The following is a 142638-nucleotide window of genomic DNA, read 5'->3' on the forward strand; positions in this document are numbered from 1 at the left end:
GAAGCGCAATGTAAGGGTCTGAGACCCCCCAGTCAGCAGCCATGAGAAGTCAAAGCTTCCCCTCACCCCAGACCCAGCCTGCAAGTGATGCCTCTGACCCAGTCCTTCCATCTGGTGACAGCAATCTTGACCAGCAGTGTGACAGAGACCCTGGCCACCCTGAACCAGAGCCACCAGAGTGCCCACGTGCCACATCCTGGCCTCAGCCTCTGTCGGTGGGAGCCCTGCGCCCCTTCACACTGCTGGGCTTCAGGGAGGTAGCTCAGGACAGTCAGTACACATGCCGCCTACCTCCCTGCAGGGCATGGACGATGTTCTCCGGGTTCCCACAGAAACAGGGGTGAGCCTGATGAATGCAGGAACCAGGATTCCAACCCAGAGCACATGAGACCACTGCTGAGAGCCTGTTGCTGGAAGCCCCTGCCACTCCTGCCTTCAGCCTGGGGGCGATGTGGTCCCCTGGGGGCAGCCATCCCTGCTGCTCCCTTTACCTGATCTCCATCTGGGATGGCCCCCTCATCCAGGCAGAGCAAACGGACCATGTTTAGCCTGTGTGTACTCAGAGCTTGCACCCTGGCTCTGGGACTCACCTGCGGCAGGGTGGGTGTGGGCAGAGCCAGTTATTTTAACACTGGGAGGCCTGTCTGTCTGTCCCTCTATGAAAAGGGAGGGCTGCCCATGGTGTGTGGTAAGGGCAGATGAAGTAATCCTTCTGGCTAGGGCCTTGCACCCTTCCTGCCAGGGCTGGGCTGGCTTCCGCAGGAGGGACCCCCAGGACTACTTCTGGCCAATCTTCCCCTTCCTGAGTGCCCCTGCCTGAAGGACAGACAGACAGACAGCTCTGTGTGCAGAATTGGGGGGTGACTTTGGCAGAGGGGAGAATAGATCATACTCTACCCTTCCCCTCCCAGGCCCTCAGTGAGTGCTTACATCCTGGAATGACCCCTTTCCTTCCCTGACCCAGCCTCTTTGGGGGGCAGGGCGCAGAGGGATGAGAGGGGGAGGGACAGCTCTGTGAACTGAAAAGATTTTTTTTTTTTGCTGAGAACATGCTTTCCCAGCAGGTGTTCAGTAAATACACATCAGAGGCTTGGCAGGCAGCCAGGCTGGGCCAGGCTGAGCAGAAAGCAGCTCCCTGCCTGACTCCTGCCATGCCCACCACCCCTGCCCCTCTGAGCTGCTGTCCCCAACCCCCTGGGCCTGGCCTGGCCACCCCAGAGACACCAGCACTCGGTTCACAGCCCAGCTTGGGAAGGAATGTTGGCTCCATGAAGCCCTGAGTATGCTAATTCTCTGGCAGATTTTTTTCTGTTTTTTTTTTCCACGGGAAACAGTTATTACCTCCCGCTCCACAGCTTTGAGCTCCATTAGCAGTCACAGCCACCAGCATCAGAGCACTGATTAGTTCCCCAAATGGCGGGGGGGGGGGGGGCATGGGCACACCGGGAGGCAACCCTGGCTCCTCCTGCAGTGGATGGAGGGCTTGGTGATGCCCAGAGAGCGGGGCACAGGGAGGCGAGGCTGCAGCCTGGGGTGGGGGGCATGGAGGTGCAGTGGAGGAGCAGTGGGGAGGGGGCCCTGTCTGGGGTGCTGCAGCTACCCCCTCATACCCACAGTACCCACCATGCCTCTCTCCATGGTGCTGAAACACCAGGACGCACATCTCAGACTTCTGGGGACCTGGCTGCCTGTGGCCCCCTCTGGCATATTTAATATCTCTCTCTCTCTCTCTCTCTCTCTCTCTCTCTCTCCCTCCCTCCCTCTTTCCTGTTTATCTCCTGATAAGCAGCCCTGCTATTTTTTTATAGCCATGAGCACTGGGGCCCGTGACTTATTAATAATTCGCAGCAGTCCCTTCATGTACCTTTGACAGTTCCGAAATGCTTCTGACAGGTGCACGCTTATTTCTGTCTCCCAAAGACGTGTGTGTGGGAGAGGGATCCACATGACCTTAGCTGACTCCCCTTAGGGGGGTGTGGCTGCTTCTAGGTGGTAGGTGCTCTTGGGAGAGGCCTGACAGAGGGACAGCATTGAGGGAGGGGGTTCTTGAGCAGAAGGGAGGGAATCTGGTCCAGGCCTTCTGGTCTCCACCTGCACAATGCTGGTTTGAGCCCAGCCCCTGCTTTATCTGCCACATTCGTCAAAGTCCTTCCCTGCCTTTTTTTTTTTTGCCTCCAGGGTTATCGCTGGGGCTAGATGCCTCCACTACAAATCCACTGCTCCTGGTGGCCATTTTTTCCATTTTATTGGACAGGCCAGAGAGAAATTGAGAGAGGAGGGGGGAGGTAGAGAGGGGGAGAGATGAAGAGACACCTGTAGACCTGCTTCACCTCTTGTGAAACTTTCCCCCTGCAGGTGGGGAGCAGGGGCTTTGAACCCAGCTCTTTGCTCAGGTCCTTGCATTTAGAACTATGTGCACTTACTGGGTGTGCCACTGCTTTCCCCCTTTTTAAATTATCTGTTTATTTTGTATGTGATAAGCAGTGTCTCCCCTGAGAGGGAAAGAGAATCCAGAACAACACAGGTGCAGAGCTGGGCAGGCAAGTCCTGTACTCTACCCCACTGAGCTATCTCCTCGACCTCACTGCTTGACTCTGACGACAGCTCAGCTGCCAGTGGTGCCAGGGACCGAACTTGAGCCCCATCACAAGCAAGTCCTATGTGCCACCACTGGGCTGTCTCCTAGGGCCTAGACACCTTGCTGGATGTGTTCAGGGGTGCCGGGTTAGCCTGAGGGTGCTTCTTCCTGGGCACGTGATCTCTAGGTTGTAGAGAACTCGGCCAGAGCCAACCTAGGGTGCAGTTTACTCAGCGATGTGGAAGAGGAACCAGGAACTCTCGTGGCTGAGCAGGAACGCAATGGAATGCCTTTATTGATCTGCCTTTATATCTTCCAAGGCAGAAGTGGCCAGAAAAAGGAACTGGGCAGGAGAGTGAGTGGAGAGAAGGAAAAAAGCGTGAATTCCATCTGAGCAGTGGGGATTAAACCAGTGCCCTGCAGGCAGGGCAGGTCTCCAGCTGTCGTGAAGGTTCTAACCAGTGGGGATTGAACCAATGCCCTGCAGGCAGAGTGGGTCTCAGGCAAAACAATGATTATGTAAATAGACCACAGCGTTAAGCAATGGAGCAGGGGGAGCTGGTGTAATGCCCAACATAGGGGCCCATGGAGTGGTCAGGATGTGGGGGACACAGGAGCCCTCTCATGACACAGACTGCAGGGCTGGCTTTGGAACTGTTCCCCAGCCCATACCACCTGACCACCCTGCTGCCCAGTCCCCTACACTGCCCATGCAGGTGGCAGGCCCTTCTGGAACATTCCAAATGAATCACAGAGCCCACCCTGTGCTCCAGTCCTGTACCAGCTCCTCTCCATACCTACACAACATGGGAAAAGGGGTCAAAGGTGTCCCAAGGGGAGCAGTGATATAACCGACAGCCAGGCTGGGGGGGGGGATCTGGGTGCAGAGGGGTAGAGGCAGGAGCCAAGGAACTGGGTTAGCACCCAGGGCAGCCTGACCCACTTTGGGGGCATCTTTCTTCTCCCCAGGCTTCTTCTCTGGGTGTCTAGCCCTGTCCACTGGGGCTGGGGCAGTAGGCTGGTCTCCATCCTCCTCCCCACAGGGGCTGGGGGGCCCTGGGAGCTGTCTGCTGGAACTGGTGCAGACCTGCCCCCCCAGCACGGCCCTCAGAACGGGAGCCCTGGTTTGGTGTTCTTTATCTGAGCACCCACAAAAGGATGTACCCCAAATTTACTGTGAAGACTGCTTCCTTGCTCTAAGAGTCTACTGTGAGCTGGGGGTGCCAGGTACTCCACAAGGCTCCCTGCAGACATGGTTCCTTTGCTCTGACTCAATCTCCCCACTGCAGATGGGGATGGGGAGCACAGAGAGGCTCAGCCACCAGCCTGGGGACACACAGCCATGCTGCCAGGAATGGAGCCAGGGGATGTCTGCTTCCAGAGCCCTCAGCCCCCCTCCATCCTATGCTGTTCTGGGGCTCACTGGGTCTCACCTCCCCCCAGCCTGGGGAAACTGGATAGAAACCCATTGGGGCTTCTGAGGAACCTGGATACTCAAATTCTCTGGAAGTTTCTGAGCAGGGAGGAGGCTCCCTTTCTAGGTGGGACCTATGCTGAGTGTGGAAGGGAAGTCCAGGACCAGGGGCCAGTGTCCCTCTGTCCCCCAGACACAGGGGCCAGGGAACACAGTGGCAGAACCCTCTGAACTGTGAGCCCCCCTGAGAGCACACAGGAATCTGTGTGGGCAACCTGGGGTGGGGGGCGGGAGGCAGGGATGGCTGTACATGCAGCTGTGGTCCCAGCAGCCCCCCAGCGCCCTCCTCTAGCCCCGTCAGTCTCCAGCTGTGAGAGGCACTCATGGGTTCCCCATGCCCGCAGAGGTGTCTGGGCCAGGTATGTAGCAGACTCCAATAACCACAGCACAACTCCAGGCTGAAGCTGGCCCAGTTCCACTGTCTCCCTTGCTCTGTCCTGTTCTCCCCCACCACCCCAGACCCCTTCCAGGTCCCCCCTTATTTATTTATGGATGAGCATCTGGTAACATCTGGGCACCTGTGCTCAGCCAGGGAGACTGGCTTCTAGAAGGTGCTCCTAGCAGGTACTCAGCAAAGCTGCATTCACCAGCAAGCTGACACTCCCTCCTGGGGGTCTTACAGCCTGGAAATACACAGCCACTCTTGGGGGTATCTTATAGCCAGGCTCCCCGCTGGTGTCTCCCAAGCTGTGTGGGAAATGGCAGCCCTGGAGAGGTCCTCAAGCCCAGCAGCACACAGAGAGAGGAGGGCCAGCAGGGCCAGCAGGGGTGGGTGGGGGCTGGGGCACCCCCCCAAGACCCTGAGTCCCTTCCTGCAGGTGGGCCATGCCACCAGGCCCAGAGCCCAGCAGAGCTGACCAGGAGGAACACCCATGCCTGACCATGCCTGACCCCTGCCACACTGTCCTCTCAGCCTTGGGGTGTCCATGGGCCCACTTCCTTGACCGTGCTCCTGCCCCCCCCCCCCAGGTCCTGGGCTCTCCTAACCCATGCAGACTTCTGTGCTCATTGGCCAAGGGACATTCTGAGATGAGAAGACCCAGAAACAGCAGGGGGCTTCAGGAGGAAGATAGAATCCCAGAGATCTCCCCAGAGATAGTCTTCCAGTGTTCACATGTGTGTGAGTATATGTGCAAGTGTGTGTGTGTGTGTGTGTGTGTGTGTGTGTGTGTGTGCATGTGTGCTGTGCAGAGGGTGGATTGGGGAGCTCCACCCCCACCTGTGGGTGCTCTGAACTATGGAGCCCTAGCTCCTGAGCCCTTATTTTACAGAAAGGAGCACTGAAGGCGGGGAGGTGGAGGTGACCTGCTAAGGTCACAGGATCAGCAGGCTACACCCAGGCTCCTGACTGTGTTCAGTACTTAGGCCACCAGAGCACCTGCTCCAGGAGTAACAACCCAGCAAGCAGGGAGTTGCAACCATCAGCCCATCCATCCATCCTCCCATCCATCCATCCTCCCATCTATCCATCCATCCATCCATCCATCCATCCATCCATCCTCCCATCCATCTATCCATCCATCTTCCCACACATCCATCCTCCCATCATCCATCCTCCAATCCATCCATCCTCCCATCCATCCATCCATCCATCCTCCCATCCATCTGCCCATCCATCCATCATCCATCCATCCATCCATCCATCCATCCTCCCATCCATCTGCCCATCCATCCATCATCCATCCATCCATCCATCCATCCATCCATCCATCCATCCATTCATCCTCCCATCCATTCATCTGCCCATCCATCCATCTGCCCATCCATCCATCCATCCATCCATCCATCCATCCATCCATCCATCCTCCCATCCATCCATCCACCCATCTATCCATCCATCCATCCATCCTCCCATCCATCCATCCATCCATCCATCCATCCATCCATCCATCCATCCATCCATCCATCCTCCCATCCATCCATCCATCCATCCATCCATCCATCCTCCCATCCATCCATCCATCCATCCATCCATCCACCCCTCCCTCCCCTATCATCATCATGATGTCCACTTCCTTGTGTGGGGGGTGGCGGGGGGGCTAGGCCATCCCTCAGCAGAGAAGGGGCCAGGTTCCTGGTGGAGGGAACACAGGTGGGACAGTTGAGGGAGAAGAGGCTGCAGACCCCAGGCCTGGGCTCAACCAGGGAAGCTCAGGTTTATCTCAGCAGTTGCTGGGCCACCCTGTCCCTCCCAGCTGGACACCTGTTCCCAGGCTCAGCCTTCTCCCTTGCCCACATCCAGGACCCTGTGACTTTGGGCCTCTACCTCTCATGTCCCCTCATGCTCAGACCTCTTTGCAGGACAAGCAGCTGCCCCCAGGGAAGGCTCTTGGGCCCCAGCCATGGAGGAAACAGACCAGCAGGGGCAGGAAGGGACCTGGACTCTGAGGGCCACCCCTGCCTGGCATCTTGCACCCCCCCCCCCTCACCAATTCTGCTTCCTGAGGCTCAGAGAGATAGAGGTGCGGGCCTTGTCATATGGCTGGACCTGCAGAACTCAGCCTGGAGGGGGCTCAGCTCAGCCTGGAGGGGGACTCAGCTCAGCCTGGAGGGGGACTCAGCTCAGCCTGGAGGGGACTCAGCTCAGCCTGGAGGGGACTCAGCTCAGCCTGGAGAGGACTCAGCTCAGCCTGGAGAGGACTCAACTCAGCCTGGAGGGGGACTCAGCTCAGCCTGGAGAGGACTCAGCTCAGCCTGGAGGGGGTTCAGCTCAGCCTGGAGGGGGTTCAGCTCAGCCTGGAGAGGACTCAGCTCAGCCTGGAGGGGGTTCAGCTCAGCCTGGAGAGGACTCAGCTCAGCCTGGAGAGGACTCAGCTCAGCCTGGAGGGGACTCAGCTCAGCCTGGAGGGGGCTCAGCTCAGCCTGGAGGGGGTTCAGCTCAGCCTGGAGAGGACTCAGCTCAGCCTGGAGAGGACTCAGCTCAGCCTGGAGGGGACTCAGCTCAGCCTGGAAAGGACTCAGCTCAGCCTGGAGAGGACTCAGCTCAGCCTGGAGGAGGCTGAGCTCAGCCTGGAGAGGACTCAGTTCAGCCTGGAGAGGATTCAGCTCAGCCTGGAGGGGGCTCAGCACCCAGTTTGGTTTCCCAGCTCAGATGCTCTAGTGTGAGACTGGGCTAACCCTCTCTCCTGACCTGGTCTGGGGCATGCCTGAGGCCAGAGTCTCTGAGCTGGCCTTGGGACCCTGCCACCAACTTCCCCTGAAGCACAGAGCCAGCTGCCACCCCTACAGGTCCCCTCCCTCCTCCAGGAGCCTGTTGCTTAGTAACGTGGAGTTGGTAAGGCCTGTAGAATCCAGGCTTCTCATCCAGCCATCCCAGAGGGGGCCAGCCCTGGTCCAAGGAGAGAGACTGCTTTGGGGCCTGCAGTCCTGTCAGACCCTGAGACACTGTGGACTCAGCTAGCAGCCTCCTCAGCTTGGTTTCTGCTTTTTCCCTTCAGATGAGGCGCCAGGGTCGAGCCCAGGGCCTCCAGCATGCAGTGCAGGGCCTCCAGGCCTAATACTTTCATTTTTCAAATAAAGACTTTAAATATCTTAGTTTATTGTTTATTTATTTATTTACTTTTTTTTTACACGCCTCCATGATTATCCCTGGGGCTTGGTGGCTGCACTAGGAAGCCATTGCTCCTGGAGGTCATTTTTCCATTTTGTTGTTGTTATTGTTATTGCTGTTGTTGTTGTTGGACAGGATAGAGAAATAGAGGGAGGACTGGAAGACAGAGAGGGGGAAAGATAGACACCAACAGACCTGCTTAACCGCCTGTGAAGCAAGTCCCCTGCAGGTGGGGAGCCAGGGACTCAAACCAGGATCCTTACTCCGGTCCTTGCGCTTTGTGCCATGTGTGCTCAACCTGCCGCGCTACCACCCAGCCCCCATTTATTTGTTTGTAATGAAAGACAGAGGAGGGAGAGAGAGAGGGAGAGGGCGAGGGAGAAGGAGAGACATCAGATCCCTACTGAGCCCTGGCTGATGGTGGTGCTGGGGATTGAACCTGGGACCTCAGAGTCTCAGGCAGGAGAGTCTTTTGCAGACCTCTGCACTGTCTCACCAGCCCCCTATTTATTCATTTATTTGTCACATGGGGGTCTTGCACATGCTCAGTCTGCTCAGGGACTCTTTAGATGGAGAGAGAAACTGGGGAGGCACCAAAACACCAGATCTTCCCCCAGTGCTATTGCGCCTCCACATGGTGTGCATGGGGGCTTGGACCTGAGGTGTATGCATCACCAGGCAGGCACCCTCCCAGCTGAACTATCTCACCAGTCCCTTAATTCTTATTTCACACACACACACACACACACACACACACACACACACACACACACTGCAAACGAAAGCCAGCAAACCTTCCCCATGACCCATGCTGTGGAGGGCTAGGAGGATGGGGGCGTGAGGGGGACTTTGATGGCCTTCATTCTACATCCCCTCCCTCTGCGGCTCCATGTAAAGTGTCAGGCTCTGGCTTTGGGATCACCCCAACCCAGAAGCTGAGCCCAAGTTGTTGTCCCTAAGTCCCCTGTGTGGGGTGCTGAGTGAGATCTGTCAGTAACTGGAGTCCCCATGGGGCTCCGGGGGAGGCAGGAAGCTGCCCCCCTTCAGGGGTGGAGATCGGGGTCAGGTGACACATCTGGGGTTCCACAGCCAGGGAGTAGCAGAGGCAGGATTTGAACCCAGGTTTACATGGCTGGAAACTCCAGCCAAGGCTTCCCTGGGTCACCCTCTGCTCTGAGTCCTCCTCTTACCCAGCCCAGCCACCCCCTCACCCCCAGGTCACTGGGTGCTGCACCAGGGCATGGTGACAATGGAGTCTATCCCCCAGCAGTCCCCCCAGAGGGGGGGACTTTGATGATAACGATGTCCCCAGGAGCCTGTTTCTGTCTCTGCAGAGACACTTGCCTGCTGGGACTGGCTCCCTGGGGTGGCATGTCTCTGGGCCCCACTGGCCAGCTGGGCAGTAGTGTGGAACACCTGTCACACTGTCCTCTCCCTGTGTCCTGGAGCAGGTGTGTGACCTGGTTCTGTCTGGACAGCCCCCCTGCGGCTTCCTCCTCCCCCAGGCTGGTCACCCAGATGGACTGCACACTCAGCGCACGGTCAAAGCCGGCACTCAGCAGAGCCCCGGGCAGCGGGCAGGTGCTCCTGGGGGGGGAGGCACGAGGCATCTTGGGCTCAGCCCCCCAGCAAGGGCAGCCTCAAGTACAGGGTGGGGGTGGGTGAGAGCCTGAGTGCCTGTGTGTGGGGGTGAGTGCATGTGTATATAGTGTGTATCTGTGGACATGTGAACGGGTGTGGACATGTGTACTTTGCAGTGCACGTGTGTTCATATGTGCGAGTCTGCGCTCACATGGCTGTGTGTGCATATGTACAAGGGTTCCTGGATGGGTGCCAGGATCTCGGTGTGCTCAGTGTAGCACACACGTGCGTGTGTATCTGCGTACACGTGCCACAACACACACCTTGTGTGCACATGCACACATGTGTGCAGGTGTGATAATATGTGTGTGAATATTTGGTCATGCCTCCCTCTGTGTGTGCATACATCTTGGTATGCATACATGCATGTAGGCACACTGCATGTGTGCATGCACACACGTGTGTGATGCCATGCATGCATGTGTGTGGATCCCTGTGTGTGCATGCCCCTCTGCTTGCACACATGCAGCTTCTATGCACCTGCCCAGGTGTGCACATGAATCTGTGTGCATGCATGGACATGCATTGTCCACATGTGTGCCTGCGTGTGCTTCTGCATGTGTGTGTGCATGTGTGTGCATGTGTGTGCGTGCATCCCCAACAGTGTGGCTCCAGCCATGTCTCAGGCTGGGCCATGTCCCTTGCTCAAGGTCCCAGAGGTCACACGGGAGGTGTGTTCCCATGTGTGCCCACGGACGTCTTTCTGTCTGCACGTATGTGCACTCTGTGGGCACCGGGGGCAGGAGCTGTTTTCAAGAGCCCCCCCCCAAATCCCAGGTCGACCCCCCACTCATCTGCTGGCAGAGCCTTTCCCCCCACCCTGTCTCTGGGCTGGTCCTGCTCTGAGGTCACTCCCATGCCAGGGTGCGTGACCTGTGCTTATCTGTGTCCCTGTGTGAATGGTGGCCCGTGTGTGTCCCAGTGGCAGTGGGCCTGTGTCGGGGTGCAGAGCCGTGCGCCCAAGCTGGGGGGACAGGGAGGGGGCCTGATCGCAGGCCTAATCAGGGCAATCAGGGCTCATCAGTGCTCTGGAAATAGTGTTGGTGGGTGGGAATGTACCGCCATCAGAGTGGGTGTCTGATGCCTGCCCGCTGCAGCTTTGTCCTCTGCTCTGTGCCCGCTGCGGGGAGGACACCCATGGGCTGCAGCTGCCCGCTGGGCAGAGGAGGCAGGTTTGGTCAGCTGGGCAGGTCTGGTCGCTGGCCACCCCCTCTCCCTGGTGCACAGGTGGGGTGGCTCCTGCAGAGGTGCTGGGGTCCCTGCCTGTGTCCCTGCACTGTGACTGCACTGGCTGGGGATCGTGACCCTGTTGTAATGGGAGGCCGACTGGTGAGGACGGGGTGCCCTCAGGCCCAAGGAGGCTCCTACAGGGAGCCAGCACCCGGGGGACTAAGAGGGATGGGGGTGTGCGAGCTCAAGGGGGACAAGGGACTTGCTTGGGGTCCGCTAGTGATAGTCCCAGGGGGAACATCAACTGTTCAGATCCCTTGGGAGGTACCAGAGGGCCCCACTGAAACTTCTTCAAAGGCTTGCTTCTACCACTTCCACCAGGAAGCCTTCCCTGCCCACCCTGAGCTGCCACCCCTTCTCTTTTGTGGGGTTTTTGTGAGTCGCATCACTCCTTCTCTGCAGGTCACCCCCATTTATATTTGTCACTGGGGAGAGTTGGGGGCAGGCCAGGTGGGGGACCACCATAGGGGGCCCAGTCCCGGGCAGTGCTAGTGGGGGTCAGGGCAAGTGGATTCAAGAGATTTTCAGGAGTGAGTACTAGTGGCTGGTTGTGAGCTGGGAGACTCACAGTCCACAGGGCCCCAAGTCCACAGGGCCCAGATTCTATGAGACCCACAGTCCACAGACCCAGAATCTGCAGACCCAGAGTCCACGGGACCCATAGTCCATAGGGCCCAGAGTCCACAGGACCCACAGTCCACAGACCCACAGTCCACAGGACCCATAGTCCACAGACCCAGAATCTGCATACCCAGAGTCCACGGGACCCACAGTCCACAGGGCCTAGAGTCCACAGGACCCACAGTCCACAGACCCAGAATCTGTAGACCCAGAGTCTATGGGACCCACAGTCCACAGGGCCCACAAATCACAGGCCCCAGAGTCTAAAGGCCCAGTGTCCACAGGGCCCACAGTCCATGGGACCCACAGTCCAAAGGACCCAGAGTCCACTAACCAAGAATCCACAGACTTAGAGTCCACGGGACTCAGAATCCACAGGACCCACAGTCCACAGACCAAGATTCCACAGACCCAGAATCCACAGGCCCAGAGTCCACAGACCCAGAATCCACAGGCCCAGAGTCCACAGACCCAGAATCCATAGGCCCAGAGTCCACATGGCTCAGAATCCATGGGCCTACAGTCCACAGACTCAGCGTCCACAGACCCAGAATCCACAGGACCCACAGTCCACAGACCCAGAGCCCACAGGCCCAGAGTCCACAGGGCCCAGAATCCATAGGGCCCAGAGTCCATGGGCCTCACAGTCCACAGGACCCACAAGTCACAGACCCCAGAGTCCACAGATCCACAGTCCACGGGGCCCCTCATCTATGAGCCCCTCACCCCCGGGCTCAACTCTTGGAACCAAAGGGGTTCAAGGTCCTGAAGACTCCCCACCCCAGACCTCCTCGCAGGTCCATCAGGAAGGGTCTGTGTGCTTGTGGCCTTGGTCACACTTGGTAGCAGCCGCAGGTCCCTGGACCCAGAGACACTGGACTGTCACTCCAGCTTGTCCCCTCCAGCTCTGGGGCTGGGGCAGCTGTGACTGGAGCTGCTCTCCAGTGAGAGTCAGAATGCCAGCCCATCCCTGGTGGTCTAGTGATTAAGATTCAGCACTCTCACTCAGAATGCCAGCCCGAGGGTGACCAGCTGAGGTGATGGGGGGGAGCTCAGGTAGCTTCCAGCATGGAGCAGACCATCACCATCCATGCTTCTCCCAATCCACGGGCCCTGCTGGGTTCATCTACTGTCATGAAGATGATGGTGCAGCTTCACAGGGCTGGAGAGGCCTAGGCAGGGTGGGCTCCTACTTCCTCACACAGCTAGCTCCCTTGCCTGTAACTCTGGAAGGCCACTAGCTGCCTCTGTTGCCATCCCTGCCTAGCTCCATACCCTCCTCCCCCAACCACCGCCACAAGGAGCTGGACGCGGGGGCGGGGGGGCACGGACTTTATTTGGGGTCAGCACAGCCTGGCCCGGCCCAGCGCGGAGAGGAAGCTGCCATCTCTTTTGAGTCTGTAAGGGTTGATGTGTATTCTGTGCAGACGGGGTCATGGACGCGGGACACGGGTGGGCGTCTCCACACCGCCAGGCCCAACAGGCAGCTCCCTGATTATTCTGACTTATTTTTAAAATTGCCTCCAGTATTATCGCTGGGGCTTGGTGCCAGGACTACTAGTCCACCGCTTCTGGCAGTCATCTTTCCCTTTTTAAATTTTTCTATTATACTTGACAGGACAGAAATTGACAGAAAAGGAGACAGAGAGGGAGAGAGAAAGAGAGACACCTGCAGCCCTGCTTCACCACTTGTGATGCATCCCTGCTGCAGGTGGGGAGCAGGGGCTTGAACCCAGGTCCTTGTGCTTGGTGATATGTGTGCTTAACCAGGTGTGCCCTGCCCAGCCTCCCTCTCCCCCCAAGGCCTCACACGTGTGATTCCACTGCTGTGCACAGACTTCTGTCCATTTACTTCCAGATAGAAGGAGACAGAGCGAAACAGAGAGGAGAGCCACGTTCCGCCATTCCCGGAGTCTCCTCTGTGCCTGCATGGTGCTCCCATGTGGTGCTGGGGTTCAGACTTGGGTCTTCCTGCTGGGTGGTGTGAGCACTGTCTCCCGGCACATACAAGAGCCAGTTCTTACTCCCACTGCCCTCCCCACCCTGAGGGCACACCCTGCCCAGTTTCTCATGTGTGTGGAGGGGCGGCAGGTTCGGGTGTTTGCTCACAGCACCTGGCCTGGGAGTTCTGAGGACAGGGCCAGGAACATGCCCACAAAGAGACCCCACTCAGAGGGGGCAGCAGATGAGGCCAGCACTGGCGGTCGGGAGGACTTAGCTCCGAAGGGTGCTGGGTGCCAGGTCTCACTGTTGCTTGACAGAGGGACTAGTGGTCCCATATCTGCAGCCCTCGGTGGAGTGAGCCGGCTCTTGGCTCTCAGGCGCATGGTCCCCTCCTGGCCACAGGGAAGATGCTGCCTCCGCGGGCTGAGCACCAGGCTGAGCCGAGCCGCAGAGCCACAGCCGGCCAGTAGGGGGTCCCGGTGCACCTAGGCTCTGGGTGCTGTGAGCCTGTGTGCTGAGTCTGCCCACAGGGATGCCTCCGGTGGGTGCGCGAGGCAGTCTTTGAAGGTGGGGGGTGGGAGGGCAAGGGTGATGAGGGCAGGAGGTCCTGGGGTTCCCTGGAGCGACTGGGGTGTCCCAGAGCAGGAGGCTTCGGTGCTGGGTGCCCCCCTTGAGCAGGGCCACAACTCAGAGGGTGAGAGTGGCTGGGACCCGGCAGAAGCCTGGTCGCCCTTGAGGCTGTGTACTCAGTGACTGGGCAGAGGGGCTCACAGGAAGACAGGAACAAAGCAAACAAGGAACTAACGAAGCAGGAGCCAGGGGCCGGGCACGGGCACACCCTGGTGAATGCATGTGCTGCCACACACAAAGACCTGGGTTCAAGCCCCCAGTCCCCACCTGCAGGTGGCAAGCTTCATGAGCAGTGAAGCAGGTCTTCAGGTGTCTCTCTGTCTATCTCTCTCCCTTCCCTCTCAATTTCTCTCTGTCCTATTAAATAAAATGAGAAGGAAAACAGAAGAAAGAAAGAGACAGAGAGAGAGAGACAGAGAGAGAGAGAGATGGAGAGAAAGAAAGAAAGGAAAGGAGGGATGGAGGGGGAAGAGAGGTAGAAAGAAAGAGCATCCGGGAGCAGCGGGTTTGCAGTGCCAGCACCAACCCCACGATAACCCTGGTGGCAATACAAATAAAAAAAGAAACTAACTTCTCTGGGGTGTGTGCGGGGGGTGTTCAGGTCCTGAAGCATGATGGCAGAGGAGGACCTAGTGGTGGTCAGAGTGTCCTGTGTCACTGGGAAATGTGACACATGTGTCAGCTACTGTATTTCACTGTCGACTAAACCATTCATCCCTAAGGGAAAAAATTTAAAGTAAAACAACAAAATAAAATAAAATAACCGGGGGCCAGGTGGTGGTACACAGGGTCAAGCGCACATAGTATGAAGCGCAAGCACTCGTGCAAGAATCCGGATTCATTCTATTTTATTATTGTTTTGCCTCCAGGGTTTTCACTGGGGCTCAGTGCCAGCACTACTAATCCACTGCTCCTGTGGCCATTTTTTCCACTTTATAGGATAGGATGGGGAGAAACTGAGAGAGGAGGGGGAGACAGAGAGGGAGAGAGAAAGACAGAGACACCTGCAGCCCTGCCTCCCCGCCTGTGAAGCGAGTCCTCATCCCTCTACACACACACACAGGTGGGGACTGGAGTCTTGAACCCCGGATCTTTGCATGGGCCCTTGAGTTTAGGGCTATGCGCACTTACCTGGTGTGCCGCCACTTGGCCTCCTTTCCCTCCCTCTCTTTCTCCCTTTCCTTTTCTCTTTCTCTCTTTCTTTCCAACAGGGTTATCACTGGGGCTTGGCACCGGCACTATGAATCCACTATTCCTGGTGGCCACTTTCCCCCTTTTTTCTATTTTTATTTGACAGGACAGGGAGAAGCTGAAAGAGGAGAGGAAGACAGAGAGGGAGAGAGACAGAGAGACACCTGCAGACCTGCTGTGCTGCTTGAGAAGTGTTCCCTCTGCAGGTGGAGAGCGGGGGCTCGGACCTAGGTCCTCAGTCATGGCAGTGTGTGCTCCCACCAGCCTGGCCTGTGGGCCTGTTTCTGGCCTAGGGGTCTGGAGTCCGGGGGGAACAGGCCAGTGGGGACACTGAGGGGACAGCACCACATCACCAGTCCACCCCCTGCCCCGCCCCCCCCCCGCCCCCCCGCAGAGACGCCAGAGGCAGACCGTATAACCTGCTCCTTTAATCAGGCTAGCCCAGAGAGTGCCCTCCCTGTCAGTATCAAAAGTCATGTGGCGGGCAGCCCCCACCCCACAGCCCCCGCCCTGCCCCAGAGTTGCCCCGGAACTAGTAGGAAATTACAAAAACCCAAAGGACATGGGCCTGGTGCCCTGCCCATGAGTAGTGTTAAGTGCTGAGTGTTAAGTGCTCCTGTACAGTGTGGCTGTCCCTGGCATGTGGCCTGGCTGTGAGGGCTGGGGGGCGGGGGTGAGGGGGGACCAGTAGCAGCAGTGGCCCCTCCTGGGACCTGTGGGGAGAAAAGCAGACGAGGATGGACAAGCTGGGCCCCCAGCCAACCGAGGCCAGAGAGACTGGGGACAGAGGAAGGCCGGGCCCCTGAAAAGGCCAAAGGCTGGGTGTGTACAAGGGGATCTACACACACACACATACACACAGCAAGCTCAGGCTTCAAACAGGGGCTGGCCAGGGCAGAGAAGCTGGGAGTTCAGAACTTTGAAGTGAACCACATCTATGGTATTTCCACCAAGTAAAATTGGGGAACATGAGAGAGAGAGAGAGAGAGAGAGAGAGAAAGAGAGAGAGAGAGAGAGATAAAGATAAAGATATGAAGAATGCACCTTTCCTATCCCCCACCCCCAACCAGAATCCAAGGCAGAGGCTTGGCAGCATATCCAATTACAAAACAAGTGAGATCCAGTCAAGAGGGCTGGAGCAGTGGCAGCCTCCCTGCACACCTGAAGCTGACACTGGAGGGAGGACTAGGAGTCCAGGTCCTCCTCCCTACTGTAGGGCTGGGGCTTAGCCCCCTGACAAGATGGGCTGGCATCTGCCCAGTGAAGGGTAAGGAAGCCTAGAAAGCTCTGCTGGTGCCAGGAAGATGGGGATGGGCATTGAGAGGTAGTGGGGTGATGGGAGAGACAGAAGGGTGGGAGACAGTGGGGCAAGGGCAGAAGTGATAGGGGAATGGGAGTGGGGACCCAGGCTCGGGCCCATGCGGGGATTACCCCCACAGGAGGCTGGCCAAGTTGCTCTGTGCAGCCTTGCTCCTGTGCCCAGCTGGGGGCAGAATGGGCAGCCATGAACATAGAGGCTGTTGGCTCACCACACAGCAGCCATCTCCCCTGAACAAATGGGCAGAGCAGGGGGGGGGGGACAGGAGGCTGCCAGCCCCCCAGGTGGGTGTGACCTTGGAGGACGTGAGACTAGAGCTCTGGGGATCCCACTAGGCCATCACCCGAGGGGGCAGGGATAACCACTGAGGTCTCCCCATCAGGGAGGGACACTGAGGTGGGGGGGCAAAGGGTCACCGGCCTCCCAGGAACCTTGCTCCTCTCTGACCCAGACCCCCTGTCTGCACACCCAGAAGCTGGAGAGGGGGGGCCACACGGGGGAACGGGGTGGCAGGAGGGGCACCTTCAGTGACCAAGACAGGCTCAGGCCAGAGCCTGGAAGGCTGGTTCATGGGCTGAGCGAGGAGGGCCTCCCCAGACCCCCTCCCCCGAGGGAGAGGTGTCACTAACCACTGGGAAGCGCTATCTCGTGGGCATGTGACATCGGGGATGGCAGTGGGAAGCCAGGGGACCGTGCAGTTAGCTGGTTAATGACCTGGGCACCGCGGTGGGGGGGCACTAGCTGAGGGGAGGCTCAGAAGTGTGTCTCCTTCTCTGTGATGGCCGCCACAGTGCCGTCGCCCTTCAGTTTGGCTTCACAGTCATTGACGGTCAGTGTCCGCGGGCTAGCCCCCAGCTTGCCCCGCATCTTGAGGTCTGGGCTGGGGATGGTCAGCTTCCGCAGCTTCTGCAGGTGGGGAGGGGTGGGGGGGAGGCCTCGAACCTGGTCCAGGGGCAACCTTGCCCTGGTTTCCCCTGCTGGGAAGTGGGGCCCAGGCAGGATCCTGTCCTGAGTGCTCAGTCTTGGGGCTGAGGGGAGGGAGCAGGAGGGCTGCACCTGGGTCACAGTGGGTGGGCGCTGTTCCTCCCCTCCCCCCCCACCCCCCCACCCCCCCGTATAGCATGCAGCCCCCCTGGGCCACCCACGGGGTGGGCAACAGGGCCCCTGCCCTGAGCACCAGCCTTCCCCTGGGGAGAGGAGGCAGCAGTGCTGGGAGGGTCTCTGGGCGCTGAAGAGATTGTGCACACTCAGACTCACACTCACAGACTCACACTCTTAAACACATTCACACTCAGTCTCACACTCATGCCCACACACACATTCACAATCACATGTACAGGAGGTATGGACATAAACCAAGAAAATATGCACTCAAACTCACAGTCATTCACACACACACACACACACACACACACACACACACACACACACATACTTGCTCACCCCCACACACACACTTGCTCATACACTCACACACAGACTCACACACACACACTCACACTCTCACACACATTCACATACATACACACACACACACTCACACACACATCCACATCCACACTCACACACACACACACACACTCACACACACATCCACACTCACACACACACACACACACACACACACACACACACTCGATCACACTCTCACACAGATACTCTTACACACACACTAACACATCCACACTCACACATCCACATTCACACACACTCACTCACTCTCACTCACACACACACACACATCCACACTCACACACATTCACTCACACTCACATACACTCTCACATACTCACACACACACATCCACACTCACACACATTCACTCACACTCACACACACACACACTCTCACTCACACACACACATCCACACTCACACACATTCACTCACACTCACACACACACACACTCTCACATACTCACACACACACATCCACACACATTTGCTCACACTCTCACACACACACTCTCACATCCACACTCACACACACACACATCCACACTCACACACATTTGCTCACACTCTCACACACACACTCTCACATCCACACTCACACACACATCCACACTCACACACATTCGCTCACACACTCTCTTTCTGCTGTGCACTCCCAGCTGTGCCATCAGGCCAGTGCCACAGGCTCTGAGCCTCAGACTCCCCTCCCGGTGAAGGCAGACACAGTCGCCCAGGGAGCCGAGAGGGACCACAGTGCCAGCACCTGGGTGGGACCCCTGACCCATAGCCCAGCCAAGCAGCACGGGCGTGGACCCTCACCTCGAGCAGCGGGCCGGGCATGCTCCAGAGCTGCAGGCAGGCCCAGAGAGGGATGCACAGCATGGAGGAGAGCGCCATGAGCCAGCCGATGCCATAGCCCCAGGCTGGGTAGGTGTACACGTTGTTGTACTTGAGCGGCTTGTACTTGACCAGGAAGAAGATGAAGATGCTCTGCGGACACACACGGGTCCAGCACTGCCTGGCAGGACCCCAGCCTCCCCCTGCTCAGGGCACCCCCACCCCAGTTTTTATTTAATTAATTTATCTATTTTGTATATTAACACCATTCCTGCCACCAAAGGTCTGTGTCGTTGTCCGCCCCACCCCCAGTGAAGCTGACCATCTATCTACCCTCTCCCCAGGGTTTTTACTTTGGTGCCCTACTCCAAACTCAGTCAGATCCTGCTTTGAGTTTCCCTTTCTGTTCTTCTTTCTCAACTTCTGTTTCTGAGTGGGATCATCCGGTACTCTCTGTCTTTGTCTTTCTGACTTAGCTCACTGAACATAATTCCTTCTAGCTCCATCCAAGATGGACCAGAGAAGGTGGGTTCATTGTTCTTAAAATATTTTATTTTTTAACTTAAAATTCTCAACAGATTTAAAGGTAAACACAGGTGAGTTTGAGCCTGTGTGGTCTCAGCTAGCTACAGACTGTATTGTAGGTAGAGGGGGGCTTACCGCACAGATCCCGGGGGTCACAACCTTCCAGCACCACTTGATGAGTGACAGAGGGCGGTAGCCAATCATGTCCTCAATGTTGTCATAGAAACGGTTGCTTCCTGTACGGGAAAGCAGAATGGGGCAAAGCCCCCAGGACTTTGGTGCCAGATTCATTGGCCAGGCCTTGGACATCTGCCCCCCAGAGGGATAAGGAATGCTGAGTGGCACTGGGGGACATGCCAGCTGTTTAAACATATCTGGGACATGGGGACAGACATCTGGAGAAGGTAGCTCATTTGAAGGGGGCCTGCAGAAGTGCTGAGTCCCAGCCAGGCCACAGCAAGGGGCATCCACAAGCACAGGGGTTGTGCCCCTCCCTGCTAGTGGCCTTGGGGACATGTGGCCCAGGAGGGCAGCTCTGTGTGGCAGTTCTGCTCCTGTGTCCTTCTTCCTGGAGATGGGGCATCGCCTCCTTCTACAGTTGGGAAAAAAGAATCAGGGCAGGGAGACCCAGCTGAGGGGTTCCCTCACCAGGAGGGTAGGGGTGTAGACTCCCTGCAGGGAAGGCTGAGGCTACCAGGTGAGAGGGCACAGAGCCTAGGACCCACATGCCAGGCACCTGTCACTCACCATACACCCAGCCGATGCAAACACACTCAAAGATGGCTACGAACAGCAGACACATTCCGCTGGCCGCATAGGAGTCAAAGAGCTGAAAGATGTACATGCCGCCCTGCGGGTACAGGGGAGAAGGGACAAAGGGATGAGGGCGGGTCAGCCAGGGACATGGGGCTCCCTGGGTGCTGTGCATGGTGCACAGAGAGGAGAGACCCCACAGCCCTGCCCACCCCCCATGGGGCTCCCTGGGTGCTGTGCATGGAGCTGAGAGAGGAGAGACCCCACAGCCCTGCCCACCCCCCATGGGGCTCCCTGGGTACTGTGCATGGTGCTCAGAGAGGAGAGACCACACAGCCCTGCCCACCCCCCATGGGGCTCCCTGGGTGCTGTGCATGGTGCTCAGAGAGGAGAGACCCCACAGCCCTGCCCAGCCTCCATGGGGCTCCCTGGGTGCTGTGCTTGGTGCTGAGAGAGGAGAGACCCCACCCCCCACAGGGCTCCCTGGGTGCTGTGCTGTGTCCCATACTCACCTCTTCAGAAGCACCAGGCACCCCCCCTCACCTCGGTCAGCATCACCAGGCCCAGGAAGTAGGACACCACCGACAGCGCCAGGATGAGAAGCTCGCGTCGATAGCCCCTCCGGAAGATCTTCGGGTACATGTCCACAACAGCCGTCACCAGGCTCTCCACACACACGAACTGGGGGTGAAGGAACAGGAAAAAGCTGCTCTCTCTTCGCCCAGAACACGGGGACCTGAGCTCTCAAGGCCTGTGCTCTGTTGCTGAGCTGGCTGCTCAGAACCTCCCCTGCATCCCGCTGCTCCAGGGGCAAGAGCAATGGGGACCCCACAACCAAGGGTCCCCCTCCAGCCACAGGAAAGATCACCCAGGCTCAGAGATGGCAAAGACACCCACACTCAAGACATTGGAGGAGAGGGCATGGCTGGGATGCAGGGGTGTCCACACACCAACCTCACACAGCTGCTCCTCCCCCCGCACCACTGCCCCTCTCCATCCCCTCCCAGCTCCTCTCTGCCCCTCCTCATCCCCTCCCTGCCCCATCCCTGGCTGGCAGCCTCTTTGTCCCCCAGGACTTCAGTCACACCTCTGCTCACCCAGCCCCAATAGCCCTGCACACCAGCACTCCTCCCAGCACTGAGCCTAGCCTCCCCAACCCTAGGCTGAGCCCTGAGACCTGTGGGGGACATCCCCTGTGCCCTGTCATGAACACTGTTACCCAGCAGACAGGGGTTGGGCTGTGGGACCCCACCTGCTGACCCTATGTGCCCACTGCTGACTCTGTGTCCACCCTTTGCACCCCATCCCAAACCAGCTCCAGGAAGCAGGGGGTCCCCATCTCACACAGGGACCAGTGGCTCTGGGGGCTAGGGGCTCCCCACCCCAGCACCTCCAGTCCAGTAAGGCTGGCTGCACGTCCTTCAGAGCTCCCCACAGGGACAAGGACCCCCCACTCCCACAGCTCCCCCAGAGAGGCAGGCTGGAGCCCATATGCATTCTCCATCTGTTTAGTGGGGCCACAACAGTGACACTGACAGGCACTGAGCCCAGCCCAGGACCATTGTGAAATGCAGGGGTGAGGAGGGGGCCTCAGCCACCTGCCCTCTGTCCCTGTCACTCAACCCTCCCCAGAGAGCTCCCCCCCCCCCCGCCCCAGCTCCTGGTGACAGTGCAGCAGAATCAGCCACAGAAACACCTGGTGTTCTGGCTCTGAGGAGAGATCACACTGTTGGGTCACCTGCCCACCCACCACAGGCTTGGGGATGAGTGATGGCAAAAGACCACAGGGTAGGGGGGAAGGGCAGCAGCCACTCTGAGCCCTGGGCAGAGGATAAAAGTCACTGCTTTGTCCGGAGACCCTGGGCTGTGTGTGTGTGTGTGTGTGTGTGTGTGTTGGGGGGGGGGGGTTGGTGCACAGGACAAGAGGTAGAAGAAAAGTCCCAGATTCTCATCAGAACCAAGGCAGGGGTACTGCAGGCAGGGTGCAGTGAGGGGGGCCTGTAGCCCTGCAGCCCAGGCAGGACACTGGGATGGGGACACACAGGTGGTGGCCCCGGGGTGCCAGGCCGACTGCCTGCTCTGAGTCCTTTGTGTGCTGCCCCCCTGTGCTCTGGCAGAGAGGAACATTCCAGAACACCCCCCCACAGTCAAGAATGTTGGGGGGAACCACCTGCCTGGAGGGCCAGGGGGAGCCCCTTACCTGACTGTCCAGGCCCAGAAAGATGAGCATCATGAAGAAGAGGGTGGCCCACAGCGGAGACAGCGGCATCATGGTGACGGCTTTGGGGTAGGCGATGAAGGCCAGGCCGGGGCCTACACAGGGGGAGGTGGGGCGGGGATCATGGCCCACCCAAGGAGGGGTGCTTTCTGTGTTTCTCCCCCCAGAGAAGGCAAGGGACATGCTTGCCTTCACCACCTCCCCCCACCCCCCCACCCTCAGCCACTTTTCAGACACCTAGACCACAGCACTGAGAGCTTCTTCCAGCACCACAGCACTTCCCATGTGGTACCAGGGCTCAAACCTGGGCCACAAGCTGACAAGCATGGGAGACAGTCATGGGGCTGCTAGCTAGGGCCCTGAGCTAGTGGCCGGGCTCTGCACCACCCAGTGCAAACAACACTGCCCGGAGGTTCCGGCCCCCACTCGCTGAGCTCTGAGCTCGCAGTGCACGTGGCTCACTTGCTAGTCTCTGGGTGCCACCCACCGGACGTGACTCCTTTGGGTGCTGTCTGAGACAGCACGGCTGTTCCAGGAGTCTGAGTCGCTGAAACACTCGCCTTATCCTTCAGCCCTGCAAGGTGGCCTTTCCCTCTACTTCCAGCTTCCCTTGCATAAACAAGCAAATGCATTTTCTTTTTCTTACCTTAATTGTTTTTTTAAGATTTTATTTATTTATGAGAAAGATAGGAGGAGAGAGAAAGAGCCAGACATCACTCTGGTACATGTGCTGCCAGGGATTGAACTCGTGACCTCATGATTGAAAGTCCAAAGCCTTATCACTGTGCCACCTCCTGGACCACAATTTTTTTATTATCTTTATTTATTTACTGGATAGAGACTTGCAGAAATTGAGAGGGAAGAGGGTGATAGAGGAGAGACAGAGAGACACATGCAGCCCTGCTTCACCACTCACAGTTTTGCCCCTGCAGGTGGGGACCAGGGGCTTGAACCTGGGTCCTTGTGGATTGCATGTGCACTCAACCAGCTGCACCACTGCCCGGCCCCTCCTTGTGGTTGTCTTTATGCTCATTTACTCGGTGCCCTTAGGCTCGTCTGTCCTTAACCCATATCACCTGGTCCTCCAGGTCTTCTTCCAGTGTTCTCTACTCTTTATGTTTAAATATTATTTATTTATTATTGGATAGAAAGAGAAATTGAGAGAGAAGGGAGAGGGAGAGAGGAAGAGAGAGACAGAGAGACGCCTGCAGCCCTGCTTCAGTACTCACAAAGCTTTCCCCCAGCAGGTGGGGCCCAGAGGCTTAAACCTGGGCCCTTGAGTACTGTCACACGTGCGCTCAACCAGGTGCGCCACTGCCTGGCCCTTAACATTTTATTTCTGTTCTATTTTTTTTTTTGCCTCCAGGGTTATTTCTGGGGCTCAGTACTTGCACCGTGAATCCACTGCTCCTGGAGGTTATTTTCCCCCTTTGTTGCCCTTGTTGTTGTTGTAGTTATTATTGTTGTTGTTATTGATGTCGTTGTTGGATAGGACAGAGAGAAATGGGGAGAGGAGGGGGAGAAAGAGCAGGGGAGAGAAAGATAGACACCTGCAGACCTGCTTCACCACTTGTGAAGCGACTCCCCTACAGGGGGGGAGCCGGGGGCTCGAACCAGGATCGTTACGCCGGTCCCTGTGCTTCACGCCATGTGCACTTAACCCACTGCGTTACCGCCCAACCCCCCATTTTAATTATGAGATTTTTTTTTCACAAGCACACTGCTGGGGCTTCAAGCCAATGGGATTCTACTGTTCCAGGTATCCTTCTTCGTTTTTCTTCCCCAGACAAAGGGAAAGAGAGAGAGAAGGAGCCCGAGCATCAGCCATCACTCATGAAGCTGCCCCATGTGGTGGCTGGGGACTTGAACCGGAGTCCCAGCACACGGCCAAGTGTTCACTCTACTGGGTGAGGTATCTCTACTCTGTTGCGCAGAGCCCTCTTTCCTTCTCCGGGAAGAGGAATAGCAGGCACAGCATGTCTTCTTTCTGCCCTGTTTCTGCTTCTCACCACACTGTCGTCCTTCACTCGGGACTTTCTTTGCCTGCCTTCCACTGGATTCCAGGACCCACGCGTGGACTGGGGACTGGAGGCCATGACGTTCTCTTTATTTCTGACACAGCTGTCCTTCCTTCCTTTACTCATTCTCTCCTGGGGTTTGACCCACTCTCTTTTCACTTCTTCCTACCTCACTGGTTTAGTTTGGGAGTCCTGTTCAAGGAGGTTTTTCTTATCTTCAAATGCTTGTCAAAGTCTTTTTTTTTGTATTGTATTAATTTATTTATTCACTGGAGAGAGACAGCCAAAATAGAGAGGAAAGGGAAAGATAGAGAGGGAGAGAGACAGAGATACACCTGCAGCCCCGCTTCAGCACTCACAAAGCCTTCCCCCTGCAAGTGGGGACCGGGGATTCGAACCCGTGTCCTTACACACTGTAACATGAGCACTCAACCAGGTGTACCACCGCCTGGCCCTTCTAAGTCTGTTTAATCCTGCGTGGAATGTCTCCACGTGGAATGCCTCTGGAGTGGAGGCCGGTTCTCCTCTGAGAGGTCCCCCTCATTTCTGTTGCCGGCTTCTGGTAGCTTTGCAGGGCTTCTCAGGGCGGTAGGAAAAGCTCCAGCCGATCCCCACTCTGCTGTCAGCAGTGCACTGTTCGGCGCGTTAGTTGGAAGTCACTAGAAATGCCTGCCTGCCCGCTTCAGGCCTCGGGGCCTCGGGGCGAGGGTTGTGTGCTCAGTTCACCTCCAGTCAGCGGCTACGTCTTTAGGGTGAAAGCGGGGCAAGACCCCTGCCCGCCTCCGACTTGACAGTTCTCTTGCTCTGAAGGATTTTCTGTTTTGTGCCTGCTCTTGGCTTCCCTTTAACATCCAATTCCCTTCTCATTCCTTTTGTCTCTCTTGCATCTCCTGCTTCTCTCTCCTCCTCCTCCTATTTCCCTCTCTCTCTCTCTCCCTCTCCGTCTCTCTCCTCTCCCCCATCTCTCCCTCTCTCCCTCTTTCCCTCCATCCCTCTCCCTCCCCCTTTTCCTCTCCCTGTCTCCCTTCCCTTCTCTCCTTCTTACTCTCCTTTTCCCCCTCCCCCTCTCTCCCTCTCTCTCCTCTCCCCTTCCTTCCCTCTCTTTCCTCTCCCCCTCTCTCCCTCTCTCTCCTCTCCCCTTCCTTCCCTCTCTTTCCTCTCCCTCTCCCCTCTCCTGAAAGCTTTGTGTTTTGAATGTCACCTCCTGTGAACAGTCTCTGCCCTTCCCTGAAGGACACCAACCCTTCTCTGCAGAGCTCTGGGTCCTCCTCACCCCACCCGTGTGTACAGACCTGGATTCATCCTGCCGATAGCCGCCCCCCCCCCCCTGGCCCCAAGGTGCCTGCCCGGCTCTGCCTTCTGTCTCCCCCACCTGTCCCTGCATTCTGCCTCATGTCCGGGAAGCTGGGCAGCTGGTGGGCATGGCGGGGTGTGTGCCGGGGGTCAGTTATCTTTGCTGTAGCCGTGGTCTCTGTAAGCAGAGCAGGTCCTGCCGTTGAGGTGTGAGGCAGGCGGTTCCATGCGGAATGTACTTTCCCTTTCTCCCTTGTGGTTGGGGCAGATCCTGGCTGCACAGACACACAGCAGTCCCGCCGCCTTTGGTTTTCCCCATTAGAAAAGTCGTGATAGGTGCCAGCTGGCACACCTGGTTAAGCACTCACATTACAGTGCGCAAGGACCCAGGTTCAAGCCCCTGGTTCCTACCTGCTGAGGGAGAGCTTCATGAGTGGGGACGCAAGTGTCTCTCTGTCCCTCTTCCTCTACCTCCCTCTCTCTTCTCAATTTCTGTCTGCCTCTATCCAATAATAAAGATATGAATAAAATTTAAAAACTTTAAGTCGTGATTATTCGTGGGTTACAAGATTGTACGATTCCAGGGCACAGTTCCACACACCAAACCACCACCAAAATCTGTGCTTGCACCTCCCAAAGAGGCGCCATACTTCTCATGGGGCCTCGGACACACTCTCAGTATTTATTATTATTTATCTCAAGTTCATGGGTCTCAGATCTCTAGGCTCCACATATGAGTGAAATCACCTGGTAGTGGTCTTTCCTCTCTTTACTCATTTCACTAAGCATCATCACTTCCAGTTGCATCCATTTTGTCCCCAAGGACACAATCTCATCTTTTTTGACGGCAGAGTAGTATTCCACGGAATCTATATCCCATGATTTTTAAAGCCAGTCATCTGCTGATGGGCATCTAGGCTGCGACCACTCTCCGGCTGTTGTGAACAATGCAGCTGTGAGCACGGGGCTGCATGTGTCCCTTCTAATTAGTGTCTGAGTGTCCGCTGGATAAAGCCTCCGAGTGGGCTTGTGGGTCCTGAGGTGACTCCATGTCTGTCTGTTGAAGGACTGTCCGCACAGTCTCCACAGGGGCGGCCGCAGTCTGCATCCCAGCAGCAGTGAGCAGAGCCCCTTTTCTCCACAGCCTTGCCAGCACCTGTCGTGTCCTGTTTATTGATGGAAGTCTTAGTGTAGTTCTCAACTACATATCTCAGATCATCACTGAAGTCTTCTTCACATCTCTGAGTGGCTCTTCCTTAGAAAGCTGTCTATTCAATTATTTTGTCCACTTTTTAAAGTCACTTTTTATTTTTTAATGTTATTTTATTTATTATTAGAGCCAGACAGAAATTGGGATGGGAGGGAAAAGTAGAGAGACACCTGCAGCTTGACTCACCACTTGTGAAACTTTCCCAAGACCAGGGGCTTGAACCCAGGTCTTTGCCCACTGTAGTGTGTGCGCTTAACCAGGTGCACCACCGCCTGGCCCCTCTTGTCCATTTTCTTTTGTTGAGCTGTGTTTCTTTATAGATGTTTGATATCAATCACTTGCTGGATGTGTGGTGTGCCAGCATCTCCTGTTTTATTGCAGAGCAGAGCAGAGCAGGGTTCCTGCCCCCCCCCCCCATTACTGGCTTAGACCAGCTTGCTCCAGCCTCTCATTTGGAGCTTCTGCTTGTTCTTCCTATGGAGGAGTGTTGCCTGCAGACACAGAGTAGAGGGGGTCTTTCTTTTTCATGCTCTTGGTCACGCTCAGCCTTCTGGGTGGTGAAGTTCAGCCATTTCCGTTTCAGGTGATTATTGCTACTGGTCGCCACTCTGGGACGGCTTTGTGTTCTCGCTTCTGTTTGCTTCTCTCTGTCACTGTGTGGATGGCGCTCTGTAGCGGTCTCCCCTACTGCAGTTATGTCTCCCATGGATGGCGCTCTGTAGCGGTCTCCCCTACTGCAGTTATGTCTCCCATGGATGGCGCTCTGTAGCGGTCTCCCCTACTGCAGTTATGTCTCCCATGGATGGCGCTCTGTAGCGGTCTCCCCTACTGCAGTTATGTCTCCCATGGATGGCGCTCTGTAGCGGTCTCCCCTACTGCAGTTATGTCTCCCATGGATGGCGCTCTGTAGCGGTCTCCCCTACTGCAGTTATGTCTCCCATGGATGGCGCTCTGTAGCGGTCTCCCCTACTGCAGTTATGTCTCCCATGGATGGTGCTCTGTAGCGGTCTCCCCTACTGCAGTTATGTCTCCCATGGATGGCGTTCTGTAGCGGTCTCCCCTACTGCAGTTATGTCTCCCATGGATCTCTGCACTATTTTTGTTTGTTTGTTTTCCACGATTGTTGTATCTAACTTATAGTACCTTGAACAGTCCATTTTAACTTGGCCTTTGATTCGCTGACATTTGACTATATCACTCTGTCCACTTTCCCTTCCCTTTTCCTATATCTTTCTTCTTTCTTATTGTTGTTTGTAGTCCTGGTTCTATTCCACCAATGATGATCTCACTGAGAATTTGAATTTCTTTGCTGCTTCTTTTCTGTGAGTTTCCTTTCAGTAACCCCTGCAAGGCAGGGCTGGTGGTGGCAAATTCCTACAGTGTCTGTCTGTTGGAGACTTTAAAAAAAAATTTCTTTATTGGGGAATTAATGTTTTACATTCAACAGTAAATACAATAGTTTGTACATGTATAACATTTCCCAGTTTTCCATATAACAATACAACTTGTATTGTTTGAGACTTTTATTTTCCTCTCATTGTTGAAGTATAATTTGTCAGGGTAGAGTATTCATGGCTTGAAATTCTGATCTCTGAATCCTTTCAGTATCTCATTCCACTCGCTCCTTGACTCTGGGGGATGTTACGTGAAATCAGATGAAAGCTGAACACCGCCCCCACCCCACCCCTGCCACCGCCTTTATGTCAGTTTCTTTTGTTCCTTAGCATCCTGCAATCTTTTTTTCCTTGACTTTGCCTTTTGATAGTTTTACTATGACGTGTCTTAGCATAAACTGTTTTGGACTCAGGAACTTGGATACTTGTTCAGCTTCCTGGATGTCTCTGTTGTGAACTTGGCCCAGGTGTGGAAATTTCTCTCCTGTGATGTCTTTAAACATGGCCTCTGTCACCTCCCTCCCAGGAATCCCAGTAACTCTCACATTCACCTTCCTCACGGCATCTTCTGTTTCAGAGAGACTTTCTCCTCTTTCCCTAAATGTTTCCATTCCAACATCTTTGAATTCACAGAGCATCTTACAACTCAGATATTCTCTCCTCTACATGAGTCTACCGCCGAGGCCAACTACGCAAACCCGAGTCACATTCAAAGTATCCTTCAAAGCATGTCGTGCTGCTTGGAGTTTCTCTTTCATGCTTTCTCACCTGTAGTGAACTCTGTTTGGAGTTCTGATTCATGACTTAAAACTTTTCCGCAAATTTTATCAGGAAAACTTTGTTGTTCTGTAACTCTTTGGAGAAGTAATCTTTCAGTTTTTGAGTATGTTTCGGTATGCTAGCTTTAGATGATTAAACTGCTCTCATACTGCAATTCTTTCTCTGGTATGTCCTCTAGTTCTCAATATCCCTGTTTACTCCGCCACAGCTGTAGTTTGATTATATCTCAGTATGTACATCTAGCGTGATTTCTGTTGCAGACGCAACAGGTGGTGACGTGGCTGCACTTCCCTGTTCATGTATCGTGGTGGGGAGGAGAGATTCCACTGGGCGTCACCCCTCAGTTTGTGCCAAGAAGACATGAGGACTCACTGCAATGTCTCAGCCTGTACTCAGGGCCCTGAGAATTACCTGGATGAGGATATTTTCCTCTGCACACTCGCAGGACCATGACTTGCTTTCTAGCCAGTCACTGGGGACATTTACCCTCCTACAATTCCTTCCTCGAGGCAAAGGCAGACCACATAGCTATAATTCTAGGCCGGCTTTTCCCTGACACACTTGCAAGCATTTCAATACCTTGGTGCTCTTGAGGCCATAGAAATTCCTCACCTTCCTGCAGCCAACAGTGTGCTCCATTGTGTAGCCCCCAGACCGCGCTAACTGCTGGCAAACATGGCCTTCTTCTCTATTGAGAATCAGCCCCCCTTTCCTGCCCACTGGCGCCTGCAGCTGCTGGTGGCTAAGTGTGTTTCTTCAGAAGTCTGGATGCAATATAATAGGGTTTCAGGTGGTTATCCTTGACTTTTCTGTTTGCTCAGGGGACTGCTGCTACTCTATTGCTCGACCACCTTTAATTCTGGAAAGTGTTTGTGCAAAATAAATTATATATATATATTTATATTTAATATTTGAGAGAATTCACTGGTGAAACCATCAGAGTCAGAGTCTCCTTGGTAGAATATTTTTTTTGTAATTAATTCAAATTCTTTAAAACACACAGAGCTATTTAGTTTCTCTATTTCTTCTTGAGTCAATTTAAATAATGCTTATTAAAATTTAATCTACATTACCAGATACATTAGCTGGATGCTGTTGACAAAACGTTCTTATTCTTGCTTTCAACATTTGGAGTCACTAGTCCTGAAATCATAAATTAAATTCAACAAAACTTTTTTTTTTTGCCTCCAGGGTTATCACTGGGACTCAGTACCAACACTAAGAATCCACTGTTCTTGGCAGACATTCCCCAACCTCCTATGCTTCCCTCCCCATTTTATTGGATAAGACAGAGAGAAATTGAGAGGGGAGCGGGAGATAGAGAGGGAGAGAGACAGAGAGACACCTGCAGACCTGCTTCACCACTTGTGAAGCTTTCCTCCTACATGTGGGGAGTAGGGGCTCAAACCCAGCTCCTTGCTCAGGTCTTTGCATCCAGTACTATGTGCACTTAACCGGGCACACCCCCACCTGCCATCCCCCGCCTCCATCCCCCTGTAATTCAACACTTCCTTATGCTGTCAGGCTCCACTGGGGCTTTGTGCTTGCAGGATTACACCAACCCTGTTGGACTCGTTCAGGAGAAAAGCACTGGTGAGTGCGGCTTCCAACAGCCCAAGTGGGAAACAGCCCAAGCGCCCTGGGTAGAGAGTGGGTGAGGAAGCTATGGCCTAGATTTGCTGGGGAAAGTGGCCCGGCTGTGAGGAAGGCTGAGGCAGGGTCTGCAGGGGGTGATGTTCAGTGAACTGAGTCAGAAGAAGACAGAAGAGACAGGTGTTCTCTCAGATGTGGGGTCCAGAGAAACAAAGCCAGGGAAGGAGGCCCAAAAAGCAAGACCTTGACCTCTGACCTCAGAATTGAGGGCACCTGAGGAGGTGGGGGATGGAGAGGAAGGGAAAGGGTCGGGGGCACGAGGAGAGATGGGACCACTTGGTGGTGGATGTAGTGAGGTGGCCAGGATTTGAAGAGAGGTCCCCTAGAACAGATGTAATCTTGCGACCTGGTGCTTGACTGCAATAAGAGCAGTCATTCTGCTGATTGGTGCCTGTGTACCAAGGGCCATGATGGAGGCAGAGTGGACACTGGGGGGTGTCCTGTGGTCACCAGGTGGGGGTGGGCTGGGCTGGGGAGTGGGTCTCTGGGGGAGACGCAGTATCCCAGGGTGGGCAAGGGTCTGGCGAGGCTCCCTCCCTGCAACCCAAGAGCCCTAGCAGGAGGGTGGGTGCTGGGCCCAGCTGTGCCCCTCAGACCCCAGCCAGGAGGAGCTGCCCCCACATACCAGACTCGGCCACCTCAGCGATGGGCACGCCCTGCTCGTACGCCATGAAGCCCAGCACGGAGAAGATGGCAAAGCCCGCCACGAAGCTTGTGCCGCTGTTGAGGCAGCATAGCATGATGCAGTCCCTGTGGGCAGACGGGCGGTCAGCAGGGGGAGCCCCGGGGCAGGGGGGGCTTCAGTGGGGGGAGTCTCCAGGGCAGAGAGGGGCTCTAGGGCTGGGGGGGTGCTCCAGGGGGCTGGGGAGAGTTCCAAGAGTTCCAGGGCAGGGGGAGCTCCAGGGCAGAGGGTGGTTAGAACGGGAGCCCTGGGGTAGGAGGAGGCCCAGGGCAGGGGGCTCCAGAGGGCTGGGGAAACAGTGAGACCAAGAGGGAGCCCTAGGATGCTGGCAGGGAGACCAGGGGTCTAGGGAGGGATGGAGGGGAGCATAGGAGCCTAGGGGAACAGGTGCAGAGCACCAGGGTTTGGGAGGAGACAGGGGGAGCACCTGGACCTGAGGGAGCAGAGTGTGGTTTCAGGGCCCTGGGGTGGGGGGTGCCTGCGGCCCTGTGAGTCCTGTAAGGAAGCCAAGTTCAGTGAGGCCAGGGACCTGGCCTGGGGTCTCACAGCTCCCCCGGCTTCTCCAGGTGAGGAGAGCACACATGGGGAGCGAGAGGGCAGGAGGGGCAGCCGGCAAAGGGAACAGGGCGAGGCAGGACTGTCCTTGACTGTTGGCTGATGGGGGTGGGGGGTGAGGGGTCCTGGAAAGTGTCCCGGCCCCCGACTTGTGATGGGCCGTCCCCCTGGCCTGGCCCCGACTACCTGTAGCAGTTGTTGTTGTAGTTGTTGTAGCTGCCGAGCGCCGTCAGGCAGCCCAGACAGATGGCATAGGAGAAGAAGATCTGTGTGCCTGCGTCCACCCAAACCTGTGGGGGACGAGAGGGAGGCTCAGTATAGGGGGGCTCCCCGAGAGCTTGCTGTCAGGCCCACTCGGCGGGGCAGAAACATCCTCGAGAAGGCCAGGCTCACCCCAAAGCTAGGGCGAGGAGGAGCGGCATCTTGAGGTCCCATCTCCTCTGTGACCCTCTCTGGGGCCCAGGCTCCTCCCTGCCTCTCAGGGTCGCTCAGTCACGTGGTCTCGAGCCCCAGGGACCAGCCCTGCTCACAGGCTGGCCATGTTCAAGCAGAAATGGGACAGCCCCTACCCCTGCTTATGATGGAAAACTAGGACTCTGGGAACTGGGTGGTGGTGCACCTGATTAAGCGCATACGTCACAGTGCACAAGGACCCAGGATCAAGCCCCTGGTCCCCATGTGCGGGGGGGGGGGAGGGAGGGAGGGGGAGAAGCTTCTAGAGCAGTGAAGCAGGGCTGCAGGTGTCTCTCTCTCTCCTTCTCCATCTCTCCTCCTCTCTTCCCCTCCATCTCTCTTCCTTTCTCAAGTTCTCTCTTTATCCAATAATAAATAAAAATATATTTTTTAAAAAACATGCATCCTAGGATTCTTCCCAGTTTAGTGGGAAAATTCCTAGGATTCTCCCCAGGAGGCAACATTTGCACAGCTCTCCCACCCCACCCCTGAGCCCAGAGGGGACAGGGAAGAGAAGGAGGTGTCTGGAAAACACCCCCCCCCCAATCTCTTGTCACCTTCCAAACAGATTACCGGCATGCATAACAACATGGCAAACTGCTTTTCCAGGCCCCAAGCTCCCTGACAAACACGCTGAAGAACAGATGCCAATTCAGGAAGCGACTTAGCCCGGCCTCCTCCGCCAGCCCCTCCCGGCTGCTGCTGGAGCTCCCCGTGGGCAGGCACCCGACCTGTTGAGCTAGCCCTCCCAGATAACAGTAGTAACACTTTACGCGAAGAGGGGACAGGCAGCCATGCACAGGGGGCTGGATATGCTTAGCCCACCTCAGCCCACCTCCTCGCTCTCCACTCAGTTCCCAGGGCACATCCCGGCAGACGGGGCCACTCAGTGCCCGCACACTCACGGCGGCCGGCCTATGGCTAGGGACATGCCCTCCCGGAAGTCTGGCCATGCTGTCACAGGGGAGCTGGGCACCACTTCCCCTCCCAAGGCACTTGGCTGAATCTCAGCCTTCCCTCCCTCTTTATTTACTAGATACAGAGAGACAGGCAGAGAGAGAGAGAGAGAGAGAGAGAGAGAGAGAGAGTGTGTGTGTGTGTGTGTGTGTGTGTGTGTGAAAGAGACCACAGCTACAAACCTCCTGCAATGTGGTGGGGACCGGGCTCGAACCTGGATTGCGCACATGGCAAAGTAGCATGTGACCCGAGAGAGCTATTTCTCTCTCTAGGCCAGTGTTCTTTTTCTCTATTATCTTTATTTACTTATTGGCTGAAGATAGAAATCAAGAGGGAAGGGGGAGATAGAGAGGAAGAGAGATAGAGACATCTGTAGCCCTGCTTCACCACTCACAAAGCTTTCTTTGTGAGAGTCCCACAGGTGGGGATTAGGGGGCTCGAACCCAGGTCCTTGTGCACTGTAATGTGTGCACTCAACCAGGGGCACCCCTGCCCCCCTCCAGGGCAGTGCTTTTCATTAGACTTTATCTTCTTTAAATTTGCCACCAGAGAGCCCACCCAGAGGTGTGACATGGTCACAGAGTACCAGCTCTTTCATCCCTTATTCATCCCTTATAGAGAGAGGGAGAAGGTCAGAGAGGAGAGCCACCCCAGCCCCACTCCACCACCGCCATGCACCATGGCACCAGGGCTCAAACCCAGGACCCTGCCTGGAAGTGTGGACTCACTAGGCAGAGCCGCCAGCTTTCCTGTGACTGTGTCACCCCTGGGCCACCTGGGACTATCTCCCCGGCCCCTTGTGGGCCTCCCGACATGGAAGTCCAGGCTTGCTTTTCCGTCCAGAGGGAGGGGCTACTGCCGCTCTTAGTGCTGTGTTTTTCTCTCCTTGTGTTTGGTTTCTTCTTGGGGGCTCTGATGGGAGAACGTTTTCGTCTTCTGTATCTACTGCTTCTCTTGCGTTCTGTACCTCTCCATCTCTCTATGGCTTTATTCATTCATTCTTCATTGTTACAAGGGCTTTGTTGCTCTGGGCTAACTTTTCCAGATAGAAAGAGACAGTGACAGAGACAGAGGGAGAGGTACCAAGGCCCCGAGGCTTCCAGGGCTCTTTTGCTCTCTATGGACCTTATGACACTGACCCATAGTATCGAGTTTCTTCCTTCTCTTTGACTTATTATTATTTCTTTCCTTTCCTTAGTCTGTTTTTCTAGCTGGTTCCCTTTTCAAATCTCCTTTCCACATGTTCCCATGCACAAGGACCCAAGTTTGAGCCTCCACTCCCCACATGTGTGTGGGGGGGAGGCTTCACTATCTGTGCTGCAGGTTCTCTCTTTCTCCCTTTCTTTTTTTTTAATTTTTATTTTTAAATTCTTTTCTATCTCCCTTTCTATCTCCTCCTCCCTTCTCAATTTCTCTCTGTTCTATCAAATAAAGTAGAAAAATAAAAGGGAAAAAATGGCTTCTGGGAGTGGTGGATCTGCCCTGCAGGCACCGAGCCCCAGCAATAACTTTAGTGACAACGAAAAGAAGAAATAAAATTGCTTCTTGACTTGTTTGATCTTGTTTGATCTGAAGTCTCCCAGCCTTGATGGTGTGTGGCTCTGTCTCTGAGAAATGCTCGCACTGTCTTCAGGGACACAACTATGCTCTGGGTGACATTTCTTGCACTGGGCCTCCGTCCTGCATGGATACCTGTCCCACGGATTCCTGCCCTCCGAGGAGGGGATCCCGGCATGGAGGGGTGTAGGGGGTGAGGTTATCTGGCTCCAATGTCCTGGGGATTCCTCTTGTCATCACCAAAAAGCCTTAAAAACAGTGTCACTACACAGAGTCCTTTTCTAAAATCATTTTCTGCATTCTCTCTCCACTGTGCTCGAGTTTATTTTTTATTTTTCCTTTTTTAAAAAAATTCACATTTTATTTATTTTTTATTACTGGATAGAGACAGAGAGAAATTGAGAGGGGATGGGGAGATAGAGAGGAAAAGATACAGAGAGACACCTGCAGCCACTTGTGAAGCTTCCCCCCTGCAAGTGGGGACCAGGGGCTTGAACCCAGGCCCTTGCACACTGTGATGTGCGCGCTTAAGCAGGTGCACCACCGCCTGGCCCCAGCATTCCTCTCCTCTAACCTCTGTCCTACCCTCTTGGTTCATGGCTTTCAGGGGTTCCTGGTGCCTGTGCCTCTGTCACCCTGTGCTGCCCCTGCTGCAGACGTCAGGCCTTCTGTCCCAGTCTTGCTCTCTACTCAGAGGTTGGAATGTAAAGGGACTTCTGCTGCTCTTATTTTCCTCCTTTCAAGAAATCTTCGGTGGGCCAGTGGAACCAGAATGATCTGCACTGGAGTGGGGAGGTTACTTAGAGCACAGCAGGAGGGTCCCGGGTGCTGCTGGACGATTAGGCTGAGGCCGTGGGCGCGGGATGGCTCTGGACAAGGACACCACACTCGAGGAAGCTGGTCGGAGCCCTCGGTGGAGCGGGGAAATGCCGCCCTCTGCTGGAGACGTTCTCGCGCTCTTCCCACTGGCAGACTCCAGGCCCAAGCCTTCCTGCCCACGTTTCTATTGATAGCAGCAGATTGCTGAGGTGTCGAGGCAGGGCCTTCCGGCTCAGCGGTGCTGAGATGCATGGCATGGCTTGCCTTCACTCGGGGCCTGACCACTGGACTGACGGTCTGAACTGAGGGACAGAATCGTTCAGTGTCCAAGCCCTGGGTGCAAAGTCGCCACAGGGCTCCAACAGTCAGCCCTGTCTGGCCAGCCCTGGGGCTAACTTGGGGGGAGGCTGAGAACGTGTTGGGGTGACCACAGAGACAGCTTATGCTGGGTTCAGAATTAATGCCGGAAGCCCAGACCATGCAGACTTCCTGTCCTCCCAGAGTCTAGCTCAGGGAGTGCAGGTCCGCTCACCTGCCTCAAACCCGGCAGCATGGGCCTTTCTGCCCGTTCATGACACTATCATAGCTGCACGGGATCTAACCCTGACCCCAGGAGGAAGGGGGAGGAGGAGAAGAAAGAGGAAGAGAAGGAGGAGGAAGAGGAGGGAGAAGAGAAGGATGGGAGGAAGAGGCAGGAGAGGAGGAGGAGGAGGAGTGGAGGAGGAAAGAGAGGAGGAGGAAGAGGCAAGGAGAACCAGGTCCATGGCTAAGGGTCAAGCCAGCTGGTGTTGATGGGGCATCTGCCCACACAGAGTAGAATCAAGCCTTCTGCCAGTCCCCCCGCAAGGAGCAAAGGAGGCTGGGAAATGTAGTCTCCCCCTTAGTTCTGACAGGGGCTCTGCTGAAGGTGTCATCCTAAGTCTATTTCTTACAAATATACATATATATGGGCTGGGTGGTGGTGCACTTGGTAGAGTACATATGCTACCATGCATAAGGATCAGGGTTCAAGCCCCTAGTCCCCAGCAATGGGGGTGGGGTGGGGGGAAAGCTTTACAGCTTCACAAGTCATAAAACAATGCTACAGATGTCTTTCTCCTCTCTCTAAAATATTTTTATTTATCTATTTTATTTTAATGAGAGACAGAGAGTAAGCCCAAAGCCCTGTTCAGCTCTGGCTAATGGTGGTGCTGGGGATTGAACCCAGGACCTTGGAGCCTCAGGCAGGAGAGTATTTTGCAGAACCACTGTGCTGTCTCCCCCACCCTCTCTTTCCCTTCCTATCTTCTCCTCCCCTCTCAATTTCTCTCTGTCCTGTCAAATTAAAAAGTAGTGTGTGGGGGAGGGTTCAGCTCCTGGAACATGATGGTAGAGGACCCAGTGGGATTGTATTGTTATGTGGAAAAGTGGGAAATGTTATGCATGTGCAAACTACTGTATTTACTGTCGACTGTAAAACATTAATCCCCTAATAAAGAAAAAAAAGTAGTGTGCGTGTGTGCGTGCGTGCGTGTGTGTGTGTGTGTGTGTGTGTTTGTGTTAATGTGGTCAGGAGGCAGTGCAGTGATAAAGTGCTGGGCTCGCAGGCACGAGGTCTGGAGTTCAACCCCCAGCAGCGCATGGACCAGAATGATGCTCACATCCTCTTTCTCTTACTCCCCTACTGTCTCATAAGTGAATAAATATCTAAAAATATGTATATATATATTTATTGTACTTCTTTCATCAAAGAGCAAGCAAGAGAGAAAGAAGGCAGAGCGACCCCACACTCCACCTCATGGGGGGAGGGTGCTGAATCACAAGCCTCAGGGGAGCAAGTCCTACACTCCATAAGCTGTGCTATCTCCCCACCCAGCAAGCCGACTTCATCTGGGGCTACTTTACTCTACCGACACCCAGAGGCCAAAACAGAGCACGGCCTGACGAGGCAACAGAGGAAAGAGAGGTGGGTAAAACAAGTTACAGAGACCCCTGGGCCTTTTCTGTGATCTGGGGATGCAGGGAAGCTGAGAGACCCAGCGGCAGGTGCTGGGGCCACCCCGGTCAGTCCCCAGACCTCTGGTGGCCCCAGCCACAGGGAGAAGCGGGGTGACCTGGGAAGGCCAGGGACGCATGTGCCTCTGGGGAAGGGGAACCCAGGTAAGGACACATTCAGACTGAGGAACAGGTCTGCATGGGAGTGGACTCGTGAATACGGGGCTCTGTCCCACGGCTCTGGCACCCTGGCCTCCTCAGGGTTACCTGGAGCCCTAGGATGTGGTGGTGGATGGGAAATGGTGCCCAGGGAGCCCCCTGGGCACAGAGCAGGGCCCCAGGAGGCACAAGGACCCAAGTTCAAGCCCCTGGTCCCCACCCGCAGGGGGAAAGCAAGGCTGTCTTTTTCCCTTTCTATCTCCTCTCCCACCCATTTCAATTTCTCTCTGTTCTATCAAATAAAATAGAAAGGAAAAAAAAATTAATTGTAAAAAAGAAAGCAGGTGTCTGCACAGCTCTGTCTCCCAGCAGTCTGTCTTCAGGACCCTGGAGGAGCTGGCTCAGTGGTGGAGCACAGGACTTGCACACCCGAGGCTGAGTCAGCTGTGAGGACACCCCGAGGCCTTTGACAAAGGTGACACTGACCTAGGTGCCAGGTGAGGGCCTGGGAGAGGTGTGACCCGCTGGCCACCCCACGAGGTCCCCCACCCCCGGAGGCTGAAGCAGCAGGCTGACCCATGAGGCCACTAGCTTGTTCCCCCCCCCACCTTTGGTACATGTGACAACACTGACCCCCAAAGGGACAAGGCCCTGGAGTTCTGGGGGGAGGGACAGATGGCCATCCGCCCTATCCTGGGTCCACTCAAATGGGGGAGGTGACTCAGCTGTCTTAACCTGTCCAGAATGGATGGCACCGACCGGGTTGGACAGCTCCCCATCATCCACCCTGAAAGTCACTTCACCCTCCCCGCCTCCACGTGTTCACAGACAGTGCACAACAAGGGGCACGAGGTCCACCCCCCACTGCCAATGTCTTTGGGGGGGTGGTGGCAGTTTCTTGAGATGTGCACGGGGTGGGCTTCTGAGACGTGCCCAAGGGTGCAGCGGCCACCCACCATGCAGAGTCGCCCCAGGTAGCCCTGCGAGCTGGGCAGGGCCACTGCCCCCATGTGCCCGGCCTCCCCCCACCACCCAGTCCCCCGGCCCCGCCAAGAGGATGCAGCCAGGAGCGGCCAGGACCAACAGCAACAGCACATGCAGGCTTGGCGTCCAGAGGGCTGGGGCCTAGCCACGGCCTCCTTTTGGAATCTTTCCCTTCTAAGGACAGGGACATTCATGTACACACGCGCTCGCGCACATACACATAGGGTCCAGGGCCTTCGGCAGGAGCCCAAATTTAACTTATTGGCCCAGCCCCCCCGGGGTTGACTGCAAAGGCTCTCTTTTTGCCATTTGCAGGGGAAGCTTCTGGAAGGATCCAAAGTAGGTTAGGGGAAGAATGGGCCAGCTGTGCTTCCAGTGTCTACCTGACAAGGGCCTTTGTGGGAGTGAATAATTACATGAAAACCACTTCCTTCCAGCTCTTTCTCAGCCTGTTGCTAGGCGCCGGGCAGCAGCTCCTGCTAATGCGGGGGGGGGGGGGGGGGGGGGTTATGAGGGCAGTGAGGCTGGAAGGGTGGGGGGGGCCCCCTCCCTGAGGGCCGAGGGTAGGCTCTCAAGATATTAAATGCCAATGTCCAGGGCCAGTGGTGGGAAGGGGCCTGAAAGTCCCACTGTAAATGTGTTCAGTTTGGGGTGCAGCCAGCCCCCCAGCCCAGCCCCTACAGCAAAGTGTCTGCAGCTGAAGGGCCTCTGAGGAAGGTGAGGGTCTGCCTGCCCCCCGCCCCGTGGAGGCTGACCCCACAGCCCCACTGTGGGGGTGCTGGGAGCAGTCACTCCCTAGAGGCCAGACACCACAGAACACAGAGGTAGACACATGGACAGACGGGGCCAGGGGCATTCTAGCCAGACCCCACCCTGCCCACTCTTCCCTTGATGTGGCCTCTGTGGGGGCCATGCAGAGCCTCATCCTCACTGGAGAGCAGGCCTAGGTCCCCAGGACCCACTGAGTCTTGGGCTGTTGTGCCCTCATGTGGGGTGATTGGCTCTGTCCTCAACGTACTGGGGAGCTGGCCCGGGGGCAGAGCTGGGGGCCCGTGGGGGGGGCGTCCTGGACACCCCAGCCGGGGAGGAGGTGGAAGAATGGACTCCAATCCACAGACCTCTCCCTCTCCCACCCCTGCGACCTCTTGGGGGGGGGCAGCTTCTTAAGGAGGCATCACCTGCGTCTTCTAAGACACACCCAAGGGTGCAGACAGCCAGCCACCTTGAGAGACATCCAGGTTCTGAGCCCTGAGACCATGCACAGGGCAGACACTGCTAATCAATCCCTCTCCCATTCCCACCTGGGGCAGACATAGCTAGTTGAGCCCAGAGCTCCCCATCCAAAGCTGGTCTGCAGGGGGAGTGAGTGCAGAAGAAGCCACTGAGCTTCCGTGGGCCCTGGGAGGTGTCTGGGGGTTGGGTCTGGGGGTGATCGAGCCAGACAGCCCAGGAAGGCAGCAGGGAAGGCCCTACAAAGGGGACGGGCTGTAGGTCAGAAGCAGGGGACAGAGCCCTGCAGGAAGGGACCCAGCCTCTGCCTCCTCCAGGGACCTCCTGGCAGGTGACAGCTCTGGGGGCAGGGGGCAGACTGCCACAGGGGGCAGGGGCACCTCTCTGCCATGGCCAAGGAGACCAGCATCCCTGCAAAGAACTGAGCCACTGGGGTGCTGGCACGCCACTCCCTGGACCTGGGAGAGGCACGGAGCTGTAGTGTACCCACACAGAGAGCAGGACACCCTCAGGCGCTGGGGGTGGGCAGAGGGGCAAGGTCTTGGCACAGTCCACTCCAGCAGAGGAAAGCATTCAGCTCCGCCTCCAGGAACCTTCCAGAAGGGATTCACAGCTGGGGTGGGGACAGTGGCAGTGAGCCCTGGTGTGGGGCCTGCCCTGAGCTGAGGAAATGCCAGAGGCCCCATCCCTGCACACTGAACAGCCACGTGCACCAGGCAGAGATGGGGGAGGGTGGTTCCACCTCCACCGACCTGTCTCAGCTGGAGACCCCAGGAGGGTCACCTCTCTGAGCCTCTTTTTTCTGAGTTTCTTTTTTTCCCTGCCACCAGGGGTGTCACTGGGGCTCGGCGCCAGTACTATGAATCTACTGCTCCTGACGGCCATTTTTTTCTTTCTATTTTACTTGATAAGACAGTGGGAAATTGAGAGGGAAGTGGGAGAGGGAGAAAGACAGAGAGACATCTGCAGACCTGCTTCACTGATCATGAAGCTTTCTCTCTGTGGGTGGGGAGCAGGGGTTTGAACCCGGGTAATATGTGCCTGACTCCAAGCTTCCTCAGTTTCTCTGTGGGAGCAACAGTCCCAAGTTGCAGGGTTTGACTCATGAGGATTTGTGCATGTGGGAGCATGGGGAGGCCAGGGTTAGGGTGAATAACTCTGGGCCTGGGATAGTAGCTATTTATTTATTTATTTAATTTTTATTAGTGATTTAATACTGATTCACACAATTATGAGATAACAGGGGTCTAATTCCACACCGTTCCCACCACCAGCATTCTGTGTCTCCATTCCCTCCACTGGAGACTGCAGTGGTTCTCCCAAGGTCACAGATATGGGCTGACTAGTATTTTTAGAACTATTTGTATTTTTATATAGTTGCCCATTTTTTCTATGGTCCTGCCTTCTCTTCCTTTCTAAGTCGCACCTACATTTATTGCTACTTCTGAATGACCTTCCTTTTTTCTTCTCTCTCAAGAATCTTGATGGAATTGGGGTTCAGAGCCCTCTGGTCATCTTCCCCTAACATATCTCTCCCTCTGGGAGTCTGGACCAGAATTCTTTATGGGGTGCAGAAGGTGGGAGTTCTGGCTTCTGTGATAATGAGAAAGTGGCTGTAAGGATGGTGGAGGGCAGGGTATAGGGGTGCCAGGCAAGACTAGGGAAGGGAGTTAGTAGTTCTAGGTCACCCCTCAGGGGCTGCTCCCAGGGCCCCAGCTCACCCCCTACCCCCTGCTCAGTTTGAGGGGACAGAGCTGGAACTAGAACTCTGGGCCACACTGCTGCCTCTCCATTCCTGCCCCTGGTGGGCTTGGGGCAGGATGGCGGCAAGTCTTCCTCTCCCCAGGGGTGGGAACCCCATGAGCTCCACCTGGGGGTGTAGAGACCCTCTCTCCCATGAGAGCAGACCAGTGGGTGCCCCATACTCTCTGTGGGGGGCCAGCTCCCCACTCCCCCTTGCACAGCTGCCGTGATCCGGCCTTCTGTTCCTGCTTGAAGCCCGAGGTTGCCAGCCATGGCTCTTGGTCAGCTAGCTGGCAAGTGGAGACTCTAACCCAAGTCTGTCTGTCCTCAAAGCCCTCCCTGTTATCTTTCCAGCAGATGCTACTCCTGTGACCAATAGGAGACCTCTCCACTCTGGGGCACCTGCCATCTCTGCTCCTCACAGCAAGCTGCTGGTGCCCAGCCTCTGGGTATCCTGGGACACCTCCCTGGGGACATAGCCCCGCCCCTGCTTCTGCCCATCCTAGTAGAGAGGTGACAGCTGTCAGTACCACTCTTAGGAGCCCAAGTGACAGAGCATAAGACCATGGGCACTGGGTGGGGACATGGACACAGGGTGAGGACACAGGGAGAGGAACATAGAGCAGGGGACACAATACAGAGGACACAGGGTGAGGACACAGGGAGGAGACAGAAGGAGGGGACACAAGGTGAGGATACAGGGAGGGGACACAGGGTGAAGACACAGGGAAGGGACACAGGGAGGGGACACAAGGTGAGGATACAGGGAGGGGACACAGGGTGAGGATACAGGGAGGGGACACAGAGAAGGGAGGGGACACAAGGAGAGGACACAGGGAGGGGACACAGGGAGTCAGCACTGACACAGCTGCCACTGCTCTGGGCATTGGTTAAGCCACTGCAGGAAGAGTCATCCATCTCCCGCGGTGGCCACGTGCATTACTGACCACAGGCCCCCAAAGCCTCAACCACACACGATCCCAGAATGACATTCACCTGGGGCAAGGGCGACGCTCAACACCTCTGGATGATTTATGAGTTTCAAGGAGCCATGTGCACATAAGTCACCCTCCCCACTCCCTGGGCCTTGCTTGCACAGAGGATAATGTTCCAGGGTTCTGCCAGCCCTGATAGTTCTCAGACTCCTACAGCAGCTCCTGTCGACATAAAAGAGCCCTGGCGAGGCTGCAGGAGGGAAGAGGGGAACTACTGACAGAGGGAATATGGGACAGCAAGGAGGTTTGTCCAGACTTTGTCCAACAGGGGAACCGCTGGTACAGGGACAGTAATGTTTCAAGGTCAGGGATGGAGCTGGGTCCCCAGATTCTGACATCAGTCTCCCACTGGGCTGCCCACCCTCCAGTGGCAAAGAGAGAGGGATGTTTGTCAAGGTCAAGCTGGTGATATGGCCCAGCTCTGGCCCTGGTGACATCCCCAAGATTGGGTGGGGTGACAGCTATGTTTGACCTCCTTGGAAGGAACCTTGCCCTGGGGGTTTCCCAGCCACCAGCTGGTGTCTGGGGTGGTGGTGGTGGGACAGGAATTTCACAGGTCAGTGAGTCTCTACAGAGAAGAACATCAAGAGGGAGAGAGGAAATGCCATCTCCCCGCTCGAAGGTGAGACCTGGCACTCCTTGCTTGGAGCGTGCTGGGCCATGCATGTCTGGGCTCATCCTAGGAGCACGATGTATCTGCAAAGCCCATGTCTCATCTCCACATGCAGATGGTGTCAGGAGCAGTCACGTTTGCTCAGTGACAAGCTCTGCGCCCCTTCCCAGAGCCCCTGGGTTCCTCAGAGTTCCTGTGTCCAGTCATGTGAGTCAGTGAGGACAGGGCTCAGAGACAGAAGGACAAAGGCCTCTGCCTCAGGCCATACTGCTGGAGAGACAGTCAGACCTCATTCCAGGTGTAGGCTACCCTCTGGATCTCATGGAGGGAAGTCAGGCTCTAAGGGCATGCCCCCTCCAGCTGGGACATTTTGGGGGTTCAGATTTCCACCAGCAGCAGCCAGGATGTGTGTCACAGCCTCTCTCTGGGACTCAGGTGCCTGTTGCCCAAGGAAGAAAGTGAACCTGGGTATCAGTGTTCAAAATCACTGAAAAAACAAGCAAATGGGCTTCGAGAGGCTGTCTGTCAAGTGCTCTGATAAATATGATTTTATTCCATGAAATAAGGAAGGACAGAGCAGAATCTAAGATGTAGAATTCAGAAGGGCTAATGGCTTGCTCTCCTCACACTAACTTGGTGCTTGAAAGTCAATTGTGTCATGTTCATTCAAGACTGGCTAATGAAGAGAAGCAAATATTGAGGGGTCAGCAGATTGTGTGTGTGTATGTGTGTATGTACATGTGTGTACGTGTGTATGTGTGTACATGTGTATATGCGTGTATGTGTGTACATGTATATATATGTGTGTGTGCATGTGTGTATGTGTGTGTGTGTGTGTGTGTGTGTGTGTGTGGCTAAACAGAAAACACAATGATGAAACACAGTAGCCTGAAATACACACCCCGGCTGTAAAGAAGACAGAAGATTCTCTCAGCTGCCAGGAGCGGGAGAAGTCAAAGCTAAAAGATGAGGAGGAGGGAAAAACACCAGGAAGATGGCGGACTGAGAAGCTGCTAGTAGCTGAGCTCTGACCACATCTCCTGGAAACGGTAGGATTTTCTGCCTTTAGTAGGCCAGCCAATAAGGGGTCCTAGCGGTGACACCAAGGAGGTGACTATAACTTAATCTGGGTTAAGAATTAGAGAAGGAAAAATGGGGAAAAATTTTTTTTCTTCCTTTTAATTTCTAAGCATAACTCCTTCCCCCCCCCCCATAAACAGTCCCTGGGGACCAGCTCCTAGCAGGATCCCCTGCTAGGAGCTCCTTTTCTTTACCAAATTCCTGGCCCACCAGGGAGTATCATTAATTCTAAGTCTATACCCTTCTGAAACCTCTGGCCTTTTTTCTTTCTAAGTAGCCAACCCCTCCCACCTCACCCTGCATAGCTAATTAAATAATTAAAAATAAATACATTTTTAAAAAAAACCTTTCCTTTCACTGCCCTTTTATGACTGTTCTTTTTCTTATCTTTTTCTCTTTTTTCTCTCTCTCTTTTTTTTTCTTTTTCTCATTCTTGTTGTCCTTTCTTCCTTAATCCTACAGCTTCCAAAGTCACAGCCCCGAGCCCCCACACCACCAAACAGTGTGCTTTTTTGAATTCACTGATACACATTTGGGAATTTCCTTTCAATGCTCTTAAATTACAGCACTTTTTCTTATCTTTTCCCTTTTCTCTCTCTTGCCTCTTTTTTTTTTTTAAATCTTGTCATACACTTCTTCCTTCTTCTTTGCCTTTCTGAATTTGTGAATTATTTTGGGGAAGAAATCTGACTCAGAGTGGACTCTCTATGTGTGTATCTCTGCTCTAGTTCCCTTTCCCCTCTTGTTACCCCTAGAATATACAGTGGATAGTAGATTTGCATAACTGTCTATTCTTGCTATCCTTTCCTTCTTTTCTCTTTCTTCTTCACTGGGATTCGGTTACTATTTATTCACGGACTGGAGAAATTGTTTGGCTAACTGGTAACGATTAAACTGCTTCAATACTTCAGTTGCTACTGTGATTCCTGAGGTTGGTGAGTGCAATTGTCATAAAGGTGTTTAGTACAGTGTTACTTGTACTCAAGACACAACAACTGAGGAACAACAGAGCATAAAAAAAAGAAACACATAAATCAAAAAAATGGGTAGATCAAAAACAAATAAAACTGCTACTCCAATGAATGAAGACAAGAGCCCAGAAGAAACTACAAATCAGCCAGAAGTAACCATAGATAAGAAAAGTATGCAAGCAATAATAAACTTATTAATCACAGAAATGAAAACAACATTGGAGGAAAGGAATGGCAGTATTAGGGAAACAACAGTTGAGACCCCCAAGGAAAATACTGATTACCTTGAGGCAATTAGAGAACTGAAAGCTGAAATAGCTGTAATGAAGAAAGAAGCTGAGGCAAGGGAAAGCAGACTAACAGAAGCAGAAAACAGAATTAGTCAGACAGAGGATGAAGAAAGAGGTGAAAGAGCTTAAAAAGAGATTGAGAGACACTGAAAACAACAACAGAGACATATGGGATAACCTCAAAAGAAGTAACATTCGTATAATTGGCCTGCCAGAGGAAGAAAGAGAGGAAGGGGAAGCAAAGATTCTAGAGGAAATAATAGAAGAAAACTTCCCAGACCTGAATAACAGAAAGGACATCAAGATTCAAGAGGCCCAGAGAGTACCAAACAGAATCAACCCAGACCTGAAGACACCAAGACACATCATAGTCACAGTGAGAAGAAGTAAGGATAAAGAAAGGATCCTAAAGGCTGCAAGAGAGAAACAAAAAGTCACATACAAGGGAAAACCCATAAGATTATCTGCAGACTTCTCCACTCAAACTCTAAAAGCCAGAAGGGAATGGCAAGATATCTATGGAGCCCTGAATGAAAAAGGGTTTCAACTAAGGATAATATATCCTGCTAGACTTTCATTCAAACTAGATGGAGGGATCAAAACCTTCTTAGACAAACAACAGTTAAAGGAGGCAACCATCACCAAGCCGGCCCTGAAAGAGGTTCTAAAAGACCTCTTATAAACAAGAACATCACTATAATACTTGGAATATATCAGAGCAAACAAAAATTTTTTTGAACAATGGCACTACAATACATTAAATCCATAATATCAATAAACGTCAATGGCTTAAACTCACCCATCAAAAGGCACAGGGTCGGGGGATGGATCAGAAAACATAACCCACCCATATGCTGCTTGCAAGAATCCCATCTGTCACAACAAGATAAACACAGACTTAAAGTGAAATGATGGAAAACTATCATACAGGCTAACGGACCACAAAAAAGGGCAGGAACAGCCATTCTCATCTCAGACACGATAGATTTTAAATTAAATAAAGTAATAAAAGATAAGCAAGGACATTACATAATTAGATTAAAGGATCAATCAGCCAAGAAGACTTAACAATTATTAACATTTATGCACCCAATGAGGGACCATCTAAATACATCAAGCACCTACTAAAAGAATTTCAAAAATACATCAATAGTAATACAATAATAGTGGGCGACTTCAATACCCCACTCTCACACTTAGACAGATCAACAAAGCAGAGAACCAATAAAGATACAAGAGAATTGAATGAAGAGATCGACAAACTAGACCTCTTGGACATTTTCAGACTCCTTCACCCAAAAAAACTGGAATACACCTTCTTTTCAAATCCACATAACACATACTCAAGGACAGACCACATGTTAGGCCACAAAGACAGCATCAATAAATTCAAGAGCATTGAAATCATCCCAAGTATCTTCTCAGACCACAGTGGAGTAAAACTAACATTTAACAATAAACAGAAAATTATTAAAAGTCACAGAATTTGGAAACTAAACAACATACTCCTTAAGAACCACTGGGTCAGAGAGTCACTCAAGCAGGAAATTCAAATGTTCCTTGGAAACAAATGAAAATGAAGACACAACCTATCAAAATATTTGGGACACAGCTAAAGCAGTACTGAGAGGGAAACTTATAGCCATACAATCACATATTAAACACCAAGAAGAAGCTCAAATGAACAACCTTACTGCACACTTCAAGGACTTAGAGGAAGAGGAACAAAGGAACCCTAAAGCAACCAAAAGGACAGAAATCACTAAAGTTAGAGCAGAAATAAACAACATCGAAAATAAAAGAACCATACAAAAGATCAATGAAGCCAAATGTTGGTTCTTTGAAAGATTAAACAAAATTGACAAACACCTAGCCAGACTCACCAAACAAAAAAGAGAGAAGACTCAAATTATTAGAATTGTAAACAATGGAGGAGATATCACAACTGACACCACAGAAATCCAGAGAATCCTGCGAAACTTCTATGAAGAACTATAGGCCACCAAGCTAGAGAATCTGGAAGAAATGGAACAATTCCTAGAAACATATGCCCTTGCAAAACTGAACCAAGAAGAACTACAAAATCTAAATGCGCCAATCACAGACAAATAAATTGAAACTGTTATTAAGAATCTCCCCAACAACAAAAGTCCTGGACCAGATGGCTTCACAAACGAATTCTACAAAACTTTCAGGAAACAGTACCCATACTTCTTAAGCTTTTCCATAAGATTTAAGAAACAGGAATACTCCCTTCCACCTTCTATGAAGCCAACATCACCCTGATACCAAAAGCTGATAGGGACAGAACAAAAAAGGAAAACTACAGACCAATATCTCTGATGAACATAGATGCCAAAATATTAAACAAGATCTTGGCCAACCGGATACAGCAACATATCAAAAAGATTGTTCATCATGACCAAGTGGGATTCATCCTAGGAATGCAAGGTTGGTTCAACACCCGTAAGTCAATCAATGTCATTCACCACATCAATAAAAGCAAAGCCAAAAACCACATGATTATCTCAATAGATGCAGAGAAAGCCTTTGACAAAATCCAACACCCATTCAAGCTCAAAACTCTACAAAAAATGGGAATACATGGGAAATTCCTCAAGATAGTGGAGTCTACATATAGCAAACCTACAGCCAACATCATACTCAATGGACAGAAGCTGAAAGCATTCCCTCTCAGATCGGGGACTAGACAGGGCTGTCCACTGTCACCGTTACTCTTCAACATAGTATTGGAAGTTCTTGCCATAGCAATCAGGCAAGAGAAAGAAATCAAAGGAATACAGATTGGAAGGGAAAAAGTCAAGCTCTCACTATTTGCAGATGATATGATAGTATACATAGAAAGACCTAAAGAATCCGGCAGAAAATTACTGGAAGTTATTAGGCAATATAGCAAGGTATCAGGCTACAAAATCAATGTACAAAAATCAGTGGCATTTCTTTATGCAAACACTAAATCTGAAGAAGAAGACATCCAGAAATCACTCCCATTTACTGTTGCAGCAAAATCAATCAAATACCTAGGAATAAAGTTGACCAAAGAAGTGAAAGACTTGTATGCTGAAAACTATGAGTCGCTACTCAAGGAAATAGAAACGGATACCAAGAAATGGAAAGATATCCCATGCTCATGGATTGGAAGAATAAATATCATCAAAATGAATATTCTCCCCAGAGCCATATACAAATTTAATGCAATACCCATCAAAGTTCCACCAAGCTTCTTTAAGAGAATAGAACAAACACTACAATCATTTATCTGGAACATGAAAACACCTAGAATTGCCAAAACCATCTTGAGGAAAAGAAACAGAAATGGAGGCATCACACTCCCAGACCTTAAACTATATTATAAAGCCATCATCATCAAAACAGCATGGTACTGGAACAAAAATAGGTGCACAGACCAGTGGAACAGAATTGAAAGCCCAGAAATAAATCCCCACACCTATGGACATTTAATCTTTGATAAGGGGGCCCAAGGGATTAAATGGAAAAAGGAGGCTCTCTTCAATAAACGGTGCTGGGAAAACTGGGTTGTAACATGCAGAAGAATTGAACCATTTTATCTCACCAGAAACAAAAATCAACTCCAAATGGATCAAAGACCTAGATGTCAGACCAGAAACAATCAAATACTTAGAGGAAAACATTGGTAAAACACTTTCCCACCTACACCTCAAGGACATCTTTGATGAATCAAACCCAATTGCAAGGAAGACAAAAGCAGAAACAAACCAATGGGACTACATCAAATTGAAAAATTTCTGCACATCCAAAGAAACTATTAAACAAACAGAGAGACCCCTCACAGAATGGGAGAAGATCTTCACATGCCAGACATCAGACAAGAAACTAATCACCAAAATATATAAAGAGCTCAGCAAACTTAGCACCAAAAAAGCAAATGACCCCATCCAAAAATGGGCAGAGGATATGAACAAAACATTCACTACAGAGGAGATCCAAAAGGCTAACAAACATATGAAAAACTGCTCTAGGTCACTGATTGTCAGAGAAATGCAAATTAAGACAACACTAAGATACCACCTCACTTCTGTAAGAATGGCATACATCAAAAAGGACAGCAGCAACAAATGCTAGAGAGGATGTGGGGACAGAGGAACCCTTTTACATTGCTGGTGGGAATGTAAATTGGTACAGCCTCTGTGGAGAGTAGTCTGGAAAACTCTCAGAAGGCTAGACATGGACCTTCCATATGATCCAGTAATTCCTCTCCTGGGGTTATACCCCAAGGACTCCATAACACCCAACCAAAAAGAGGTGTGTACTCCTATGTTCATAGCAGCACAATTCATAATAGCTAAAACCTGGAAGCAACCCAGGTGCCCAACAACAGATGAGTGGCTAAGAAAGCTGTGGTATATATACACAATGGAATACTATGCAGCTATCAAGAACAATGAACCCACCTTCTCTGACCCATCTTGGACAGAGATAGAAGGAATTATGTTAAGTGAGCTAAGTCAGAAAGATAAAGATGAGTATGGGATGATCCCACTCATCAACAGAAGTTGACTAAGAAGATCTGAAAGGACCTGACCAAACTGTAAGTAGGGCACCAAAGTAAAAGCCCTGTGGTGAGGGGTAGACATGCAGCTTCCTGGGCCAGTGGGGGGTGGGAGTGGGTGGGAGGGATGGGTCACAGTCTTTTGGTGGTGGGAATGGTGTTTATGTACACTCCTAGCAAAATGTAGACATATAAATCAGTAGTTAATTAATATGAGAGGGGGAAAATCAATTGTATGTCTCAAAGTTTTTCAAAACACAAACTGAATTTTTTTAACATATAGGATGTGTATTTGATATGCGGACTCTCTCAAAAGCCTAGACCAAGTAGATTAGAAGCATCCAATAGCACAGCTATATACAAGATACTGGGTACTGTACAGCAAACCATAACAAAAGGACTTTTCAAAGTTAACCCAATTACCAAATAATGTGATGATAACATTAACTATCGATTGTCTTTTTGAACCCTAAGACAGCAGGAACCTCACATCTCCACTATAGAGCCCCTACTTCCCCCAGTCCTGGAACCCTTGGATAGGGCCCACTTTCCCGTATGCCTCTCCCAATCCATACCAAATAATATTGCATCCGCCAATCACAACCTAACCAACTCAACGATTGCCACCTCAACATGCTTCACCTCAGACTGTGTCCAGAGACTTCACGTGTGGAATGACAACCCTTCAGCTTCATTACTCAGGTGAGACCTTTCCTTTTATAGTACACTCTAATTTCATCTCAGGTGGTTCACTTTCTAACAAAGTCCCAAAACCTAAATATACACCAGTTTCTGTGAGAGAGAGCTTATGTTCACACGTATCCATAAACTACTGCAAAATATATACCTGAAAGCAGAAGTACACTAGAGTTTGCAGCGAGTACCTCCCTAACACTTCCTCTCCACTATTCCAAGCTTTGGGTCCATGATTGCTCAACAATTTGTTTGGCTTTGTATGTTAACTCTCTTTTCAATCACCAGGTTCCAGATGCCATCAGGATGCTAGCCAGGCTTCCCTGGATTGAAGACCCCACCAATGTGTCCTGGAGCTCAGCTTCCCCAGAGACACACCCTACTAGGGAAAGAGAGAGGCAGACTGGGAGTATGGACTGACCAGTCAACGCCCATGTTCAGCGGGGAAGCAATTACAGAAGCCAGACCTTCTACCTTCTGCAACCCTCAATGACCCTGGGTCCATGCTCCCAGAGGAATAGAGAATGGGAAAGCTATCAGGGGAGGGGGTGGGATATGGAGATTGGGTGGTGGGAATTGTGTGGAGTTGTACCCCTCCTACCCTATGGTTTTGTTAATTAATCCTTTCTTAAATAAAAAAAATTAAAAAAAAAAAAAAGAAAATCCAATGAAAAAAAAAAAAAAAGATGAGGAGGAGGAATAGGCCCAACAGTCCATGGGGATATTCAAGCTGACAGAAGCCTGGAGGCTGGGGACCAAATTCCTGCCTATGGGTGGAGTTCACATCAGACTTTAGATGTGACAAGATGCCTAGTAAGCTACCGATAAAAGAGCCAGGGGCCAGTAAGAGACATCCTATAGTGAATGGAATGGTAGAAAATTCTGCCCTGCAGACCAGGATTCAACAAGGCAGAGTCAGGTCTGCTGTGATCACACACAGAGCCTACAGCATAGACATCAAATTTAAGAGGCACCTTAAGGGCCAGTAGGACAGCTCACCTTTGAAGCACATGATTTGCATGCCAGAGGCCTCAGGGGACCACAGTTCAATCCCTGGTACCTCATATGCCAGGCTGAGCAGGGCTATGACCTTTCATCTTTAAGAAGGGCTAGACTTAAAATGAAATTCAAAGGGACCATCCTAGAATTTCACCCTGAGCTCAATGACCATCCATCCAAAAGTGATTGTGAGGAAAATCTCTCCTCAGATATAAGCACTGAGAGAGTTTCATCCCCACAGGCCCCAACTGAAAAAAAACTATTAAAGCCTGCTCTTCCACAGGAAGGAAATCTGACCCAACAGAAAGGAGTTGAGGAAAAAAATGAGAGTTGAGAAAAAAAGATCAGTAAGCATGCGGAAAAATCCAAGTAACTATTGAGTTTAAATGCAGCAGGTCGGGGAGATGGCTCAGTGGGTAGAGCTCGTGCCTTGCGTGGGTACAGCTCCAGGGTTGATCCTTGCCACTCAGATGATGGGGCAAAGCTCTGGTCTCTCTTTCACTCTCATAACAAAGCATACAGTAAAAATAACACTAAAAATAGTATGTTATATATGTATATATATACACAGGCCCCAAATGGGGTTGTTCACGGGGGTAGGAGACTGGGCAGGGCATTAGTTTCTAATATAATCACAGTTTCAACCTCCCCCAAAATGTTATCTCCGTAATCAGAATAAAGTGTCCTGGTCAGTGGTGATGGTAAACCCCCATTTTGCACAAAGGGAAGGTGGCTGTAGCCCAAGTGATTCTGTCTTTTGCAAATAACAGTGTCCTGTCCTATTTCTGCCTCTTCTTGCATCTTCCTATTACTCCCGTGGACCCTTCTGTTTTGAGGTGGATGCTGGCCCATGCATGAGCCATTTTATAAAACTATTAGGTTGAGAACTTTGTGTATTGAAAAAGATTTACTAGTTTATTTATTAACAGGGTCAAGAGAGAACCAGAACACAACTGACACATACCAGAGATCAAACGGGGCACCTCATGCCTTAAAGCCCAATGCTCTAACCACTGTGCCACCTCCCGGACTGCTAAGACACCATTTTTTAAGCAAGAGAACTGCATATCTATGGTGCCTGGGATTGAATCTGGGACTTCAGAGCAACAGAAAGGATAGTCTTTCATAAAATGCTCTACTATCTCCCTAACACAGTCTTTTTCTTTTAAAAGGAAATATTAAAAAGGGGGTAGGGTGGTCTGGGAAGTGGCACAGTGGATAAAGCATTGGACTCTCAAGCAGGAGGTCCTGAGTTCACTCTCCAGCAGCCCATTTACAAGAGTGATGTCTGGTGCTTTCTATCTCTCCTCCAGTCTTTCTCATTACTAAATAAATGACATCGTTAAAATAACAAAATAAAAAGTGGTGGTGACAAGGATGATGAGGGGGTGTGGGGTTGGGAGGAGCTTCCCCTGTGCAGAGAGGGGACAGAGCCAGTCAGATGGCACTGTGTGGGGACCTGCAGCCCTGTCCTGTCCTGGGGTGGGGGGCTCATCCCAGCTGGTGGTAGTGTGTGGACAGTGAGCACCCCTTGTCACCCATCCCGGGTGGTCCTCCCAGCTTAGTTCTTCTTGCCCAGCCAACTGTGGGCACAGCTCTGGTCCCAACTTCCCTTTTTTATTGCCTTTCTTCTTCTTCTTTTTTTTTTTCTCCCCAGCACTGACTTTTCAATGGGCATTCTGGGAACTCTTGAATCGCTTTTGGAACTTGCCGGGCTTCCAGGGGGAGAGGAAGCCCCCCACAAAGCTGGCAGCATGCCTCTGGAGTGTCAGGGTCACGGCTCCACTTCCAAGTTCCTGGCGGAATCTGAGTTTCGCTTTCCAAACTCTCCTGCTTCTTGGGCGCCTTCCCGCTAGGCTAGAGCACCCTGTGTGCAGCAGACACCCCGGCAGTGAACAGGGCCCCACCTGCTCCATCCCAGACACAGCCCTCCAGCTTCCCAGAACCAAGAACCCAGGGTTTCACTGCAAATCCCAACCATGAGCTCCCACTTCTGTAATGAGACTTCAAGAATGAACCAAGGGCCTTGTGTGTACATGGCTCTGCTGAGCATCATCCCTAAGCATCTTTTTTTTTTAACTTCTTTTTTTATATATTTATTTTTTTTTATTTATTCCCTTTTGTTGCCCTTGTTGTTTTTTTATTGTTGTAGTTATTATTGTTGTTGTCGTTGTTGGATAGGACAGAGAGAAATGGAGAGAGGAGGGGAAGACAGAGAGGAGGAGAGAAAGATAGACACCTGCAGACCTGCTTCACCGCCTGTGAAGCAACTCCCCTGCAGGTGGGGAGCCGGGGTTCGAACCGGGATCCTAATGCCGGTCCTTGTGCTTTGCGCCACCTGCGCTTAACCCGCTGCGCTACAGCCTGACTCCCCCTAAGCATCTTTTTAAAGGTGTGTGTGTGTGTGTGTGTGTGTGTGTGTGTGTGTGTGTGTGTGTGTGTGTGTGTGTGTGTGAGAGAGAGAGAGAGAGGGGGGGGGGAGAATGAGTACAAGAGAATCACTCTTGCACACATGTGATGCTGGGGATCAAACTCAGCACCTCATGCACAGACACTTAATGTAGCGACAGCACCCAGGGAGCCCCATGGAAGGTGGGCAGGGCTGTGGGTCTCTCCTCTCTCAGCACCATGCACAGCACCCAGGGAGCCCCATGGAGGGTGGGCAGGGCTATGGGGTCTGTCCCCTCTCAGCACCACGCACAGCACCCAGGGAGCCCCATGGAGGGTGGGCAGGGCTGTGGGGTCTCTCCTCTCTCAGCACCATGCACAGCACCCAGGGAGCCCCATGGAGGGTGGGCAGGGCTATGGGGTCTGTCCCCTCTCAGCACCACGCACAGCACCCAGGGAGCCCCATGGAGGGTGGGCAGGGCTGTGGGGTCTCTCCTTTCTCCACCCAAGGAGCCCTATGGGTGTGGGGGCAGGGCTGTGGGGGGTCTCGCCTCTCTGTCTCTTTCTAAATAAAACAAGTACAAAGTCTTGGTCCCAGGAGGGCGCTAGGCGGTTCACACATGTGCAAGGCCCTGAGTCCACTGCTGTGTCTACAGAGAATGAAAAGAAAAGGAACAAGGTGCTTCATGGGAACCCTCGATGAGCCTCCCGTGACCTCATTCACACACAGAAGCGCCCAAGATGCCACACCAGCTGGGGAGAGACTGGGGCATATTCAGACAGCAGGACAGCATCGGAGACTACAGAGAGGCATAGAGTCACCAGAAGACATGCAAGGACCTTTACTCCACACCACCAAGGGGAAGACATGTCTCTGGAAAGGCTCCGCACAGACACTGTGCCAACGGCAAAGTCCTGGACGTCGTCAGAGTTCTGAGGTTTGGAGGACACGGGGTGACCAGGGTGCAGGGGACTTCTGGGCAGGGGCCAAGGTGTGGGATGCCATGATGGCAGGTAGCTGAAGTCGTGCACGTGTGGACGCCCACGGGACACATAGCTAAAGGGGCCTGGCATCCACAGCAGACGCCGCTACCGCCCCCATCTGTTAGAGTTGGTAATGGCAGGTCAGTGCAACCCACCCCCGGTGGCTAGTGAACCTGAGTGCAGCCAGGGCACACACACGCTGGCAGTGCACGCACAGATGAACATACCGCTGTATACACTTCTCTACTTTAATATTTGACTTGTGCACATTTTGGGTAGAGATGGAAATTGAGAGAGTAGGGGGAGACAGAGAGAGGGCAAGAGAAAGAGAGACACCTACAGCTCTTTGTGAGGATCAGGGTTCGAGCCTCCGATCCCCACATGCAGGGGGGAAGAAGGTTCATGAACAGTGGAGGAGCAGGGCTGCAGGTAGCTAGCTCTCTGTCTCTCTCCCTCTCCATCTCCCCCCCCCCTTAATTTCTATCTGTCCTGTCTAATAAAATTTCTGAGCCTCCAGGAGCAGCACAGGGACTGAGCCCCAGCGATGGCCCTGGTGGCAACAGAACAAAAGGAAGGGTTCCGGCATCATGCTGGCCAAGCAAAGCTCAGAGACAGTGGCTGCACTCGGGGAGGCCATCCAGCCACCATCCCAAGAGAACGGCTCTGGAGGCCAGTGCAGGCTCACACATGCCCTCTCCAAAGGCTTGGCTCCGGGATGACAGAGGGTGTCTGGACGCTTGGACAGATGGGCACCAGGTCGTGGTTCAGACAGAGGCTGCAAGAGCACAGAATCGTTTGTTTCCCCAAGAAGACTTTGGGGACCAGGCAGACTGACAGGTGAGGAGGCTGGCAGTGGGCACATCCAGGTAGGGGCAGGCAGTGGCTGTGGGTGACAGGAACCACAGGGCATAGCCCGATAGGGTGGTCTGAGACTCTTCACCCTGGGTGTCCAACCAGAGGGCAAAGATGTTCCCCAGGGCCATGGGGTGGGGGTACTGGGCTGTTTGAGGCTAAGTCATCTAACAATGTAGTGAGTTCAGAGGGCAACTCAGACCAGAGGGAGGCCCGGGTCAAGCTCAGAGCAGAGCTCTGGGGGTAAGTGAACATTCTCTGGAGGCAGGTCCTGTCTCACCTACTGGGTGAGCTAGGGCAGGGGATTCACCCTCTCTGGGCCTCAGTTTCCCGCTTTGAAAACTGCATTATGGCACCTATCTCTTGCTGGAGCCTGCCCCACACAGATGTGAGGAAGCAGTGCTGCCAGCCTTCCACACCCCAACTGTCCCTTGCAGCACAGGACAGCTACCTGCATCCTGGTGCCCACGCACTAAGTCCACACCCCGACCACAATGGGCAGTTCCGTCTCCAGACCTGCAAACTCCCTTCACCAACCAGCGCGTCCTTGGTTGGCAGCCATCGCTGCCAAGTGAGAATGACAACCAGACTCATCCTAATAACCTCGGGCATCGAGCTCTGACAAGACCCACAAAGAAACAGCTCTGAGCCCTGCAAGTCCTACTGAGCCATGTTAGTGACAACCTGGGGGACCTTGGGAAACTACTTGGAATTGCCACGGGTCCAGACTAAGAAAACAGAATTTGAGTCTACATGAGTCTAAGGGAAGGGGCTAGGACTTGAGGCTCCTATCACAATACAGCTCAGGATCTTCAAGAAGGATGACAGAGTCCATTGTCTGCAACACAGCAGCCACATGAGGGTTGGGGGCCAGCTGGTGGTACACCCAGTTAAGCGCACAGAGTGTAAAGTGCAAAGATCTGTGCAAGGATCCTGGTTAGAGCCCCCGGTTCCACATCTATGGTGGGGTAGTTGTTTCACAAGTGGTGAAGCAGGTCTGCAAGTGTCTATCTCTCTCTCTCCCTCTCTATCTCCCCCTTCCCCTCTCAATTTCTCTCTGTCCTACCCAATTAAAAAAAATGGAAGAAATGGCCTCCAGGAGCAGTGGATTCGTAGTGCAGGCACCAAGCCCCAGCAATAACCCTGGGGGTAACAAAAAAGAAAAAATAAAATAAAAAAGGAAAAATTAATTTAAAAAAGGATTAATGAGGGTATCCAAGCCACAAATTAGCAAATATATACATATACATATACATATATATATATATATATATATATATATATATATATATATATATGATTCATACTCTAGATCTAAAAAAGATGCTAGCTTTGGTAAAGAGGTTTTTTCTTTAAATTTATTTATTTATTTTTCTATTACCACTAGGGTTATTGCTGGGGCTCAGTGCCAGCACTACAAATCCACTGCTCCCACCATTTCGCCCCCCCTTTTTTTCCTTTCTAAATTATTTGATAGAGACAGAGAAAAATTGAGAGGGATGGGAGAAACAGAGAGAGAGACACCTAGGTACATCCCTGCTCAGTCCCACTGGCAAATGCTTTACCTCTTACAAGTATTTTCAAATGACATAAGGACAATACTTCAAAGGATGACACGGGGAGTCGGGCTGTAGCGCAGCGGGTTAAGCGCAGGTGGCGCAAAGCACAAGGACCGGCATAATGATCCCAGTTCGAACCCCGGCTCCCCACCTGCAGGGGAGTCGCTTCACAGGCGGTGAAGCAGGTCTGCAGGTGTCTGTCTTTCTCTCCTCCTCTCTGTCTTCCCCTCCTCTCTCCATTTCTCTCTGTCCTATCCAACAACAACAACAATAATAACTACAACAATAAAACAACAAGGGCAACGAAAGGGAATAAATAAATAAAATAAATATTAAAAAAAAGTTAAAAAAAAAAAGGATGACACGAAGTTTTGCAGAGAATAGCTACCAGGTGGGGGATTTTCCTGTGTCTGACAAGGAGGAGGTGGTAGGTGTGTTTGTATGTGTGTGTTTGCGTGGCTGGGAGCCCAGGGAGGCTGGCTTTTGTCTGAGTTCTTTAAGTTGCGTGTGAGTTAGTGAGAGTTCAAGCCTGGTGGTCACTGCCAGCCTGGGGCACTGACAGGTCAGTGCAGATACACCGAGAAAGAACAAGCAAATGCAAGAATGCAAGAATGAATGAATGAATGAATGAATGAATGTCTCAGCTTTGGACATCAAGTGAGTAGAGAGTTGTCCCCAAGAGGAGGTGAGGGGTTTCTTTGCCACAGGAGGGCTAATTGCTAATCTGGCACTGGCCAATTTACTGGGGAGAGGGGGTATCACCAACGTCCCAGGCTGAGACTGAGGATTCCTGCAGAACAGTCCTGTTGACCTTAAGATGCCCACAGGCTCCAGAAGCAGGACTGCTGGCTTAGGGCTGGGCTGAGGGAGCTCAGAGAAAGCAGGCATAACTGAGCGTGTCAGTCCCTGGGCTCAAGCACTAGGTGAACCAGCACGAGGCAGGGGCCCTAACTCCGTGGAAACTGTCCTCTCTGAGAAACCTCGAGAACATGGGTTTCAAACCTTCCAGAACCCATGAGGCAGCACTTGACGTGGGGTCCCTGTCGGGGGGGGGGGATGTGTGTATGCGTGCACAGCCCTTAGCCCTGGCTTCACCCAGAGCTCCCCAGGAACTGGCGTTTGCTGACTGACTGTGACATGTTACACGGCAAGTCTGCAAAGCTAGGGACCTGGAGTTGTCTGTCCAGAGAGACTCAGTGTGGCCGCCCTGTGGGTCCCTGCGGCCCACCAGCCGCACTGAGCCCACCTGGACATGAACCTCAGAAACCTGAAGCTGTGGCTGAAGGGGCTTGGAGGGAGGGCCCAGAGATGCTGGGACTCTGGGTGGTGTACTTGGGAATGCTGAAACTCCCCTCCCCTGGTCAGCTCTAGGGGACTCTCAGGGACTTGGCCATGCCAGGACAGGCCAGTACGCCCACCTCCTCTCTCCCAGGAGATGTCAGTGTCTCCCACTCTGGGGAAAGGAAAGACACCTATGTGTCAGTTGTCTTCTCCTGCTCGCTGCTCAGTGGACAGCTGGGGGGTGCACGCGGGCAGAGCAGTGACTCTAACCCTGGACCAAAGGAAGTTGAAGGGAGCTGAGCCCCAGAGTGGCCTCCTTCTCACTGAGGTCTGCAGGACCTTGCAGAGCAGGGCTGTCATAATAATAATAATGCTTAATAATATGCAAATGGTATGCAAATCTTGGTGTGAATGTCCCTACCACCTGCAGTCTGAGCACCACCACCAGGTGGCAGCAGTCCATGGGCTCACATCCAGGCCACTTGCAGTCTGCACCCAGAGTCCGCTTGTTCCCTGACTTGTCCTGGGGAGGTGGGGGTGGGGGCTGGCATTGGGTGGCACACTCCCAGCTGGGGCACCCTCCTGTCCACCCCACCAGGCCCAAACTGGACCCCTGGCCTCGGAGCTCCAGCCCCCCACCCCCACCCCGGGGGGCGGAACTTGAGCAGCCTGGGCTGGACGGCCCTGGGAACCGGCCTGGGTTTGGATCCCTGACAGGCCCTTCTGTTCTCCCCTGAAAACACACACTCGAAACACAATGTGGAGGGAGGCAGCGGGGCAGGAATCTGGGGCAGGGAGAACGGGGTTTCCTGCGAGCTGCTGAAAAGACGGAAAAATAAAAATCTGCCCGGAGGGGGAGGAGGAGGGGAGGGGGAGGGGAGCGGAGGGGGAGGGTAGAAGCACTTTGCACTTCAGAGCAGACACGGGGCTGACTAGGAGGACAAATAGCAGCTTGGGAAGTCCCAGCTGAGCACGGAATGCAAATGGCCACACAAAGGAGCCGGCTGCTGTGTCCCTCAAGCTCTTGACAGAAACTTAATTTGCTGGTTGCACAATGGGGAGACCGGCCTGGTTCAGGGAACCCCCACCCCAGTCAGGGGCTCTGACTTCCCTGCCCAGAGCCAGTGGCCTGCAGGCAGAGAGAGGGGGAGCCCCTGCCTCCTCTACAGGCCTACTGTGTGTGCCTGGGCAGGCAATGGAGATGAGAACTGGAAGGGCCTGGGGTTCCCTGTGGGGAGCTTGGGGGGCACTGAGCCTCGAAGAGGTCTCTTTCGGCCAGGCGAGACCCCGGGTTCCTTCTCCCACCTCCAACCCAACCCCAATTTCACTGCAGCCTGCTGCCTGCTGGGTGTACAGGGTGTCACCATCTGAGTCTCATTCACCCAGGGGCCCAAGAGCATCATTCACTCACTCCTGCATTCATTCATCTGTCCACTCATTCATCCACCAGTTTATTCACTCATTCATTCATTTGTTCATTTACTGACTCCTCCATTCATTCACTGATTCCCTCACTCCTTCACCACTTATTCATCCATCCACTTATTCATCCATTTGCTGGCTCATCTCATTCAGTCCTTCACTCATTCATTCTTTCACCTCATTCACTCATTACCTCACTCACTTACTGGTTCACTCACTTGTTCATTAATTCATTTACTTGCTCACTCCTGATTCATGCATTCACCCACTCACCTGCTGATTCACTCAGTCATCCCCTCACTGACTCACTCATTTACTCATTCATTCATTCATTCATTCATTCATTCATTCATCACTTTCCCTTTTACTCCCTCACTCATTCAGCTCAGCTTTCTCTCATCCTCATTTCTCTGGCCACCATGGGAGAGATTGCAGTGGAAAGCCCGAACACTGCAATTTCTAGAACCTTCTAACAAACAAGGGTGAGCACACCCCCAGACCAGCCAAGCCTGTCACTCCTTCAGGGGTCTTTAAGTGGGGGTGTGGCCTGGGGAGAGCTGAAGGGAAGACCAGTCAGGGGGGACAGAGGCGGGTGGGGGTCTCGCTGACTGGCCCCTCGCCTCTTCCAGCCCCGAGAGCTAGGTCCTGGTGCCCTGCCAGACATGGCCCCGAAGTCCTCTCCCCACCCTAGGTGAGGACCCACATCTCCTGCCAGCAGCCTGTCCACTGCATGAATGATGCTGTGTCCATAGTGACTCTTTCTGTGACATGCATGACATCTGTGTGTGGACATGTATATTCGTATGCCCATCCATGTTTAGCAATAAAAATGGTGAAGTCAAGTGCTTATGCAGTGGGGGCACTCCAGGCATTTTCTGATGCACAAGAAAATAAAACATCACTTTAGGGGCGTCAGGGAATAGCTCACTTGCCGGAGCCTGCTCCTTACCCAGTACAAAGGCCTAGGTGCGAACTCCAGCACCTCACAGAAGCACCATGCACAGCACTCAGGGAGCCTCATAGAGGGTGGGCAGGGCTGTGGGGGTCTCTCCTCTCTTTCTCTCTCTCTTTCTCTGGAACATAATGCTACATCTGTCATAAAGCGGAGCTATCTTTTACATATGAGGCCCCAGTACCACACACAGTCTAAAATGAAATAAGAAGAGCCAACAGTTCTGAGAAGAACAGTCTTCCTCCAACAACTATGTCACCAGACTCCACACTCTGTGCTCTGATGGGGCAGCCACTGCAGGACAGACCTGGGCCCCAGATGGGAGAAGACTACTCAGAGACCAGGCTGGCTGAAGGGAGGGCGGGGACCCAGCCCAGTGGCCCTGGCCCTGCTCCATCACAGAAGCTCTTGGAACCGAGTGGTGTGGACCCACTGTCTCTCCTCCACTCCACTTGCGCCATCCCCCATGTGCACCATTGAGAATCTCTCCTGCCCAGAGCCCAGGAACCCTGGATCGAAGCCCTAAGTGGGTGCTGAGCTGCTGTGCGGCTCCAGGCAGGTAGCTCAGCCTCTCTGATCCAGCTCCCTCTACCAGCTGAGTACTGCGCTTGCACTGCAGCCCCCTGAATGACCACCCCCTGATTGGGTGCGCCACCGCCAAAGTTTGAGAAGCCACCAAGAGCGCTGTGTGAACTTCGTGTGGTCGTCCGTCCAGCCACCCCCCTTCTAGTCCCTGAAGCAAACTGAAAGAAAGGTCTTGACTGAGGCCAGGTGGTGACACACCCGGTAGAGCACAGTGGTGCAGGGCACAAGGTCCCAGGTTCAATCCCCCACTCCCCACTCCACAAGTGGTGAAGCAGGGCTACAGGTGTCCATCTCTCTCTCCCTTTCTGTCTCCCTTGTCCATCCCAATGTCGCTCTGTCTCTATGCAATACTAAAGAAGTAAAAATCTTTTTAGAAAAAGTTCTGGGGTGCTCTCACAGAAGGTCCTGCCCAGAGTGGCCCTTCCTGCCACACACTGAGGCTCCCAGAAATGTCAGCTGTAAAGAGCTGTCCTGTCCCTTTGGGGTGACTTCTTTGAATCTTCACCCAGAAAATCAGCTGTCCCAGCTTGCTCTGGGATACTCACTCTCACACACCTGGCCAGCAAGGACACACTGCATCTCACAGACTCACAGCCGAGGGACTCAGCTCTCACCTTCCCAAAGCTTTCTGCAGAAGCCAAGATAGTTCTGGCTCTTGTATATTCACTCAGCAAACAACGTACTGAGCAACTACTATGTGCACAGTAGGGAGGGATGCCTCCTCTCCCTGTCCTTTCACAGTGATCCCCCCAGTTACTGGGGGAGTGACTTCAGTGTCACCCCTGCTCTCTCTTTACTTCCATGTTTCTCCATGGCTCGTGCCACCGTCTTCCAAGCTCCGAGCCTGCACTTTGTCCCCAGCTCTCTCCTCGAACCCGGACTGTGATTTCACAGGGCAGGGACACTTACATTCATGCTCGCTTTCCTGACACCCTCAGTGCTGCCTTGAGGTCATGCATGGGGTGCTCGGGAAGCAGCTGCACTAAGAAAGTGTGTCACACGCAGGCCTGACTCTTTCACTGATAACGGAAGGCTTCACAAATGAGGTACAGAGGCTGGGCATCTGTGGTGGGCATTTAGCCTGGCAAAATGAGTCACAGAGGCTGAGCTGACTGACGTCTCCTGCCTGCAGAAAGTTGCTGTGACAGTTTGGCTTCCCAGCAGGCCTCCAAGGGGTCCAGGAATTCTTAGAGGTGCTCTGAGCTAATGACCTGGAGGAGGAGGCCAGGGAGGTGGGCGCTGAGGGGACAGGGTGGGAGTCTGCAGGCCCCAGGCAGACGGTGGGGACCCCACACTGGGCAGAACTTGCAAACTCTCCATCCTCTGAGCCTCTTCGGAGCCTGGGGCTGAGGGGACCAGGAGCTAATGTCCTTCTCCTTGGGGGCCTCTGCCTGAGATTCCTGAGCTGATCCGAGAGGCATGAGCCTGTACCCCAAAGCACTTCTACCAGCCCCAGGCAGAGGGTGGGGGCAGGAGCTGCATCTACAGTACACGGCTTGTGTGACGCCTCCCCCACCCAGGTGAAGAGCTCTGGTTCCAGCCATTCACACCCCGGGGGCCTGGGGACCTTGACAAGACACTGACACGTGGGGGACACCCCCCAGAGAGTTGATTCTGGGTGACTGGTCTGGGAATTAGGAGCTTCTAACAAGAAGCAGAGGCAGATCAGTTCCCGGGCCTAGAGGGGTCTAGTCAGCAAACACATCCCCCCACACCCGCATGCCGCCAGCCCTGACCACTTAGAGAATCAGGCACAGTGGCCACACTCACCCCACAGCTAGCACCTTACTGGAGACAACTGACCTCACCTCTCCCAGTCTGTTCCTTCTGTGAGTGACCCCCACAGAGAAAGCCAGCCCCCAGCAGGACTCGGTTTCTCTCTGGCCACGAGGTACAACTGCAGACCTGCCTTCTCAGGTGGGGAAGCTGCCAGGCAGGTTCTAGAAGGTTGAGGACTGGCCTTTTTGTGCTCATATGGATAAGACAAGAATGAGAGAAAGAGAGAAAGAAAGAAAGAAAGAATGAAAGGAAGGAAGGAAGATGGGGATGTGGTGGGCGGTGGCACACCTGGTTAAGCGCACGTAGTACTAAGCACAAGGACCTGCACAGGATCTGGGTTCAAGACCCCACTCCCCACCTGCAGCCAGACACTTCACTTGCGGTGAAGCAGGTCTGCAGGTGTCTATCTTTCTCTCTCTATATCTCCCCCTCCACTCTCAATTTCTCTCTTTTCTGTCCAATAAAAGGGAAAAAATGGCCACCAGGAGCAGTGGATTTGCAGTGCCAGCACCAAGCCCCAGTGATAACCCTGGAGGCAAAATAAAATAAGATGAAGATGGAAAGAAGGGACTAGGTGAAGTCAAATAAAATCTGGTTATTTGAGGACCTTTTTTTAAAATTTATTTATAAAATGGAAACACTGACAAGACCATAGGATAAGAGGGTTACAGTTCCCCCCACCGGAGCTCTGTATCCCACCCCTCCCCTGATAGCTCTCCTATTCTTTAATCCCATGGGAGCGTGGACCCAGGGTCATTGTGGGGTGCAAAAGGTGGAAGGTCTGGCCTCTGTAATGGCTTCCCCGCTGAACATGGACATCGACAGGACCTCGTTTCTTTACCTCCTTTTTCACTTAAAGTCGATCCCCAAGAGCCTGAGGAGGATGTGTGAGGCTTTCTTTGCATTTAAATTTTTAAAATTATATTTACGTATGTGTTGGCTAGAGACAGGCAGAGATTGAAAGGGAGGGGGAGACAGAGTGAGAGAGACAGAGAGACACCTGCAGCCCTGCTTTATCACTTGCAAAGCTTTCCCCCTGTAGGTGGGGACCAGGGGCTCGAACTGGGTCCTGGAGCGCACCTTGTTTGTCTTTTTTTTTTTTTTTTGCTCCCATGAGGCAATTGCTGAACTCGACCGCATCCTTCCATCTGTAGGTCATCCACAGTCACCTCCCTGGCTAAAACTCTGCCTGGTATCACCAGTCAGGACAAACTAAGGTCCCCAAATAGCTCACATGGACAGTGTGTTGCTTTGCCATGTGTGTAACCAAAGTTCCGGCCTGATCCCTGACCCCCAACACACAGAAAGAACCTTTGGTGCTGTGGTCTGTCTGCCTATCTGGAAAGAGCAGGGTGACTGTCACTTTTCTATATGCCACAAGCGTGCTCCATCCCCAGTCACGGGACATGAAGTGAGACGCACGGTGAGTGTGAAGAATAAGTTACGCCTACCGACCCCAGACATACCACCTGCTATAAAGAACGTGTTAAAAATCACAGTCCAGAATCGTAAATGAAATAGTCACACACGAGATCTGGTTTCGTTTGAACACACACGAGCAGAGACGGTCTGAACGGCAATTCTGGCATGCAGGAGCGCTTTTCCAGTTAACTATGGACGGCACTGGAAAGTTGGCAGATCTAGCCCTAGCCCCAGCCCCAGCCCACCCAACCCTGCCAGCCTTCGCCACAGACCTCACACAGGTGCCTCGCTGCTGAGAAACCACAGGAATGGGGGCCTCCTGCCCTGAGAAAGAAGCATACATGTCACCAGGCCATGCATGCTCTGGCCACTGTGATTGTCCGTGTGTCCCTGAGCCTGCTTGTTCTGAGGAGGGGCAGGAGAGTCGGCTGGAGGTTCGGCTGGCTGGTGGTAGGTGGGCAGGCGCCTCTTACCTGGGGGTCGGAGAGCCGGGAGAGGTCAGGGTACAGGTAGAACTTGATGCCCTCGGAGGCCCCAGGCAGCGTGACGCCTCGGACCAGCAGGATCAGCAGCATGACGTAAGGGAAGGTGGCTGTGACGTAGACAACCTGAGGGGAGGGATGGGGGCAGGTCAGCGCAGGTGAAGTGACAGTGACCCCGGGCAGCCTGCTGGGCCTCTGACCGCCCCCCCCCCCGTGAAGGCAGTGGCATCAGTGTGCCCCCAGTGCAGACATCCCCCCACCCCATCTGCAGTGGATGACACCACCTTTCCCTGCCCCCAGGGTGGGTCACTCAGGGCTGTCTGCCCAGAGCTACAGCATCAGGCGACACCCTGTCACAGGGCAAGTCACACATCCAAAGCTGGGCATGGTCCTCGAACCCCGATTCACCAACGGGCCAAGACCCAGGGCTCAGAAAGCACAGGTCCTAATGGAGACCAGCTGCCACAATTCGAGCGCTTGGCTTCAGGGCTCTGCTCACTGGGATACGTCGTTTATGCTTTTATCACGATGTTTGCTTACAGGCACAAGAAACACACCCAGGAACTCAGCCAGCAACTACGATAGTTCTGAATGGCCCTCCATGGCCTAAGTTTCCTTGTGTCTTTTCAGAGAAAGAAGAGGGAGGCAAAGTAAGGAGAGACCCCATAGCCCTTTCCACCTTCCATGGGGCCACCTGGGTGCTGTGCATGGTGCTGAGAGAGGAGAGACCCCACAGCTCTGACAACCCTCCGTGGGGCTCCCTGGGTGCTGCCCTTGGTGCTGAGAGAGAAGAGACCCCATAGCCCTGCCCACCCTCCATGGGGCACCCTGGGTGCTGTGCATGGTGCTGAGAGAGAAGAGACCCCATAGCCCTGCCCACCCTCCATGGGGCACCCTGGGTGCTGTGCATGGTGCTGAGAGAGGAGAGACCCCACAGCCCTGCCCACCCTCCATGGGGCTCCCTGGGTACTGTGCATGGTGCTGAGAGAGGAGAGACCCCACAGCCCTGCCCACCCTCCATGGGGCACCCTGGGTGCTGTGCATGGTTCTGAGAGAGGAGAGACCCCATAGCCCTGCCCACCCTCCATGGGGCTCCCTGGGTACTGTGCATGGTGCTGAGAGAGGAGAGACCCCACAGCCCTGCCCACCCTCCATGGGGCTCCCTGGGTGCTGTGCATGGTGCTGAGAGAGGAGAGACCCCATAGCCCTGCCCACTCTCTATGGGGTTCCCTGGGTGCTGTGCATGGTGCTGAGAGAGGAGAGACCCCATAGCCCTGCCCACTCTCTATGGGGTTCACTGGGTGCTGTGCATGGTGCTCCCCAGAGGTACTGGAGCTCTAGTTGGGGCCTCAGGGATGGGAAGGTATATGGTTGCTGGTGAGCTACACTGGACCTTGGTTTTAGTTTATGGAGGAGAGAGCTCAGGCAGGCAGCCCTAGGCTGGCTTCTAGTGCTGTTCAAACACTTCAGGAGCTTCCACGAACACACAAGCTGTGCCCACTGAGCCCAGAGCCACATGTGGACCAACTGGCAGCGCACCTGCAGGCCCTCTGCAGCCTGGTCCCGGATCACCAGCCAGTTCAGAGCACAGTTTTCAAGGTGCCGCTCTTCCTGGGAATCACACCTGCACAGCAGAGACCAGGACAAGAGGGAAGCAGACCACTGACAGGGTGGGTGGGGGCTGCGGGCAGGGGTGCCCAGGTCTGCCTGGTCTCAGCCCACTGTGGTCAGCTGGGAGGCACGTGGCTGGACTCTTTCCTGCCCTGGGGTCTGTTGGGGCTCCAGGGCACCAGAGGAACCAAACCTGCTCTGAGCTTTTGCCCACATGAGGATTTTGTTGTTTGCTTGCTTGCTTTTTGCTTTGCCACCAGGGTAATCACTGGGGTTCAGTGTAGACACAAAGAATCCACCACTCCTGGTGGCCATTCCCCCCTTTTTTCTTCCTATTGTATTTGATAGGACAGAAAGTAATTGAGAGGAGAGGTGGAGACAAAGAGAGAGACACCTGCAGCCCTGCTTTACCACTCGTGAAGCTTTCTCCCTGCAGGTGGGGTACTGGGGCTTGAACTGGGGTCCTGGAGCATGGTAATGTGTACACCACCTCCCAGCTTCCTACTTAAGTGGAGACAGTGAGGCTTCACAGAGCATGAGGGCTCCCATCCTGGGGTTCCCCTGGGCCTGTGGAACTGTGCCCCCCAGTTCTGGTTTGCTTTTCTCCATCGCCCTCTCCCCTCCAAGCCCTCGGTGCTGTCCATGTGGGCTGCCCGTATCAGCCATGAGGGCTACATCTGTCATGCTGTCCTGTGCAGACAGCCTGTGCCAGCTAATGAGGGCTGCACCTGTCACACTCAGGAGCAGGGACACAGCTGAGATACTGATGAAATCTCGGAGCCCCACCAGCTCCCCTCCCAGTCTGAGTGGCCTGGAGATTCAGACTCCCCAGTTAGGAGCCATGGCCCCCCCCCGGCCTGGACATGAACCCCACTAACTCTGGATGGCTCTCACCCTCCACAGGCAGGGCCTCTGACTGGGTGTGGCCTCCCACTGCCTGGCCCTCCACAGGAAGCTTCTGCTCTCTCTTTTCTGCAGGACAGATGTTCAGAAAAGGCAGACCAAAAGTGCACTCCACAGCTGAGGCGTGTGCCTGGTGAGGTGGGCGGGGGTGGGACATTGAGACAGGGCAGTCAGGGAGGGCTTCTCCAAGGAGGTGACATTACAGCTGGGGTTGGTGAGGACGAGCAGGAGCTCAGGCTGTGGAACATGTGGATGGAGGAGGATGGAGGCGAGTCCCAATCGCGCTCGGAGCACCTTATGGGCCAGCAGCCAGCGAGGCCCCCCGCCCCTGCAGCTGTAGCGGTTTCTGTCTCCATACTTCTTTGTGCTTCCCTTTAATGAAGATCCTACACAAGCTGGACTGAGCCTGGTGACTGGTGCTAAGTGCCCTGTGACTGGAGGAGGAGGGGACGCCACAGCCAATGACAGAGCAGCTGTTCTTTAAGCTCAAGCCTTGCCCGCAGAGCTGAGGCTGCTATCTCTAGGCATGCCTGTGCTGTTGCCGCGACACGTGAAAAAGCGGGAATTCAAATCCAACCCCCAAAGATGGGGACCAAGAGGGGTCTGGAGCTGACTCAGCAGGGGGGCTGTGTGCCTCGCTGTGCACGAGGCCCTGGGTTCGAGCCCTGGGGCCAAATGGGAGCACCATGGACAGCACCAGGGGGAGCTCCAGGGCTGGCTGCTGCCTCTCCTCTCTGTTTCTCAGGGATGCAGGAAGTACGGTCCAGCTGGGCGTGTGATCAGGGGTTCTGCAGACACAGCCTGAGTCCTGGGATATCTCATCCAGACCCAGCCCGCACCCCACAGTGAGCATCTGTCTTGGGGGACAGACTCGCAGCCCCACCCAGCAGTCTGCAGCCTCCAGCTCACCAGAGCATATGCCAAAGGGAGAGAAGAGAACACAGATCCAATAGAAGACTAAAAAAAAAGGGGGGGGTTGTAGTTCAAGTGCTGACAATAAAATCACAGGTCAGGGGGGCCACGCAGTGACGCGCAGGATTAAGCATATATAATACTACACTCAGGGATCCAGGTTCTAGTCCCCACCTACAGGGAGAAGCTTGATGAGCCGTGAAGCAGGTCTGAAGGTGTCTCTCTGTCTCTCTTCCTCTTTTTCTCTCTCTCCTCTCTCAATTTCTCTGTGTCCTATTCAATAAAATAGAAAACCAAAAGGAAAAAAGATGGCCACTGGGAGCAGTGGGTTTGTAGTGCCTGCACCAAGCCCCTGTGACAAGTCAACAGAGCTGGGGTTCTTGTCCAGGAGCCGACAGTGGGGGCGAATCTCTGCTTCTCTGGAGGCCATGTGGGCGTATGAAGGACTGGCCAGGCTACGAGAAGCCCCCAGTCATCCCATCCCTGGCTCACCCTCCACTGCTGTCTCCGGCGGGCAGAAGAGTGACTTCCCAGAGGGCCCAGCACCCGACTCCAGCTGTTCCTAGAGCTGAGCTCAGCCCTGCTATGCACACACCTTTAGACAACAAACAGCTGAAACATCATGACAGCCCAAAGCCCGACTAAGACTCAGCCCTCCACCCCTGGGGCACCGTGAGGAGACTTGGCTCATGGGGTCAACTCCACTGGGAGTGGACGGATCACTGCGGCGGCGCCCAGGGTCACTTTCGCTGGAAGCAGGCTCAGCCCACCAGCCAGTTTGCTCTGTGGCCTCAGTCTTATGGCACATTTTTAAAAATATTTATTTAGCAGGGGAGATAGCATAAAGACTATGCAAAGAGACTCATGCCTAAGTCTCTGAGGTCCCAGGTTCAATCCCCAGCACCACCATCAGCCAGAGCCGAGCAGGGCTCTGGCTAAAACAACGATGATGATGATGATGATGATGATGATGATGATGATGATGATGATGACAACAACGAGACTGGGGAGACAGCATAATGGTTCTGCAAAAAACTCTCCTGCCTGAGGCTCTGAGGTCCCAGGTTTAGTTTTTCTTTTCTAATTTTTTTATTATTATCTTTATGTATTGGGTAGAGGTGGCCAGAAATTGAGAGGGTAGGGGAAGATAGAGAGGGAGAGAGGCAGAGAGACACCTGCATCCCTATTTCACCAGTTGCAAAGCTTTCCTCTTGCAGGTGGGGAGCAGGGGCTCGAACCCGGGTCCTGGCTTATTGTAACATGCATGCTCAAGCAGGTGTGCCACCATGCAGCCCCGATATCCCAGGTTCAATCCCCAGCACCACCATCAGCCAGAGATGAGCAGGGCTCTGGTGTCTCTTCCCACCCCAAACTCCTTCACATCTCTCCCATTAAAATATTTTTCAAAATTAAACAAAAAATAAAAAGCAAACAAAAAAAACATAGTGTATGGGAACACCTGGCTTGAGGGTCCAGAGACCACAGAGCAGAGGAGCCAGGCTCCACAGGGAGCCCTGGGAGGGTGGGCACTGGCTGATGACCTGCCCTTGTCAACTGAGGGTGGGGAGTTGGGCTGGGGCATTGAAGGCCATTGGGGAAGTATGGTGGCAGGGAGCATTTGTTACAGCTTTCAGCTTTCTAGAAAGCCCCATCCCATCCACTTCTCTGGGCCAGACAGCCAGCATTACCATCCACTGCCCCTGGGCAAGGCATTAGGCAGACCTTGTCATCAGAAGATGGCACCTAACGGCTGCACAGGTGTGTGCTCACATATGGCATTGTTGTCAGATTCCCAGACAGTGCCCCCCCGGGGCTGGGATGCAGGAAGCTGTGTCTGTGCTACCGCAAACCCAGCTGGACTCATGACCACAGGAGACGCGGGGCCCCAGGCACCACGGCGCTGCCCTTTATACAGTGACCACCTTCCCACAGTCACTCACAGCAACCAGCTGCACAGGGGACTGTCTCTTCTGTTTTGTGCAGAGAGGACACCTTGTCTGGGTGGTCAGCAGACTCTGGGGTAGAAAGAGCAAATTCTCAGATCAACAATGGTAGAGAATGTTCCATCCTCTGAAGGGATACACCTGAGGAAAATGGGTCTATACTGGGGCAACATGGAATGTTCCTCTTCATGACCACAGAATGTGAGCTCAGCTCTAGAGGGATGTAGAGGTCACATAGGCTCCTAAGCTAATTATGGGCCCCAGATCACATCAAATTGATGGGGTTTACAGTAATATTTATATCCCTTTTCCCATATTAGGGAGCTACTCTCTTCCCTGATCCAGCCTTCTGGTCCTTTTCCCAGCCATGACATCATCTCCCCAGACAATAATTAGGATTCACCTACATATCAGATTTCAGACTCAGGCAAAAAAAAAAAAAAAAAAAAACCACTAGTACAGCTACAGGCCCTTTGAAATATAACTAAAATATGCCTACTAGCTATCTACAAAATGGAGGACCCCCCAACGCTTCACCTGCACTATTCCAGCCTTTAGGTCTATAATTGTCCAACAGTTTGTTTGGATTTGTATATTAACTCTCTTTTCAGCCACCAGGTTCCAGATGCTAGCAGGATGTGACCAGACTTCCCTGGACAGACAACCCCACCAATGTGTCCTGGAGCCGCACTTTCCCAAAGCCCTTCCCCACTAGGGAAAGAGAGAGACAGGATGGGAATATGGATTGACCTGTCAATGCCCATGTTCAGCAGGGAAGCAATTATAGAGGAAGCAATTATAGAAGCCAGACCTTCCACCTTCTGCATCTCACAATGACCTTGGGTCCATACTCCCAGAGGGTTAAAGAATAGGAAAGCTGGGAGTCGGGCTGTAGCGCAGTGGGTTAAGCGCAGGTGGCGCAAAGCACAAGGACCGGCATAAGGATCCCGGTTCGAACCCCGGCTCCCCACCTGCAGGGGAGTCGCTTCACAGGCGGTGAAGCAGGTCTGCAGGTGTCTATCTTTCTCTCCTCCTCTCTGTCTTCCCCTCCTCTCTCCATTTCTCTCTGTCCTATCCAACAACGACGACAACAATAATAACTACAACAATAAAACAACAAGGGCAACAAAAGGGAATAAATAAAAAAAAAAAAAAGACTAGGAAAGCTATCAGGGGAGGGGTTGGTATATGGAGGTCTGGTGGTAGGAACTGTGGAAAGCTATACCCCTCTTATCCTATGGTTTTGTCAATGTTTCCTTTTTATAAATAAAAAATAAAAAAGAGCAAATTCTCAGGCCACTGACAAGGCCACTTGGGTAACAGGAGGAGGAAGCCCTCCTCTGCGTGTGCTGGGAGGAGGGGGAGGTGGCCACCAACTGCATTTTTCTTTCACTAAGAAATGAACCCAAACTTCTGTACAGCAATAAAATAAATAAATACCACCACCCAAACAGAGAGACCCCTCACAGAATGGAGATCTTTACATGCCATATATCAGACAAGGGGCTAATAAACAAAATATAGAAAGAGCTCACCAAACTCAGCAACAAGAAAACAAATGACCCCATTTAAAAGTGGGAAAAATATGTGAACAGAGTATTCACCAAAGAAGAGATTCTAAAGGCCAACAGACATATGAAAAAATATTCCAAGTCATTTATTGTCAAAGAAATGAAAATAGACAACAGTGAGATACCACTTCACTCCTGTGAGAATGTCATACATCAGAAAAGGTAGCAGCAACAAATGTTGGAAAGGTTGTGGGGACAAAGGAACCCTCCTGAACTGCTGGTGGGAATATCAGTCAGTCCAACGTCTGTGGAGAACAGTCTGGAGAACTCTCAGAAGGCTAGAAATGCACCTACCCTACGACCCTGCAGTTCCTCTCCTGGAGATCAATCCTAAGGAACACACCTATCCAAAAAGATCTGTGTACACCTGTATTCACAGCAGCACAATTTGTAATGGCCAAAACCTGGAAGCAACCCAGGTGTCCAACAACAGATAAGTGGCTGAGAAAGTTGTGGTCTAGATGAACAATGGAATACTACTCAGCTATGAAGAATGATGACTTCACCTTCTTTGCCTCATCTTGGATGGAGCTTGAAGGAATCATTTGAAGTGAGATCAGCCAGAAAGAGATGGATGAATATGGGATGATCTCACTCCTGGACAGAAGTTGAGAAATAAGAACAGAAAGGGAAACACAAAGCAGAACTTGGCATTGGTTTGGTGCATTGCATCAAAGTAAAGGACTCTGGGGTGGCAGGGGGGCTTCTAGGTCCTGGAACATGATGGTGGAGGAAGACCTAGGTGGGGCATTAAGAGTGTTATGTGGAAAACTGAGAAACATTACACATGTACCAACTGCTACATTTTGCTGTCCACCGTAAACCATTAATCCCCCCCCCCCCCAATAAAGGACAAGGGGGAAGTGAGCCCTTGCGTTTCTGTCTGGGAGTTAACCCTTGATTGCCTCAACTTCACAGGTGGTGTCACACGCTGTCACACACAGCTTCCAACTGATCCCAGGAGCCAGTCCTGAGCACACAGGCTCTGGTGTGCCCCCCTCTGCCCACCCCTACCAGGCCAGGTTCCTGCTGCTCCATCACTGGCTGAGGACAGCACAGGTGTCCCGAGCGTGTCTCTGGCCTCCACACATGGTGGCTCAGCGCCCCCAGCACCGCAGCCTCAGACCCATTGGGCAACTTGCTCCCAACACCTGCACCCCTCTGCTGACCTCCATCATCATCAGGGCGTGTGTGTGTGTGTGTGTGTGTGTGTGTGTGTGTGTGTGTGTGTGTGCTGTTCCTGAGTGCCCACACCTGAGTGAAAGCACCCAGTGACCACCTTGCACTTCCTAGCTTAATGTCACTGATCATGGCCACTGCCAGTTCCATCCTTTATTTTTATTACTATTTATTTAATTTTTTTTTTCAAGAGAGGTAGGGAAAGAAAGAGACCATAGCAGCAAAGCTTCCTTCAGTGCAGTGGGGACCAGGCTCAGCCCAGATCATGTGCATAACAGAGCAGTGCACTGTCGACTATGCTGGGCCCAACTACATCTTTGTAACAGCCTGTAACCCGCTGCTCCTCCTCCTCCTCCTCCTTCCTTTTTGTGATTGAATATTGATTTACAAAGCCATACATTAACAGGAGTCTAATTCTGCACCGTCCCCACCACCAGAGTTCTGTGTCCCCATTCCCTCCTTTGGAAGCTACAGCAGTTCTACCAAGGTCACAGATAAGGGTTGACTGTTATTTCTAGAACTATTTATATTTGTATTTATATATGTGTTTGCCCGTTTTTCCCCTATGGCCCTGCCTTCTCTTCCTTTCTAAATCGCACCTATACATGTGCTACTCCCGAGTGTCCTTCCTTTTCCCTCTTCTCTCTCTGGGTCCTGCTGAAATTGGGGTTCAGAGCCCTCTGCTCATCTTTCCCAAATAGACCCTCACCTTCTTTACCCCATCCCTTGTGGATGGGCATCCAGGGGGCCCCATGCCAGGGCTGCTGGGATTGGAGCAGCTATAAACCCGACCGACTTCTGAACTGGATCCATGTCCTGTGGGGTCCATGTATCTGTGGGGTCCTGTGGGTTCTCAGACCCTGTTAAGAGCCAGGCCTGTGGCCCAGGGAAGAACTGCTGACAGTGTCTCCTGTGAGTGAGAAGCAGGAGGGAGAGGATGGGCCTGGGGTGTGTGTGGGGGGGGCCTCTGTAGGGGACAGTCTGGCCCGTAGGGGACAGAGGAGAAGCAGCGTTGGGCAGGGAAGGTGTAGAGGTGGCACAGAAACTTGTCACACCCCCTCTGACTGTCCTCAGTGTCCCAGTACCCCATCAGTATCTCTGTCCACTTGATCCCAAGTCTACTGTGAGCCTATACCTCTCTCCACCTGCAGCCTTGGGGCCATACACCCCTACTCTCTGGACCCTGTGATATGTGACATGTGACAGCCCCAGGCAGAGCATATGTGACCCGTGTTCTAGAAACAGACCCTCCAGCCCAGTACAGCTCACACTGGGGAAGCGAGGGAAAAGGCCTGGAGTAGAGTCTGGGAGCCTGGGACCAGAGGCTGGCCCTGGCTCTACCCCTGTGTTTTGTAGCTGGCCAGCCCCCACCCCCACCTCTCTCCTCCGCGGTGCCAGGTTCCTGGGTGCTGGCAGGCCGCCGGCCACTGGGGGCCGGCCTTTTCATACCTCTTTGTCTCGAGCCTGCATCCCAGGCTGCTGGCCACCCACAGTGCATGAGGTGGGTGTGTCCCTCCCCCATGCTGAGGGTCCTCCAGTCAGGGTGCTATGTCCCAGGGGCCATCTTGCCCCCTGGGGCGCTCTATAGTGTATGGGGGAGACTGTGTCAGCCAGAGGCTGAGCACCCACCTCCTCCCTATTACCAACTCACACTTATCTGTGCCACCCAGCTGGCTCCTAGCACCCAGCACGCAGCACCCAGCATCCAGGCTACTCTCTAGCTGCTGTGAGCTTCATTTCTACAGGCAGAGTTGGGGGGTGGGGAGAGAGAGCAAGCGAGTGAGCAAGAGTGCTTTCTGTCCTCTGCCTGGCTTGCTGTGCCCACAGTGTCCAGAGCAGCCTGTAGCCCCCAGGTGGGCTCCACAGCTGTCTGTGGGATGGAACTACCCCTCTGTCAGCAGCGTGAGGCACCCAGGCTAGGCACTCAGGGCAAGCTCTGTGCCACGGGAGTGAGGGTTCCCATAGGGAAGCACAAACGGAGAGTTCTAGAAGAAAAGCATCAGAGCTCTGACTTTTTAATTTTTATTTATTACTGGATAGAGACAGAGAAACTGAGAGAGGAGGGGGAGACAGAGCGGGAGAGAGGCACCTGCAGCCCTGCTTTACCACTTGTGAAGCTTTCCCCCTGCAGCTGGGGACCAGGGGCTCGAACCCAGGTCCTTGCTCACTGTAGTGTGTGTGCTTAACCAGGTGCACCACCACCCAGCCCCCAGTTTAACTTTTTTGTTTGTTTAGCCTGGGTTATCTCTGGGGCTTGGTTTCTGCACTCTGAATCCACTGTTCCTAAAAGCTCTTTCTTTCTTTTTCTTTCTAATTGACTGGGCAGAGAGAAATTGAGAAGGGAGAGGGAGATAGAGGGGGAGAGACACTTGCAGACCTGCTTCACCACTCAAGTGTCCTCCCTGCAGGTGGGAGAGAGGTTTGACTTGCAAGGACACACCCATCCATACTGGACTCTGGGTGAAGGAGGTCAGGGGCACAGAGCTCCCTGGCAAGCCCAGTGCCCTCTCAGGATGGCTAAGGTCCTGGGCTCAGCAGGAAGGTCATGCAGGGCTCCGGCATCCTGCCGGACTGGACTGTGTCCCGTTCAGTGACAGACACAATAAGGTCACTGACAGAGTGACAAGGCGATGACAGGTCCAGGCTCAGACCCAGAGAGGTGGGATGGGGCACAAGGCCTGTCAAGAACCCCCCCCCCCCGAACACACACACACACACACACACACACACACACACACACACATACACACACCCCAGAAACCAGGCTGCTGGCACACCCTTGGCTAAGGACTTTCTCTTTCCTTCTCTCTTTTTCTTTCATTCTTTCTCTCTCTTTTTCTCTTTCTTCCTTTTCTTTATATTGTTGGATTTCCCCAGAGGTCAAGTCCCTCTGAATACAAAGGTTAACACAGTTGGTGGCAATTACAGTGTCTCCTGCTCTAATTGACACTAATTAGCCATTTGTATGCCAATGCTGAAACTTAAATGGTGGGGGGGTTCCCCCCACTTCCATTTCTTTCCAGGGTGGGGGAGGGTGACTGGCTAATGACTGGGGGTGCCATGCTGTGGGAAGCCTGCCCAGCCTGCCCTGTGTCTCTGGGGACAAGGGGGCTGGGCTGGGCAGGTGGGGGAAGAAGGTGGTGTGGGGACCAGACCTCAAGTCCCGGGACAGAAACTACACATTGGGCTGCTTGGGCAGGTCACACTTTCTGGGCCGGCATTCACTGGCTGAAAAGAGCCAGGAATCACATACCTCACTCACTCACTCATTCACTCGCTCACTCATTCACTCACTCAGGTACCATATACCACTCACTCACTCAGGAACCATATACTCCATTTCTTTTTTTGTCATAGGACCTGTCTGTCCCATAGCCTTTTTTTAAAAAAATAAATCTTTAAAAAATATTTTATTTATTTATTACTAGATAGACACAGAGAGAAATTAAGAGGAAGGGAGAGATAGGGAAAGAGACAGAGAGACACCTGCAGCCCTGCTTCACCTGGTTCCTCACGTACTGTAATGTGTGCACTCAGCCAGGTGTGCCACTGCCTGGCCCTTCTTATGGCCTTTCTGTGATTTACTGAAAACCTCCAGGCAGCCAATGAGCTTTCTCCCACCACACAAATGAAGACACAGTGAAGGGCCCTCCACAGGAAGCTCCCTCTCACCATAGCACAATACAAACCAAGGCCACTGGGTTCTCCTCCAGGCTGGCTCAGAGGCCAACTGCAGGGGGCAGGGGGAGGGGGTATTAGGCAGGAAAGCAAGTGTCTTAGGCACTGGGGAATAAGGCTCCTCTTCCCACCTGCTGGGGCAGGAGCCAGGAGGTCTGACCACACCCACCGTCAGCTCCTGTCCAAGGTCCTCTTAGGCAGGAACTGAGCACAGTGCTCTCTGTTCCCATGTCATCCACTTCCACGCTAGAGTCCACTCCCCCCCCCCCATCTCACAAGCAGACACAGAGGCCGCACAAGGTGCACATCTGGTCTGTGGCTTGCACCATCAGGAAAAGGCCAGTTCACGCTTGGATTCATCTGTCCCCAGCCTGAACTCAACTGCCACCCAGCCCCCCCCCCAGAAGGCAGGCTGCCCACCACCCAGCCCCCCCCCCAGAAGGCAGGCTCCCCACCACCCAGCCCCCCCCAGAAGGCAGGCTCCCCACCACCCAGCCCCCCCCAGAAGGCAGGCTCCCCACCACCCAGCCCCCCCCCGAAGGCAGGCTCCCCACCACCCAGCTCCCCCAGAAGGCAGGCTCCCCAACACCCAGCCCCCCCAGAAGGCAGGCTCCCCACCACCCAGCCCCCCCAGAAGGCAGGCTCCCCACCACCCAGCCCCCCCAGAAGGCAGGCTCCCCACCACCCAGCCCCCCCAGAAGGCAGGCCCCCCACCACATCCTCCCGTGTCTCTGGACAGATGGTGCCCAGCCGCCTCCAGTCTGTGTCTTTTCTCCTTCTTTCCTCCCTGACACCTGGCAAGGAGAGGTTCAGCTGCCCCGACTGACTTTTGGGACTTAGCACGAAGGGCCTCTGGCAGGATGAAATTCTCTGTCCCCCACAGCACAGTGACTAGATGATTCATTTTCATAGTGGTTAGCCTTGACTCCAGACCCAGGTTCAAGTCCAGCCCTGGGCACTTTATACAGACTAGTGGCCTCTGGAAATCCAATGTCTTAGTCGGTCTGAGTGTTGTGTACGATGAGATAAGGATGCAACCTGAGGGCTCTAGCACTGTTCTTGACTCTGACCGCATCTTCCTAGATGATATTTTTAGTTCACCTCCACGAGGTGAAGTAAAAACAAAAATCATTCAAGTCACGGACCCTAAGAACACACCTAAAATAGACTTACTAGCTACTTTCTGGTTCCTATTTATTAAACATTTTTTCCTGCATCATAACTTACGGACTTTCAGCCACCAAGTTGCAGATGCTACCATGACAACAACCTGACTTCCCTGACCAGATGACCTCACCAATGGGTCCTGGAACCCCAGCTTTCCAGAGCCCCGCCCCACTAGGGAAAGGTAGAAACAGGCTGGGGGTGTGGATCCACCTGCCAACACCCATGTCCAGCAGAGAAGCAATTACAGAAGCCAGAACTCCCACCTTCTACACCACAAAAAGAATTTTGGTCCATACTCTCAGAGGGGGAGAAATATTAGGGGAAGATGACCTCAGGGCTTTGAACTCTTTCCAATGGAGAGAGAAAGGAAACAAGGAAAGGATACTCAGAAGTACTAACAGGTGGAGGTGTGACTTGAGAAGGTAGGTCTGTAGGAAAAAACGGGCAAATCTAGAGAGATAGATAGGTAGTTAGATAGATAGACAGACAGACAGATATGGAAATAGTCAGCCCATATCTGTGACCTTGGGAGAACCACTGCAGTTTCTAATGGAAGGAACAGGGACACAGAACTCTGGTGGTGGGAACAGTGGGATTGTACCCCTGTTATTTTGTGATTTTGTAAATCACTAATAAAGATAAACTAAGTATACAAATATACTATATAGTGGTAAAATGTCTCTGTAAACATCAAAAGAAAATTTTTAAAAATGCAGCCTGAGGGCTCAGTCCCTTTGAGTAGTGGGTTCTGATTCAGGGATTGATTTGAGTCCCCACTTCACACAGTGGGAACGACACTGTCTGTCTACACAGCAGAGACTTGGCTGAGGGGCAGCCCCCTTGCCTCCCTCGTCTCAGATACCTGCCGCAACTCTGGGCTGGGCTTCCCCAGTGGTAAAGGGCCTCTTGTGAAGACCGAGAGAGACCATACTGACCCATGTATGCGCACAGTCAGGCCTCCATAGCCCAGCGAAAAGCAGCAGGACAGAGAGGCCCTGGCCCACACCTGGCCCAGGGTCTTTGGAGCCATGGGTCCCAAGTTCCCAGCAGGCCCCCTCCTCTGCAGATGCAGGGCTGGCTCTCCCATTGAGGCCCCAGCCACTGACTGGGGCTCCTGTGTGTGGGCTTTGAGCTGGCTCCCAGAAGGGTGCTGATGAATGAGCTGGGACGTCACAGACAGGTGCAACAGTGGAGCCTTGAGCATAATGATGGAGCCCCAGATACATGACAGAGTCTCAGATACATGACGATGGAGCCCCAGTTACAGACACAGTGACAGAGCCGCAGACACAGATACAATGACAAAATGCTAAGTGCAGACCAGCACAAGGTTGGCATCTCAGACACCATGATGATGGAGCCCAGACACAGATACAGTGATACAGCCCAGGCACCATAATGATGGGGCCCCAGATACAGATAAACAATGATGATGGAGCTCACGACACAGAGATGGAGCCCAGACGCCATGATGATGGGTCCCCAGACACAAGAATGAGAGAGTCCCAGACACAGACAATGCAATGGCAGTGGAGCCCCAAAACAATGATGGAGTCTCAGACACAATGAGATGCAATGATGATGGGGCTCCAGATACAGAAAGATGCAATAGTCACAGAGCTCTAGATACAGATAAAAAATGACAATGGGCCCCAGACACAGACAGACATAATGATGATGGAGCCCTGGATACAGACAATGATGATGGAGCCCCAGATACAGAAAGATGCATTCACTGATCATGGAGCCCCAGACACTGTTGGGATATTGTACAGATGTGGTTGAACATTGGCAAGGCCCACAAACCACTATATTTCCATGCAAGTATTATTTACATATCCCCCACCACATTATCCCCTCAGGGTATTGCTAATTCCCCCAGCTAAAACTACAGGATCCACAACTAAGGAAGTTCCCAGAATGCCTTTTTCTTTTCTCCACCCTCTTCCCTAGCCAATTCCATTCCGACTTGCCACTTCTGTTTTTACCCTATAAAACCCACTGCTGTTCCTGGTTTCGCCCCCTTTTTTTCTCTTCTGCGTCCTGACCTGGAGAAGAGCTGGAGAAGGGCTGGCGTGCATAGAGGGAGGCGGCCATCTTGTTAGCTCCTCGTGGCATAAACCCGCTGTGCTCACACTGACTCTGGGGCATCCGCATGAATAAAGATTTGCGTTCCCGCTCCGCCACGAGTTCCTGGTCTCTCTCTCTCCCGAGACGCAACCCCGACAAAACACAGATAGTAATGATGGTGAAGCCCAAGACACAGTGATGGATCCACAGACAGATAACAAGATAGAGCCCCTGGCACCATGATGGAATCCCAGACACAGACAGTGATAAAGCCCCAGACACAATAATGATGGACCCCATGCAGTCAGGTGCAAGGTTATGGGGTCCATGATAGACAGGGACAATGATGATGGAGCCCCAGCCACCATATGGAGCCCTAGACAGACACCGTGATGGAGCCCCAGACAGACACCATGATGGGAGCCCCAGCCACCATGACGGAGCCCTAGACAGACACTGTGATAGAGCCCCAGACAGACACCATGATGGAGCCCCAGCCACCATATGGAGCCCTAGACAGATACCGTGATGGAGCCCCAGACAGATACCATGATGGAGCCCCAGCCACCATGACGGAGCCCCAGGCACAGCAGAACTGCTCAGTGGCTGGCTGCAGAGAGAGCTCGAGGTCACACAGAGCCACGATGATCAAGCTAGAGAAGGCATGATGGAGCGGGGGCTCTAGTCCTGACCCCCCAGCAAGAAACAGGCTCAGGGGCACATGGCAGATCCCAGTCCTGCAGGGTGGCAGGGAGCCAGTGGAGGTGAACGGCTCAGTACACCAGCCACGATCATTAAGACGGCAGAGCACACTGCTCCCTGGATGCCCCAGAAGTCAGTGTCTGGGGGTGTCTGGCATTTGAGACTATTTCATGGTGGGTTAAGATTAGGTCCGGAGTCGGGGCTGTTGATTTTTACAGGGCTACACCAGTGAGACCACAGGAATGAAAGTCCATCCCCAAACAGGCTCAGAGACATAAATATCCGCAGGGCCCAGCCAGACTCGCAGGGTGTCAGGAGCGATTCTCTGCTATGGAACACACACTCACTGGCTTGGCCAACCGTGATTTAAACCCCATCCATCTCTTGGACTCAGGGCTGGTGTTCCCATGGTAACCAAGGGCACTGCTAAAGCACAATGTTATACCCATGGGTGGGGGTGGGGGGCTGTGGTAAGAAGCCCTATCCCCTGCCCCCTCCCTCAACACTCCAATGCAGAGGGGAGGGGAAAGGAGGGAAGTGAGCAGCTTGGGCAGGTCCACAGCCAGGCAGGGCAGCACACTGCCAGGGCCCAGCAGTATTACTGCTCAGCTTAAGATGGGGAACCTGCCCCCCAGGGCCTCCCCTCCGAAGGCCTGGGTAACAGGAGTTCTTCCTAGCCAACTGTTTCCTGCTTTAAAAAAAAAAAACAAAAGGTTTGGGGCTGGGTGGTAGTGCAGCGGGTTAAGTGCACATGGCACAAAGTGCAAGGACCGGCACAAAGATCCCAATTCGAGCCCCCAGTTCCCCACCTGCAGTGGGGAAGCTTCACAAGCAGTGAGGCAGGTCTGCAGGTGTTTCTCTCTCCCTCTCTCCATCTTCCCCTCCTCTCTCCATTTCTCTCTGTCCTAGCCACAACAACTACAGCTATAACAACAATGACAATAACAACAACAACAATGAGGGCAACAAAATGGGAAAACATGGCCTCTAGGAGCAGTGGATTTGTACATAGTGCAGGCACCGAGCCCCAGCGATAACCCTGGAGGCAAAAACCAAAAAAGTGTAGGGGCTGGGCCATGGTGCACCTGGTGGAGTGCACACCTTACCATGCGCTGGGACCCAGGTTCAAGCCCCAGCTCCCCACCTGCTGTGGTGGGGGTAAAGCAGGGCTGCAGGTCTCTCCTCCTCCTCCTCCTCCTCCTCCTCCTCCTCCTCCTCCTCTCTCAATTTCTCACTGTCCTATCAAAATACAATGAAGAACCAAAAGGCATCTGTCAACAGGAGAGAGGCAAAGCACTGCGCTATGGCGATCAGTGCCGGAACTGAGCACAGAGCCTGGTGCTGGCAGCCCTGCTTCACAGCTGTGCCGCCTTCTGCTTCTTGCCCCCTTCCTCCAGAGCAGCGGCTGGGTTTGCCTGTGGGTCTTGCCTCAGTCAGGGTGACCTGTCTCCCACCTGCCTCCTCTCCACTCAGCAGGGACCCCAGGAGGCCATAGGCTCCATCAAGTCACACAGTCATAGCCTCTCAGTGTTTGTCCTCTCCCCACTGGCAGCTTTGAAACTCTCCCTCATTTGGTAACTCTGGGTTTTCTGCTTCCTTTTCCAGTGACCTTTCAAAGTCTCTTTCACAGGCCTCCCCCCACCCCCCACCCACTCAGCGTCAAGAGCCTTGCTCACTCTGGGTGACGGTGGTGCTGGGATTGAACTTGGAGTCTTCGGTGCCTCAGGCATGAGAGTCTTTTTGAAGAACCACTACGTTGTTTCCTTGGCCCAACAGGCTTATTTCTTTACTCATCCTACTATTTTATCATTTTCCTCCTGGTCCTTATTACTGTCATCATTGTTTTACCAGAACAATGCTCACTCTTGGCTGATGGTGGTGCTGGGGACTGAAGCTGGCTCCTGGAGTCTCAGGCATGAGTGCCTTTTTGCAGAGCTATTATGCTGTCTCCCCAGTCCCTTCTCCTTTTTTTTCTTTTTGTGACTAGTGTGGAGTTGGGCAAGGAGTCATTTAGCTTTACACGTGAGCAACAGTACTGAGTGACTTCCCTGACCCAATCATTTTCCTTATTTAAAGAGATACAGAGAGAGAAGAGAGGGAGAGACAGAGAGAAGAGAGACCCCCACACACACACATCCCTGCCCACCCTCCATGGGGCTCCCTGGGTGCTGTTCATGGTGCTGAGAGCTTTCTTCCTGGAAGTGTTTTAACCCACTTGCTAGCTGATGTGTAGAATACACCATGAAGGATGTCACTACACGTCTGCAGAAGGGACAGCAGCAGAGAAGGCTGAGGGTTGAGACTGCAAAGCAAATGGAAACCAGTGGGGAAGTGACCTCAACTCCAGGCTTCCTTATGAAGAAACAGCCAAGTCCACTAAAGATGCAAAGGGAAGAGACCCAGGGGTGGGAGAGGGTGGGTAAGGTGGTTCTCACAGGCCCTGCACACCTTTCGGCACCGCATCTCAGACACCATCCCTGTAGGCAGGAGACTGCCAGAGCCTTTGGAGAAGCCAGGGAACTTGGGAAAATCCTCCCTGTGTCAGCCCACAGCCTCAACAGGCCTCAGGAGCCTGACCAGGAGCCCGGGCAGACAGCATAGGGGTTCTGCAGACAGACTCTCCTGCTTGAGGCTCTGGGGCCCCAGGTTCAATCCTCAGCACCACCATCAGCCAGAGCTCATCAGGGCTCTGGGGAAAATAATAACAACAACGATGATGATGATTATGACGATGATGCTGAGGATACAGTATAACTGTTCTGCAAACAGACTCTCCAGGTTCAATCCCCAGCACCATCATCAACCAAAGTGAAGGAGAGCTCTAGGGAAAAAATAAGAATCAGAATCAGAATCAGAATCAGAATGAGAAGAATTAGACAGCATAATGATACTTCAAGATCTTCATGTCTGAGGTCCCAAATTCCCAGGATTCATTCCCAGCACCACCATCAGCCAGAGCTGAGCTGTCATTCCACCCTGAAGGAGCACAGAGAAGCTGCTAAGGAGAAACTCCTCACACCAGAGATACAGAATCATTGTCCGCCTTGTTCAGACAGATAAATGAATACAATCAAATGTATGAGCAGGATAAGGTGAGCCATCCCTGAGCCGCAGGGGAGTGAGAGTCCCCGTGCACCATCTCAGCCAGCACCCGGTAGCCCAGCCAACAGCCTGGACACAACGCAGCTGAAAGAGTGCAGGACTTGCATGCCTGAGGTCCCAGGGCCACACTCACTGAAGTGCTGCTCTCTCTAAGATGAAATTTTCTCACGTGACTGAAATGTAATGAAAGGTGGCAGGGTGCAGGATGTGCAGCCCCAGCAGCTGGTTCTCTCATCAGGAAGGCATGGGGACCCGCCCCAAGGTCAAAGTCAGAGGCCATGCCCTTCCTGCTCAGCCTGCCACGTGGCCACCTGATGGTGTCATTGCTGTGATGACACTTGCAGGAGTGACCAACTCCATCCCTGGGTCAGGGAGGTGGGCTGGGTGGGCCTGGTGTAGTCACTGGCAGATCTTAGCTGCAGAAAGACCTTCTGAAGGCAAAGCCAGTATGTGCCCTGCTGTCACGGCCCCTGAGGACACCCACTGAGGACACCCACTCACAGACTGCCAGCCCCAAGGTCACCTATGTGTGACCTTGCACCTATGTGTCCCCTCCCCACCAATGCCGGGGACAGCAGGGAGGGGACCCAGCTGCCCTTGGGAGCAAGACAGGGGATGCCCTGACCCTACAGCAGCAGGTAGGTCCTTTTGTCACATGCTAGTCCTGCATGAGCCACCCAGCCACATTGTGGGTAGCCTCTCCTGCTCCCCCGTGTCCCCTCTCCTGCTCCCCCGGTGTCCCCGGGAGGCCTGGATTCTCACCACGACCTCTGACTCAGCGACTCCTCCCTGCCAGCCTGGCTCCAGACTTGTTCCCTCCCTCACCAGTACTGCCATCATACTGTCACAAAATCCTCAGCAGGACGGGAAACTGAGGCCCGGAGACAGGAGGGAATGTGGACAGCAGGGAGGAGACAGGAAGCCCTGCTGCAGTCTTCCCGCACTCCGCTCCTCCCTGTGTCTCTGCCTGCCTGGTTTAGCCCTCTGCCCAGTGCTCCAGAGCAGGTGACAGCTCTAACCACTGTCCTCACCCACCTGCAGAGCTGCACTGGCCTGGTACACACCACCACCTTGCTGGCCTCTGCCTCAGGCTCTTTGCTGAGCCACCCGAGTCTCCAGCCCTAGGGGAGAGGGCTCCATGGCCATAGGAATGACTGGGCCTGGGGTTTCCATGCTGAGCTTAATGCCCACTCCCCTGGACAAACTCTGCCCCCCCACCCCTGCTCTTCCTCTGGGGACCCCTACTCTGCTTCCTTGGGACTCCCACTCTCCCTCCCCCTCCAGGACCCTCACTCTCCCCTTCTAGGACCCCAACTCTACGTCCCTCAGAAACTCTGCTCTGCTGCCCCCCCCAGGACAGCTGCTCTGCTCCCCAGTACCCCTATTCTGCCTCCCAGGACCCCCACTCTACCCCACCCAGGACCTCTACTCTACCACCTCAGGACCCCTACTCTGCCCCACCCAGGACCTACACTCTGCACCCCCCAGGTCTCCCACTCTGCCCCCCAGGTCCCCCACTCTGTGCCCCCAGGACCCCCACTCTGTGCCCCCAGGTCCCCCACTCTGTGCCCCCCAGGACCCCCACTCTGTGCCCCCAGGACCCCCACTCTGCCCCCCAGGTCCCCCACTCTGTGCCCTCAGGTCTCCCACTCTGTGCCCCCAGGTCCCCCACTCTGCCCCCCAGGACCCCCACTCTGCCCCCCAGGTCCCCCACTCTGTGCCCCCAGGACCCCCACTCTGTGCCCCCAGGACCCCCACTCTGTGCCCCCAGGACCCCCACTCTGTGCCCCCAGGACCCCCACTCTGTGCCCCCAGGACCCCCACTCTGCGCCCCCCAGGACACCCACTCTGCAGCCCCCAGGACCCCCACTCTGCAGCCCCCAGGACCCCCACTCTGTGCCCCCAGGACCCCCACTCTGTGCCCCCAGGACCCCCACTCTGCCCCCAGGACCCCCACTCTGTGCCCCCAGGACCCCCACTCTGTGCCCCCAGGACCCTCACTCTGTGCCCCCAGGACCCCCACTCTGTGCCCCCAGGACCCCCACTCTGTGCCCCCAGGACCCCCACTCTGTGCCCCCAGGACCCCCACTCTGTGCCCCCAGGACCCCCACTCTGTGCCCCCAGGTCCCCCACTCTGTGCCCCCAGGACCCCCACTCTGTGCCCCCAGGACCCCCACTCTGTGCCCCCAGGACCCCCACTCTGTGCCCCCAGGACCCCCACTCTGTGCCCCCAGGACCCCCACTCTGCCCCCCAGGACCCCCACTCTGTGCCCCCAGGACCCCCACTCTGCCCCCCAGGACCCCCACTCTGTGCCCCCAGGACCCCCACTCTGTGCCCCCAGGACCCCCACTCTGTGCCCTCAGGTCCCCCACTCTGTGCCCCCAGGACCCCCACTCTGTGCCCCCAGGACCCCCACTCTGTGCCCCCAGGACCCCCACTCTGCCCCCCAGGACCCCCACTCTGTGCCCCCAGGACCCCCACTCTGTGCCCCCAGGACCCCCACTCTGTGCCCCCAGGACCCCCACTCTGCCCCCCAGGACCCCCACTCTGTGCCCCCAGGACCCCCACTCTGTGCCCCCAGGACCCCCACTCTGTGCCCCCAGGACCCTCACTCTGTGCCTCCAGGACCCCCACTCTGTGCCCCCAGGACCCCCACTCTGTGCCCCCAGGACCCCCACTCTGTGCCCCCAGGACCCCCACTCTGTGCCCCCAGGACCCCCACTCTGTGCCCCCAGGTCCCCCACTCTGTGCCCCCAGGACCCCCACTCTGTGCCCCCAGGACCCCCACTCTGTGCCCCCAGGACCCCCACTCTGTGCCCCCAGGACCCCCACTCTGTGCCCCCAGGACCCCCACTCTGCCCACCAGGACCCCCACTCTGTGCCCCCAGGACCCCCACTCTGCCCCCCAGGACCCCCACTCTGTGCCCCCAGGACCCCCACTCTGTGCCCCCAGGACCCCCACTCTGTGCCCCCAGGACCCCCACTCTGTGCCCCCAGGACCCCCACTCTGTGCCCCCAGGTCCCCCACTCTGTGCCCCCAGGACCCCCACTCTGTGCCCCCAGGACCCCCACTCTGTGCCCCCAGGACCCCCACTCTGTGCCCCCAGGACCCCCACTCTGTGCCCCCAGGACCCCCACTCTGCCCCCCAGGACCCCCACTCTGTGCCCCCAGGACCCCCACTCTGCCCCCCAGGACCCCCACTCTGTGCCCCCAGGACCCCCACTCTGTGCCCCCAGGACCCCCACTCTGTGCCCCCAGGACCCCCACTCTGTGCCCCCAGGACCCCCACTCTGTGCCCTCAGGTCCCCCACTCTGTGCCCCCAGGACCCCCACTCTGTGCCCCCAGGACCCCCACTCTGTGCCCCCAGGACCCCCACTCTGTGCCCCCAGGACCCCCACTCTGCCCCCCAGGACCCCCACTCTGTGCCCCCAGGACCCCCACTCTGTGCCCCTAGGACCCCCACTCTGTGCCCCCAGGACCCCCACTCTGTGCCCCCAGGACCCCCACTCTGTGCCCCCAGGACCCCCACTCTGTGCCCCCAGGACCCCCACTCTGTGCCCCCAGGACCCCCACTCTGCCCCCCAGGACCCCCACTCTGTGCCCCCAGGACCCCCACTCTGTGCCCCCAGGACCCCCACTCTGTGCCCTCAGGTCCCCCACTCTGTGCCCCCAGGACCCCCACTCTGTGCCCCCAGGACCCCCACTCTGTGCCCCCAGGACCCCCACTCTGTGCCCCCAGGACCCCCACTCTGCCCCCCAGGACCCACACTCTGTGCCCCCAGGACCCCCACTCTGTGCCCCCAGGACCCCCACTCTGTGCCCCCAGGACCCCCACTCTGCCCCCCAGGACCCCCACTCTGTGCCCCCAGGACCCCCACTCTGCCCCCCAGGACCCCCACTCTGTGCCCCCAGGACCCCCACTCTGTGCCCCCAGGACCCCCACTCTGCCCCCCAGGACCCCCACTCTGTGCCCCCAGGACCCCCACTCTGTGCCCCCAGGACCCCCACTCTGCCCCCCAGGACCCCCACTCTGTGCCCCCAGGGCCCCCACTCTGTGCCCCCAGGACCCCCACTCTGTGCCCCCAGGACCCCCACTCTGTGCCCCCAGGACCCCCACTCTGTGCCCCCCAGGACCCCCACTCTGTGCCCCCAGGACCCCCACTCTGTGCCCCCCAGGACCCCCACTCTGTGCCCCCAGGACCCCCACTCTGTGCCCCCAGGACCCCCACTCTGCCCCCCAGGACCCCCACTCTGCCCCCCAGGACCCCCACTCTGTGCCCCCAGGACCCCCACTCTGTGCCCCCAGGACCCCCACTCTGTGCCCCCAGGACCCCCACTCTGTGCCCCCAGGACCCCCACTCTGCCCCCCAGGACCCCCACTCTGTGCCCCCAGGACCCCCACTCTGTGCCCCCAGGACCCCCACTCTGTGCCCCCAGGACCCCCACTCTGTGCCCCCAGGACCCCCACTCTGTGCCCCCAGGACCCCCACTCTGTGCCCCCAGGACCCCCACTCTGTGCCCCCCAGGACCCCCACTCTGTGCCCCCAGGACCCCCACTCTGTGCCCCCAGGACCCCCACTCTGTGCCCCCCAGGACCCCCACTCTGTGCCCCCAGGACCCCCACTCTGTGCCCCCAGGACCCCCACTCTGTGCCCCCCAGGACCCCCACTCTGTGCCCCCAGGACCCCCACTCTGTGCCCCCAGGACCCCCACTCTGTGCCCCCCAGGACCCCCACTCTGTGCCCCCAGGACCCCCACTCTGTGCCCAGGGTTTCTCAGGAGCAGCCCGCCCAGCAGAGCCCCTCCCTCCGGCCCTGGACCACCATGAACTTGGGGGCCTTTGTGCTATAATAAAGACACAACTGCTGAGGCCAAGGCTCCCCTCCCGCCAGGTTGGGCTGCCAAGGGTCTCGGGAAGGGGACGGGCTGTCACTCAAAACAGAGGAAGGTCTGAGTCAGAAGGAGGTTGTGTGGGCTGAGTGACCATCCAGGGCTGCATGGGCAGAGTGGGGCAGGGGATAGGCCTGCCCTCAACACAAGGCCGGTGGCCAGGAGGGTGCCGGGGCACAGGCTGTCTGCACTGCCTCAGGGGCACTGAATGGTTGCTCTCAGCTCTTGCTGGGGGGTGGGGGCTGCAGGCTACCTTTGCCCCTTATTCCCCTCCCCCACCCTGCCTTCTGCCCCACCGAGTCCCTCCGCTATAATCAAAGGTGCCCACTGGAGTGCCTGTTTGCCCTAGTGAGAAGAGCCCCTGGGTGCAGGTGGGAAGGGCTCCTGGGTGCAGGCGGTAGCCCCAGGCCAGGCCTAGGGAGCCGCCCCCCCCCCCCCGGAGCTGACCATCCTCCCCCCCCCCCCCCCCCCCCCGCCAGCTCTGTCATCTGTCTGCCATCACCATGCAGACAGTGTCCTGTCTCAGAGTCTCTGAGCCGCCTCCAACCCCCTGCCCTGCTTGTGGTGAATGGAGGGAAGAAAAGGCGGATTCGAGGCTGTCTGCAGCTGTTCTGCTGTGAGCAAGCCCGTCAGTGTGTGCGCATGTGCGCCTGGGTGTCCCGGGGCTCTGAAAGGAATAAAAACACAGCCCCCAAAGCACTGAAAAGGCAGGATTCTTCTCAAAAAATCCCAGCTAATCCTGCAGCTTCCTTGAAAGGGGCAGGAGGAGGAGGTGGTGGCAGCAGGGAAGGGGCCGGAATTGTTTCTGCAGGGCCCTCCCCGCCACTGCTCCTGGAGACCAAGAGACCAGGGAAAAATCCATAAATCATCCCCGGAGCAGGCCGGGGACAGGGGGGGCGGGCAGGGCTGGCTGCGGGGACGTGGGGTCACTCCCAGTGGGTAGACACAGGCCGTGCTGGGCAGTGTCCAGGAGCGTGCTGGCTGGGCACCTCTGTGCAGACTCCAGGGACAGTTGGGGCCTGGACTCAGCCCTGGGACAAGGAGGTCACAGGCTGAGGGTCCGGGTCTGTCCCTGGCCCCCCAGGGTCACCTGCAGGCCAGGCTCCAGCAGCTCTGCACCTCCCATGCCCCAGCCAGGCTATGAGGAACTGTGGGTCCAGTGGTCAGGCTGCAGCCCCGAGCCGCCGCCTGCCGTACGGTGCTCTTGCTGGCCACTGCCTTGGGGACAAAGCCCAGCCTCTACCTGGGCAACCTCACACCCCCCTCACCCCACAGCACTGCCTGCTGACCCGGCCAGCCCGCCTGCCCCAGCCTCTGCAGGGATCCTCACCTTCCTGGGCCTCCACCTCTCTCTACTCACACAGGAGGCCCCCGGGTTCAGTCCCCAGCACCACACATGCTGCCAGAGCTGAGTGGTGCTCTGTCTCTCTCTCAAAACAACATTTTGGAATGTATGGAGACAGAAATTGAGAGGAGAAGGGCGGGTAGAGAGGAAGAGAGACAGAGACACCTGCAGCTTCACCATTCGTGAAGCCCCCCGCCCCACAGGTGGGCATCTAGGGCTTCTTGAACCCAGGTCATTGAACACCGTAATGTGGGTGCTTAACCAAGTGCACCACTGCCTGGCTTCTTCTTGAATACCATGACGTGTGCGTTCAACCAGGTGCACCACCACCCGGCCCCAAGTAACACTTTTTCCTTTGGAGCCAGGACCCTATAAAGGTGCGATTTCATGGAGCCCACCCCAGCCCCAGACAGATGTTTTCATCCTGTTATGAATAGAAAAAGGCCAAGACAGAGACAATGTCAGAGCTTCCTCTGGTGCTGTGGCACTTCCATGTGGAGCTGGGTGTTGATCTATCCAGTAAGCTCCTTTCCAGTCCCCCCAAATAAGATTTTTCTTAATTAAAAAAAATAATAAAACGTGGGGGGTGGGAGTAGAGTGTGAGATTTTAATACTTCAGCAAAGCCCAGAAAAGCTTTACATAGATTTCAAAGCTTTAAGAGGTTTAAAATCATTAAAAAAAAAAAAATTCTAAAGTCTCAGCAAAGCACGCCATCACTGGAGCTTTTCAGAGGATGAGATGGTCACAACGTGACTGGCAACGTCAAGAGCTTTTTCTTTTTTAAAAAAATCCTTTTATATTTATTATTGGTTAGAGACAGAGGGAAATTGAGATGTGAAGGGTAGATAAACAGAGAGAGAGAGAGACACCTGCAGCCCTGCTTCACTACGCGTGAAGCTTTCCCCTGAGGGGGGGGGGCAGGGGCTTGAACCCAGGTCCTTGCGCATTGTAATGTGTGTGCTCAACCAGGTGCACCACCACTCAGCCACTCATCAAGGACTTTTTATTATGTGGCAAACAATTTACATGAATAAATTAGTTTCATAGCTTAAACTAGAGGCTCACAAGCTTTTGTGCAAAGGGCCAAACCCTGAATATTTCAGACCCCGAGGGTCTCAGAGTCCCTGTCACATCTGGTCAGTTTGACACTGGCGGAAGACAAAGACCGCTGTGGACAAGACGGAGGGGCTGCATGTGGTCATGTTCCAATAAAACTTTATTACAAAAGCGGCCCCAGACAATGTTAGGGAACGGCTGAGGCTGCATTTCAATAAAACTTTCTCTACGGAGACAGACCTTGGGCTGCATTTGGTCCAGATGACAGGGGGACCTAGCACAGGCCCAAGGGCAGGACGCAGGAACATGCAGCGCGGGTGCTGGGATAAAACCTCACAGTTCTGACTGCTTCCTACAACTCTGCTGTGATCTGACAACATGGCGCAGACACAGGGGCCCCTGGAATGAGCTGAATTCCTGCCTGACGGAGCACAGCCATCTGGTGCATGAGCTCCCTGCATGCACAATGGGGGTTCTGCGTGCAGATGGGATCAATGGAGAGCCTGAGCCTGCCCTAGAGGGAGGGGTGTGGAGGGCAGGTGGGTAGGTGCAAGGATGGGGGGGTGGGGCAGGGTGAGTACGGGTTCACACTTGGTCCATAACAGCTTCTCGACAGTCAGGTGACCTCATCAGAAATGGCCAGTAGCAAACAGGCCTCGCAAACATGATTAACTCAGAGGAAGCCCCAGATCCACAAGAGACGTTGCAGGGGACAGCGGGTCCCAGGGAGCACACGGTCACCATGGGAGCCACGGGAGACACAGAGAGAGAACAGCCCCATGCTCCTGATGTGCAAGGCTCTGCTGTAGACAGCAGGGCCCAAGATGGGGGGATCGGGTTTGCACAAGACACTTCAGATGCAGAGCTGTGACCCCAATACAAAGAGATTTCAGAACGCTAAGAGATTTTAGCAGCCTTTAAAAAAAAAAAAAGGTTTGCAGGTGTTGAGTAGTGGAACACCTGGTTGAGCACACACGTTACCATGTGCGCTGACCCAGGTCCAAGCCCACCCCACCAGTCCCCAGCTACCGGGGACTGGGGGAGAAGCTTCAGGAGCAGTGGAGCAGGGCTGCAGGTGTCTCTCTTTCCCTTTCCCTCACTTTGTCTCTTTCAGAAAAGAAACAGAAAGAGAAAATAAATCACAAGGCCATGAGTGAGCAGTGGAGTTGTGTGCAGGTGCTGAGCCCTAACACTAACCCCAATAGCAAGAGACAAACAAATAAACCAAGTGTTTACAAACTTATGAGCAGTGATCTGACCACCAGTGGGTCAGTGGCTCTGGCAAACCCCTGGCCCCAAGCAGAGAACGCGGCAGTAGGCAGATGAGAGCAAGGGAAGACATCCCCACAGGCTGTCCTCAGGGTCCCCAACTACAACAGGTGTTATGGAGTTCCCAGGCAGAGAGCCAGGACCACAAGGGCTGGGTTGCAGGAAGCTGTGTCTATAGTGTCCAGCCGGACTCATGTCCACAGGAGACGGGGCCCCGGGCACCATGGCGCTGCCCTTTATACAGTGACCACCTTCCCACAGTCCCTCACAGCCACCAGCTGCACAGGGGACGGTCTCTTCCATGTGTGCAGAGAGGACACCTTGTCTGGGTGGTCAGCAGACTCTGGGGCAGAAGGAGCAGATTCTCAGGCCACCGACCAGGCCACTTGGGTAATGGGGAGGGGAGGAAGCCCTGTGTGTGCTGGGAGGAGGGGGAGGTGGCTGCCAACTGCGTTTTTCTTTGGAAAGTGAACCCTGCTTTGCTCTAGAAGTGAACCCTTGCTGGCCTCACAGGAGCAAGACTCTGGTGACACCACAGACAACGCAGAGGGTGGGGAACAGCAGTATCTAGTCACTGCTGGTCACACACAGGGACAAGGCTCCTCTGGGGGACACTAGGCAGACTTGAGCTGCCCCTCCCCAGTCTCCTTCCATCTGACCAAGCAATCCTGCCCCAGGGGTCTCCCTAGGGGAGCTGGACACTGAGGTCCACCCACAAAGGCCTGTGGCTGTCCCCTGGTCTTTATTCCTCACCACCACACCTGGGTGCGCCTGAGATGTGGGTCAGCTGTGGCTGGACAGACAGACGGGGCCGGCGCTGAGAGACACAGGGAGCTGACCTGGATAGGCTGTGCCCCTGTGAAGGGGACTGGAGATGGGGACAGGTCCCCTGAGTCCCTCACTCTGTTCCGCTGTGTATCACTCCTCTGGGGACAGTCACCACAGGGCAGGCTCAACCCTGCTGTGAACCTGGGTGACGAGACAGACCCACAAAAGGCCAGAGCAGAGGAGCAGCACAGTGGGGCTCACCTGTGCGGGCATCTAGCAGACTAGAAGTGAGGGGTTAGGCAGCAGCACACCTGGTTAACACACACAGTACTAAGAGCAAAGATCTGGGCTCATGCCCTGTCTCCCCACCTGCAGCAGGGGCTTTCCGTGAGCAGTGAAGCAGGTTTGCAGCAGGTCTCTCTCCCTCTCCCTCTCCCTCTCCCTCTCCCTCTCCCTCTCCCTCTCCCTCTCCCTCTCCCTCTCCCTCTCCCTCTCCCTCTCCTTCTCCCCCCTCCCTCTCCCCCTCCCCCTCCCTCTCCCTTTCCTCTCTCTCTTGCTCTCTCTCTGGGGCTCAGTGCCAGCACTATGAATCCACTGCTCCTGGCAGCCAATTTCTCCTTTTTCTTTTTTTCTTTTCTCCCTATTTTATTGGATAGGACAAAGAGAAATTGAGAGAGGAGGGGAAGACACAATCCTGCTGGGGTTGTTTGTTTGTTCCTGACAGTGCTTCAAGTCTGTGCAATTCCCCTGGTCCCCAAGGGCATCCTCTTTTCTATGAGAGAGAGAGAGAGAGAGAGAGAGAGAGAGAGAGAGAGAGAGACACCATACAACCCTGCTCCACCACTCTTGAAGCCTCCCCCTTGTCTGATCCTCCCATCTGGGGGCTCAAACCCGGATCCTGGCACCTGGTAGAGTGTGCTCTCCTAGATGAGCTATCTTCTGGCTTCCCGGAATGCCTCCTGAGTGACCTCAGGACTCCTGGCTGAGGGAGGAAGGTTTTGCCCTTGCCCCACACTACTGCCATCTCTGGTGGTGGCAAAGCAAGAGTGACAGGCATAGTCATGGCAGGAGGGAGGGGGCAAAGGTCTCACTGGATGCCTGGGGAGTCTACTCAGAGCCACGTTCAGCGCCCATAGGAGGGTCAGCCTGAAGCCCCGGCTGGGGAAGGTTGGGCTGCTGCTGCCCTCCCCAGCAGCTTGGCCTTAGGAGAAGCCTGCAGCCTGCTGCTCTCCAGCTCAACAGACAGGTCTCCCCATGGACAGGGAGCATTCAGAAGAGTGTGAGGCGTGAGGCCCTGGGTCTGATCCCCAGCACCACATGGGAGCCCCACAGACAGCACCAGGGGAAGTTCCATGGATGGTGGAATGGTGCTGTGCTATCTCTCTCCCCTTCTCTCTCTTCCTCTCTTTTCCCCCAGAGACCTGTTCAACTCTGGCTGATGGTGGTGTGGGAGATTGAACCTGGGGCTTCAGAGCCTCAGGCAGGAGAGTCTCTTTGCAGAACCGTAATGTTGCCTCCCCTGCCCTCTCTCTCTAAGTGTACAGACTAGAAACTGGAGTGGTGGCAGCTCGGCACTGACATGCGTGTGTGAGGTCACAGGCTCTCCCCCTAACATCAACAAACCTAAGGAGCCTTGGGCCAGGCTAAGCGCTCCTCTGTGGCTCTCGAGTGCATCCAGCACAGCTGCTGCTCTGCCGGTACAGCCAGTCCATGCCCTGTGTGCCCTGTCTATGACAACTTCTGGGGAGCCCCGGGATGGGGGGCATGTGTCATTCATCCCTCAGGAGCTCAGGAAGCAGCAGGCACAGGGCATGGGGCATAGGGCACAGGGGACTCACTGGCCTGCAGCCTGGCTGGGGCTGCCTGCGGGCCTGTTGGCTTCTGGGACATCCTGGCTGCAAAGGAGGAGGGTCCTGGGCCAGGGGGATGCTGGAGCCAGCACAACCTTGGGCCTGTTCTCCTCCTGGTCCAGAGGGCTCCACCCCACCTTCTCCTGTGTCATGTCACCTTTCTCATGTCCTGATCCCAACACCCAAACCCCCAGAGCTGGCTGGGGTGGCCCAGCCAGGATGGCACACAGGCTTCCTCTCCAAGGAAGTGTCTGGGGAGGTCCCTGGGGTGAGGGCAGGGGTGACCTCTGCCCTCTCAAGAGCTGGGGGGTGACTGGATCTATTTTTAACTGTGTTTTGTACAAGCCTGGGAAACCTTTGGACGCTGGGCCCATGTCCAGGGAAGGTGAGAGACCAACAGCAGCTAAAGCAGTGGCTCCCTGAGAGCTCAGGGCTGACCCTCACTGCTGGGCTCCCTGGAAGACAGCCTGGCCCCTTGCACCCCTCATCTGTCACCTCTGAGGAGGAAGCTGCTCCCCTGACACTCCCATGAGATGCTGAACAGGCCCCTGTGCTCTCAGCCTCTACTGCTCTGTCCTCCTAAGCTGAGGGTGTGGGCAGGGCTCTCAGGGCTTCACTGTCTGCAGAGGTCTGCACTGCATGCATGTGCCTGTGAATGCCATAGACTGCAGGGCCGGGGACTGGGGAGACGGTTCAGCAGGCAGAGCACAGGGTCTGCAAGCATGAGGCCCAGGATGCAACTGGTGAGCAGGGGGCCAGACAGCAGTGCTCTGGTCTCTCTCTTATAAATACAAATGCATCTTAAAAAGGTGGAGGGGGGCTGGGGAGACAGCACAGTGGTTCTGCAATAAACTCTCCTGCCTGAGGTTGTGAGGTCCCAGGCTCAGTCCCCAGCACCACCATCAGCCAGAGCTGAGCAGGGCTCTGGTCTCTCTGTAGCTTTCTGTTTGCATCTTTCTCATTAAAATATATAAATAAAACATTTATTTAAATGAGGGGGCTGGGGAGACAGCATAAATATTCTGCAAAAGACTCTCCTACCTGAGGCTCTAAGGCCCCAGGTTCAACCCCCAGCACTACTATCAGCAAGAGCTCAGCAGGGCTTTTTGATTGGTCAGTCAGGGTCTCTCTCTCTCTCTCTCCTGTATCTTTCTTTCATTAAAATAAATACTATATATATATATATATATATATATATTTAAAAAGGAATTGTTCCCACATTAAATAAACTCACTGCTGTCAATCAAAATGAAAAGGCCTCTGGGAGGAGCGGCCGCTCCTGTGACATCTTGGGCAACCCCGCTGGTGTCAGGGATGGACTCTAGCCTGAAGCCCCACTACCAGCATCCACCTGGCTGCCACACAGCACCTGGGCTTCCTCACCACAAAACCAAGCTGGAATCCCCTTGCCCCCTCCCCATCTCAGCGGGTGACACAGCCATGCAGTCACAGCCACAAAGTCTAGAGACAAGGGTGACACTGCACCTGGACCCCTCCAGCCAGCATGTGAGGGGCAGAGCCAGGCCTGGAGCCAGAGCCATGGTCACAGCATCTGGGTGAGGTCACTGAGGACCCACTGTGTGCTCAGCCACCCACAGCCACCAGTACCCACTGGCCCCAGCTCCCAGAGGACAGGCAGGCTGGACAGTCAGAATGCTGGAGGGCAGCCTAGGGAGAACACCACACTCCCCCTGCACCCTGCACCCTGCACCCTGCAGGCAGCCAGGAGAAGCCCCAGAGGCAGGCCCAGAAGCCCAGTGTGTCTGCATGTCCTGCCCCAGCTCCCTCCCTCCCTGACTGCAAAGGCCACAACATGCAGATGGAGACAGATGTGACCCCTGGAGACAGAGGCTGAAGCTCCTCCCCTGAGGGTCCTGCCTTCCCCAGAAGGGACTGGAAAGCTGGGGCAGTGGTGCATCCTGTTAAGTGCACATAGCACTAAGCACAAGGGCCTGTGCAAAGGTTCGAGCCCCCGCTCCCCACCTGCAGGGCAGACACTTCACAAGTGGTGGAGCAGGTCTGCAGGTGTCTTTCTGTCTCCCCTCCTCTCTCAAAAAAATGGCTGCCAGGAGCAGTGGATTCATAGTGCTGGCACCGAGCCCCAGTGATGACCCTAGAGTCAAAAAGTAAAAATTTTTAAAAAGCTGGGAATACCAGGAGGTTAGGGCTGGCTCTTTCTCTCTCCCTCCCTCCGTCCCTCCCTGTCTGCCTCCCTTCCTCTCTCTCTCTCCCTCTCTCATCTACACATCTACATGGCTTATGCTTTCTTCTCCATTTCTTTCCTTACTTTGTCACAGTCAGTGCTCATTTCCCCTGGAATATGACTTTTCTATGTAGAAGTCAGCCCAGACCCCACAGAAGGAGACAGGGGAATGCCTGTTCCCCCCCCCTCAACAACGGGAGCTTGGGCTGTGTGGTCACCAAGAGGCACCCAGGGTGAACCGCAGCTCCACTTCCTCCTGGGGGGGAATCTCTGAGCTCATGCCAGGACCCCTCCAAGTTGCCTCAATCTCCCCTCCACCTGTGAGACGGAGGTGGGCTGCTAGAGTCAGGAACCACTCTGTGTCTGAATGGGGGGCCCTGGGGCTACTGGGTGCCAGCACCCATCAACACCCAGACACAAGGGCCAGCACTGCTGCCACCACCATTTCCCCTGGAGGTGACAGAGGGCCAGTCTGGGGGTGGGGAAGCATGAAAGGGTGTCACCTGGACCCCAGGGTGTGCTCTGCCCGGCCAAATTCAAAGGCAGGCCAGGTGTCACCTCCCGCCTTCCTCTTACAGGCTCCATGGCCCAGTGTCCCGCACCCCGGGGGCCTCCCTGGAGGACCTAGCAGGGGGCCATATCCTGGGTCTGAGAGCTGCAGGCCACAGGTGCCTGTGGACACTCACACATCTGAGTGACTGAAGCCTGATCCAGGCCGCCACCAGCCTAGTCTGCTGGCCACACTGCCCAGCCCTCCCCGCCCTCCCCGCCCTCCCCGCCCTCCCCGCCCTCCCCGCCCTCGGGGGCTCAGGAAACATCACCGCTGCCCTCCAGCCAGGCTGGGGCTGTGTCCATCCCTGGTGACCACACTGAGTGGTGGCGGCCACAGAGCAGACCCTTGGATGCTGCCAACAAATCTCATCTGGTGACAAGCTTCTGTCACCTGCGTGGCAGAACTGTCACACCCCTGCCGAGGCAGGGACTCTCTCCCAAAGGTCCGACTCAACCCCTCACTCCCCGCTCCGCAGAGGAGGAAGCCAGGCCTCACAGACACGCCCCGTGGCCACGGCCAGTGAGTGACCCCGGTCTGAGCCGTGCATGCTGACCCCTGAGACTGTGGCCACGGCCCCACCAGCTGGAGCCAGAAGACACAGCAGGGAGGGGCGGGGGCAGCGTGGAGCTGACCTGTGGCCACAGCAGGAGGCTCTCCACTCTGGGAGTGACGGAACAACCCCGTGGGTCCGCAGCACAGACCAGGGAAAGCCAAAGCCCACACAACGTCCCCAAGGGACTGGACAGACTCTTCCTCTGGCCCCAGGGACAGCCATGACTCCCTAGCACGCTCTCAGCTTCCTGAGAGCTGATCACAAGGGGTGGAGGATTTCTCTTCTGTGCTCACCCGACTCCCCTCCTGCAAGTCTGTCCACCACCAGCAACTTTCTAGAAATTTCTTCTGGGACCCCGGCCCGCTGCAGTGGGACCCGAGAAAGTTGTCTTGTACAGCAGGACCTGCAGCTGTGATAGTCCCTTTCCCAGCCCACACCTGCCTCTCAGAAAAGTCTAGAGTCTATTCATGAACACCTGATGGACGAGCAGACATAGGCAGTACAGGGTGGCACGATCAGCATTAAAAAGGGCTTCTTCTGTAAGCACGCATGTGCGAGTACACACACACACACACACACACACACACACACACACACACACACACACACACACACACCAGGTAGTACCTAACAGGACAGGAATGGTGCGGACACTGAGTCACAGGCCGCGGGGGAGGATGGGGGAGAGGACAGGGAGGAGTGGGATCTGTGCCCAAGCGGGTGCCCCTAGAGGTGACCCTGTTTAGTGCAGTCGAACGCTGCCATGGTGGTGGGCACACCCAGGGCTTCCACAACTGTCTGTTGGCCAAGCATGTAGCAATGTCAGAATCCCCTTCCTCTTCCCTGGGAGCTCTCCTGGCCCCTAGGGTCAGAGCACAGGGCCTCTGCAGCTGGAGGTCATGGGTTTGAGCTGAGCAGTGCTCTGACAGTATTCTTTCTCTCTCTCTCATCATTTATTTATTTATTCAATAGAGACAGGAAGAGATTGAGAAGGGAGAGATGGAGAGGGAGAGAGACAGAGAGACACCTGTAGCCCTGCTTCACCACTTGTAAAGCTCCCCCCCCACCACAGGTGGGGACTGAAAGCTTGAACCCAGATCCTTGCACATGGTAATGTGTGCACTCAACCAAGGGTGCCTATTTATTTATTTATTTATTTATTGGATAGGGAAAAGAGTAAACTTGAGAGGGGAGAAGGAAAGAGAGGGAGAGACAAGAAAGATAGCTGCAGTCCTGCTTCATCACTCACAAAGCTCTCCCCCTACAGGTGGGGACCAAGGGCTCCAACCTGGGTCCTTGTGCACATTGCAACATGCACTCCTTACCAGGTGCGCCACTGTCCGGCTCCCCCTCTCTTTCTGTCTCTCTCTCTCTCTCTCTCTCTCTCATTTTCCATTTCTTATACAGATAAATCTATAAATATGGAAACTAAATATTTTTTTAATATTTTAGAAATGTTACGTTAATTATTTTTTTCCTCCAGGGTTATTGCTGGGGCTTGGGGCCTGCACTATAAATCCACTGCTCCTGGAGGCTATTTTTTCCCTTTTGTTGCCCCTGTTGTTTATCATTGTTGTTATTATTATTGTTGTTATTGCTGTCATTGTTGTTGAGTAGGACAGAGAGAAACGGAGAGAAGAGGGAAGACAGAGAGGGGGAGAGAAAGATAGACACTTGCAGACCTGCTTCACTGCCCATGAAGTGACCCCCCTGCAGGTAGGGAGCTAGGGGCTCGAACCAGGATCCTTACACTGGTCCTTGCACTTTGCGCCATGTACACTTAAACCATTGTGCTACCACCTGGCCCTCCATATTTATTTAACGTTAACAAGAGAGAGAGAAAGATACTAGAGTCCTGCTCAGCTTTGGCTGATGGTGGTGCTGGGGATAGAACCTGGGACCTCAGAGCCTCAAGCATGAGGGCGTTGTGCATAGTCATTATACTGTCTCAGCAGCCCCTAATAGTTTCCCTCTCTCAGACGGCAAACATCCGCGCCCGGCCAGAGCCACGAGCTGCAGCCACAGCAGCACGACCCTCAGGGCAGCAGACACAGAAAAGGCACCCTGAGCTCTTGGGGTCGGTCTCCCCATGAGCAGGAGGGGCCAGGCCTCGGGGTCCTGGCAGGAGCCACAAGCAGTGGAGCCACAACGACCTGCAGGCAGCAGCGTCCACTCCTGGGCAGGCGAGTACAGTGGGGGGCAGGTGAGCTGCTGGCAGGGTTGGGGCATGACCGTTACCTGGCGTCACTCACCCGAGCCCTAGCACCAGCCTCACACAGAACCCACAGCCTGGGAACCCTGTGCTCCCTGGTGCAGAGTCTGAGCGCCCCTTTCCTGGGAAACCTCTCAAGCCCTCTGGGCAGCAAGAAGCTTTGTCCCTCCACTCCATGGGTGGTGGGGTCACACGGCAGCCCAGACCCTGGGGCATGTGGCAGAGTCTATCAGACTCTAGCGCCAGGTTCCCACTGGACTCCCTGCCTAGTGCTTCTCCTGGCCGCTGGCATCACCCCTGAGCTGCCCGCCCACACCGGGCACCCTAGAGCACCCGCGGGTGAGGCTCCCACCCATCCACCCCACACATCGGCTCTGAGACCCTCACCTTGCCCGTGGACTTGGTCCCCTTCCAGATGCAGAAGTAGCAGATGGTCCAGGCAGCCAGGAGACACAGGGCCAGCTCCCCTCGGAGATTCCCAATGTGCTCGATGCCATCCGAGATGGCCAGGACCCGGCGCCTGTGGGGGAACCCAAGAGTCACCCATGGGCCCAGCTGGGGGTGGGGGCTGCAGGGGACAGGGGTCTTCCCAGTCAAGCCCAGGGCAAAGGGATGCAGGGGCGGGGGGAGCAGGATCATTAAGGGTGTGCTCAGCCAGAGGGGAGGTGCTGGGTCCCTCCCCAGGACTATGTGGCAGCACCCTGCACAGCACCCAGGGAGCTCCATGGAGGGTGGGGCAGAGCTGTGGGATCACTCCACTCTCAGCACCATGCACAGCACCCAGGGTGCCCTATGGATGGTGGGCAGGGTGTTAATATCTCACCTCTCTTACCACAAATAAGCATACAGAATTACACTGGGACCGAGGCAGCTCAGGAGCCCAAGCACAGGGTCCTGGGTTCAGGCCCCAGCAGGACACTAGAACTAAAGCAAGAATGTAGTTAAGAGGGTGGTGGGCGCAGGGCTTAGGGTCAGCAAGGGGAGGGCTGCGGTGCATCAGGCTGGAGGTAGGGCCACCCTGCTCTTTGTCCCTCCTCTTCTGCTTTGCCAAGAAGCTGAGAGCAGTCTGGAGAACTCTCAGAAGGCTAGATGGACCTACCCTATGACCCTGAAATTCTTTTCCTGGGGATACAGCCTAAGGAACACAAACACACCCATTCAAAAAGGTTTGTGTACACCTATGTTTATAGCAGCACAATTTGTAATAGCCAAAACCTGGAAGCAACCCAAATGTTCAACAACAGATCAGTGGCTGAGAAAGTTGTCATTTAGATACACGATGGAATACTACTCAGCTATTAAAAATGATGCAGTCAGCTTCTTCACCTCATCTTGGATGGAGCTTGGAGAAAGCATGCTAAGTGAGATAAGTCAGAAGCAGAAGGATGAATACGGGATGATCCCACTCTCAGGCAGAAGCTGAGAAACAAGAACAGAAGGGGAAACACAAAGCAGACCTTGGACTGGGTTTGGTGTGTCACATCAAAGTAAAGGACTGGGGTGGGGGAGCTTTCACATCCTAGTGCAGGATGGTGGAGGAGGACCTAGGCTGGGGGCAGGGGTGAGAGTGATTTGTAGAAAACTGAGAAATTCTACACATGAACCAACAACTGTATTGACTGTAACCATTAATTCCTCCATTTAAAAAAAGAAAGAGGGGCCAGGTGGTAGCGCACCTGGTAAAACACACGTTATAGTGCGCAAGGAGCCGGGTTCAAGCCCTGGTCCCCACCTGCAGGGGGAAAGCTTCACGAGTGGTGAAGCAGGGCTGTGGGTGTCTCTCTGGCTCTCTCTCCCTCTCTTTCTCCCCCTCTGCTCTCAATTTCTCTCTGTCACTATCCAGTAGATAAAATAAAATAAAATAAATTTTAACAAAAATCATTTTAAGAAAGAAAGAAAGAAGAAGCCTGCATAGCAGAGGGCCTAGGGGAGTCCCCTGCTCACTACGTCAGAGAAGTCACATAAGGAAGAGACACGCTCTGGTGGGCTGGGCATGTTCAAGGCTCATCCCTCAACCACAGGAAAAATAAAAGAAATAAATAAATGGAGGCCAGACAGGGACACACCTCACTGAGTGCATGTTAACAAACTCAAGGACTCGTGTTCAAGCCCCCAGCCCCCAGCTGCAGGAGGGAGGCTTCACAAGCAGTGGAGCAGGGCTGCAGGTGTCTCTCCTCCATCTCCCCTCCCCAGTCAATTTCTCTCTTTTAAAAATTTTTTTATATTTATTTATTTTCCCTTTTGTTGCCCTTGTTGTTTTTTATTGTTGTTGTAGTTATTATTGTTGTTTTTATTGCTGTCATTGTTGTTAACTAGAGAGAAATGGAGAGAGGAGGGGAAGACAGAGACGGGGAGAGAAAGACAGACACCCGCAGACCTGCTTCACTGCCTGTGAAGCGACTCCCCTGCAGGTGGGGAGCCGTGGGATGGAAACAGGATCCTTACGCCGGTCCTTGTGCTTTGCGTGGCCACGTGCGCTTAACCCACTGAGCTACCACCCAACTCCCTCTCTTTCTTTCTTCAATAAAATATATTTTTTATAATGGGGGGTCTGGGAGGCAGCTTATCAACAGATCATGTGTCTTGCAGATATGAGGCCTTGGGGTCAATGCCTGACATGAAAAGAATAAACAAACAAACAAAAACCCCCAGCAAGACTGGAATGGAACAAGATTAATGGTAGAGTGTGCTCTACATTTGTTCTCTCTCTCTCAAAACAAAACAATAAAACTTCAACTGCTGGGGTGTGGGTAGATAGCATACTGGTTATGCAAAAAGACTCGTATTCCTGAGGCTTCAAAGTTTCAGGTTCAATCCCTTGCACCACCACAAACCAGAGCTGAGCAGTAGTCTGGTAAAAAATAAAAAAATAAAAAAATAATTGGTGTATTGCACCAAAGTAAAAGACTCTGGGGTAAGTGTGTGTGTGTGTGTGTGTGGGGGGGGGGGTGTTTCAGGTCCAGGAACATGATGGCAGAGGAGGACCTAGTGGGGGTTGTGTTGTCATGTGGAAAACTGGGAAATGTTATGCATGTACAAACTATTGTATTTTAACTATTAATCCCCTAATAAATAAATTAAAAACAAACTTCATCTGCTGCTTTAAGTAACTGAGGTCTCTGGAAGTCCGTGTCTTCTAGCACAGCCTGCCCTGTCCCGATACTCCCAGAGGCCAGGGCGGCTTCCTGAAGGAAGGGGCATTTAAGCCAAGCTTTGGAGGATGGTGGGTTTTAGCCAGGAAAGGGGGCTGGTGGTCACTGAGGTCCAGGGAGGGACTGGAGGACAGACAAGAGGGCAAGGAACCCAGGGTTCAGGAGGAAGCAGGAAGGACAAGAGGAGGACCCACAGGGAGACTGTAAATGTCTTTACTGTGATTCTGTTGTTACTGTTACTGTTATTGTTACAATTGCAACTATGCCTGGCATTTCCTGGGGGCTCACACATGTGAGATTTCATTGTTCCAGCCCAGCTCTTTCAGAGAGAGAGAGAGAGGGAGAGAGGGAGAGAGAGAGAGAGAGAGAGACAGAGAGACAGAGAGACAGAGACGGCCTGACACCACAACCCTGGGACTGTGGTGTTCCCATGTGGAGCACATCTAGCAAGGAGCCACCTCTGGCCTCAGGCCTTGGGTGCCTGGCCCTGGGCTATGGCACCATAGAGGGCAGGGACTGTACACCAGGAACGGGTGGGGGCACCCCTCAGCCACAGCTCATTGAGCCCCCTCTCTGTGCCAAGAGCCCTGGCCCCAAGGTCCACACCTGGGAGAGGTTATCTCTTTAGAGTCACCCCCACCCCAGCTCCATATTATACAGAACCATGGCTCCAACATTTCCCTCCCACCTGCCGACGTCTCTCTGTGGACCCCCCCCCCAACAGGCCTGGTAACCTGGGGCATCTGAGAAAGCAGCCTCCCCCCACCCTGTGTCTCTCTGGAATCTGCACCCTGCACCTCTCCTCCACAGCCCCCACCAGCCGACTGCAGGCTGATCCACCCTCAAGGTGTCAGACAGAGTCCCCAAGCAAGACTGGGGTATAAGTGACCACAAGGTGAATCCAAAGGAAGTCGGCTCTTGAACCCAGGGCCGGTAGGAGTGAGAAGCCCCACTTGAATACCCAGGGAGCCAGCGCCCAGGATGTGAGCAGAGTCAGGGATAAAAAAGGCCGCATGACACCAGGCCTCTGATAGGACAGGAAGACAGATAGGGGGAGTGGCTGCCTGTGCAAAGGTGGGCAGGCATGGGGCAGTGGGCAGCAGGCGGTGGGCATGGGGCAGCAGGCAGTGGGGCGTGGGGTGTGGGACAGTGGGCAGCAGGTGGTGGGCATGGGGCAGTGGGCATGTGGCAGCAGGGATCCCCCAGTGGCCTGACCAGAGCACAGTCCCTCAACCCACGCAGGACCGCCCAGGTCCAAACCGTGGGGCATTCTGTCCCTTTCCTAGGAGTGGTGACACTGCAGTGAAGTGCTTCCGGGTAGGGTCTCCTCTCTTCTCTTTGGGGGGCCTCGGGGAGGGAGTCATGAACCCCTTATGGAGCAACAGAAAGGATGGGCTTTCTTCCCCCACCAAGAAAGAATCCCCGGAAACTCTGCAGGGAACTCTGGGGAGCTCACCAGCCTTCTCCAGTCTAGTAGCTGAAAACTGCCCCTCTCCAAACAGCACCCCAAGGGTCAGGAGGCAGCTTACCTGGCAGAACCTTAACAGGCACTAAGCCCCGGGTTCGAGGCCTGGCACTACATGGGAACACCATGGACAGCACTGGGGGAGCCTCATGGCTGGTGGAGCAGCCAGCAGCCCTGAGCATCTCATCTCTCTCTCTCTCTCTCTCTCTCTCTCTCTCTCTCTCTCTCAACTCTCTCTCTCTCTCTCTAAATGGAAGCTTGGGCCTGGGAGGCAGCTATGTCGCAGGGTGCAGGTGAATGAGTTCACGCCCTGCAGCCACACTGAGCAGGTGAACACCACGTCTTCCAGAGCCCAGCGGCTGATGGGCGAGGAGGGCTGGCCAGAGCACAGAAGGCCCACTGCAGAGCCCAGGAGGCACTGCCCTGCCCACTGGGGTGGACTTGGCCACTAAGGAAACACAAGAGGGACCCAAGAGGGGAACACCCAGTTGAATGTACACATCACTATGTGCAAGGACCCAGGTTCAAGTCCCCTCTCCCCACCTGCAGGGGGCAAGCTTCATGGTGAAGCAGGGCCACAAGTGTCTTTCTATCTCTTCCCCTCTCTATCTTCCCCTCCCCTCTCAATTTCTCTCTGTCTTATTCAATAAAATAGAAAAAAAAGGATAAAACAGCCACTGGGAGTGGTGGGTTTGTAGTGCAGGCACAAAGCCCCAAGGATAACCCTGGTGGCAAAAAAAAAAAAAAAAAAAGGAAGGAAGGAAGGAAGGAAGGAAGGAAAAGAAAGGAAAAGAAAAAAGAAAAAGGAAAAAGAAAAAAAAGGAAGCCCACTTGACACTTGTCAGGGTGGAAGGCACCCACACACCTGGAGACCTGGAGACCTGGAGCCCTGTGTTGGCTCTTCTGATGGAGAGTATTTGAACTGGGAGGAGCCCGGCTCTGGTCCCCACCTCCCATCCTGGAAGCCGGAGCTCTGAGCCCAGGGGAGCAGCCTCATGCACTGACACCCTCCTCCAAGCAGGAGGCCGGTTCCCCAGTGCCTCGGCTGAACTGTTCTTCTGTGGCAGCCGACACTGTTTGGAAACATCCACTGAGGGTTTTCTCTACCTCTGGGCAGCGCGTGGCTCGACCTGGTCTCCACAGTTGGGGCAGGGGCAGGTTCCCAGCCCGCAGAGGAGGACTGTTCAGGAACCGACAAAGCCAGTCTTTGAGTGCTGGAGGGCAGGGGGGCACACCACTCCAGAGGCCTGCAGAGGAGAGGGCAGCTTTTCCTGGTAAAGGCTTTCTTAGGTCCCCCCCGGCACCCTCCAACCCCCGCTCTGCGGACAGGGAGGTCTGAATGGAGGAGCCTGCTGCCAGCAACCCGGCTTCACACAAACAGACCCAGGAAGAGACTTCGCTTCATTGTCCCAGGAGCTGCAAGGGTCTCTGCCAGAGGGCTCCTGGAAGGCCCCCTCTGCTCCAGAGGCCGACTGCTGGCTCAGAGCCAGGTGGGAAGGCAAATTCTCAGGCCTGCAGACACATTACCCAGTAGGGTGCATTCCTTTCCATGTTCCAGGCCCTGGGTTCAAATACTGACATCCCATGGGAGCCCCATGGAGGGTGGGCAGGGCTGTGGGTTCTCTCCTGTCTCAGCACCATGCACAGCACCCAGGGAGCCTCATGGAGGGTGGGCATGGCTGTGGGTTCTCTCCTGTCTCAGCACCAAGGACAGCACCCAGGGAGCCCCATGGAGGGTGAGCAGGGCTGTGGGGTGTCTCCTCTCTCAGCACCAAGGACAGCACCCAGGGAGCCCCATGGAGGGTGGGCAGGGCTGTGGGGTCTCTCCTCTCTCAGCACCATGCACAGCACCCAGGGAGCCCCATGGAGGGTGGGCAGGGCTGTGGGGTCTCTCCTCTCTCAGCACCAAGGACAGCACCCAGGGAGCCCCATGGAGGGTGAGCAGGGCTGTGGGGTCTCTCCTCTCTCAGCACCAAGGACAGCATCCATTTCAGTAGTATCATACGCATGCACAGAGACACCGGTGTCACTACCTGGACACTACAGGGAAAATATAATCCCATGTTTTCCTTTTTTTCTCTCCTTTTTTCTCACCTTTTTTTTGTTCCCCAGAGCCCTGCTCAGCTCTGGCTGACGGTGGTGCTGGGGATTAAACTTGGAACCTCAGAGCCTCAGATGGGAGTATCTATGCAGAGTCATTATGCTGTCTCTCCGGCCCTATTTCTTTCTTCCTTTTAAATGTCTTAGTCATGTTAACAAGGTGGGGGGGGGTACGGGAGAGAGACCGATCCCAGAACCCTGCTCAGCTCTGGCTGATGGTGGTGAGGGAGATTGAACCTGGGAGCCTCAGACAGGAGAGCCTGTTTGCTGAAACATCGTGCTGTCTCCCCAGCCCTGCAGAAAAAAAATATGATACAACTAACCAGAAAACTCAGCAATTCTACTCTTAAATTTCACTCAAGATAAGTATGAACATACGAATGAGCACAGACACGCAAACATGTTTGCAGCCATTTCTCCCCACCCCCACCCCCAGACTCCCCAAAACTGAAAACCACTTGAATGTGTTTAATTAGCAGACAGGCAGAGGGGAACACAGCACACCCACATGGTGGAGTATTACTCAGTCATAAAAAAGGACGAGGCCACCTGGAATGTTCTGTTTTTTGCACTGTTGTTTTTTGCACTGTTTTTGCACTGTTGTTTTTTGCACTGCGCAAGCTAATTGTAAAGTTCATTTGGAAGATAACTGGGGAATAGGACAAAGAGGAGGGGGCATTTGATGAGCTCACAGCTTCCCATAAAGCTCCAGGTGTGTCACCAACATGCAACTAACCAGAGAGGCCAGCACAGGGGACAGAGTCCCCAAACAGACACGAGCCTTAGGTCAAGTTACACGGGAGACGGGCCCGCAGACCAGTAGGGAGGCGGAAGGGTTCAGTAAACACTAAGATAACATGACTATCGGTGTTTGTTTTATTTTACCAGACTACAGCACTGCTCAGCTCTGGTTTATGGTGGTGCAGGGGATTGAACCTGGGACTTTGGAGCCTCAGGTATGAATGATTCTTTGCAGAAGCATTATGCTATCTAGCCCTGCCACTATCCATGTGTTTAAACCTGAAATTATGAAAATCCAGGATTATCACCCTAAGTGTGGAAGCAATTGAAACAAAAAATATTAAACTCTTGGAAGACAATGCTAAAATGTTTTTACAATTTGGCGTAGGGAGATGGAGTTGAGCACACATGTTACAGTGCTCAAGGACCCAGGTTCAAGCCCCCGCTCCCCACCTGAAGGGGGGAAGCTTCATGAGTGGTGAAGCAGGTCTGCTGGTGTCTCTATCTCCCTCTCAATTTCTCTCTGTCCTGTCAAGAGGAGAGGGGAGGGGAGAAGATGGGAGGAGAGGAGAGAAAAGGAGAAGGGAAGGCAGGGGAGGGGAAGAGAGGGGAGAGGAACAGAGGAGAGGAGAAATGGCCGCTGGTAATAGTGAATTTGTTGTACAGGCGCCAAGCCCTAGCAATAACCCTGGTAGTAATAAAAATACAAGATACCAGCCATGCAAATTCAAAAGGGTAAAAAGCTGACTTCAGGGAGTTAGGCAGTAGTGCAGTGGGTTAAGTGCACATGGTGCAAAGCACAAGGACCGGTATAAGGACCCTGGTTCGAGCCCCCGGCTCCCCACCTGCAGGGAGTCACTTCACAAGTGGTGAAGTAGGTCTGTGGGTGTCTAACTTTCTCTCCCCTTCTCTGTCTTCCCCTCCTCTCTCCATTTCTCTCTGTCCTATCCAACAATGACAACATCAATAACAACAACAATAAAAAACAAGGGTAACAAAAGGGAATAAATAAAAGCATATATTTTTTAAAAATCTGACTTCAGTAAAGCTGGGACCTGTCCTCATGGAGCAAGGTGGAGGGAGAGTGTCCTAAAGCCACAGGATACTATTTCTTGGCCTTCACCTCAGCAGAACTTGGGCTCTGAGCAGCCCAGGGGCCAAGGAGAAGATTCTTGAGCACTCTTGCTTGGAGAAGGAACTAAAGCAACCCCTTTGGATGCAACCTGGCATCATCTGGGAAAGCCGCCATGTGTGCCCACCGCTGGGCCACCCACTCGGGCTTGTGGGCTAGAAACCCTCACTCAGGCGCTTGGAGGCACAGACTCGAGGCTTCTGGGGTGCCTTATAGTAAGAGGGAAACAGCCTGAGGGGCCCCCACCTCCCATTCCCAGCTGGCTGGGCACAACAGTCTACTCAGATCCTGAAATACTATGCAGACAGGAAAAGGATTGGACCAAGGCCGAGTGCCCCGCCAAAGCAATACTGCACAGAGAAACAAAGTTATACAGAATATCAGCGCGGACAGCTCCCATGTAGAAGCCAGAACACACAAGGGAGGAAAAGGTGCTGTTGGAGGCTGTGTCCCACATTCAATCCCAGAACCACCATCAGGCAGAAATCAAGAGGGCTCTTTAACTCCATATCCCTTTCTCATTAAAATAAAATTATATATATACATATATACATACATATATACATACATATATGTACATATATGTACATATATAACGGCACATCTTGATGAATGGGGTCTCTAAGTTTATATCTATAGACGCTGGTGTGGGTGTTCAAGCCACAGCCCCTCTACATGGGGGGTAGGGGGAGGTTAAGCCTTCAGACCTCTCGGCTGGGAGAACCTCCACCCTCAGACCCACAGAGGAATCATCTCCCTAACATCCGGGGGCAGGGGGCTCTCACCCCCTCACTGCAGAAGCCCCGGGTCAGGTCAGGGCTGTGGTGTGTGTGTCTGAACCATGTCTTCCTGGTGCAGAGGACACCTCCACAACCCACAGCCCCGTGCATGACCACCCTGGGGCACCTAAAGGTGCTGGAAACCACAGCTACTGCCTCCAACACCCATGAGCTCTGGCACACCCTGTCACCATCTTAGGAACTGCAGCCCCCACATGCCCCTGCACAGCCAGTCTGTCTCCTGCCCTCTCCCCCCACTGAGCACTCCCTGTGTGAACCCATCTGTGGACTGTCCATCACTTGGGCCAGCACCCGTGCTCCTGAGCCCCGAGACAGACTGGGGCTAGGGCAGCACTCCCCTACCCCAGGGAGTCTTAAAGTCCCCCCCCACCCTCCAGCTGTAGCTTAGCCAAAAGCCCAGGAAAGCTGTCAAGTTGATGGCAGTGGGTGGGGGGAGGCTGCAGGGCAGGGGGGTGCAGGGCAGAGGGAGGATTCAGGGTGGGGAGGAGACAGGTCAGGGAGGAGGCTGCAGGCTGGGGGGAGGCTACAGGGCAGGGAAGATGCAGGTCAGGGGGAGGATGCAGGGCAGGGGGGAGGCTACAGGGTAGGGGGGCAGAGGCAGGTCAGGGCAGAGGCTGCAGGGCAGAGGAGAGACAGGTCAGGGAGGAGGCTGCAGGTCGGGGGGAGGCTACAGGGCAGGGAGGATGCAGGTCAGGGGAGGATGCAGGGAAGGGGGGAGGCTACAGGGCAGGGGGCAGAGGCAGGTCAGGGCAGAGGCTGCAGGGCGGAGGAGAGGCTACAGGGTAGGGGGAGGAGGCAGGTCAGGGGGGAGGCTACAGGGCAGGGGGAGGCTGCAGGGCAGGGGGAGGATGCAAGGCAGAGGAGAGGCTACAGAGCAGGGGGGGAGGATGCAGGGCAGGGGGGAGGCTTTGGAGGCCAGGGGGAGGCTGCCGCTCTGCCCACTTACTCCCAAAACTCCATGACAGGGGAGGTGGCGTTCTGCAGAGATGCGTGGCTGTGGTTGCTCATGTTCAGCTTCTGGAACTCCACACAGCGGTCTGCAGGGAAGCAGACAGAGAGATGAGGTGAGTGTGGAAGGCAGGTGGAGAGGATGGTGCCACTACAGCCACGCCAGGGCCAGGAGGCCAGGAGCCACAGAGAGCTGAGGGGTGGGGTGTTCCTCCTGCCTTCTGGAGACACAGGCCTCCCGCCATGAACCACTGCCCCTGTAGCTTGCTGTGTCGTGGGTGCGTGCCCCCATGCACCCTCCCGGATTAGCCCTCAATACTGCCCCCCCAACCTGTCCTGGGCGGCAGGTACTGCCACATATACCACACACTAAGGCACGAAAACCACCAGACTGCACAGTCCATACCTGCTCTGCTCTTAATGTCCTCTGAGCAGAGCCGGGCAGTGGTGCATCTAGTAGACCAGATGTTCCCATGCACAAGGACCTGGGTTCAAGCCCCTATCCCCACCTGCAGGGTGAAGCTACTGAGTGGTGAAACAGGGCTGCAGGTCTCTCTCTCTCTCTCTCTCTCTCTCTCTGTGTGTGTGTTTCTATCTCCACCTTTCCCTCTCAGTTTTAACATCAATAGCAAAAATGGAACTAAAAAATAAAACGGCGCAATGCGCAAGGACTGGCAGAAAGATCTTGGTTCGAGCTCCCGGCTCCCCACCTGTGGGGGAGTCACTTCACAAGCGGTGAAGCAGGTCTGCCGGTGTCTCTCTTTCTCTCCTCCTCTCTGTCTTCCCTTCCTCTCTCCATTTCTCTCTGTCCTATCCAACAATGACATCAATAACAACAACAACAATAACTATAACAATAAAACAACAAGGACAACAAAAGGGAAAAAATAAATAAATGTTTTTAAGAAATAAAATAAAATAAAATAAAAGGAAAGAACTGGCCCTTGAGAGCACTGAATTTGTCATGCAGGCATCAAGTCTCAGGATAACTCTAAAGCAATATAAAAATGATAAATAAGAAAGAAAGGGGGGCAGGCAGTGGCACACCCAGTTAAATACACATAGTACTAAGCTCAAGGACCTGTGCAAGGATCCAGGTTCAAGTCCCTGGCTCCCCACCTGCAGATGGAAGTTTCACAAGTGGTGAATCAGGTATGCAGATGTCTTTCTCCCCCCCCCATCTCCCCTCCTCTCTCAATATCTCTCTGTCCTGTCAAATAAAATGGAAAAATGGCCACCAGGAGCAATGGACTCATAGTGCTGGCACTGAGCCACAGAGATAACCCTGGAGGCAAAAAAGAAATGAAAGAAAGAAGGCCATGCCAGGCATTGGTGCACCTGGGTAAGCACACATATTACAGTGCACAAGGACCCAAGTTCAAGTCCCCAGACCCCACATGCAGGGAGGAAGCTTCAGAAGTGGTAAAGCAGGGCTGCAAGTCTCTCTCTCTCTCTATCACCATTTCTGGCTGTCTCTATCCAACAAATAAATAAAGATAATTGAAAAATAGGGGGTCTGGAGGTAGTGAAGCAGGTGAAGTGCAGGTGGCCCAAAGCACAAGGACCGGCATAAGGATCCCGGTTCGAACCCCGGCTCCCCACCTGCAGGGGAGTCGCTTCACAGGCGGTGAAGACGGTCTTCAGGTGTCTGTCTTTCTCTCCCCCCCTCTGTCTTTCCCTGCTCTCTCCATTTCTCTCTGTCCTATCCAACAACAATGACAACAATAACTACAACAATAAAACAAGGGCAACAAAAGGGAAAAAAAATAAAATAAAATGAAAGTCTTAACAAGAACATATTTTAAAAAGAAAGAAAGGGAGGAAGGAATGGAAGAAGGAAAGAAGAAAGAAAAAGAAAGGAGACCCAAAAAAAATTCCCTTAAAGTAAAAACACACAATGCACGTAGAAAAGGGCCACTCATGGGCCCTGCCGACATTCTAGGATTCGGGTTGCGTCAGCCTGGCCAGGGCCCACACCCCACCCTCTGCCTTCTCCCAGTGACAAAAGTCACTTCCAGGGACAATCTATCCCTGTCCCTCTTACTGTTACCACAGCCTTATGGCCAGGGCTGCGGGCAGCACTGCTGAAAAGGAAGCCCAGACCAGTGCTGGACTTGGGTTCGGCCATGGGCAGGTGATGTCTGCCCTGAGCCAAGCAATGGTGGCAGCTAGCAGTCAGGACCTGCCTCCCAGAGCCCAAGCCTCTGTCCAGATAGGACGGCAGACGGAACAGCAAACAGAAGACAAGAACCCGAGGTGATCAGGACATGGCTCTGTCCAAGGGGCATGGTGCCTTCAAATATTGACCTGGCAGGCAGATGGGGGATCAAAGCATGCCGGGGTGAGGGGGCAGGGCACAGCCAAGTAGGGGGACACAGGACCACCACTGAGCCCCTGCTGCCTGGCAAGGAGGTAGGAAGTTGGGTTTGGAATTGGCGGACCGTACCCATGTTTCCTGAAAAGCTGGGAAGCCGGGTTTCGTGGGGTGTCTGCCGGCAGCCGGACATGCTGGTCAGCCTGGCTGACCTCCTGCCCCATGGGCAAGCCCAAACCCAGCTTCACCCTGTCCTCAGATGGAGAGGACTCTGACACGAGAGAGGCAGGGCTGGGACTACAGCCTGAGCCCCTGAATCTCAGCCTAGTGCCACCTCCTCAAATCCCCACCACACCCCCCAAGGGCTCTGTCTCTCAGTGTGGCAGAGCCAGGAAGGAGACTGGCCAGTCTCTGTCCCATCCCTGGGACTGTTCTCGTAATGTCCCCAAACACACCTGACTGCCGGCCTCATTCTCATCCTCAGTGAGCACCCCTCAGGGCACTGGACTCAGCGCAAGAGACAGAGGCCAGGCCTGGTGTCCCTGAGGGGAACACAGTCCACTCACACAGACCCCCAGGGTAGCAGGCATCCCTGCACCACCATACCTGTGTTCCACTCATGGCCGCATGTGGCCCAGGGCAGCTCGGTGGTGAAGCAATTGCTCAGGTAGAAGATGGCCCAGGCCAGGATGATAATGTAGTACACGTTGAGGTGGGCCTCGATCACCTGGGTGGCATAGCCGATGCCTGTAAGAGAGGAGGGCCCCAGGGTCACTCCACCTTCTCCGGTCCCCTCAGCCACTTCCAGGGCCAGAGCAACACCTGGGGTGAACTCAGGGCCTTCACGTGTGTGATACACTGCTGAGAGGCTTCTTGGACTCTCTTTAGAGAGACAGAACAGAGACCCCACAGCCCTGCCCCACCCTCCATGGGGATCCCTGGGTGCTGTGCATGATGCTGAGAGAGGAGAGACCCCCCACAGCCCTGCATCACCCTCCATGGGGTCCCTGGGTGCTGTGCATGGTGCTGAGAGAGGAGAGACCCCACAGCCCTGCCCACCCTCCATGGGGCTCCCTGGGTACTGTGCATGGTGCTGAGACAGGAGAGACCCCCCCACACAGCCCTGCCCACCTTCCATGGGGCTCCCTGGGTGCTGTGCATGGTGCTGAGACAGGAGAGACCCCCACACACAGCCTTGCCCACCTTCCATGGGGCTCCCTGGGTACTGTGCATGATGCTGAAACAGGAGAGACCCCATAGCCCTGCCCACTCTCCATGGGGCTCCCTGGGTGCTGCTGTCCACACCACTCCCATGCGCTGCCAGGGATTGAACTCAGGGCCCTGTACGTGGTAAGGCACTTGCTTTTTCTGGGTGAGCCAGCTCCTGCTTCCTTTTCTGATCAAGGTCAGGCTTACCTTCAAATAAAGGACAGACCTTCCTCCAACACGTAATACCGCCTTCACTGGTGAACTGGCCCAGCGCGGTTTCCAGGAAAAAGACAGGAATCCCACAGCAGATAAAAAACACCACATAGGGAATCAGGAAGGCCCCTGGGAGGAAGCAAACAGGGGAGCGGTGAGCTTCACAGTGACCCACCCTAGGGCCCAGAAGGCTGGCCGCCACCCAGCCTCCAAAAGACCACTTCGAGCTTAGCCTTAGCTCAGCGACCTGGAAGCACAGCTCCCTCCTGGGCCTTTCCACAAAGCAAATGAACAAGGAGATGAGTGGAGCCATTACCACCAGGAAGGAGCTGATCTGTGCGAATCCCCCCTTCTCTCTTGCTCCCATCACAGAAACAGCGTGGAAACACACACTGTTTATTCCCCGACACCAGACCTTTCAAATCAACCCTTTAACCAGAGTTGCTTTTATTTATTTTTCTTCTTCTCTAAACGAAGTGCTCTCAGCTATGGGATTAACAGCCCCTCTCCATCCATCCTGCCAGCAGAACCTTCTTCTGGGTTTTGAAAGGGTCTTACTGTTTTTGCAAGGCCAGGGACTATTTTTAAAAGTTTCACATTGGGGAAGAACACTTGGTTGTCCAGTTCAGTAAGCTGAGCTGTGTGGATCTCTTTCTTTCTTTCTCCCCCTTTATCTCTTTCTCTCCCTTTCTTTCTCTCTCTCCTTCGCTCCCTCCCTTCCTTTCCTCCTTCCTTCAGCCCTTCCTTCCTCTCTCTCTTCCTCAGTTCTATCCTTCCTTCTTCCTTCCCTAAATTTCCTCCTTCCTCCCTGCCCCAGTGCCATGATCAGGCAGGGGCAATGAGACACAGATAAGACACTGACTCAGCCCCAGTGATCACAGCAAGCTGTGGAAGTCCCTTTGCCTGTGACTCCCCTAGAAGTCAACAGACAGACCGACAGACAGACAGCACACTTCCTGAAGGCCTCATGAAAGCCTGTCCTGGAGTGGAGTGTCAGTTAAGCCAGGGAGCTGAGTGCCCGGGCAGTGGCTCATTTGAAAAATTTCTCCCTCTTCAGCCTCTTGGTGGCTCGGAGTGAAAGTCTGTGGAACTTGGACCGAGACCAGCTCGCCCTGCTTTCTGCCGGGGTGTGCTTTGTCTTATGGTCCACCAACTTTCTGGGCCTAAAAAGATGTCAAAACCCACTGTTTTCCAGGGTCAGCCTCAAGGGTGTCCTGGGGTCTATGTGACCATGTCAACTCTAAGAGGCCAAATCCCCCAAGAGGGGCTCTGAGTCTTTACCCCAACCCCTCGCCAAGGCACGGCCACCAGTGGCCACCTCCTCATAGGGCAGAACAGGCTGGCAGCAGCCTGGGCCTGGGGCTAGACGTGCCAGGGGAAGGACCCAGGGCCAGGCAGGGCCCCGCTCCCTCTCCCCACAGCTGGGCACACAGGAAGGCCTGCAGCCTGCAGACCAGGCGCCTGGGCCCTGCCAGCCAACTTCTGGGTCACGGTCTTGAGTCCTGGCTGCGCTGAGAGGCAGGGGCTCAGCTCATAGGAACAGAAACCCAGGCCGTCTTGTGCCACCAGAATTCACAGACTCCCCTGTCACGGAAGCCGTGCCATCCTTTAGAAGTGACAGGTAGGGGCTCCTGAAGGCGGGGAACCCTTTCCTGAGCCTGGAGATGTGGGGCTTCACAGCTGCATTCCCACCAAGCTGGCCGTGCCATGCCGCGCCAGCAGAAGTGCCCACTCCCACGTGTGAGCATTTTGCACACACTTAGTCGATGTGCCACTATTAATCCTGGGTGAGCCTGATACCAGAAAAATAATAATAGTAAAAAATCTGACGATGATTCTTACAACCAGCAATGCCTTAAAGGGCCTGGAGAGAAGGGAAAGACAGGAAGGGGAGCAAACGGGTAGCCCCACACCACAGGTGACTTTGGGAAAAAGGGGGAACACAGCCTGTCACTGGGCAATCCAGCTTGCTTCCCACTCTCTCCTTCTGGTTAGAGGAGCTGGAGCCAGGGGGACTGGTGACAGTCCCCAGTCCCTGGTCCCTTGTCCCGGGTCCGCAGTCCCCTGATCCTGATCCCCTGTCCCTGGATCCTTGTCCCTGGTCTCCTGTTATCTGTCCCCTGTCCCTATTCCCAAGTCCCATGTCCTAGGTCCCCTGTACCCATTCCCAGGTACCTTGTCCCATGTCCCCATTCCCAGGTTCCTTGTCCCAGGACCCCAGTCCCAGGTCCCCTGTCACCATTCCCAAGCCCCCGTCCTAGGTCCCCATTCCCAAGTCCCTTGCCCCATGTCTCCATTCCCAGGTCCCTTGTCCTGTGTCCCTAGTCCCAGGTCCCCTGTCACTATTCTCAGGCCCCCTGTCCTAGGTACCCTGACCCAGGCCCCCAGGCCCAGGTCTCCTATCCCCATTCCCAAGTCCACTGTCCCAGGCCCCCTGTCACCTGTACCCTGCATCCTGCCCCCGTGGACAGCGCGGTGCTCCGTGCACCTCCCCACACAGCCCAGCGCCCATGCGAGCAGGTGGCAGCTCCAGGTGTGGAGCGGGGCCAGGTGGCCGCCCGGGACAGGGACCCCAGGGGCGGCCCCTCACCCTCACCTCCGCCGTTCTTGTAGCACAGGTAGGGGAAGCGCCACACATTGCCCAGCCCGATGATCTCGCCCGCCACGCTGAGCACGAACTCCACCTTGCTGTTCCAGTGCCCGCGCTCATGCACCGCCTTGTCGCGCGTGTCGCGTGTGTCCTGCTTGTCGCTCGCGGCCTCGGCGCCGGGCGCCCCCTCGGCCTGCCCGTCGGCCCCCGGCAGCGCCGTCCCTGCCGTCATGGCCGCGTCCTGTGCCCGTGGCTGCTAGCGCCGGGCCCGCTTTTCAGGGGGGCGGGCGGGGGCGGAGCCGCTCGGCGGGCGGGGCTGTGGGGGGCGGAGGGGACGGGCGGGTGCAGAGGGGACAGGAGGGGACAGGCGGGGACGCGCCCCGCCTCCAGCGCCCACGCCACCCCCACCCCTGACCACCTGGGCGCAGCCAGAACCGTTTTGCGCGCCCCCGAACCTGCACGCGCGGCCCCAGATCCATCTCGCGCTCCCCCAGCTCCCTTACGTGCACCCCCAGACCCTTCATGCGCATCTCAGATTCTTCATGCGCGCCCCCAGCCCACTTACGTGCGCCCCCAGGCCCCCTTACATGCGCCCCCAAACCCATCACACACACCCCAAACCTCCCTTATATGAGCAACCAGGCCCTTCACGCGCACTCCCAGCTCCCTATGCTTGCTCCCACGACCTACACATGCGCCCCCAGATCTGCTTAGGTGCGACCCCGGAAACTTCACGCGCGCCCCCAGACGCTTCACATGCACCTCCCGAACCTTCACGTGCACCCCCAGACCCTTGTGCGCGCCCCAGCCCCCTTCAGATGTGGCCCTAGCCCCCTTACGCACGCCCCAAGCCCCCTAAGCACGCCACCGGACTCCTAAGTGCATCCCCGGGCCCCTTATGCGCGCCCCCAGACCCCTATGCACGCCCCCAGACTCTTATACGCTCCCCGGGCCCCTTGTGTGCACCCTTGCCACACTAAGCTCACCCTATTCCCCTCACTCACGTCCCTGACTCCCTAGGTGGCTTAGATCCAGATCCTTCAAGCGGACCCCCAGCCCCCTAAGTGCACCCCCAACCCCATATGCACAGCCCCAGTCCCCCTAAACTCACCTCATACCTTTCACAAGTGCTCCAGCCCCCTAAGCACACCCCAATCACTTTGCACGCACCCCCAGATCCCTTATGTGTGCTCCACCTGACTAAGCTCACCCAGACCCTTCACAGTCACCCCCAAACTCTAAGTGCACACCTCCATCCTCCTTAGTGCACTCCTAGCCCTCCAAGCTCACCCCAGACCCTTTCCTTGTGCTCTGTCTCCTTAAGCACAACAGGACCCCCCTTCCACATGTGCCCCTGGTCCCTCTGCACGCACCCCAAGGCCCCTTAGGTGCACACCCAGCCCCTTTGGCACCCCTACCCCCCCATGTCCCCAAGGGACTCCAACACCAGAGGGAAGGTGCAGAGAGCCAGTGCCCAGCCCCAGCGCTGCTGTTCCCTCTGTCACCTGCAGGGGCTGGCTGGGTCTCCCTCCAGGACTAGGCTGGAGTAGTTTCCTCTCACCCCCACCTCCTCATCACCCCCCAGCCCCACACCTGTGAAGCCTGCTCTAGGGGCTCCTCAGGGCTGGAGCTCTGCCCTTCTCAAAGAGCTGAGGGCCTGGTTAAGCACACACCGGCACAAGGACCCAGGTTCAAGCCCCCGGTTTCTACCTGCAGGAGGGAAACTTCGTTAGCGGTGAAACGGGGCTGCAGGTATCTTTCTGCTTCTTAATTTCTCTTTGTCCTACCTAATAAAATAGAGAGGGGGGGAAAAAAGGAAAAAAAATAGCCTCCAGGAGCAGTGGAATTGTGCCGACACTGAGCCCCAGCGATAATCCTGGGGCAATAAAATCAAATAAAATTTGGGGGCTGTTTCCAGGCCAGAGAGCAGGGGCCATGGTGGGGCAGAGCAGGGAGGGGAGAGTGACATCTGCTTAGTGACTTGGGGCACCCCCTTTGCCCCCCAGCCTGTCCTAGCACCCAGCTGCCAGGCTCTCCTGCTGGGAAACAAGCAGCTCTCACTGGCTGGCATGCTGTGTCTGTCTCAGTTAACTGAAGAGCCCTGAACTCTCTGTGCCTCAGTTTCTCAGTCTGCAAAAGCAAATTCCAATGGTGCCTCGAGCTTCTAATTTTCATTTTAGTTATGAAATTCAAGGAAATGAACAGGGCTGCACCCAAGTTTATGTCTGTTTATGTCCATAGAGGCAACAAGAAGAGACATCTCAGCACAGTCTCACCAGCCCCCTTCCCCATCCATGGGTTCCCTAGCTGTTGTCTTTAGTGCTTCTGTGGAGTGGCTGGGATCTAACCCAGGGCCTGCACATGCCTGGCCCTCTAAGTTGTCCTTGGCCTTCCAGTGGTGATTTTCTTCTAGTGTGTGTGTGTGTGTGTGTGTGTGTGTGTGTGTGTGTGTGTGTGTTGGGAACAGGTGCTGGAGGAGCCTTCGTGACACCTGGCATCACACAGAGTGGTGCTGTCGTGGGCCCTGTCGAGCATGGCACAGCACCCCAGCTGCAGGGCTCAGCACAAGAACCAGCGTACAGTAGGTGCTTGGTAAATGGCTATGGAAAGAGGGAGGGAGGAAGAAGACAAAGGGAAGATTATCTGAACTGGTGATTGAGGCACCAAGGAGCTGAGCAGTGTCCGGTGCCTTGTCTCTCTGTCTGTCTCTGTCTATCTCTTTGTGTATCTAGTTTTAGGAGTGAGCCCTAGTATTGCAGGAGACACACTAATGTTCAGAACAAGTGCCACTCCCCAGTCTGCTCGTGCCAAGCCCCCCCCCCATGTTCACCGCCCAGCCCTGGACACCTGCAGGTTAGGGGTGGGGGGTCCTGGTTTGTGGGTGTCAGCCTCTCCTGCTCCGGTCTCTTCCCACCTCCACCCCCAAAGCCCTCTTGTCAGGCCACCCTCCTCCCAACTCCCACGATCATACTTCCCATGAGAGGTTCAGCTGTGGCCTGTCTCCACCTCCCACTCCTCGACCCACAGCAATCTGGCAACCCCCCCACCACCTCCCCATCTCCCCCCACCCCCACCCCAGTGCTGCTCCAAGGAGGCTGGGGGAGGGCCCGCCACTGCCACCGGGGAAACTGTCTGCACCTCCTTCCCGTTACTTCTCAGCCTGTGACAACACACAGGTGTCAGTGTTCTCACTCAACATCTGTACAGATGTCTGGGTTTGAGCCCCAGGCCGACATGGAGGAGAGCCTGCAGGGAGGGAGCTGCATGGATTCCTGACTGGTACTATGTTGTCTCTCCTCTTTCTGTGTCTCTCTCCCTCTTTCTAGACCAACAACAACAAAAAATGGCTGCTGTGAGTGGTGAAGGCATGCCAGACCTGAGCCCCAGTGACAACCCCTGCAGCAAAACAATCACGCTTTAGGTAAAGATGTCTTTCATGTGCATCCAAAGTCCAGTTTGCAGGTCATGCCCCCATGGGCCCTGGGGGACCCCGATTCTATCCTTATAGTTTAGGGGGGTTGTTTTTGGTTTGCTTCATTTGTTCATTTGTGTCACTTGGTCTTCCCCCCGTGAGTGAGATCGTATGGAATCTGCTTTTGGCTGAGAGCAGCAGTAGAGGAGCAGGGGTGTGCCCAGAGCTGAGCCCCACCTTGAGTGCCCAAGGCTCTGAGTTCATCCCCAGCAGCAGAGCAACAAGGACACCTGTGTGGCTGGTGGAGTGGTGCTTTGCTCTCCCCTCTCTCCCTCCATCAAGAAGTCAGTACACACACAAAGAAAATAGTGACTGTGAGATGACCTCACCAGTATCCTGGAACCTCCCCTCCCCAGAACCCTGCCCCACTAGGGAAAGATAGAAACAGGCTGGGGGTGGGTGTGGATCCACCTGCCAACACCTATGTCCAGTGGAGAAGCAGTTACATAAGCCAGAACTCCCACCTTCTGCACCTCATACAGATCTTTGGTCCATACTCCCAGAGGGGGAGAAATGATAGGGGAGAAAGGAACAGAGGGCTTGGAACTCCAGATTCCATCAGGATCCAGAGAGAGAAGAGGGGAAAGAAGAGGGCAGTCGGAAGTAGTAATAGGTGTAGGTGTGACTTAGAAAGGAAGAGAAGGCAGGGAAATGGACAAATAGATAAACATAGATAGTTCTAGAAATAAGAATCAGCCCATATGTGACCTTGGGAGAACCACTAGTTTCCAGTGGAGGGAATGGGGACACAGAGCCCTGGTGGTGGGGACAGTGTGGAATTAGACCCATTATCTCATAATTTTGAAGTCAATATTATATGGGCATTGGCTGGTGGATCCACACCCCCAGCCTGTTTCTATCTTTCCCTCGTGAGGTAGGGCTCTGGAGATCACTTCTCATCTTATTACCTGCTCTGGCCATGGGTTCAGTGTCACAGACTGGGTCAGCGGGGCTGACTTTCCTGCAGTGCTAGGAACTTCATCCCTGTACTCAGTGCCCGCCAGCCTCATGACCTACCAGATGCAACCCAGGGGTGGGCCTGACTCTCAGCACCACCCTGGATAAGGGCTGGAAGGCAGCTCACCTGGTCGGGCAAGTAAGTGCCTTGTCAGGCATGTGTGGGGCCCAGGTTCATACCCCAGTTCCACCTGGCGGGAGCAGCTCCGTGCTCTGTTACCTCTTGAAATCAGAAGAGTGAAGTTGGCCTAGGAGTGGTGAACTGTGCGTGTGTAAGGCCCCAGCACTGCAGAAAAGGAGAAATCACCCCTTTACATGACTGCTCTCTTCCCCCTCAACGAATGCCGCCTTCCTGCCCCAAACCCAGCACAGCACAATCACTTTCTTTTCCTTCCCTCCTCCTTCCCTGAGTAGCCCTCAGTTCTGGCACTGGCAGTTCTGCGGGACCACACCAGGGACCTCTCGTCTTCAACCCCCCCCCCCCAGTTCTGTTTCCAGGCTTCAAAGTCAACCCCAGCAGCCTGGGAAGCAGCTCAGCTGCTAGAGTACAGGCCTTGCATGCAGAGTCTCTGGCTCCATCCCCAGCGCTGCATGGACAGCATGCTGCTCCAAATACCCGCCCCCCCCCACACACACCCCAAGCCCTTCGTGGGAAATTCTCTTTCTGTTGCATAGGAAATAAATACAAAAATAAATAAAGTAGCCTGGGGCTCCCTTACCAAGTGCAAGACAAGACCAGGGTTCAAGCCCCCAGTCTCTACTTGTGTGGGGGGCGGGGGGGACTAGCTTCCTAAGTAGTGAAGCAGGGCTGCAAGTGTCTCTCTCTCCCGCCTTCTGATTTCTCTGCTTCTATCAAAAATATGATAAATAAGTACATGTTTATATCTGGAAAAGTCTACTCCAGCACCTAGACTCAGGGTCAGTTCTGAACTATGAAATGTGTCTTTTTTTTTTTTTGCCTCCAGGGTTATTGCTGGGGCTCAGTGCCTGCACCATGAATCCACTGCTTCTAGAGGTCATTCCCCCCCCCTTTTGTTGCCCTTGTTGTTGTAGCCTTGTTGTGGTTATTATTGTTGTTGATGTTATTCATTGTTGGATAGGACAGAGAGAAATGGAGAGAGGAGGGGAAGACAGAGAGGGGGAGAGAAAGATAGACACCTGCAGACCTGCTTCACCGCCTGTGAAGCGACTCCCCTGCAGGTGGGGATCCTTATGCTTTGTGCCACATGCGCTTATCCTGCTGAGCTACAGCCTGACCCCCAAAATGTGTCTTCATCTTTTCTTTAGCAGGAGGGCTACCTGGGGGAGCACTTCTCTGTGAAGCAATTGGATTTCAGCTTAATAAAGGTGGAAGATCAGACAGATAGAGAGAAGGAGAGAGAGAGAGAATATGCCACAACGTATTCAACATATTGGGCACATTTTTGTCTGTTGTATTTTTTTGCCAGTCATTGTGAAAGTCTTTAAGAAAAAAAAAATCTAGGGTCCAGGTGGTGGCGCACCTGGTTGAGCGCACATGTTACAATGCTCAAGGACCGGGGTTCAAACCCCTGGTCCCCACCTGCAGGGGGAAAGCTTCACAAGTGACGAAGCAGGGCTGCAGGCGTCTCTCTGCCTATCTCCCTCGCTATCATCCTCTTCTCTCTCGATTTCTGGCTATCTCTACCCAATAAATAAATAAAGATAATAATTTTAAAAAAGAAAAGAAAAAAATCTAGTTGACACAGACACACAGAAAATTAACAAGGTTTACTTAGTAAAATATACAATACAAAGGAAGTTTTACATCACAGCCACACTACTTCCTCCTCCAGTGTTAGTATTGTGTTTCAATTAGCAAAACTAAATCTCATTTTTTTACCCTGCCACCAGGGTTATCACGAGGGCTCAGTGCTGGCACAATGAACCCACTCCTGGTAGCCATTTCTCCTTTGTGATTTCCTATTTTTTAATGGGATAGGATAGAGAGAAATTGAGAGGAGAGAAGCAGATAGAGATGGAGAGAGACAGAGAGACAGAGAGACACCTGCAGACCTGCTTCACCACTTATGAAGCTTCCCCCCTGCACGTGGGGAATGGGGGCTTGGACATGGTAACGTTAGCGCTTAACCAGGTACACCATCACCTGGTCCCGAAAACTAACGTTTTTTTTCCAGCTCTGGCTTATGTTGGGGGTGGGGTGAGGTTGAAGCTGGGACCACAGAGCCTCAGGCATGAGAATCTGTTTGCATAACCATTATGCTGTCTCCCCCATCTTTAAAACTAACTTTGTAAAAACTTAAACTTAACCTACACGATTTTAAACGAAAATAAACTAGAATGAACACTTAGGATAAACTTTTTTTTTTTCAATTAGGAATCTAGCGCCTTGAGTTAAAAAGGAAAAAAAAAAGCATGTCTCCCCAATGTTTCGGGGTGATGGGGTGCCAAGGTGCACACCGAGCAAAGTCAAAGCCATTTAACTCAGGGGACATGACTCTGAAGCCCTCCACCAACACCTGAGTCAGGAAAGGGAGACTCTCCCATCTCTTGTTTTACTTAATTTATTTTTATTTTATTTGGGGGGTGGGGGAGAGTCTCTGGGATTTCACTGACCCAGGGTGGCGTTCTCAGATAGAAAGTGTGAAGAGGCAGTGAGAGACAGAGAGACAGGGAGGAGAGACAAAGATAAGAGAGACAGAAACAGAGGAGACAGAGAGAGAAGAGAGTGAAAGAGACAGAAACAGCGAGAGACAGAAAGGAGGCAGAGAGGAGAGTGACAGAGAGATAAGTGAGGAGAGAGACAGAGGTGACAGAGAGGAAAAAGACAGAGGCAGAGAAGAAACAGGAGAGACAGAGGCAGAGAGGGGACAGAAGACTAGAGAGACAAGTGAGGAGAGAGACAGAGGTGACAGAGAGGAAAGAGACAGAGGCAGAGAGGAAACAGGAGAGACAGAGGCAGAGAGGGGACAGACTAGAGAGACAAGTGAGGAGAGAGACAGAGGTGACTGAGAGGAAAGAGACAGAGACAGAGAGGAAACAGGAGAGACAGGCAGAAAGGAGACAAAGACAGAGTGGAGAGAGACAGAGATGAAAGAGACAGAGCCAGAGGAGAGAGAAGGAGAGAGACCACAGCATGGAGCTGCCCTGGGGGCGCTGGAACCGGGTCCGCTGGGCAGGTGTCCAGTGGGGTCCAGCTGCTGCCTCAGTCCCGCTTCGCAGAGCTGGGGAAGGTCTCGCTGGGCCCGTGGTGGCAGCAGCCCCAGGCCGGGTTCGAGTCCCGGCCCGACTGCGTCCAGCACCCTCCCCGCACTCGCACTCGGGGCGCCCATGCTCCTCCAGGCGCCCTGGGGACCCTGAAACCTGAGGACCCCCCTCCCGCGCCCGGGGAGACCCTGTGTCCTGGGGAACCCCACCAGCGCCCACGTGGCGTTGGCGGCATTTACGGCGGTGGCGTAAAGCAACACTGGCCAAGTCTGCTTTCCGGCAGCTGCCTTGAGGCGCCTGCACCCGCGGCACCTACCTGCCCTGCCGCACCCTGCGGCATCCACAGCGCCCTCGCAGGCTCCTGGAGCTCTGACCTCGCAGCCAGAGATGTGGGGGCGTCGCTTGGGGCGGGGCTACCCCTCCTGACCCCGTGACCCTGTGACCCCGAAACCCCAAACTGTGTGGGAAGCTAGGACTCAAATACAGGCCCAGACGACTGGGATGCCGAAGCAGCTGCAGAGTCCCCGGGGGCCACAGGGGCCACAGCTGGGGACACTTCGGCCTCTGGACATCTTAGCCATGGGGACATATCAGCCCCTAACACCTCAGCCCCTGGACACCTCAGCCTCTGGGCACCTCAACCCTGGACACCTCAGCCTCTGGGCACCTCAGCCCTGGACATCTCAGCCATGGGGACATATCAGCCCCTGGGCACATCAGCCCCTGGACGCCTCAGCCCCTGGGCACCTCAGCCTCTGGGAACCTCAGTCTCTGGACACTTCAGCCCCTGGACACCTCAGCCTCTGGACACCTCAGTCTCTGGGCACCTCAGCCCCTGGACACCTCAGCCTCTGGACACCTCAGCCCCTGGACACCTCAGCCCCTGGACACCTCAGCCCCTGGGCACCTCAGCCTCTGGGCACCTCAGCCTCTGGGCACCTCAGCCTCTGGGCACCTCAGTCTCTGGGCACCTCAGCCTCTGGGCACCTCAGTCTCTGGGCACCTCAGTCTCTGGACACCTCAGCCTCTGGGCACCTCAGCCTCTGGACACCTCAGCCCCTGGACACCTCAGCCCCTGGACACCTCAGCCTCTGGACACCTCAGCCTCTGGGCACCTCAGCCCCTGGACACCTCAGCCCCTGGGCACCTCAGCCCCTGGGCACCTCAGCCTCTGGGCACCTCAGCCTCTGGGCACCTCAGTCTCTGGGCACCTCAGTCTCTGGACGCCTCAGCCCCTGTATGCCTCAGCCCCTGGACAACTCAGCCCTGGGAACATCTCAGCTTCCAGACATCTCAGCCTCTGGACACCTCAGCCCCTGCACAACTGAGCCCTGGGGACATCTCAGCTTCCAGACACCTTAGCCCTTGGACACCTTAGCCATGGGGATACCCCAGCCTTTGGGACACCCCAGCCCAGAGGACACCTCAGACCCAGGGACACCCTAGCCTTTGGGTCACCTCAGCATTTTATGGGTTGCACAGGACACCTCAGCCCCAGGACACGTCAGCCTCACAATCATCAACTGCAGAACTCCTCAGCCCCAGTCACAGGGACATTTGGACACAGGACACGTCAGCCTCTGGACACATCAGCCCCGTCACCCTGACAGGCCATCCTCGTGGAAGGCGCCTGCGCCACGTGGCACAGCGTCCTCACCTGGAGCCCCACGCATCCCACCTCAGGTAGGCCGCCCGCCATGAGTGCTGACTGAGGCCGGCCCCTCAGCCTCTACTGTGGGGTCTGGGGGCACCCTCCCCACAGGGCCCGGGGGCAGTCCACCCCCTCAGAGCCTCCCCCAGTACTGAGGCATCCAGGGTGGCATCTGGGCTGCCCAGCTGAGCGGGCAGGAGCATCCCTGGGCCGCTGGCCTCCATGTTGGGTGCGGCGCTGAGCAGATCTTCCTGGGGATGGTCTGGGCACCGTGAGGGGACATGTGCGTGACAGCAGGCTGGGACATCATTGCTGGAGAGGCCATGACTGCTGGGTGTGAGCCCCAGACCACATGGTGGTGCCCCAGCGCCAGGGGGAAGCTCCGAGACTCTGCATGGTGCTGTCGGGGCTGGGGTCTGCCCCTGCACCCCAGCTTGGCAGGTTGCCGTCTCCACCTGGGCTGGGCCCTCGTCAGCAGGTATGGGGGGCTGCACCCCCTTTTAGGGCTGTTGTGAGCACGGGGCTGCGTGTGTCCCTTCTGATTAGTGTCTGAGTGTCCGCCGGATAAAGCCTCCGAGTGGGCTTGTGGGTCCTGAGGTGCCTCCATGTCTGTCTGTTGAAGGACTGTCCGCACAGTCTCCACAGGGGCGGCCCCAGTCTGCATCCCAGCAGCAGTGAGCAGAGCCCCTTTTCTCCACAGCCTCGCCAGCACCTGTCGTGTCCTGGTTTGTGAGTGGAGGCCCTCCTCTCGGGTGTCGGCAACTCTCACTATAGTGTTGTCTCATTTGTGATCAACAACGCCTTACAATTTGGTAACATTACAGGGTCCAGCTCCACCCCACGCCCAGCACCCGAGTTCTGTGTCCCCACCCTCCCACCTCTCAGAGAACCCTGAACCAGAGTTCTCACAAGGCTCAGAAACAGTTTGCTGGCTTCTGTTTTTATTTTTACCTTTTGTGTGTGTGTGTGGGGGTCAAGTTCGTGTGAATCAGATCTCTAGATTCCACATATGAGTGAAACCGCCTCCTTACTTACGGCACTTCCTTACTTACGGCACTAAGCATGATCACCTCCACTTCCATCCATTCTCTCCTGAAATATACCATGTCAGCTTAATGTCTTTATATTTTATATTTTTCATATTCATACACTTTTTATTAATGACTTTGATTGACAAGGTTGTGTTATAAGAGGGGTACAGTTCCATACAATTCCAACCACCAGAGTTTCACATCCTAACCCCTCCATTGGAAGCTTCCATATTCTTTGTCCCTCTGGGAGTATGGACCAGAATTCTTTATGGGGAGCAGAAGGTGGGCATTCTGGCTTCTGTAATTGCTTCTCCAATGGACATGGTGAGGTCTTCTGCCCAGGGAAGTCAGGTTGGCATCATGGTAGCATCTGCAGCTTGGTGGCTTAAAAGCAGTAAGATACAAAACAGAACAAACTGTTTAATAATCAGGAACCAAAAGGTAAGAATATAGCAGATGAGATTTGGGGTCTTAATGTTGGGAGAAGCTCGGAGTGTATTTTTAGTATATTACAGGGAACCCATGACTTTACTATTAAGTCCAAATGGATCAAGGACCTGGATGTTAGACCAGAAACTATCAAATACTTAGAAGAAAATATTGCTAGAACTTTTTTCCATCTAAATCTCAAGGGCATCATTGATGATGCAAACCCTACTGCAAAGGAGACTAAACCAAAAATAAACCAATGAGATTACATCAAATTGTAAAGCTTCTGCACAACAAAAGAAACCACCACCCAACTAAAGAAATCCCTCACAGAATGGGAGAAGATCTTTACGTGCCACACATCAGACAGAAGGCTAATAACCAAAATATATAAAGAGCTCACCAAACTCAGCAGCAAGGAAACAAATGACTCCATCTAAAAATGGGGAGAGGCTATAAACAGAATATTCACCACAGAAGAGATCCAAAAGGTCAACAAACATATGAGAAAATGCTCCAAGTCATGATGGTCAGAGAAATGCAAATCAAGACAACAATGAGATACCACTTCACTCCTGTGAGAATGTCATACATCAGAAAAGGTGGCAGCAACAAATGCTGGAGAGGTTGTGGGGACAAGAATCCTCCTGCACAACTAGTGGGAATGTTAATTGACCCAACTTAATGTCTTTTTAACTTCAGAGTTGTATTCTGTAGAGTCTATATTCCAAAATGTTTTTATTCGGTCATCTGTGGATGGGCATTTAGGCTGCATCTACTCTTGGGCTGTTGTGAGTAATGCAGCTGTGAGCACAGGGCTGCATATGTTCCTTCTAATAAGCATTTCAGTGTCCTGTGTCCTACACACAGGGATCCCACTCAGGGCTTAGCACTCATGTGATGTCAGACAGAAAGAGACAGAGACAGATGGAGGGAGAGACACAGGCCCTCCCCCCTGTGCTTTGGTGCCCATCTTTACTGTGCCGTGCCGGGGACTGGAGCCTGGGTGTCTGGGCTGTGCAGGTAGAGAAGCAGGTGCCCCACCAGCTGAGCTGCCCCCCCCCCCCCAGTGCCAAGACAGACTGTTGGAACTGTCTTCTCTCTGCCTTCTAGGCCTCCTCCTCTGTGTGCTTCCACTGCTCCTGGCAGACTAGTTTTCTCCAAATACAGTTGAGAGATAGAGAGGAGACACCACCACCCCATCCACACACACACCATTTGTGAAGCATCCCCTCTGTGGCATTCGAACACATGTCCTTCTGCATAATGAAGTACACTGCTTCACAAAAGGGTGGACCATCTCCCAGCCCTTTAAATGGCTTCTCCATCATTGGGGGGGGGTATGAATGGTTCATAGGGCAGCTGTGAGCACATGGGTACAGGGCACCTCACCCCAGCTTAACCCCTCACTGTCTAGGGGTACAGGGCCATAGGGCTAAGAACAGTTATACTCTTGTGTGACCATCAACACCACCACCCACTGTCCTAACACTGTCCTCAGCTCGGCAGTGGTCAAACATTAGCTCCTTGATCCCTCCCCTTAGACCTAGGGACCCCCATCTTACGTCCTGTCTCTGTGACATTGGCCACTCGGGACCTCAGGAAATATTAAAAACAAAACAAAACAAAAAACAAACAGAAAAAATGAGTGGTGGTCCGGGAGGTGGCGTAGTGGCTAAAGCACTAAACTCTCAAGCATGAGGTCCTGAGTTCAATCTCCGGCAGCACATGTACCAGAGCGATGTCTGGTTCTTTCTCTCTCTCCCTCTCTCTATCTTTCTCATTAATAAATAAAATCTTTTTTAAAAAAAAAGAAAGAAAAGAAAAAAAATGAGTGTTTGAAGGCTCTCTGGATGCAAGGGGCAGAGTTTCATTCATGCCTCAGGGTGGAGAAATAAAACTTCTTGGGGCTGGACCATGGCACATCTGGTTGAGCTCACATGTTACAGTGCACAAGGATCCAGTTTTCAAGCCCTCAAGGACCCCACCTGCAGGGGGAAAGCTTCACAAGCGATCAAGCAGGTTTATAGGCATCTCTCTGTCTCTCTAGCTCTCTGTCTCCTCCTCCCCTCTCAATTTCTCTTTGTTTCTGTCCAGTAATAAATAAACAAAAATGTAAAAAGAGAGAGAAATGAACTTCCTCACACCATGAGTCCTGATGAAAGGTTTTATTGAGTGTCTTCCACGCAGCTCCACGAGGTTCTGGCAAAGTGTCTCCTGCAGCTGTGTCTCACCATCTTCTGCCCATGTCCCTTCCCCAATCTCCAGTCTCTCACGTCGTCTGCTATGTACTGGGTATCTCTGCATCCAGCTCTGTCAAGTGTAAACATCTTATGGGGTAGATGTTAATATGGACATCTTGGAGGCATGACTAGACTTATTCTTTCTGATTCTAGCGATTATTTTTTAAATTAGTGATTTAATATTATTTATAAAATTATGGGATAACAGGGGTACAATTCCCCACCATTCCCACCACCAGAGTTCTGTGTTCTCATTCCCTCCACTGGAAACTGCAGTGGTTCTCCCAAGGTCACAGATATGGGTTGACTAGTATTTCTAGAACTATCTCTGTTTATATATATTTGACCATTTTTCCCTATTGTCCTGCCTTCTCTTCCTTTCTAAGTCACACATACACCTATTACTACTTTCAACTACTCTTTCTTTCTTTCTTTCTTTCTTTCTTTCTTTCTTTCTCTCTTTCTTTCTTTCTTTCTTTCTTTCTCCTCTTCTCTCTCTGTATCCTGGTGGAGTTGGGATTCAGAGCCCTCTGCTCATCTTCTCCTAAAATTTCTCCTCTCTGGGTCTATGGACCAGTATTTTTCTTGGGGTGCAGAAGGTGGGATTTCTGGCCTCTGTAATTGCTTCTCTGCTGGACATGGACATTGGCAGGTGGATCCATACCCCCCAGCCTGTTTCTGTCTTTCCCTAGTGGGGCAGGGCTCTGGAGAGGTGAGGTTCCAGGACATATTGGTGAGGTTGTCTGTCTAGGGAAGTCAGGATGGCATCATTGTTGCATCTGCAACTTGGTGGCTGAAAGGCAGTAAGATATAAATCAGGACAAAATATTTAATAAACAGGACTTAAAGGCAGGAATAGAACAGATGGAACTAGGGGTCTTCAGGTGAGAAAAAGCTAGGAAGTCTATTTTCAGTATGTTCCAAGGGGCCCATGACTTTATTAATTTTTGCCTGAGCCTAACAGCTAACATGCAGGTGGGCTGAAAGTATTGTCCGATGAGATGGTGTCAGAGTTGAGAATAGGCCTAGAAAGCTGGATCAGGGCAGAGAGTAGCCACATTTATTTTTTCTTTTCTTTTTTTAAATTTTATTTATAAAAAGGTAACACTGACAAAACCATAGGATAAGAGGGGTACAACTCCACACAGTTCCCACCACCAGAACTCCATATCCCATCGAGGCCCTTGATAGCTTTCCTATTCTTTTTTTTTAATATTTATTTAATTTATTTATTCCCTTTTGTTGCCCTTGTTGTTTTATTGTTGTAGTTATTATTGTTGTTGTCGTTGTTGGATAGGACAGAGAGAAATGGAGAGAGGGAGGGGAAGACAGAGAGGAGGAGAGAAAGATAGACACCTGCAGACCTGCTTCACCACCTGTGAAGCGACTCCCCTGCAGGTGGGGAGCCGGGGTTCGAACCGGGATCCTTATGCCGGTCCTTGTGCTTTGCGCCACCTGCGCTTAGCCCGCTGCACTACAGCCCGACTCCCAGCTTTCCTATTTAACTCTCTGGGAGTAGGGACCCAAGGTCATTGTGGAATGCAGAAGGTGGAAGGTCTGGCTTCTGTAATTGCTTCCCCACTGAACATGGGTGTTGACAGGTCAATCCATACTCCCAACCTGCCTCTCTCTTTTCCTATTGGGGCGGGGTTCTGGGGAATCAGAGCTCCAGGACACATTGGTAGGGTTGTCTGGTTGGCATCATGCTAGCATCTGGAACCTGGTGGCTGAAAAGAGAGTTAACATATAAAGCTAAACAAATTGTTGACTAATCATGAACCTAAAGGCTGGAATAGTGCAGACGAAGAGTTGGGGGGGTCTCCATTTTGTAGATAGCTAGTTTTGTAAGCGTATTTTAGTTATATTCCAAAAGGCCTGTGGCTATACTAGTTTTGTTGTTTGTTTGTTTGTTTTCCCTGAGCCTGAAATCTGATATGCAGGTGGATCCATGTTATTGTCTGGGGAGATGATGTCACAGCTGGAAAAAGGACCAAAAAGCTGGATCAGGGAAGAGAGTAGCTCCCAAGTATGGGAAAGGTGTATAAATATTGTTGACTATAAACCCCATCAATTTCATGTGATCTGGGAGCTATGTTTATTTTTGAGAGCTGTCTTTGTCCAAAGTCATTCTACTGTTGCAGAGTTGTGACTGCAGAGTATAAGTTTGTGTCCCCACATCCTCTACCAACACTTGACCAAGGAGCCTTGTTGACATTGGTCGTGGTGTTGTCCATGGAGCAGCGCCTCCAGTTGGTGGCACAGTGCTCTTCCCAGTGACTGGCCACACTGAACACTTGTCTGTTGCCCACTCACCATTCTGCTTGTCAAACTGTTGAGTTATTATGCTACTTTTTTGGACAAAACACACACTCTTTGCTGAGTTTGTGTTCTACAAATATGTCCTGGTCCAAGGATGCTGTTTGACTTTGCTAACCTTATCTGTTGAAGAGCAGACATTTTGATTTTGATGGAGACCAGTTTGAGTTTTATAGTGTAGTTTATGCTTCTCCTCTACTGCTCTCTGTGTCTCTCTCCCTCTTTATCTCCCCCTTCCCTCTCGATTTCTGGCTGTCTCTACCCAATAAATAAATAAATAAAACATAGCTCTAGCCTTGAGTTCCTGCAGAGTCACTTGGCCATACTCCTTTTGCATGCTATGGCTACAGTTTGATCAACTTTTGTACTTTTGCATGTAGATGCATGAAACATATCGGTCCATGGTTATGATTCGTTTTCTCATACAGTGATTTTTTCATTGTACTACCTGCTGGTGTTGTTCCTAAAGTGATCGGGAGGTGGCTCCTGTGCCTGGGTTCTCTAGAAGAGCTGGTATAGATGTGCTGTTCCATCTTTCAAGTCTTCCATGGAATTCAGTAAGGAAACTCTGGGCCTGAGTCGCCATGGTCATTGGTGTCTCTGGAGGACTGTGTCCACCTGGTGTAAGTGCTGAACTGTGGGCTGTGGTTTCACACACAATCTCTGCTGGCCATAACTGTCAAGCTCATCTCTGGTCCCTGCTCTCTCGTGGTCCTTTATGTCACCCCGTGTCCTGACCAGACTGGCTGGTGGTTTACCAATGGTAGTCGTTGGCTTACTTATCAATTTTTGATCTTTGTTCTTCCTCTATTTATATGGTTTTTAAAAAATCACTTGCTTTTGTTTGCTCTACTTATTTTAGTTTGACTTGTGCTTAGTCTTGTTCCTGAGAATAGGTGTAAATAGAATACATTAGCGGTTCTTCTTCTTGATACAAACACACATTCTTGTGATTGCCTCTGGCTGTGGTTCCAGCTGCACGCAGCAGTCTGACATGCTGCTGTCTGCATTTGTGTTCGCTTACAGTGCTTCTTGCCTTCTTTGCCGTTCTCTCTCTGATCTCTTCAGTAGAGCATATGACTTCATCTCCTATACTTGGGTTTTTGGTTTTTTTTTTTCAGATCTTTCTGTTACAGATTCCCAACTCAATTTCATTGTAGCTCAAGAAGTGACACTCCCTGGGGGGGGCAGGGGAGATAGCATAATGGTTCTGCAAACAGTCTTTCATGCCTGAGACTCTGAAATCCCATATTCAATCTCCCAATCCCCCACTCCACCATACTCCACCATAAGCTGGAGCTGAGCAGGACTCTGGTAAAAAAAAGAAAGAAAGAAAGAAAGAAAGAAAGAAAGAGAGAAAGACTGAAAGAAAAGGAAAAGAGAAGAAGGAAAATGTTCTAAAAGTGCCCTGTGACTGGTTGTATGACTCTGAATAAAAAGCATTGACTAAAGCAAAAAAGTGGCCCTGGCAGGTTGACTTGTTAGTTATAATCATTTGATTGGCCTCAGAGTCATGAATCAGATAGTGTCCACCCCATCTTGTCCCCAAGAAGAGTGCAACACCTCATCATCAACTCTGACATCAGCAATGCATGTCATGTATCATTCTCTTTTTTTTATTTTATATCGCCACAAAGATGATTGCTGGGGCCTGGTAGCAGCACTATGAATCCACTGCTCCTGGAGCCCACCCCCCCCCCAGTTTTTATCAGATACGACAGAAAGAAATTGAGAGAAGGTGGGGAGATATAGACACCTGCAAACCTGCTTCACCGCTCATGAGAAATCCCCCCCTGCAGGTGGAGAACCAAGTTCGAAGCTGGGTCCTTGCAGTTGGTGATATGTACACTTAACTGGCACACCACTGCCCAACTCCCTACACTTTTTCTTTTTCTTTCTTTCTTTTTTTTTGTAAAAAACTTTTTTTAAATTTTTGTTTATTGGATAGAGACAGGCAGAAATCGAGAGGGTAGGAAGAGATAGAGAGGGAGAGAGACACCTATAGCCCTGCTTCACCACTCATAAAACTTTCCCTCTGCAGGTGGGGACCAGGGGCTCAAACCTGGGTCCTTGCACATTGTAGCATGTGTGCTCAACCAGGTGCACCGCCCAGCCCCTTATTCTCCATCTAGTCAAAGAAGTTCCTTTCTGTTCTGACTGACAAGATGTTCCTATAATGAGTAGCTACTGTTTTTATCCAGATTTTTATAAACCCTTGGAGATGGAAATTTTCTGTTAATATGATGAAAAGTATTGATTAAAACACTTTGAAAACTTTAAAGTAACCCCACTTCAGCTACAACACGTTACTGATCCACAGATTCCATATCCCATCTGCTAACACTTCCCATGGGACTTCTGCGTCTCTTCTGGGGCAGCCATGGTCTGAGCGGGGCGCAACCTGTAAGATACTTTGTAACATCAGGGCTTTGGTGGACTCACAGCAAAGAGCCAAGAAATGTCACCTCAACATTAGGGGGACAAGGCAATGTAAGATTGGTACAACTGTGTGTAGTAAGAATGGTCTGTTTGTTAAAGAGTCTGGTGGTGTTGGGGCTGGGTGGTGGCATACCTGGTTGAGTGCACTTGTTACACTCTGAAGGACCTGGGTTCAAGCCCCCGCTCCCCACCTGCAGGGGGAAGCTTTGTGAGCAGTGAAGCAGGTCTGCAGGTGTCTCTCTGTCTCTCCTCCTCTGTTTTCCTCTAGCCTCTCAATTTCTCTCTGTCTCTCTCCATCTCTCTATATCTCCCTCTCAGTTTCCAGCTGTCTCTATTGAATAAATAAAGATAACTGTTAAAAAATTTTAAAAGAATCCAGTAGCATTAAGATGCAATGTTTCATCTTGTTTGAATGTGAACAAGTTGTTCTTTTCCCAGGATTGTGTCACAGATCCCTGGTGGGCAGGGTGGCAGGACACCAGCAGCTCAAGGGTCTCTGAGTCAGCACCCTGCCTTGACTGATGCCACAGGGCAGGGGAGCTATGACAGCCACCAAGGGGAGCTATGACAGCCCATGTGCTTCTTCATGCACAGCGAGAGACACCCCTTACTTCTGAGTGGTGTGGGGATACATCTCAGGGCCCTAGAGGCCCTGTCCTGCTCATGCTGCCTGCTGAGCTGAGGGAGGGAACGGGACACATGAATCCTAACCCTTTGCTTTGCCCAGTTCTGTCTTCTGTTTGTCCCCTGGTGGCCAAGCCCCCCCCCACCCCGGCCCAGAGCAGCCAGGTAGGGGGCACATCTTGGGCCAAGGATCAATTTCTATCACCCCAGCAGTCAGATCAGCAGCTTCCTGGAAGCTGGGGGAAAAAAACAGAAATTAGAAGAAGGGGGTCCGGGTGGTGGGGCACCTGGTTAAGTGCACATAGTACTAAGCGCAAGGACCCATGCAAGGATCCAGGTTCAAGCAAAAGCCCCTGCTTCCCACCTGCAGGGGGCGAGGCTTCATGAGTGCTGACGCAGGTCTGCAGGTGTCTCTCTGTCTCTCTCCCTCTCTATCTCTGCCTCCTCTCTCAGTTTCTCTCTGTCCTGTCCAATACAATAGAAAAAATGGCTACCAGGGGCAGTGGATTCAAAGTGCTGGCACCGAGCCCCAGGAATAACCCTGGAGGAAAGAGGGTGGTACTTTAGAACCTAAAGAAATCAGTGCAGTTACAGCAAGGAGGGTCACAGAGGCCCACATGCCCCTGAGCTAACACCACCTGCTTACCAAGGGCAATCTGGCCCCTCCTGGGCTTCCTGGTGTCCTCTGTCTTTGCAAGGGACAGTCATGGCCTCCTCCTGGGCAGGTGCTGGGCATCTGTGCACACGCCTGCCTGTCCTGGGTCATTGCTGAGGGCTCTGGGCCTGCTGGTGACTCAGCCCTCCCTCTCCATTCCTCCCCTGTGTCCTGCCTCCTCTCCCTTCTCTCCATCTCCATCTCTCTCTCCCATCTCCTCCCTCCCTCCCTGCTGCTGTGTCATCAGTAGCAAAAACTTCGCAGCTGGTTGCCAGGAGACTAGATGCAAACAGGGCAGGGACACAGGCTGGGACTGGCCAGGCAGAAACAGAGCAGCGTTCTGGTCAGTCACCATCCCACACAGAGCCTCCACCAGGGAGGACTCTCTCCTGGCTAAGGAGACCTCCCGCCCATGGCCATGGCTCCCTGAGGCTGGTCGGGGGGGTATTGTCATGTGTCTCTGCCTCTGGTCTGGGTCCCAGAGCAGAGAAGGGAGGAGTCTGGAAATGGACTCCAAGGTGGCAGTGTCAGGATGATGCCCCAGACCCATTAGGGCCTTGGGCCTCTGGACCATGTGGTGCTCACAGTCCCTGCCATCATCCTGGCATTCAGAGGTGGAGCACAGATCAGGTTGTGATGTGGGCACCTGCCAGGGCTGCGTGGCTCAGACATGCAGGGACAGGCATGGCCACTGGGGGCACTGTGACTACTGCAGATTGGTCCGTGGACACAGTTTCTTTAATTTTGTTTGTTTGGGGTTTTGTTTGTTTATTATTACACCAACACACATGTGCACACGCAGGAAGTCTAGGTCTCTTCCAAAACAATGGCAAACATGGGCCCAGAGAGATGGCTTCATCCCAGCACCGCACAGCAGCACCGCACACAGTGCCAAGAGCTCTGGATGGTGGGATGGTGCTGAGGGGGCCCTCTCTCCCCACAGTTCTGTCTCTTTCTGTCTCTCTCTCTCTGTCTCTCTCAAAGGCTGAAAAGTGGTCCATGGTGGTAGCCTATGCATGGAACTCTGTGTTCATCTCCTCAGCACATATTAAAAATACATTTATATATGTACATATATACAATTTTTAGGGGGCTGGGTAATGGTGCACCCAGATAAGCACACATATTACCAAGCACAGGGAACCAGGTTTGAGCCCCTGCTCCCTACCTGCAGGGGGTCTGCTTCACAAGTGGTGAAAAGGTTTGCATGTCTTTCTCTCTCTCTTCCTCTATCTTCCCATCATCTGTCTCTCAAATGCTCTCTGTCCTATCTAATAAAAAATAGAAAGAAAAAATAGTCTCCAGGAGCAGTGGATTCATAGTGCTGGCATCGAGCCCCAGTGATAATCCTTGTGGCAATAACATTTAAAAAAAATAGTATTTTTTACAACAGAGCACTGTTCAGCTCTGGTTTATGATGGTTCTGGGGATTGAACCTGGGACCTTTGGTACCACAGGCATGCAAGGTTTTTGCAGAGTCATCATGCTATGTCCCCAGCCCTATTTCCAACTCATCTAAACAATATAACGCAGGAAGAGACAGGGGAGCAAGCCTCACATCCCCTGGCATTTGACTTCAGCCACTCTGGCTTGCAGATGTCAAGGCTGGTCCAGGTGATGGCAACTTTCAGACCCTCCTGGGTACCCAGCTCAATAGCTGCCTTCCCTGCGTGGGGACTTCCAGACGGCTGTGCCACTGGAGCTCCCCAAGGGTTACGTTCATCTTCCCAGCTAGAAGATGATAGTCGCCCTTTGAAGGCTCTCAGCTCCGGAGCTCTGTGGAAACACACAAGGCTTTCTCCACCCGCAGGCACAGCTGAGCTCTCCTGTGGTGCTGCCCCAGAGAGCCCTGGCAGCCTGGCATCACACACCTGTGTGCCGCCCCCCCACCCCCATCCCCCCAAGCTTCTTCCTCAGAGCCGGCAGACAGGCCCAGCTCCATCCTCTGCTCCTCTCTCAGCTTCCAAGTCCAGGCTCACATCCCGGCCCGAACCGGCTGCCCACAGAGACAAATTGCTTGTCAAGAACTACTAGCTGGCCCCTGCCCTGCGGCCCTAATACTTTTTCCCTTTCTTTCTTTCTCTTCATTCTTCTCCCTCTGAGTATTTCAGGCCCCAAGTTTGCATGGATTAGTTTCTGACCAGAGTCTGAACAATGGATCTGGTGGCATGATTAGGGATCCCGAGGAACAGAACTGCCAAGCCGCCAGCGGGCCTCACAGAGGGCTCCTCTCCAGAGCGCTCATTCTCGGACAGTGACGGCCCCGTCGAAGCATCGCTGGACTTCTTTGTCACGCTGACTGCTCAAGTGTCCTTGGACCCCCTCCAGCCCCCAGATATTAGTCACGCCACCCGTCAGCCCGTCAGGCAACCCCCAGGGATGCTCTGGGACACATCCTCCCGCGTTTGCATGGGAATGAGAGAGCGAGCCTCACAGCCCATGTCCAGGGAATGCCTCTCCACCAGCAAGTGGGGTGTAAACTCCTGAGTCTATGAGGCTTGGCAGGCTTGGGGTGGGGGTGGGGGTCCCTGTGCCAGGGTTGGATGGAAGAGCCCCGTGTCCCTCCCTCCCCATGTTGCTCTAGCAATTGACTGCAAACTTAAGCCAGTATGGCCTCAAGCCCGTGCAGACTTCAGTTTCGTGGGGGGGGGGGGGGGTGCTTGAAAATGGGTTCTTTTTTTTTCTTTTCATTTGCTACAGCAGAGAAATTGAGTGGGGGGAATAGAGCAAGAGAGAGAAAAGAGACACATGCATCCCTGCTTCACCTCTTCTTAAGCTTTTCCCCCTGCAAGTGGGGAGCCAAGGCTCAAACCCAGGTCCTTGCATGTCCTTGTGCTTAAGACTTTGTGCACTTAACTGAGTGTGCCACCACCCACCCCCCCTTTTTTTTTAAATTAGATGCACTATACTTACTTCTTCTTCTTTTACCAGAGCCTACTCACCTCTGGCTAATGGTGGTACAGAGGACTGAACCTGGAACTTTAGAGCCTTAGGTATAAGAGTCTCTTTGCAGAACCATTATGCTGTCTACTCTCGCCTCCTTTCTCTCCTTCCTTCCTTCCTTCCTTCCTTCCTCTAATTATTATTTGACTTCATAGCTTTATTGAGTACTGGTTTACAGTACAGTCTTTTTTCTAATCACTCTCATCACCAGAGGGCTGTGTCCCCCCCCCATAGATAACCACTCGACTTCTCCCACAGTCTGAGAAATAGGTTGACACTTCATTCCTTCTCATTCATATACTCAGTTCTCTATATTCCATATGTGAGTGACACCATTCTGTATTGTCCTTCCCCTCCTGACTTGCCTCACTGAGCATCATCTTCTCCACTTCCACCCACTTCACCCCAAAGGACACACTGTCATCTTTTTTATTGCTGAGTAATGTTCCCATCAGTTTTCTTTTTTTAAAAAATATTAATTTATTTATTTTCCCTTTTGTTGCTCCTGTTGTTTAACATTGTTGTGGTTATTGATATTGTTGTTGCTGGGTAGGACAGAGAGAAATGGAGAGAGGAGGGGGAGACAGAGAGGGGGAGAGAAAGATAGACACCTGCAGACCTGCTTCATCGCCTGTGAAGCGACTCCCCTGCAGGTGGGGAGCCAGGGGTTCGAACCGGGATCCTTAAGCTGGTGGTTGCACTTTGCGCCACGTCCACTTAACCCACTGCGCCACTGCCCAACTCCTCTTCCCATCAATTTTCTATCCAGCCATCTGTTGAAGGGCATTTTGGTTGTTTTCTGATTGTTGCTATTGTGAATAAAGCCACTGTGAACATGAGGGTACAAGTATCACTTTGGATCAGGGTTGTTACATCTTTTGGGTACGTGCCTGGGAGTGGAATTGCTGAGTCATAAGACATTCCCATTTGTTTTGTTTGGTTGGTTGGTTTTTTGTTTGTTTGTCTTTGCCTCCAGGGTTATCACTGGGGCTTGGTACCTGCGCTACAAATCCACTGCTCCTAGAGGCCATTTTTTCCCTTTTGTTGCCCTTGTTGTTTATTGTTGTTGTTATTATTATTGTTGTTGGATAGCACAGAGAGAAATCGAGAGAAGAGGGAAAGTCAGAGGGAGGAGAGAAAGATAGACATCTGCAGACCTGCTTCACCGCTCATGAAGTGACCCCCCTGTAGGTGGGGAGCTGGGGGCTTGAACTGGGATCCTTGCGCTGGTCCTTGTGCTGTACGTCATGTGCGCTAACCCGCTGTGCTAACCACCCAACCCCCATTTGTATCTGTTTAAGGCTTCTCCACACTGTTCTCCAGAGAGGTTGTCTGCAATCCCAACAGCAGTGCAGTAGACTTCCTCTCTCTCCATCTCTCCAACACTTAACTTCAGGCTTCAGTTTTTAAAAACTAGAAAGTAATACCCCCCATCCCATTTCTGTGCTCCTCTGGGGAAAGAGCTGGGGGTCTCACGTGTCCGAAACAGCACAGAGCAGCCTCTCTACCCCCTTTTAAATTCTCTGTGCTGAGAGACAGAGAGAAGAGAGATGTCTCAGCATGGAGCCACGGATCTGTGGAGCTCCCTTGGTGCTGTCCACGTGGTAGTGCCAGGGCTGGAGCCCAGGGCCTCAGGCATGCAGGGTGGCTGCTCTCCTGCTGAGCCACCTCCTGCCCCCCCCCCCCCATGATTTGCACCATCACTTTTGACCATGGCTTGAAAGACTCACTGTCTCTAATGTGGGTATCAGGAATGGTCATTTCTCCTGACCCTACCCTGTCATACTCTGTTTATTAGACACTGACTAGGTACCAGATGCCGTGGGTGTCGAGATAAATGCAGGCCACATGAGGGGAGACAGAGACTTAGAGGAATGATGGAAGGCTTCCCAGAGGAGGCAGCTTTCGATGTGGGTCTTCGTTAAGGAGTAGTGTACTAGCTGGAGGCTGAGTGCCAAAGGAATCCAGATCAGAGCTGTGGACATCTCCACTTCCCCAGGTGTCACATCTATTCTCCATCCTGCAGGAGTTTGGAAACCCCTCTTGATTCCTTGGTACTCCCACTGAGTGGCTGCTCCCAGGGGCTGGCGGTGGTGTGACATCCTGGGACTTTCTGTGGGTTCCTTCAGGCCCATGGGCATCTCTCCCTGCTCATTCTGTGCCCAGGAGACCAGCTCAACACATGCCTGCCCTCTGGATACTGGGTGCTAGAGCAGAGAAATAGAGACATAGAAAAAATGGAGCGGGAGCGGGGAGAGGCGAGAGGGGAAGAGGTGGAGGGGAGGGGGGAAGAGATGGAAGGAGGGTGAGAGGGAGGGGGAAGAGGGAGAGAGGGGAGGAGGAGAGAGGAGGCAGAGGGAGGGGAGGTTGGAGGGGGAGGGAGGGGAGAGTGGGAAAGGAGATGAGAAGAGAGAGGGGAGAGTGAGAGGGAGAGAGGAGTGAAAGGGAAGAGAGGGGGAGAGAGGGAAAGGGGAGGGGAGGGGAGGGGAGATAGAGAGGCAGAGGGAGGAAAAGAGGAAGGAGAGAGGGAGAGAGGGGGAGAGAAAGAGAAGGAGAGGAAGGGGAGGGGAGAGAGGGGAGAGGGAGAGGAGAGAGAGGTGCCCTGAGGGATACTGCCTACTATTAAAATGCTTAGCTTGGATGCTGGAGGTCTCTGGTTCAACTCCCCAGCACCACCAATGACAGAGCTGAGCAGCCCCCACCCCCATATACTGACAGACCCCTAAAACAAATACTGTTTTATTCCTGCAGTGATGATTACCTAGCAGAATGCTCTTATTAACTAGGACCCTCAGTGTAGGGCTGCCCTGCTAGGCTGTGCCCCTTGCCCCTGCCGCCGCCCCCACCCCCGGGCACATGGGCCACATTCTGGCTCAAGGTGGAGCCCCCTCAGGTACCCGGGGCCAGCAGTGTCCAATGCTTGGCTGCCCAGCTTCCCCATTCCCAGGGTGACTTGGGGGGGTCTCTCCAGAGGGCAGGCAGAGCACATTGGTTGTGGACCCTGCCCACCCCCTCTATCCCCTCCATCCTTGGTTTGTGGGTCGATTATGGAGACTCAGCCCCAGGGTACCCCTGCCCCCCCTTCAGCCTCTGTGGGGGTACTCAGGGCCACACAGCCAGACCAGCTCTAAGACAGGGCTGCTGCAGAGGGGGGTGTCGGGGG

At 54.0% G+C, this 142638-nt stretch overlaps 1 protein-coding gene across 1 annotated transcript; it reads right to left on the reverse strand.

Moving 5' to 3' along the window:
* Positions 1 to 15265: 15265 nt before the first annotated feature.
* On the reverse strand, positions 15266 to 117788 carry SLC6A11 (solute carrier family 6 member 11). Its single transcript, XM_007517145.3, has 14 exons — positions 117536 to 117788; positions 114934 to 115068; positions 114124 to 114264; positions 111202 to 111292; positions 101253 to 101385; positions 65316 to 65450; positions 31736 to 31839; positions 30938 to 31062; positions 21947 to 22059; positions 20290 to 20427; positions 19741 to 19843; positions 19129 to 19229; positions 18451 to 18621; positions 15266 to 17083 (listed from the first exon to the last, which is right to left on the reverse strand). Exons 1-14 carry the CDS (start codon positions 117759 to 117761, stop codon positions 16931 to 16933), a joined length of 1869 nt encoding a protein of 622 aa, XP_007517207.2. The 5' UTR covers positions 117762 to 117788; the 3' UTR covers positions 15266 to 16930.
* Between the last annotated feature and the right edge of the window lie 24850 nt (positions 117789 to 142638).

The sequence above is a fragment of the Erinaceus europaeus genome, chromosome 21 (genome assembly GCF_950295315.1).
Source record: "Erinaceus europaeus chromosome 21, mEriEur2.1, whole genome shotgun sequence".
NCBI lineage: Eukaryota > Metazoa > Chordata > Mammalia > Eulipotyphla > Erinaceidae > Erinaceus > Erinaceus europaeus.

What these genes read in the sequence shown, in the direction of transcription:
- SLC6A11 (XM_007517145.3), bottom strand. Translation starts at nt 117,761, where the DNA reads ATGACGGCAGGGACGGCGCTGCCGGGGGCCGACGGGCAGGCCGAGGGG. An exon ending in GGACCAAGTCCACGGGCAAG is followed by an intron (nt 65,451 to 101,252) that starts GTGAGGGTCTCA and finishes CCCTCCCCTCAG; the next exon opens with GTTGTCTACGTCACAGCCAC. An exon ending in TTGCATCGGCTGGGTGTATG is followed by an intron (nt 19,230 to 19,740) that starts GTGAGTGACAGG and finishes TTTCCCGTACAG; the next exon opens with GAAGCAACCGTTTCTATGAC.